This window comes from Triturus cristatus, chromosome 2_1, assembly GCF_964204655.1.
Source record: "Triturus cristatus chromosome 2_1, aTriCri1.1, whole genome shotgun sequence".
Taxonomy (NCBI): Eukaryota; Metazoa; Chordata; class Amphibia; order Caudata; family Salamandridae; genus Triturus; species Triturus cristatus.
In genome coordinates this window covers 820,333,402-820,477,580 of record NC_140581.1, presented here as the reverse complement: position 1 = coordinate 820,477,580, position 144,179 = coordinate 820,333,402, and the positions used below count along the sequence as shown (strand labels likewise).

General features: G+C 44.6%; 1 protein-coding gene across 1 annotated transcript; it reads left to right on the top strand.

The window, feature by feature from the left end:
- The first annotated feature begins 126,579 nt into the window (after positions 1-126,579).
- Positions 126,580-129,184, top strand: B3GALNT2 (beta-1,3-N-acetylgalactosaminyltransferase 2). Its single transcript, XM_085632848.1, has one exon. It carries the CDS (start codon positions 126,618-126,620, stop codon positions 128,190-128,192), a length of 1,575 nt encoding a protein of 524 aa, XP_085488974.1. The 5' UTR covers positions 126,580-126,617; the 3' UTR covers positions 128,193-129,184.
- The last annotated feature ends 14,995 nt before the right edge of the window (positions 129,185-144,179 follow it).

Genomic DNA, 144,179 nt, shown 5'->3' with positions numbered 1-144,179 from the left:
ATGAGGGTGTGTTTGTGATGGTGGTTGTGTGAAGGAGTGCAAGTGTAAGGTGTATTGATGGTTGAAGTATGGTGCAGTGCGTTGTCTCTGGGGTCTGGCAGCAGTGGATCTGTTGCAAAGGATCATGGTTTGTGTGTGTTGGGCCTTTTTATTCGTCCATTTGTGGGTGTGGCTGTGTTTGAACTTTGGGTGGGTGTGTTATAAGGAGTGGTAGTGGTTTGGGCCTCTGTTTCTCTGTTTGTCAGTTGCAGGTCAGTGTATAGGATGTATTTGGCCTTGTTGGATATGTTTTGTGGTGTTGTGTGCCTCGGATTGACTGTCCTTGTGTATTTTTGGTTAGTTCTGGTTCAGTAGGAGTGTTTTTAGCCTCTGTACGGTGCGTACATGGGCCATGTTGTTGTACAGTGCTGTCCTTTTCTATGGCTTAGTACGACTCGTACATACCCGATGTTGGGTGAGGGTGCTGGTGTGTGGGCCTGGGGTAGGGTGCGTACGAACACGGGCAGGGTGTTGGTCCGCACCGTCCATCGGTGGTGGTGTTTCGCACGGTACATACAAGGGGGGCTGGGTGTAGGGTCCGTACATACACGGGTGGGGAGTTGGTACGCTCCATGCATACACGGGTGGGGGTACGGTCCGTACATACACGGGTGGGGTGGGGGTGCGGTCCGTACATACACGGGTGGGGTGGGGGTACGGTCCGTACATACACGGGTGGGGTGGGGGTACGGTCCGTACATACACGGGTGGGGGTACGGTCCGTACATAAACGGGTGGGGTGGGGGTACGCTCCATTCATACACGGGTGGGGGTACGGTCCGTACATACACTGGTGGGGTGGGGGTACGGTCCGTACATACACGGGTGGGGTGTTGGTACGCTCCATTCATACACGGGTGGGGGTACGGTCCGTACATACACTGGTGGGGTGGGGGTGCGGTCCGTACATACACGGATGGGGGTACGGTCGGTACATACACTGGTGGGGGTACGGTCCGTACATACACGGGTGGGGTGGGGTACGGTCCGTACATACACGGGTGGGGTGGGGGTACGGTCCGTACATACACGGGTGGGGGTACGGTCCGTACATACACGGGTGGGGTGAGGGTATGCTCCATTCATACACGGGTGGGGATACGGTCCGTACATACACTGGTGGGGTGGGGGTACGGTCCGTACATACACGGGTGGGGTGTTGGTACACTCCATTCATACACGGGTGGGGGTACGGTCCGTACATACACAGGTGGGGTGGGGGTACGCTCCATTCATACACGGGTGGGGGTACAGTCCGTACATACACTGGTGGGGTGGGGGTACGGTCCATACATACACGGGTGGGGTGTTGGTACGCTCCATTCATACACGGGTGGGGGTACGGTCCGTACATACACTGGTGGGGTGTTGGTACGCTCCATTCATACACGGGTGGGGGTACGGTCCGTACATACACGGGTGGGGTGGGGGTATGGTCCGTACATACACGGGTGTGGGTACGGTCCGTACATACACGGGTGGGGAGTTGGTACGCTCCATGCATACACTGGTGGGGGTTTGGCGCGTACATCCGCGGCCGGGGGGGGATTTTGCGCGTACATGCGGGGTCTGTGGTGCGGTGTTCGGCGCGTATGCGGGCACGTGTCTCCATGCTTGCTATGGGAGTTCGGTCCGTACGGTGTTTTTTCCATACAGTTGTGAAATCGAAAGGACGGGAGTGATCGTACTTGCGCGGTCGGACTTCATTTTTCCGAATCGTACGGTAAATCGTCCGGGGATGTGTCGGACACAATTTCCGACCCGAGGACGTGTGGGGGACTATTCCGGATGTAATTCGTATGGAGTTTTTCGGACCGTCCTCCGCAGATCGTACCACCTGGCTTGGCACTCATGCCTGGTCCTTCTGGTGGCCCCAACAGCATTCATGGAATTGACTATCCTCTCCCACATGGCAGTTTTTTCTGATATGCTGGTCCGTCTGACCAATGTTCCAAAGAGCTGTGGCTCGACTCTGATGATTTTGTCGACAAGGGATTCCAGCTCGTCCTTTGTGAACTTTGGATTCTTGTTGGTGGGCATGGTGTGGGGTATGGGTGTGAATGGTTGTGGGGGTGGGGGGGTGGATGGGTGTGGGTGTGGTTGGTTGTGGGTGTGCAGGTGTGTGTGTGTGAATGTGATGAGGGTGTGTTTGTGATGGTGGTTGTGTGAAGGAGTGCAAGTGTAAGGTGTATTGATGGTTGATGTATGGTGCAGTGCGTTGTCTCTGGGGTCTGGCAGCAGTGGATCTGTTGCAAAGGATCATGGTTTGTGTGTGTTGGGCCTTTTTATTCGTCCATTTGTGGGTGTGGCTGTGTTTGAACTTTGGGTGGGTGTGTTATAAGGAGTGGTAGTGGTTTGGGCCTCTGTTTCTCTGTTTGTCAGTTGCAGGTCAGTGTATAGGATGTATTTGGCCTTGTTGGATATGTTTTGTGGTGTTGTGTGCCTCGGATTGACTGTCCTTGTGTATTTTTGGTTAGTTCTGGTTCAGTAGGAGTGTTTTTAGCCTCTGTACGGTGCGTACATGGGCCATGTTGTTGTACAGTGCTGTCCTTTGCTATGGCTTAGTACGACTCGTACATGCCCGATGTTGGGTGAGGGTGCTGGTGTGTGGGCCTGGGGTAGGGTGCGTACGAACACGGGCAGGGTGGTGGTCCGCACCGTCCATCGGTGGTGGTGTTTCGCATGGTACATACAAGGGGGGCTGGGTGTAGGGTCCGTACATACACGGGTGGGGAGTTGGTATGCTCCATGCATACACGGGTGGGGGTACGGTCCGTACATACACGGGTGGGGTGGGGGTGCGGTCCGTACATACACGGGTGGGGTGGGGGTACGGTCCGTACATACACGGGTGGGGTGGGGGTACGGTCCGTACATACACGGGTGGGGGTACGGTCCGTACATAAACGGGTGGGGTGGGGGTACGCTCCATTCATACACGGGTGGGGGTACGGTCCGTACATACACTGGTGGGGTGGGGGTACGGTCCGTACATACACGGGTGGGGTGTTGGTACGCTCCATTCATACACGGGTGGGGGTACGGTCCGTACATACACTGGTGGGGTGGGGGTGCGGTCCGTACATACACGGATGGGGGTATGGTCCGTACATACACTGGTGGGGTGGGGGTGCGGTCTGTACATACACGGGTGGGGTGGGGGTACGGTCCGTACATACACGGGTGGGGTGGGGGTACGGTCCGTACATACACGGGTGGGGGTACGGTCCGTACATACAGGGGTGGGGTGGGCGTATGCTCCATTCATACATGGGTGGGGGTACGGTCCGTACATACACTGGTGGGGTGGGGGTACGGTCCGTACATACACGGGTGGGGTGTTGGTACGCTCCATTCATACACGGGTGGGGGTACGGTCCGTACATACACGGGTGGGGTGGGGGTACGCTCCATTCATACACAGGTGGGGGTACGGTCCGTACATACACTGGTGGGGTGGGGGTACGGTCCATACATACACGGGTGGGGTGTTGGTACGCTCCATTCATACACGGGTGGGGGTAGGGTCCGTACATACACTGGTGGGGTGTTGGTACGCTCCATTCATACACGGGTGGGGGTACGGTCCGTACATACACGGGTGGGGTGGGGGTATGGTCCGTACATACACGGGTGTGGGTACGGTCCGTACATACACGGGTGGGGAGTTGGTACGCTCCATGCATACACTGGTGGGGGTTCGGCGCGTACATCCGTGGCCGGGGGGGCATTTTGCGCGTACATGCGGGGTCTGTGGTGGGGTGTTCGGCGCGTATGCGGGCACGTGTCTCCATGCTTGCTATGGGAGTTGGGTCCGTACGGTGTTTTTTCCATACAGTTGTGAAATCGAAAGGACGGGAGTGATCGTACTTGCGCGGTCGGACTTCATTTTTCCGAATCGTACGGTAAATCGTCAGGGGATGTGTCGGACACAATTTCCGACCCGAGGACGTGTGGGGGACTATTCCGGATGTAATTCGTATGGAGTTTTTCCCATGCGAATCGTACTTGGCAGTTTGTACGCTTCTTGTACGATTCGGACGGTAAAAAGTCCAGATTCAATTCGGACGGGGGACATTTTTCCAGGATCGGAATCGGCCCCATAGTTGGAGACCCAACGCTCTTGAGAAATAAACCTAGAGTTTCGCAATCAACCTGAATCCCTTTACATTCACACTCTTTCACACAAGAAAATGTAGTACATACGCACAGAATCCTGTCTTTCCCGAGAACAGCAAACAGTCTGTCCTACTACAGAATTATGACACACGTTAACAAAGCAACGCTTCCCTCTACTTTGTCCTTCTAACAAGCTCAGAGAACACCTGCTACCTTTTCAGTGATAAGCGTTATCGGTATGCCATTTTGTTTCCTGGTACTTAATGACCAAAATTTCACAGGTAACCTTCGCTATCACACACACTTCTCTCACACAGAGAATATTTCTAATGGCAACACACGACGATGCTGCCGAATCGAACCCAGACAATGCGCCGTGCAACTTCACTTGTCACACGTTTCCCCTGTGTACCTACAGGGCAACAACAATTCCGTCTTTCCCGAGAGCAGCGCTTACCTCTGCTCTGCTACGGAACTGTTACAAACTTCCGACTTCCTACATCCCAGAAGCCGTGCTAACAACATATAACTCAACGTAACTCGACATATAGTGTTAGTACATAAATCAATACCAATCAATAATCAATAAGCTATTTACAAGCAATGATCACTAAAACCAAAACAGCAACTAACCATATCTCTGCTACCAAGAAAAACTGATGCAGCGCGGAATGCAAAATCCCTCCCTCCGTCACAGATCATAGATCACACACAATTACTACATTCGCTGGTGGGGCCCATAACACCAACATTCATCCTTCTAACAAGCTGTTTCCAAGGAGGCGATTGTTCCACTCGCTGTAATGGAAGGAAGTACTCATATATTCCTATTTATAAAGGCCTAAACTTCACCTTTTAGTACTCCTCCCATGAATAGGCCATGGAACAGCTAGCTGCAGGTTGGAGTGATAACAAAATCTATAACATTATTTACATAAATACATTTTTCATAATAATGACCCAACACAGTTCTTGTAATAAATCTTAAATTTTATCTAAATTATTGAAAATTGTGTCTCTGTTTTAATCAAGCAATAGACCATCATATTTACCTATTTTGACTAAAAGTCGTCCTCTAAGTCAAAATCTTGGTCATCAGTTCATACTGTCAGAGTCTTAGGAAACAGCTGTCCTGCAGTGTCACCGTCCTCTCCGTCAGCATAACATCAGGAAATCGAAAATCTTCTGAAGGGTCTCGCCATATCAACCTCTCTATTCTACCATTTTTATAGTAAAATTACATTCCACAAAGTAACGAATGATATTTTGAACGTTTCTAATTGGTCCGTTTAAAATAGTTCAACAGCTTTCCCATACGGATAATGTGTCTTTAGATATAGTTCTTATTTTCTCCTCGGGATAGTATCTTTTCATTGTTTCTTTCAGAGCAGCTAGCTGGTAGCCCGGTGTGTCCATGGGTGGCACAGTTGAGTTAGGGTCGTCCAAAGGCCACTGCAGCTGATGGTGACGCATGCGCACTTCACCCAGAAACCTTCATAATGGAATCATGTTCGTCAAATAGGGATGTCGGCCATTTTGTGGCCACCAAATGGTCAACTTAAGCAAAGAAACACAAAAATGTAATTAAAACATGGAAATGACTAATAAAATGTTATCCCCTTACTAATACCCATATGTGTGTGTATTTATCCAGCAGAAGCAACACTTAATGCGGGTTATATTCACATTGATAAAGCACATATCACGAATACATCACGAAAGCAACATATAATCATGCAGTTTCTAATTGTCTATTATTAATATGCATACAAAATTAGTTTACGTTATTAATTAGGCCATGCAAATGCAATTCCCAAGTATATTTCTTATATTAGTAATGTTGGTCAATTCACACAGCAAACAATTAGTACAATTACTATTAATTAATTATTCTTATTAATGTAAACATGCAAAAATGGAGAGGGTATACAATTTTTAAAGAAAACCCCACTCCAGCATGAGTACCTCTATGGATGAGTGGCGGTGTATGAGTGTCTATATAGGTGTATGAGTGCATATGATAGTCCTGTACTGAGTGACCATAAGCATGAGTGACTGTACAGATAAGTGAGTAGATGTGTGTGTAAACCTAAGAATCAGTGAGTGGGTATGTAGTTATTGGTGTTGGAGTGTCTATAGTTTTGAGAATGGCAGTATAAGTCAAAACAATACCCTTTCAGGCTTAGTGTGACGCATAAATTATGCAAAAAAAAAGCAGAGAACTCTGGGTAGTTCTCAAGTTTAGGTGGAAAGCAGCTCCTGTACAGAGCACCCTTAACACCAGGGACACTCTAAATTTGTTCACCTCAAATGTCTGCTTTTCTATCAAAATCTTTAAGCACACTATTAGCACAGTGCCATCCACACTGAGATAGATAGGTACAAAGTCTTTTGCCATTTCTACAGCAACGTTTTTAAGCATAGGACTAGCACAGTGCTATCCATTGATAGAAAAGCAGACATTTGAGGTGAGAAAATTTAGAGTGTCGCTGATGTTATATACAGGGCTGGACTGGCCGTAGCGGGCACCAGGCAATCCCCCGGTGCGCCGCACGGGTGGGTGCCGTTTTTGGGCCCCTAGGGGCTGTTTTTGTTACAGGGCCGTTTTTGTAGCATAGCTGCAAAATCGGCCCTGTAACAAAAACGGCCGAAAACCGGCCCTGGCAAAGAGCTCGGCTGCACCCCCAACCCCCGGGGAGTAGGGGGGGGGGGCAGCCGAGCGCTTTGTCAGGGCCGGTTTTGGTTCCCAGTCCGGCCCTGGTTATATCTAATTATTTTTTTCATTAAAAAAACAAAGGTTAAAGTAATGGTACAGTTAAGTGAGAATTCCAGTGCTAATATAACATTTTAAACATACAAAACCACTGGAATTCACCAATTCACCTTTTATAGTTAGCTCTGATAACTGTATCTTATGTCCTAAAGTAACTATAACTTGCGCCCTCACCATGCCTAGTTTTCTTATCAATAATTGCATTGAAAATGTTGTAGTGATATTATCAATGCTGTCATGTTGTCATGAGTGATGTAATATGTGGGGTGATTAGTCGTGCAGGGCGAGGCCGCGAATTACAGTTATCGTAGGGCACAAATTATAATTTCCAGAGCAAGTGAAATTCAGCCAACCCCACATCAAGCACAGCGTGAGGTTGCCCGCAGGGCTAGGCACTTAGCAAAGACAAAGTTCTTAATCATCATAAGTGAATTCAGACCTGTGGCCAACAGACCGTAGCCCTCCCATTCAGTTTACCTTCTTGCATCTTTATTGATGCCGAACTGTCCTTAGAGGAAAAGTGGCAGAAGTTGCTGTCTACGAATAAAAACCCTAAAAGAATATTGCCATTTATCCAGCTCGATGTCCTTGTAATTTTACAATTCAGACTAGACTATGGCAATGCTGCCTCACTCTGATCCCGCGAACAGTCTAAATAAGATGCAACAAGCGTGAAATGCCACCACACCGTTACTTACTGTCCTTGTTATTGGAGATTTATGCCAGGCTAGTCCTTTGATTTCTTCACTGGCTTGCTGTACAAAATAGAGAATTCTTCAAAGCCATGGTTATTACTAGTCAATCAATCAACCCTGGGTTTCATGGCAGCAAAATTCAGCGGGCATAACCCCAAACTCAGATTAGGTTCCATCTACCTTGCTCCTTTAGTTGTTCTTAAAACTAGAACAGCAGCTTTAGAGACACAGACTTCTCTGTGGCTGTAGCCTAGGTATGGAATACACTGACTCCTGAGCCTGGCCTACTGATTTTTTTTTGCAAGGTTTATCCTGCAGCTCCACGAGTCATGCCTATTTGTGCTCAGTAAACATGTTTAACATGACAACTCATAATACTGAATGTGTGTGCTTCTGCAATAGGGCAAGGCCCCCAGCATATATGGCCCAGTGCGTGTGGCCTATTCCAGCAAAACTCTGCTGCTAGATCATGGCACTTCATACTAAGATACAACTTTATTGTATGCAGTAATCTGGACCTGGAACAAATACTATCCTGAATTTTATTTTAGCCTCCACCATTTTGTGGATTAAAGCCCTTTTAGGCTGTTTTGATCAATCTGCCCAAACATGATTAAAGATCCAGTTCTTTGGGCATATTTAGTTATTCGACCAGATGTCAACCAATCAACAATTCAAAGATAGTGCCCGCCTAGGCCCTACAGGCTGCACCCCATACATGAGTTAAAACACTCGCTACCACAACGCCCGTGACTCATTAAATGGACTTCCACCTTCTGTAGGGGTATCATTTGTGGCCAGTGTTTAAAAAGCCAGTGTTTAAAAGAAAATTCTCTAAAAAGCTGGCCCTCTATATAGGATATCCTTATAGAGCTTGGAGTTAAAGCTTGTAGATACGGGTTTTTAATGTGGAGAACTTCCAGCCGTCACTTAACTGTATGTAATGTGGCATTACGTTACAGACCCTGCACCATATCTTTCATCAGATATAAACAGTAAGCACACGCGCGCAAAAGGTCAAGGGCATGTAATAGTAGAAGCCCTAGTTAGATGGATGGTGGCCAAAATTCCACTATGAGTACTGGATACTCTGTAGTCTTTATTAATTTAGGTTATTTAAATGCAATATCATTGCTTCATGGCGAAATCAAATAAACTCAAGGGTACTCTAAAAGGTTTAGAACATTACATTTTTTCATGACTGAAATTCTTATGAAAGGTCAAGTGAGATTCAACTGTAAACTCTCACCCAGTGAAGTAAACTTGAAAACACACACACCATACACACTGGAATATGGAATACAAGGCTTTCATTCATCCCTTGATCAGACACTTAACTCCAGGACCCTCTGGCACTCCACAGAAGCACACTGGATAAAACGACCCTTGGGATTACAAAGCGACACACTATGGGAAGGTAAGCGGTTGAAGACTAATGCACCAGGGTGATTTCCGGTTACATGCTGGTTGTTTGAGTTCACTTTTAAAGGCATAAAAACGAACGTTTTTTTGCCTAGGAATAAACTGCCTACACTGATATCACCCAGGGCCACTGGTCAGCACACATCAGGTGCAATTACGTTTCAGTGCACATATGGAAGGGTTGTATGTCGTTACAACGCATTCCGTTGCAACGCATACCTTTACCACACATGCGTTACAACGGAATTCTTTATCAACGCATAACCTTTACCACGAATATTCCTTTACCATGCATACCTTTACAACAATTTTCGTTGTAAATTTATGCATGGTAAGGGCATACTCTTGGTAAAGGTTATACCCCTCCCCTGTACCCTTACGTGACCCCCCAGCCCCCAATCCTTCTTGTATTTACCCCTGCCCTTAACCCTCAATCCTTTTATATATTTTATTTTGTTTAAAACTAAAATTCCCCTTACCTCTTCACGTTGTCCCCTCTCCATCTTCCGTGGTGACGTCGTAGGTCGTAAAGAGGAAGCGGAAGTTTCTTTCTGTTTCCTCTCAAACAACGCCGAATGCCTGCACTTCTCGACGTGACATCAGGTGAGTTTTTTTATTTTGGGGGGGAGACCCCCCAAGCCCCCTTTTTTTCCCACTCTTTATTTTTTATTTGTTGGGGGAGACCCCCCAAGCCCCCTTTTTCTAATGTTAGCCTTTACCACACATGCCTTTACTACGTATCTCGTAGTAAAGGTACGCGTGGTAAAGGCTTTCGTGGTAACCACGCATGCGTTGTAATGCATGCGTGGTTAAGGTTTGCGTGGAAACGGCAGTGTTGTAGTGGCCGTTTCCCCATATGGAAGGTGTGCTCCAGTTGGGAATCCTTCTCTGCTAATGCAGGAAAGTGGCAAACTGAAGCTCCCACTGATATAGTTCCAAGGCCGAATGCAGACCTGGGGCAGACCTGGGGCACAAAGAGCACTGGGCGAAATTGCTCTAAGTGGTGCATATAAGGCTACTAAGATGTGTGCATATCTAACTTTATAAACATTGCTACTACACATCGCCACTGCAACGAATGCATGAAAAGTTCTAACCCGTCCTCTCTCCTGGGCTACTGTTTTTGGGGCTAACAACCGCCCATGCAGTCTTCTTATTCATAATCTTCTGCCCTTCCTTCTTCTGTCTAGCAGGTTCCTATTCAGTCTCTTGAACATAACAGTCCTCCTTCAATTCTTTGCCTGCTGGTTTCATTTCCTTTCTTGAACAACCCAGTTCACCTTCTTCCTCCCACCTGACCTACTGTTTGTCAGTCACTCCCAAAAAGGACATAAGCGGCCTCCTATTCTAGACTCACCAATTCTCCAGAGTCTACTATAGCCCCAGATGGGTTCTCTTTACTCGAAACTAGGCATCTCCAGCCTCGATTTGCTGGCCTCTTTTTCCCCATAACGCTGCTCTCAGCATCTCTCACACCAACAATTCTGAATGCAAGCATCATACAGTATTACCACTAACTGACATGAAGGGCTAGTGTGAAGGTGGACATTTTGGTTTTCGGTCATCTATGTGGCTTCTCATAGTGCCTCCGCACAAACCTCTCGAATCCTGCTATATTCCTAAAATGGGGAATTTAGGTCGCCCTCTGACATCTGATTGCTGCATTTACCCAACTTCCCAGTAGGAAAGACGAGGCAGCCTTTCTTCCCTTAGTCCTGTGGTGTGCAACGGGATCATCAACTACACACACCTAGGTTGCAAGCAAACTTCTTTCATGTGATAGAACCCAGCTCACAAGCATCGTTACTACTGACATACTTCCTTATAAAAAAACACCCTAACAGGGACAATGTTAAATGAAAATTCCAAACCCAGGCCTTGCTCCGATGAATGTCTGCCTCTTCCCTTCTTAGGCTACTCGTCCCCTCTCTCGTTTTCCTAGGTTTGACTGTAGAACTCTTACCTGTACACAAAGGGTATGCAGGTCCTATGCGGAGAGAACGACGGGGAGGGAGGGAGGACAACCAGAGGGAGAAGGAACACTAGTAGGGAAGTGGAGTGCTCCAATAAGAGCAAAGGCCCCCACACACCCCAAGGGGTGTCATGCTTCATCATAGGGCAGCTCCTCGTCGGGCAAGCGCTACAATGCCCGACGGGCCCTGCGGGGGGCTCTTTGCCGGAGATATTTAATGATGTTAAACTGTTTGGCCCTGTATGGTGAAGCAGTGGGGCAAAAGTGAGGTGAGTAGAGTGGTGTGGTGTTGTTTTTTAAATAGCTACAAGTGTCCAGAAAGTCCTTTATTTGCTGGACATAGGTGCTATGGCTCAAAACAGACTGCAAGGGTCCTGGCAGGCAAGAGAATTAAACCTGCTACAGCTCAAATTGTAAAGTGTGAAGGGATAGTGTTTGTTTAAAAGGTCAACATGTTTCACGCCTTGGTTCTCCTAACGGATGAGTGGCATTTCTTCAGGACCGGGGTGCGGGGGTACCTAATCTACTCTCTAATTCAGGGGGACAGTCAGGATGTTCCTAAGTGTACTGTCCCTATAATATCAGATTCCAAAGTAATCCGTGTGGGGGGCAGAAATGTCAAGTAGGGTGGGAAACATCCTTCTCGCGGACCTATCGGTTCCGGAGCGGGTGCGTCAGTCTGTGCGTCCACACCAACCGCAGCAATGACGGAAGGTAGAAGCCTCCAGTGTGGCGCTCCTCAGTGTGGGGCCTACCCACGTCTGGACGCCAGGAACACTGTATATCATGGTTTGGAGTACATAACACTGGTTCATACTTTGCTCTTGAGAACTGCCCCCTCTAGTCCTTGCTAGATAAACGCATTGCCCCTATGCATTTTCCTTTCAACATTATCTACCACTACTTATTTATTTGCCCCCTTTTCTAACTCTTAAAAGAAGTTCACTCTAATACTAGCACCAGCTACAAGTTAACCCCTTCCCCACTCATGACGGAACCACTCCGTCATGAGTCACGGTCGCCGTGTGCTCATGACGGAGTGGTTCCGTCATGCTGCGGCCGTTGGCGGCCGCGCCGCCCACGCGGCGCTAATTCCCCGCCTGTGCGGGCGATTAGCGCAGTGGGCGGAGTCATGACGGAACCACTCCGTCATGAGCACAGCTCAACCGCGGCTCATGACGGAGTGGTTCCGTCATGAGCACCGCGCCACCGCGCTGCCCCCAAACCCCCCCCCAGCGCTGCGGTGGAATTCCTGCCGCAGCGAAAGGGTTAATTGTATCCTCATAAGTACGAAGCACCACACTTTTATTTATATTTGTTTCTTACAAAACAAATAAATAACATTTGTGATGCATTCATTCGCTCACCTGTCTCAAGTGTCATCACAAGTTAAACACTATGAAAGAAACTTTAACCAGAAAACTGCACATCTTATCACTAACTTTCACTCACCACCCTCATTTCCTTTAAAAAGGCCAGCTCATTCTTCCAAACTTTCACAATTCCCTAATTCCTCTGGTTCATCGGAAAGTGTGTTAATTTTTCTCCAAGAGCTGGTTCTCGCATTGTGGAGAACCTTGGCGTCTTCCTTCCATATCCAGAAGTTGTGTTAGGCTCACCATTAAGCACAAAATATTTTGTTTCCTGGGGCATCTAAGCTCCCACAGACAGCACACATTCCATAATCCATGTCATTTGTACACAGCTATTTTACACAGAGCCATGTTGAAAAACATCTATTGTTTACCAAGCATGTGCACAGGACTGGCTTAAGTGTTGGTAGCACCCATGGTGACATCTTACTTGCCCCCACAATGACCTCCTTCTTCTTCCCTCAGAAGTACTCTCCGATAGTGCCCCTCATCTCTCCATAGCCCCTTTCGCACATACATTTTGTAGCGCTACCCATTCTAATGTAGAGTATCAGAACGCTTTACATCACAAACACATTATATAGAGACAATGAGTCATACAGGTGTGTAAATCCATGTATAGAAAATAGAGCTTAAGACAATGAGGACCTGAAGGTTTTGGAGTCACATGTCATTATTACTGGTAGACGTTATGGGCCTAATTACGATGCAAGTCGGACGCGGTCCGACTGGAATCTACTGCTGCTGTCCAACCGATGCATTACGATGCATGCAGTCAGAGACAGCAGTCAGAGGGACCAACTGACACTTTCTGACAGCCTCATGGAGGTCGTCGGTCAGTCTGAAACTCACCATAGCCCCTTAAGGACGGCGTAACCGCCGTTGGGATTGGGATGTCGGTTTCCAACAGCCATTCCATGTCGGCCTTTCTGACATGGAAACGCTGTGGGAAAGAGACATTGGGGGCCCTCTACAGGTGGGCCTGGTGGGCATCTATGGTCCCCACCTGAACATCCCTGCACTGTGAGGTGCCTGCCACACGGTGAAAGGATGTTCACAAACTTCCATTTCTCAATGGGAGCTGGTGCTGCCTGCAGTTTCTGCCCGCCGTACAAGCTCCCATAGAGAAATGGAAGTTTCCGAACGCACTATGTATTAGTAATTAGGTGTTCGGAACCTCCTATGTTAGGGCGGTTCCCTCACTGAAACGGTGTCAGTCATAATGAGGGCCTAAATGTTAAGACTTCTTGATCTGGAGAAACGAACAGGCAGGTATGCTATGTTTTCATGCAATGTAGTAACCAAAGTTGCTTTGTGCATTGGGAGAAAAGGAGAGTGCACAACAGCCCCATATCTACAAAGATATGGTGCTGTTGATCTGTCCTCTAGTATTGGTGTACTATAGGCTGCCTTGCACAAATGCACACACCCTTGCCCCATAGTGCAAGGGAGTGTGTAAGGTTTAAAGCATAGGTTTTATACTGGAAGGGTACCCTTCCGGCATACAATTCTATGCTTTGTCAAAGTTTAACAATTTACCCATTTGTATGTGTGCTATACAGTGCAGCACACTTACAAACTTGGAAAATAAATATTTTCTCCAAAGCTATGCCTGCCTTGATGAGGCATAATGATTTGATGCAAATACCTGTCTACCAAAGTTAGTAGATAGGAATTAGCACCAAAATCCATGAATGAGTGCATGGTAACTTCTAGTTACCTCTCATGGTATGTCTCCTTGGTGGAAAGTAACACATGGTACTGCTTTGTGTTACTTTAGTGCTCCTTTCCAACATAATTCAGGATTTCCACTGGAAAATAACCCCAAAACCACACTTTGCACCAGGTGTGTGTCCCTTTTGTGATGCAAACCAGGTGCAAAGTGTTAGTACATCGACCCCATGTTGTCAGGATTTCAAACATAACACACATATTGAGGATTACTGCCAAAAGGAGCCCTTTTTAGCAATCTTAGAATAACGAAACACTGAGTTAAAACTATGCTAGCACTTTGCATGCAGCACTTTGATTCCAGTTCATAGCTCAATATGCCATTTTAGGATTGTAACTTTTGAACTCCAAGTGACAAAGGGATCTCTGTGACAAAAGCAGTAACCCACTGAGCTAGCTACATTCCTGTGATCTGCATGTTACATGTTGTGCAGCGGGAACATCAACCCTCTATGCTACTTTATCGTGGGTCAAAACTATGACTAGAAAAATTACAAATCTCTCCATCAAGTGCATTAGTCCCACCATGTATCTTCATTTGAGACTTGCTTCAACATGAAAGGAGGTAATTCTCCAGTCCAGGAAGTCCCTCACTACCCAAGGAATAGTAGCCTTACAGAAACTCTACCCGCACCTTCCCAGTCATGATCCTGGAAAGACCTGGCTCTGAAGTTCTTTTCTACTGCTTTATTAAGGAAATATTTGAATGCTCATCCACTACCCAATTGCCTTTCGACAAAACTGCCCTCACCTTTCTTTTGTAGGTTCCAATATCTATTTCCTTATATTGGTGCCCCATATACCAATAATGGGATGCATGATGTGGTTAAAGTATTCGAAAGGGGGCAACCAACCTACCCCCATCATTTTTATAAAATTTTAGGTCAGCATTCATATTGCTGTAACTATGTTGCCTTGGGATTGTACAAATGTGACAAGCGACAATTTTCACAAACTAAAGAGCCCAAATGTACTAGGTAATTTATAAAGGACACACATCTCCAGGTACCTTCAATGGGCCCTAATTTGATATTATGTTACATTTTTTAATGTGTTTATTTGCAGTACTTATTTTGTGGGAATGGAAGCCAACTGGAGCCATCAGTGAACATCAACACTCATTCAAACCCAGCCCCAAATTCTAGGGGACCATTCTTAATAGATATTAAACACATAGTCCAGAACCTTGCTTCAGTCCATTCATAACAGCTATAATTATCCTTAGTTCAAGACAAACAGCAAGGGATAACTATGTGCTTCCATAGTTGGGAATGAAATTCAGTCAACATTTTAGTAGAGCCTTTTTCCATTCCTTGTGCTGCTCAACTATTCCACATAATGATTCTCACTGTGCGGTAAAACGCAGTATTGCAGCTCTCCCCTTATATGTAGTGTTGTTCTCTTAGTTATCCAGAATACTTTCAAACTATTAGGCAGAACCACTAACTTTTCATACAGTGCATCAACAAAAGAGGCTGCGCTGTGTTGCTTGTAACGGTGTGCTGGCGCGAGAATCAGGGTAAATTAAAGTATTTAGTTTACCATTTAACCAGGTTAATCCTCGCTATGTCAGGCAGATGGACCTTGTTCGTTGTAGCGAGAAGTGATATCAAACCATCAATATATCAACAATTTATTAGCAATAATCAATATAGGCACGAGTCAATGAAGAGTGTTAGGGACGTTTTAAAGGTTTTATTAATGCAAATCTTTCAGTAGCTCATCTTTATTTGGTCCTCGTTTATTCATCAATAATATTATAAATCTTGTTATTATCAAGCCAATGCACAAATCATTAAATCAATAAGCGTGCTCCATAAAGGAAAGAATCCCTATTCTAAGAATGAGAGAAATGAGTCAGTTAAATTGATGAAGAGAGTGAGACCAGGCATAAAGCTTCAGTAAATTCAGTTCAATAAATGAGAAATATCAAAGCAGAACTCCCCATGAAGATAAGTCCAAGAAACTCAGTAGAGCCTCAGAATAATATAGCGCAGGGTCTGGGGCAAATGGAGTAAAGATTCTCAGTCAGAGCTTCACGGATAGAGAGTGTCTGCAAATGTGAGCCAGCGTGAGAGGTTAGACTAATCTAGGAACATGCACTTATATAAACAACACATTTTATGAAAGTATGCAACAGTTGTTTCTCTCATCTTCTTCCATCCAATCACCATCCTGGGAAACAGATAACTCCTCATCACCTCATTGAGAGAACAATAGTCTATCAAATGTGTTAGTTATATTTGTTGCAACTAATGTCGAACATGGTTTAGCTTTGCTTATGGCTTCACTTTCCCACATACACCTCTGGGTATTATTTCATATTATAAATTAAAATGTAATTTCCTTTCAGTTACTAGTACCTTTCTATCTTTTCGAAACTAGAGTCCACACAGTAGGCTATGTAGAAGTTGAAACAAGTTTTAAATTAAAAGTAAACATTTTTGTAAGTACATATTCTGAAAAGGAAATACAAGTTAGTTTAGGAGGTCAAAATCTAAATTGTGTGCTGATTCTACAGATGTGGTTGCACAGTTTCCCATTTAAAAGACTTAGGGCATGATTATGACGTTGGCGGTCCTGTAGCTTCGGTGTTGGATTCACCACCCGCCGACTAGGCAGTCCACCCGCCGTATTATGATGTTGTTGGTTTACAGAATGAAAGACTGCCAGAGCACCACCGACACTGCCAGCCATGCACAGACCACCCCAATGTCGGTGGGGGAAAAAAATCTGTCAGGGGGCGGTACAGAGAAGTTCACCACTGTCCCAATTATAAGTTGGCTTTGTAACAAATCGACCGTGGCAGGAAGACCACCTGTTTGAGTCGGTGTAATCAAAGGAATTGAGGTGCATACTCACCCATTTCCTTTTCTTCACTTCAGTCTCCCCAAGTGGATCCCTTCCTAGGTCTCCCCTTCACAGCAGCATCTTGTCCCCGAAGAAAACGACCCTGTTGGCACCAAAATCCAGGTAAGTCAGTTTTCTACTATTTACCCATTGACTGGACTGGGCACATATGGTCCGGACTCCAGCAATGGAAAAGTACTGGTAGTAGGTATTTTTTCACTTTATGCATTTGTGTACATTCAGCAGTTGTGCAGTCAAAATGTACATACTTGCATCAACACATATGAAAAAAAAATCACCGTTGTCAAAAACACCGCCGCAGGCCAGTGGTGACATTGTAATATGGCAGGCGGGAGACCACAAAGCCGGCGGTCTTCTTGGGACAAACGCCGAACCTGTAATCAGGCCCTAAATTCTAATCAATTGCAACAGGTAGTTCTATTCAAACAGAAACATTCTGCAGAAAGTTATGTGAATCATTTTATAAAATGTAAATCTTATTATGAAAAAGCATCTTTTTGCGGAGGTCAAGAGTTTAAATGTTTTGGAATATCTTCATTATACGTGATTTCATCTTTACTATGAAAATATAATTTCATGTGTTAAGCATTTCTAAGTGAACAACTTTAGCTGTAAATGTGGCAGCTGTGTAAATTTTTTATTATTCTAAAGGCACTTTTTCTTTTATTTAAGCTAGCACGGTAATACTGTACATTTTTCAACCCATATTATTGTATTTATTTAAACGCTCTTCCAGCAGAGAGCAGAACAGCACCATATCTACTGGGATATAGCACTGTTTTCCTCTTTACCTGTGCTGGTGCACTTTAGTCTGCCATACATCAATGCGCACACCCTTGCACTCTGTGCAAGGGTCTGCATTTAATTGCAAACATGGGTTTTGTACCAGAAGAGGGGGCGTGGCTTGTGAGCCAACAATGGCGGACGCCTGAGCCGATAGCTCCGCGTCGCCCAGGTCAATTGTCCTGTCTATCGCTGCATCGGCCCGAGCCCGGGGGTGCGCCAAGTGGAGCCCTGATTGCCGGAGGTATCCTGGAGCATACCCCGATTCCTCTGAGGTTATAGAGTGCTGAGACGAGTAAAGTAGCACAGGACGCTATGACGACACAATCCGGGCAAGATGGCGCCCTGAAGCACCGAGACCTTGCTGGAGGAAGAGTGAAGTCTGGACTAGGCGTGCACAAACAGTTAACAGCGGGACTGCCTGAGAGACGTGCAGCATCGGAGGCCCGTGTCCCTGTGCAAAGCCGAGATGGGACCGGGAGTGCGGCGGATCGATCTGGGATGCAGACCTGAGAGCTGGGGCCTCGCGCTGATAATCGGCTACCAGGTGAGCCCGGGCGTGTCTGAGGGCGCTACTTGGCAGACCGCCCTTGAGGTGTTCACCGGCACCAGAACGATTTGTGGCCACTCGACGGGAGGAGATGGATGTGGTACCCCCCCCACCAAATGCCTATGCACTGAGGGACGTAGGAATGCATTACAACCCTGATTGAGTGGCGGCGACCTACCGGCTAAGGCCCATCTCCTGGTTATTTCACTATGCAGTTTGCAACGGAGGGGGCGTCGAGGTGAATTCTGCCGGTCGGAGGTTTCTTACGGCACGATTCTTCTTCTCTGGCGCTGAAGGCTAAGCGGAGCTGAGTGAGTGAGTGGGGTGCCGTGGCCTGAGCAAGATGGTAGCTTGAGCTCTTGACAACCTGGCAGAAAAGGAGGTGAATCGGACCTGGGCATAGATAGGCAGCCGACCGAGGTGGTCAATCAGAGGAAGGGAAGGAGACGGCTGAGCCATGTAGCATTGCTAGGCACTGCGCTGGGTATAGAGTGATGAGAGATTTGGCCATGGTCTGGAGCCCTGACCGCAGAAGAGCCGCACCGATATCCAAACACTAGGTGGGTCCGATTGAGACCGGGGACACTGCAATGGGGGGTGCCCCACCTGGGAACTGCTCGATTTTGGAATGGTCTGTAGCCTCCAACTGCCGGGAGTTTAGAGCAGAAACTCCGGCAGACCCTGGCACGCAGAGGGGGACTGAGGTAGCCAGCGGCTCTGAGGAGACGAGGGCGGACTGCGTGGGGGGGGTTCTCTGGACTTACGTACCGCAACGCGACCAAGTGGCTGCCATAGAACCGCACTGGGCAGGTCAGAACAGTGCTGAAGAGACAGACAGTGATGAAAGGGAAGGACGGATGGAGGGGAAACTGGACAAATCTGCAAAGATTGAGTGTGCGACTGTCCACTGAGAATGATCTCAAAAGCTGCATGATCATGCAAAAGCTGCATGATCTGGTGGTGAGGGACAGTAAAACAAAAAATATGACTCTCACGCCATTAAAGAAAACTCCCATGGTGTTGTGGCCATTAGTGTAAGCATCCATCACAAATGGCAGATGCACACCAAATTTTTAAATGGCTTAGAACGAACCACTGTGACGGTGGTTTATACAAATCCATAAAGTTCAGCGCAGGGATAGGAGTGTGGGTGGAGTAAAGGCAGGGTGGCTAACATAATGTCCTCTGCCAACTTGACAGCCTTTAATCTGTCCGCCAAACTCTAAATTAGGCCTTGAGTTCCTACAAGAGCGGTTTAGACTCCGATGCTTCGTTTGTTGAAAGTAGCTGCTGAGCATTCACTTGAGGGAATGTTTTTTATTCTGCCCACACCTTGCCCTGGTCCTGGAGGATTACTCGGACTACCACTTCACATAAAACCAGGTTCTGGTCAAGAGAGCAGTGCTACAGATCCTCGTGGCTCCTCTGTAGAGCCTCCCTAGAGAGCCTCCCTCATGGACCTCAGTTGGCTCAGCCCTGGAGTGATCCACGAGGTCATTGGATACAAATATTCCTTCCAGCGGTAGCCTGTGCTTAATTTTAACTGGTGGTTGCAGGTGGGGCCCAGTGGCACTCTTTTTGGGGGTTCAAGACATATTTGTTAACAACTTTGACCCAGAATAACATAGAGAAAGGCAGAGGTAATGTGGTATTCAGCAATCTCAACATTCAGCAGGAGCATCGGCATGCTGCTGAGAAAATAATTGGGACCTGGCAATTGTTCTTTTACAAATTAAGCACCTGCAGTAGCGCTGCAGTGTTTTCAAGTAGGGCACCACAGCAGGTATTTTTGTATCTGGATGCACACTTCTTGCTAGCTTCAATAGGAACAGTGACTGAAAGTGTTGATGCTTTTGCATTGTCCTCCTCTTGCTCAATGCTGCAGAACTTCACTTCCAAGTTAAAGGCAAAGCAACCAACTAATCCTGAAAGGCCAATACTTATTCTGAGACAGGAATTTCCCCAGGCTTCCTGCACTGTAAGGCAGGGGAAGCAACACATGGTCAAAGAGATGTGAATTAGGAGGTCAGAGGCAAGTCTCCAAGTGGGACTGAGCGGTGACTATGCAAATCAAGATAGGGGACTGCACAGACAACTCAGATGGTTTTAGCAGGAGCCAGTGGCGTAACGAAAGTTCAAGGGGCCCCCCTGCAATATACACGGAGGGGCCCCACTCCAGATTTATTCCAGAGCGCACAGGCAGAAGTATTGTGCCTAGGGGGCCTCCTGCAGCTCGGGGCCCCCGCGCACCGCAGGGGATGCGGGGGCCTGTGTTACGCCCCTGGCAGGAGCAATGCTCCAGGGACCAGTCCGTGCTGGGCTGAACTTGGTTGCAGATTAGAAAGCATATAGGGCCTCATGTAGGTAGCCAAATACCGGTCGGTAACGGCCGATTTTCGGTAAATATGCCGTTACCGACCGGTATTCAGACAAGTGAGATGTAGGAGTCCAAAAACCACTTTTCGGTAAATATGAGGCGGTAAATACCGATTCATAGTTACCGAATTCTAAAATACCGATTCATATTTACCGAATACATTATTAACGAATCGGTAAATATGAAGTGGTAAATATGAAGTGGTAAAAATTGAAAATGACATGTAGGAGCAGTCGGTAATTAAGAAATCCAGGAAAATCGGTAAATAAGAGTCGGTAATTAACACGGATGGAAAGCAGGTGGTAACCATCAACAATGCACATAAGCAATCCCAAAATGCAACAGCGTGGACAACATGGCCGCCATGTACGTCATTGCAAGGCGCCTACGTCTACAGGCAGCAGGACTGAGGGTGTGGCGACGGGAGGAACAAATCTACAGACAGCGCATCACACTATTCCAGCTGACTGATGCAGAGATACATGAGAGGTACAGGCTACACCCCGAAACCATCATGGACTTAATCAGGGACCTTCACCCACTCCTGGACCAGCCAATAAGAAGGGCGCACGCCATACCCCCACATGTGCAGGTGCTCTGCAGCCTACATCTGTTGGCATCCGGCAGTTATCAGGTGGTGATAGCTGCGGTGGGTGGGGTATCCCAGAGTTGCCTGTCACGTTTCTTCAGGAAGTTCCTGGATGCCATGATGCAGAGAATGCACCACTACATCAGCTTCCCAAACACACAGGCTGCACTGCAGAAAACAAAAACAGACTTTTATCACATGGCACAGTTCCCCCATGTCATCGGCTGTATTGATGGTACACACATCCCAATCTGTCCTCCAGCTGACACAGAGCACATCTACAGGAACAGGAAGTCCACCCACTCCATCAATGTGCAGGTGATCTGTGATGCAGGGAACATCATCACAGATATTGTTGCAAAGTTTCCTGGGAGCACCCACGACTCTTACATCTTCCAGAATAGTGGGATCTACACACGACTGAGAGCCGGAGAATTCGGAGAGGGATACCTGCTGGGTAAGTAACAGTGACGCCCCTTGAAACCTGCAAATCAGAGTGTATAGAGGCATGTAACTGATGGTTCCCTTTTACTCATCCAGGCGACAGTGCATATGCATGCCGTTCATTCATCCTCACTCCCTACCTACACCCAGCAACCCAGAGTGAGAGACGATACAACGTGGCCCACAAATCTACACGCAATGTGGTGGAGCGCACGTTTGGACTGCTGAAGAGCAGGTTCCGCTGCCTCCACAAGAGCGGAGGCGCACGCCAGTACAAACCCATCACCTGCTGCAAGATAATTGCCACTTGTGCAATGCTGCACAACCTTGCCACGAAAAAAGGTACAGATGTGGAACTAACATATTTTGAGGACAACGAGGATGAGTCAGGCCAGCCAGAGGGCAGCGCAGCTAGAGTGCCAACTGCAATCGATGGGAGAGAGAGACGGGCAGAGATCACATGCAACTATTTCTGAGTAAGTGAGGGGACACAGCGAGTCGTGAGAAGTCATGACGTAGTTTAATGTGGCACCACGCCATGAACACATGAACAGGCCAATCTGGCAATATGCCATCTATACAATGAGTATGTCCAGGGTTACGTCACCCAATGGCAAGTGGATAAGCAGGGCCACATCAATGTTTGCGCATACGCGCTGCAGTGGTGGATTGCACGGCCTGTGCATCCTCACTAGAGCCAACCCCAAGCCGCCTGCTGCTCCTGCGTGCTTCGGGGACGGGGGGTGTGATGCTGCTGCTGGTGTCGATGCTCTCCGCAGCATCCCCTGCAGCAGTTGTCGACGCCTGACTTGTCAATAGCACCCCTAGTGCACTTGTTACCTGCACCATCCCCCGTGATAGGTCGCTGCAGCACTGTGTTAGGCCCTCCTGCATCGTCACAGAGCGCCGGCAAAGTAGGGAAGTCGCAGTTGCCAGACGGTTGAGTGCCCTGCTGGTAGTGTCCCTTCTCTGGCGTTCCCGGCGCCGTGCTTCGATGTCAGCATCTAATTTGCTGCACAACTGCTGGATTGACTGGGACATGTCCCGAATGCCCGCAGCCATGCCGCCAATGTTTGTGTCCATGTTGACTAAGCTTGTCCTCATCACCCGCATGTGCCTCTGGACTGACATTACTGCCTTTGATTGCAGGCGCTGTTGCTTCAACATTTGGCCCTCGAGCCCCAAGAAGACACCATGGCCGTCAGTGGGTGCTGGTGGACTCTGGACACGCGACCTGCGGCGCCCTCTTGCTCCCGTCTGTGCTGCCTGTGATGTTTGGGGCACAGTGGGATGGCTCCCTTCCTGGGGCCCGGTGCGGTCTTCTGGGCCCATGCTGTCGTCTGACGAGGTGTCTAAGGCTCGTAGCCTGGCTGCTGGACGCCTCCTCATTCTCACACCTGCAAGCGGAGATGTGGCCGGTGAATCGAACATGAGTGGCGATGCTGGCTCTGGTGGTGGTGATGCTGGCTCTCGGTGAGGTGATGCTGGCTCTGTGTGCGGCGAGGCTGGCTGCGTAGGAGGTGATTTTTGTGGCCGGTGTGCCGTCTCCCCTGCAGCATGCCCTGTACTGCATGATGTCACATCTGTGGACAGAAAAACAACATTGGCTCAGTGTCCCCGAAGGGCTGCATTGCAAGCGTCACAATAAATCATTTCACATTCCAATCTGTCCTCTGTCTCCTTGTGCCTCGAGTGCGTGACATGCCTTGTTGCCCTGTGACATTTACGTCATGGTTAGTGTTGCCCTGACTACATCTCCCGGAATGCATTGCCTGTCTGCACTGACACGTGTGGACTGCAGTGTGATTCTCGTGTCACAATGGGGGATGTGGGATAGGGGTAGGGGCGGCTACATTGCTGTGCTTTCGTCTTACCTTGGTGTGTTGCGGCTCTGGCAGAGCTGTCGGCGTCCCCAAGACCCACGACGCTCTCTTGCTCGAGTGTGGCCGCCACCAGCTCCTCCAGTTCGGTGAGGGCAGGTGCCCTGTTGGTTCCACCTCCGGTCTGGCTGGCCTCCTTCTGGATGTCGCCCATCTTCCTCTTGGTCACAATCCTCAGGTCATACCAGCGCTTTTTGAGGACCTCAATTTCCCTGTGGGTCACTCCCACAGCATTGACCTGCGCCTGGATGGCCAGCCATATGTTGCGCTTTTCGGCCTCAGGCACTTGCAGGGATTGCCTCCCAAACAGCTTCTGGTGCTGCTTCACCACCTCCTCCACCAGCACCTGGAGTTCCTTGGGGCTGAATTTGAGCTTCCTCCTCCTTTCCCCTCCGTCTTTCTGTGTGCTCTGGCTGGACATGCTGTTCGTTTCCCGCTCGCACATGCAACTGCTCCCTGCCTCTCCTCTGCACTCCGAGCCTCTCCAGGGTCGGCTAATTATGTACACCTGCCTGGGTGTGGCCACTTCGGCTAATTGTGTACACCTGCCTGGGTGTGGGCAGTTCCTGGTTGGGTGGGCTGTCGTTGCACAGGATTAGCTGTTTCGTCAAGTCATGTGATGTTATTTACCGAATCCGTACGTACCGATTCGGTATTTTCCGATTCGGTAGATACCACCTCGGTATTTTCCGATTCGGTAGATACCACCTCGGTATTTTCCGATTCGGTAATTATCACCTCGGTATTTACCGAATCGGTGAATTCCGATTCGTATTTACCGACTGTTACCGAATCGGTAACTGTTACCGAATTTTTACCTACATGTAACTTACCGATTCTAATTTACCGATTCGGTACGGCTCGGTATTTAAGAACCGGTAAAATTTATTTACCTACATGAGGCCCTACGAGTAGAAACTCTTTTGGAGCCTCCCACATGCATCCCCCAAGACTGTTTGAAATACAGAGAATAAGGAGATCCCGTCACTCTGATACAGCGAATCCCTTTCCTGTATAGTATACAATGTATCCTTGAAGAGTCTCTCCACAATCCTTATAAGTGGACAGTAGCTGCTTTGCACTATGGATGATGTTACACTTTGGAATGACTCCACAACACCTGAGTGTGTAGCTTTGCTGTGGAGTCAAGAAACAAATATGCATCACCTCAAGCGGGTGTCAAATGTTAAGCCGCTGGGGAAAAACATAGGATCAGTCACAAAAAGTCAAATAGACGCAGCTGTTCACACAGTGCCAGGATTTGTATCCCTAAGGATATAGGCTTGAGGATTTTCTATGGAATATTGAGCTAGGAATTTCGTCATACACTAACTTTGTGGCTAGACTATCAAGGGAAAAAATATCAAAAGGTAAGTGCATATAGAAGAAGTATAGATTGACTATTCTTAACTTCACATCTATGCACCATATCGTCAAGGTACATATATGTGGAGTTAGGTATAGAAAATGTATACTTACTTACCATTCTATATTTTGCCCCTTGATAGTGCGTCGACAATTTTTGGTTCCATGGAGATTCCTACCGCGATTTTCTGGGTCCACAGCAGATTTGAGTGTCTCTAGTCAGTATTATCATAGGTCTTCCTTGAAATGCCTTTTTTTCGACCAAAATTATCTCTCAAATCTCTGGCCTATCACTCTGCTTCCTTTTCTCTACAAGATAATGGAACATGTTGTCTTCTCTCAACTCATTTCCTTCCTTCTAGATACTGAAGTTCTCTCTTCTGTTCAATCTTACCTTCACCCTGGTCACTCTACAAGAGCCACCACTACCTTCCCATTACTCTGCTTAATGCTTGCCTCACAGTTCTCAGTTCCTATCTAATCTTGGGGTGTCAGGCACTGTTCTAACTGATTGCGTTCCAGTCTTTCGGTCGCGCCTTCTCTGTTCTTGAAAAACTCACTGTTTCTCAATGTCTTCTTTCTATGTCTCGACATTTGTGCACCTCTTCTCACTTTCGTTCTGTAATACTGATGTTTTGATGTGATATTTGTATTGCCCAAATCCCAGAAAAATGTATGTTATAGTTTTCTTTGGATGGTTACAATAGTGCTGTGAGCTCAAATTCCACACAGAAGCTAATCTTAAAAGTCAATACATTACATCATTCTTTGGATATGTCAGTACGGAGTGTTCTCGAGGAACAGTCGCTACAGCTCTGTAGCTGCTTGCAACCCTGGTGGAATGCTTTTCAAACTCTGTGATTTAACCTGTCTGACTACAGAAGCTCACAAATGGGTATGTTTTAGTTTTTCTAGATTTAGTAGCTAGATCTTTAAGCCTATTATCATAGACTGCTTTTTTTAATGTGCAGCAATCTCAAAGTGTGAATAATTATGTTTTTAAACTGTTAAAATGTTGGCTGATGGGGCAAATGGTCCATGCTCTTTACATTCAGTTATGCAGACGATGCTATAAAATTATGAGTCCAATACCAAAACTGGGTTTGGGCTCGAATCAGTAAGGCCAAGCCTCCATTGAAACAAAAACAGCAGAACTGCCAATACTGATACCTGTTTTCTCTCATATAGATCAGCCATTCTATTTGAGTCAACCCAGTTGTATTTCCCATGGTTGGGAGCTATCACACATGGTAATGTGTGTTGTTCGTAGGTATTCTGCACTTACATTCACTGTTGGTGGTTTGCCTTCTTTTTTCCCACTGAATACCTCATGATTGTTTATATTCCACGACTGTTCTCAATAGTTTGCTAATTAATTTCCTGTCTGTTATATGATGTGGCAGCATTGTGAGAGCGGAAAAATCAATTTGTTAGACTGCAGTCCTATTCGATTCTTTCAATCTCAGAAAGCCAATACATTTCATCTGTACCATTGTTAGTAGGCTTTCAGCTATTTGGGAACATTTTATCTCCAGCATGGAAGAATCCCCATTTGTCACGGTTTGGACCAGTTTGGAACCCAAATGTGAGTAGTGGAAGGATGCAAGTCAGTCAGCCAAAGAGGAAATAGGCTATACTCCAGAGAAGACACAAAAAGAAGAAGACGAGCCATTGAATAAAGAGCAAAGAAATGAGAGAGACAATTAAGTCAACAAATGGCACGCAGTGGGTGGTCTTTGGGCCCGCTGTAAGTTTTTGGTATGGTCCACAACAGGCTTTTGCCCACTAAAGACCTAAAAATCTCCTTGGAATCAGATGATTCCTAATGCCACTCATAATTTTATCAAACAAAAACAGCAGAACTGGCAATACTGATACCTGTTTTCTCTCATTTATTTACGAGGGAACATATTGAAGTAAAACAACATGTACCACAGACCTCTTTTTCCGTCTGATTTAATCAACAAGTTTCTGTTGTTTATTTTACATAATACATCACAAATAATTTCTTAAAACATTTACACAAACTACTACCACCTCCTAGTTCAAAAACAATTAGCTGCCACTCTTTCCCTTTTTAACACCCATACCACCGTCTTAATACATCTCCATACATTCTCATTCACTATTCTTGTCATTCACCACATCATCCAACACACTCACACCATGAATCCTTTCACATATAAACGACGTTTTTCACAATCACAAAAAACTTAAATTAGTTCAATACAAGCCATAGAAATATACTAAACATTATATCCACTATATCAAACAATTCAAATAATTCTCAATTCTATAGGCCCAAAAAGAAATAGGACTACGCGTTTCAAACCCCCTCCAATCATGGGGTTCTCATCAGGACCTGCAAGCTGAAAATAGAAAAAGAACTCTTTCAGTTAAACTAAATGCCCAGAGGTCCTCCCGTTACATTCTGCGCATCTTATGGCGACTTTGGCTTACCTCAGTCGTAGTCTAGATCAGCCGATCTAGAAGATTGAAAAATCCAATCTATATCAGGAGACAACAATCAAAAATGTACCAAACTCAATACCAAATTATCACTGAGTCGCTACCATACACTTAAATCAAAACACTGACATCTTTCTTACATTGTGAATTGTCTGGCTGTTCCTCTCAGTTTTAATGATGTTCCCAGTGATTTATTTCCTGAAAACAAAACGCCTTATTATTATAGCCCCGTTCAGAACTGATGTCAAGCATTTTATTGGAATGCAATTGAAAAGATAAAAGAGCAGAGCGACTCACTAGCCATCATAAATGTGGGACTTGTATTTGTTGTGCCTCCACAGATGAAGGTGTGTTGTTTACACACAATTCAATTCATTGGAAACACGAGTCATTTACAAGGTTTTAGAGGCGGAGACCTAGAGAGAAAACTATCCAGGAGAGAGGCAATGCTGATAGTGAAATTTAACACGGCGGTTGACGGGCTGAATGAATTATCAGAAATTTACAAACTGGGATGAGGCGACTCTCCTGCTATGCCATCCCATGATATTAGTCATGTAGCGCAGAAAGTGTCCTGTCAAGGATTGTGAAACACTCTCCTACCTGGCAGCCAAGACTAGGAACTCCCTCCCCACCCACCTTCGGCGAACCCAAGACCATCTCTCCTTCAGGAAGCAGCTCAAGACCTGGCTGTTCGAGCAGTGACATTTCCCCTTCCCCCAGCGCCTTGAGACCCTCCCGGGTGAGTAGCGCGCTTTACAAATGCCGTGATTGATTAATTGATTGAAAGAGTTCTTTTTCTATTTGCAGCTTGCAGGTCCTGATAAGAGCCCCGTGATTGGAGGTGGTTTGAAACGCGTAGACCTATTTCTTTTTGGGCCTATAGAATTGAGAATTATTTGAATTGTTTGATCTAGTGGATATAATGTTTAGTATATTTCTATGGCTTGTATTGAACTAATTTAAGTTTTTTGTGATTGTGAAAAACGTCGTTTATATGTGAAAGGATTCGTGGTGTGATTGTGTTGGATGATGTGGTGAATGACAAGAATAGTGAATGAGAATGTATGGAGATGTATTAAGACGGTGGTATGGGTGTTAAAAAGGGAAAGAGTGGCAGCTAATTGTTTTTGAACTAGGAGGTGGTAGTAGTTTGTGTAAATGTTTTGAGAAATTATTTGTGATGTATTATGTAAAATAAACAAAAGAAACTTGTTGATTAAATCAGACGGAAAAAGAGGTCTGTGGTACATGTTGTTTTACTTCAATATGTTCCCTCGTAAATAAATGAGAGAAAACAGGTATCAGTATTGCCAGTTCTGCTGTTTTTGTTTGATAAAATTATGAGTGGCATTAGGAATCATCTGATTCCAAGGAGATTTTTAGGTCTTTAGTGGGCAAAAGCCTGTTGTGGACCATACCAAAAACTTACAGCGGGCCCAAAGACCACCCACTGCGTGCCATTTGTTGACTTAATTGTCTCTCTCATTTCTTTGCCTATTTCCTCTTTGGCTGACTGACTTGCATCCTTCCACTACTCACATTTGGGTTCCAAACTGGTCCAAACCGTGACAAATGGGGATTCTTCCATGCTGGAGATAAAATGTTCCCAAATAGCTGAAAGCCTACTAACAATGGTACAGATGAAATGTATTGGCTTTCTGAGATTGAAAGAATCGAATAGGACTGCAGTCTAACAAATGGATTTTTACGCTCACACAATGCTGCCACATCATATAACAGACAGGAAATTAATTAGCAAACTATTGAGAGCAGTCGTGGAATATAAACAATCATGAGGTATTCAGTGGGAAAAATAAGGCAAACCACCAACAGTGAATGTAAGTGCAGAATACCTATGAACAACACACATTACCATGTGTGATAGCTCCCAACCATGGGAAATACAACTGGGTTGACTCAAATAGAATGGCTGATCTATACAAAGATACCATACACTGTAGCTTATAGAGACAGTGTAGTCTTGATGAGACCGGTACAGTTAATAAAGAATTGAAACTTCAATGCTACATCTGTGGTTGACCAAGTTCAAATTGTGGAATTCTTAGTAACTTATGAGAAAGCTCTGAGCCCTTCTATCCAATCTTCTTTTCTGGCTGGTGAATCTTGTAATTGCATAAGAGGTAAGAGGGAGTTTCAAATCACATTGGCAGGCTAACACATTTGTCACACAACAAGACCAGGACTACTAAATAAAGTTAAAGGGTTTAATTACATGCTCAGAAACAAGCTGATATATATGAGTCTCAAGAGCATATTGTAAAAATGTTAAAGGACCTAAGGGTCTCTGCTCTCTGACTAGCAATAAAACACCAATTAACATATAAGGTATTCAAGGTAACCAACTTCATCATCTCCAGTACATGTCCAGCATCCACAGTAGCAATTGGCAACTTTCTGTGTTTCACCCACACTCCCAAGTGGGAACATTCGATCGACCATGAGCTTCTCCTTCTCTGACATGAGAACCCATCTCCAACTGATTAGTGTGTCTTCTTCTTGTCAAAAGTCTCTTCCCGTACCTTACTATCGGTACAATTCACAATGCCTTTTTCACTAACTAATGAAGCCTTGGCCTGCACCTGCAGAGGAGAGAAATATGCAATCAAGCAATACACAGGTTAATGGTTAGACATTGAAATTCCAAGATCTTAAGGCCATTGGTCATGCTAAGTTAACATAACAGTTAATGTGTACTCGACAAGGGATATATGTGCACGTATGGTCACAACTCAATACAGCAATATGAATGCACTTCATAAGAGTAATCCTGGCTACATATGTAAATATCTTTTGACTAAGTATTGCATCTTAAAACATTCATGTAGCTATGGGTGAGAATTACAATTTCATGAGTAATTTTAAACATTTGTATGCACATGTTATATATTTCTCTTGTTCTTTCATGGAATATTTCAGAAATACATTTGAAACTCCGTTCTTTATTAGTATTATTAGATCACATTGAGGGGACAAAATCATAAAAATTTAAAAATGCACTGTAAGAAAGTGGGTTTCTGTTGCAGTAACCCCCCCCCCCTTTTTTTCCCTAATAGCTGATGCACTTTTCCTTGTTGTGCCCTGGGCTCCTGCCAATCAGGTATCCAGGGCCTGTGTTCCTTCCCTAAAAACTGCCTAACAGCCAAAACCCAAATTGGCAAATCCTGGCCACATGTCAGCCCCTGGTAAATGGTACCCTAGGTACCCAGGGCCTTGTGACCAGGGAAGGCCTCTAAGGGCTGCAGCACTCATTGTGCCACCCTTAGAGGCCCTGTACCCTAACACACACACACTGCTCTTGCAGGCTGAGTGTCTGGATACAAGACAAAACAGAGAGTCGACATGGCACACATCCCTGTGTGCCATGCCCACAACCTACACTGCCCTGACATACATCAGCCACCTCTTTAGCTGGGTGCCCTATGCCAGTGGTGTGGGCACAGAGGCAGGAGCCCTGTGCCCCTACAGTACCCAGGTCCATTCCTGGGTCCTGTAAGTGCAGTGCTGCCAGCTAAGAGTATATGGTGCTGGGAGCTTGTCAAACACGAACTCCACAGCACCATAATGGCAGCACTGAAGACTGAGAAGTTTGGTATCAAACTGCTCAGCACATTAAATCCACAATGATGCCAGTGTGTGATATAATGTACAAAGCACCACAGAGGGCATCTTAGAGAGGCCCCCTGAAACCTAAACCTACAATCCACGTCTGTTCTGAGGCTGCCTAGGCTGCCACACAGCAGACATGTTGCTGGACCCCTGGGCAGGAGAGCCCCTGCTCTCCTGGGTCTGCAACAATGCACATCCTGGGCGAGGTGCTAAATCTCCTCCCCCAGGATGGGCAGGGGGAAGCTTCAAAGGCATGCCACCTCTGTGAGCTTCCCCAGGCCACTGCAACCACCCACTCTGGCGGGAAGCTTGGCCGGAAACCCCAAATAAGGACAGGGGATGTGCCAGCCTGCCAACCCCACCCCTCAGGTGGGGGAGGCGAGGTGAAGCATATCTCCGGGCTCTCGCCATCTTGAAGATGGGAAGCCCTGCCCATTCAGGACTAGGCTCCTGCCCCCCTCCCACAGGAGAGAGGCAGGATAGGGGGTGTACCCACCCCAGAACAGGGACCCATTGGCCCCTGCCCTTCACCTACCTGTAACGCCCCTAAATCTAGTATTTAGGGGCACCCTGAACCTTCCTTCCCCAGATTCCAGATTCAAAACTACAAAGAAGGGCAAGAAAAAAGAAGACCTGCCCTGCAGCTGCTAAAAAGAGGAAGACACCAACTGCTTTGGCCCCAGCCCTACCGGCCTGTCGACCCTCGAACCTGCTCCTGCTCCAACCCGGCATCTCTTGTGGCCAGCAACCTCATAAACCCCGGAGGACCTGGCTACCTTTTGGCTCTAAGCCCCTGGGACTCCCATGAGCAGAGGCTCTACTCAAAACCTACCTCTAATCCCTGGCAGCAGCCCGGAACCGAAAACCCAGCACACTCTGCACCAGCCTAGCCTGGTCAGTGCCGGAGTGGACAAAGACCACGAGGACGACCCCACGGCGACTGTGACCCCGAGTCCGGCACCCAAGGACCTCCCTCGACACTCCTGAAGGAGCCTGCAGCCTCAGAACAAGGTGCCACCCCAAGCGCGATCAACAGAGGGTAAGATTTCCCGACACCAAAAGGCACCCCTGCACGCGGTGCCCCACGGCCCCCTGTGCCCAATCCCGGGGTACCTACCTATCTTCCAACTACTCAACTTAGCTCTCGAAGTGGTGGTGGCACCTGAAGAATCCTCGTCCCCGAGCTTGCAGTCTTTTTCCAAACCGGAGATTTCCCATTGAAATCAATTGAGCGCCCGAAGGCTCAAAAGCAGCCTGCACCCAGCCGCCCGAGTGGCCCTGGCAGTGAAACCTCTACACCTACCTACTTCCCCACTTGCCCTGAGTAAGTGACCAGGAGCCCAGCTCCCACAGCCGCGTGGCTTGCCAGTCAGCAGCCACCAACCAAGGCCCCCCTATCCCTCATAGGATAACATTGGCCCTAACTCACTCTGCACCCGGCCGCCCTAGAGTCGCTGAGGGTGATACAACTGTACCTTCCTTAACCTTGGGGAACCCTGAGTCTATGCCCAGAACCTCAACTCTGCCAGTCGAGTATTTACCTTTAAACCAATAACTCTATTTTCTTCATAGGGTAACATTGACTGGCTTTTTCCTGAAATTTCTTTCAAGTGTGGACTTTTCAAATCTTAAAAAATTCACCAAAAATCAGCCGAGTAACAAAAACGAAATTACTCACCTGCTCTTAGGTGAGCTCCCAGTGCTGGATCTTGGTGCCCAGCACTATCTCTGAAAAATACTCACAACTGTACTTACCAGTAACCCAATTTTCTCCCATGGGAAATCATTGACTGTTTTTCTGTGAAAATTCTTCTAAGTGTCAATTTCTGCAATCTTTAAATATTCTTTAAAAATCGTATAATATCTGAAAACGTAATTACTTACCTGTTTTGGATAAAGGTCCCAGTACTGAGTCTAGGTACCCAGTACTGGATTACAAAAGTAACGAGAACATACTATACCCGTAACTTGCATTTTCTGCCATAGGGAATCATTGACTGTTTTCTATGAAATATTTTCTGTCAACTTTTAAAATAGCTAAATATTGTTTAAAAATCATCACAGTAATTAAGTCGACTTTCATCACTTGATTCTAAGTACTGACCCAGGACTGAATCTAGGATCCAGTCCTGGAATTCCAAAAGTAATCCTAAAAGTAATCTGTGGCAAATAACATGAACCTTCCATTGAACTCAATGCATTATTGTGTTTAAAATAGTGTTGCCTATTGCAACCACTTGTAACTGTTTACAAAAGTCAATTGCATATTGCAAAAGTATTTATATAAAGCATCTCATTCTGAGAAAGTATATTTTAATTCCAATTGTTGGTTCTAAAATAAAACAAGCATATATTTTTTATAGATAAACCATTGGCCTAGAGTTCAGTTATTGAGTGTGTGAGACCATTTGCTGACTGAGTGTGTGCAACAAATGCTTTACACTGTCCTCTGATACTGCCTTATTGCTCGACCAAGCTACCACTTTAGAGAGTAAGGTCATATCTAACTTTAGCCTCTGTCAAACCCTTGGGGACTGTGGACTCTGTACACCCTGTACACCCTGTACCTATTAAGGAACAGTATGTACAGAGCCACTTTCTCACATGCACCTGAACACCGCCAATGCCGCAGTCGCCTGCTGCATCGTGCTCTTCCTTCTTCAGGGCACAGGCTCCAAGACTGCGCTGCGGACAATCGTGATGCTGCATGAAAACAGCTTTAGAATTGGCCTGAGCACTGGCTACTTCCGCTCCCAGGCAGACTTGGAGCCTGTGCCTGCTCTCTCCAGCCCCTGCAATGCAGATGGGGCTGGAGAGAGCTTCACTGCGCATGAGGGTTTGCCTGGCCTGAGACAGCCGGTGAAACCCTCATGCACAGTGAAGGCAGTGCACTACCACTCCCCCGCCAGCAGTGCAATCCCCTTGGACTGGCCCACAAGACTCATCAGAGTCCTGGGGGCAGGACCAGGGGAATAAAATAAAACTATAATAAAACTGTTTTATTATCTTTTTATTTGGGGAAGGTGGCGGGGGGCAGCACTCTGCCACTCTAATGGAGGGGCCGCCACTGAAGCATGCCCTTAAAGTGCACAGGTCCCCCTTTCTTCCCAGCCCTGGCTCCAGATTATGAGTAGGGAGTAATCAGCCCTTTGATTGGGAAACAGGACACTGCCTATTCAGATTTATTGATAAAGTGTTATAGCGCGAACTAGACCCCAGAGGGTATCAGAGCGCTTTACATTTAGTGAGACAAAAAGGGTACAAAGTTCCTCATACAAGTTAAGAGAAAGTAGTGATTTCAGCACCAAATGTCGTTTGCCATGAAAACGGAGGGGGAAACCCTTTAGTTGGAACTAGGGCCCTCACACACCCAGCAAGCTAGGTGTCATGCTTCATCATTTGAGCCTGCCCCTCGTCAGGTCGGCGCTGCAATTCCTGACGGGCTCCCAAGATTGGGGCTCTTTGGCGGGGATCTTTTGTTCCTGCCGAAGGGTGCTGTGGGGGTAAGGGGCCCTAGGATGTGTAGATGTGGTGTAAAAATAAAATAGGTACTGTTAGTCCACAAGAATTGTGTTTAATAAAGTGGTAAACAGCCTAATTAAAAGGAAAGTGAGGTGGGGATAGCTACTAGTGTTTATGATGCTAGTTGTGTATGCCCTACTCTCTGGAGGATCAACATGTTTCTTGCCCTTCAGGCCAATAATTGGTCACGGCAATTCATCAGGATCAGGGAAAACAAAAACTATCTACAACAAGGTATGTATGTTCTACGTACCGAAGAGGTGCTCAGGAGTCACCTAAAAAAAGATTGGAGACAGAAAACACATGACAAAACTGTACGAATAATCAATACATACATAACAACATCAGCTGAAATCATAGAGAGTCATATTCGGTGAAGCTCTCAGGGGGGTATAGGATGGTCTCAAAAGACAGAAAAATATACAGAAAACTCTAAAAAACTCTAAAAAGACAGGACTAAGGGCTGAGACAGAGCTGAATATATAAACTCACCTCTTGTGAGAGCAAGGTAATCTTGCAACAGTCTCCGGCGGGTATAAAGGACTCCTAACGTGGGTCCTGGAGTGAAAGGGGAAACCCGGAGGGGACAGAATAAAATTAGAAATATAAAAAGACGCGGTCCGCTCGGTAGCCCATGTGGTGAGGGCAGTAACAGAGGGTATTGACAGCCTTGAGAGTCAAAAGGTATTGACAGGAGCGATTAAGTGTGCAGCCATGGTGACCATCATGCTCAGGGGCCAGGGCATATCGCCGCCAAAAAGTGGTTAAAAGCGGTCAGAAACGGGATGCCACACGGGACCCTCGAGCACAAATGGGTGGCGACCGCCATCGCCCCTGATAGCGGATGGATCAGAGCAGGACGTCCTCGCTCAAGTCCCCAATGAGGTACAGGAGGCGTCAAGAATCCTCCTTGGATATTACCCAAACTCACCTCCTGGACGACGGTGTATCCGAGCCCTGATGCACTCACCTGCGTCAAAGGACGCGTGGGAACGAAGACCTACCCCTTCCGCCGGACCTGGGATGGGTACCGAGCGGAGTCGGTGTTTGCTAGATGAGCAAGTCGGGGTGTGTCACATGACTAGGGAAGTAGCAAGCCCATTGGTCGAGGGGAAAATTACGGGTCGGCCATGTTGGAACTGGTGGAACCGTCAACCATCTATTTCCGGTGCGCGCCCGGAAGAGAAAAACCATTGGTCGAGATGTTTGCCAGGGCTAGGTTGTCATAACGATTGTGACAATCCCAATGATTAACAAAAAAGGTGCGGCCATGTTGGTGCAGGTGATCCGGGGAAACTAGGGATCAGGAAGTGATATTAGGAGGGTAGATACACTCGCGCGGTCGGTTGCTATGGCCATAATCTATTTATAGGCAGGCAACGCGTGGGTAGCCGGGTGCCACAAGGAGTGTGGGGAATTAAAATAGTATAAACAAAGTTGGTGAGATTCACGCGGGTCGTGATGGGTGAAAATAGTCCCACGAGGAAAGGTACTCTCACGAGGTCGGTTGCTATGGCAAAAAGGTTATTAAAAATAGGCAATGCGTGGGTAGCCGGGTGCCATACTGCAGGTAACCCAAGGAGTATGAGAAATAGGTAGTGTAAACGAAGATGGTGGGATTCACGAGGTTCGTGATAGGTTTAAGAAGGTCCCACACATCATAATAGGGGACCTAGCCTATGCAGCGGGGTCTAAAAGGAAGGTTCACGAGGGTCGTGATGGGGAATCAAAATCCTACACATGTATAGTGGGAATGTGGCCCATGTGAGGGGGGGTCTAAAAACAAGGCGGCCGCCAGACATTAAGGGGACCGGCACAAAAATACACACAGGGGAGGGAAAAAGGCAAATCAAGAAAAATAATAATAAAAAGATACCAGGATAGTGTATCTATTATTTGAGCAGTGGAGCAAGGAACTAGAAAGTTCCTGATCTATTCAAGAGGTGTAGTTACAGGGAAAAACACTGCTATTGTTAAGTAATGTGCATCCAACGTATAACAGGTTTTGCCAAGGTGGTCATAGGCATAACCAGGACAAATAAAGAATCCCAGGAGGGTCACAGGTCCTACCAAGAAACATATTTATCTAATGAGTGTGGACCAAGGGATGTCGTCGTTGAGGCCAGTTACGTGTGACGATATTCTCAGTACCCATCTTTGCTCAAGCTTAAACAATGAATTATGGGACATCTCAGGGTGTGCTTCCAAGACCAACCAGTTAATGGAATCTGTCTGATGTTTCATCGTTTTAAAGTGGGTGTAGAGTTTAGTGGTCACTTTCTGGCATCGAATATTACTCTTATGTTCCATAATCCTGGTCTTTACCATGCGGGTTGTCATGCCTATGTATACTAACTCACACGGGCACCTGATCATGTATATGCAGTTCTTAGTATTGCAATTTGTGTGTCTATTCAGTGTCCAGTGGAAGTTGTTGGTAAAAGTTATGTCCTTGTAGGTGTTAGTCAGTTTGCACACTACACATGAACCGCATGGGAAATGGCCCTTAACCGGGGGTAGTTCCCATAGTGTCCTTTGTGGACCAGTGGTGTGTAATCTAGGTCTAGTATGAACAAGTAGATCTTTAATGTTTTGTGTGCGTCTGTAGGCAAATCTAGGTTTTGGTATGTTGAGATTCCCTTTGTCTAGAATGCCCCAGTTTTTCAAAATGATCTTCCTGATCCTACTTGAATCAGACGTGAAAGATGAGACACAGGTAAGGACATCGGTGTCGGGTTTAGTGTGTGTTACCAGTAGTGTCTCCCGTGGGTTGTTTCTGGCTCTTTTCATAGAGTTACCAACGCACCTAGATGGATAACCCCTAGCCCGTAAGTTAGATGCTAATAACTTAGCTTCTGAGTTGTAATCTGTTAGCTGAGTGCAGTTACGTCTGATGCGTAGGAATTGCCCAACGGGTAGGTTATCCCTCAAAGCTTTGGGGTGGTGGCTATCATAACGTAAAAGACTATTACGGTCGGTGGGTTTTTTGTACAGTGTGGTGGTAAGGGTGCCTTCAGAAAGAGTGATGTTCAGGTCCAGGAATGGTACCGAATGTTCTGATATCGTATGTGAGAACTTCAGGAACTCGTTCTGCTCATTAATCCACTGTATGAAGTTCATACACTCAGTATGTGTGCCACTCCAGAAGACGAGTATATCGTCTATAAACCGTTTCCAAAGAAAGATGTTATCATGGAAAGGGTTAGACGTGCAGGAGATCACAGTTTTTTCAAAGTCAGCCATATAGAGGCATGCTACACTAGGAGCGAAGGTGCTACCCATAGATGTGCCTTGGCTCTGGTGGTATAGTTGTTTGTTGAACTCAAAGAAGTTTTCAGTGAGAGCCAAGGTAGCACAATCAATGATGAAAGTAACTGGTGTGGGTGAAGACCAGTCTAGTGCCCGCAGAGTTGACTCTATCACAGCCAGGGAGGCCCTCTGGGGGATGTTAGTGTAGAGGGCCTCCACATCCAAGGTCAAAAGATAGTTAATGGTGCTAGTGTCTGCAAGGTCATCAATGATTTTAAGGACATCAGTGGTGTCCTTAATGAATGAGGGTATGTCACGTACTAGAGGTTGCAAAAAGTGGTCGCAAAATTTTGACAGTGGTTCGAGGAGCGAGCCAATGCCAGATACAATCGGTCGTCCTGGGACCGGAGTCATACCCTTATGTATTTTCGGGAGGGTGTAGAAAAAGGGAATCTTAGGTTCTCGGGTAATCAAAAAATCAGCCTCTTTGTGGGTGATCCAGCCGTTGGCTTCTGCTTCATAGACCATAGTGCAGATGATGGTCTCAAGGCGGGGAGTCGGGTCAGACGCAATGGGAGTGTAGTATCTCACATTAGAGAGTTGGCGTCTGCATTCAATCTCGTAATCTGTTGTAGACTGGATTACGATCGCACCGCCCTTGTCCGCCTGTTTAATAGTAATCGTGGAGTCCTCGGAGAGGTTTTTTAGGAGTGTGGTTTCATGACCAGTCAAATTGTGGTAAGGAGCCTCCCTATGGGGTGAATTTAGCTCTTTCAACACCGCTTTCTCAAATGTTAGAATCTCCACAGGAACCATGTTGTTCTGTGGAGTGAATGTGGAGGGGTTTCTTAATCCAGAGTCTACGACCTCATTGTTAGGTTGGTCCTGAAAGAAGGCTTTGAGGCGTATCTTCCGGAAAAGACTGTGGATTTCGCAGTGATCCCTGAATCTGTCTACCCTAGGGGTGGGGACAAAACCGAGGCCTTTCTGTAGTAGTGACTTTTCAGAAGCATTGAGGACCCTATGTGAGAGGTTCACTACTAATTCCTCTTGTCCTTTGTTCTGCTCCTGGTGTCCATGCCGCTGGTCGTTGGTTCTTGCCAGTGGACCGATTTCTGTGCGCCTCTTCTGTTGCGCCCTCTTCCTCTGCCCCAACCTCTTCCTAAAAAAGGCTGGCTGTTACCGTTGAAAAACGGGGGGGGGCAATGTTGGTATTGAGGAAACTGCCAGTATGGTAATGGCGGGGGAGGACCTTGGAACATGGGGGGGCCTTGGAAGGGAGGGCCATTGTAGGGTCGATTATTCCGTTGGTTTTTCCTCGAGTTATTACTTCCCCAGCTATTAGTACTAGAATTACTATCGCTGGAATCTCTCCTATCTGAGGTCTCGTCAGAGGAGTAACTGATTTTATCCGAGGTGTAGTCGGCCTTCAGGTATGGGTAAACCCTTTCCTTATCAAATTTTTGTATGTCTTTTTGCAATTTTGATATTTTCTGTTTCATCAGGTAGTCTTTATTATCAGAAATTTCGGCGTTAATCTCGGCTAGCCTAGTTTTGTAGGCTGTTAGCTGTATAGTTGTTTTAAGGGCCCCTTCCGCAATTTGTATCCTCACGAGGATGGCGTCTGCCAATCTCTTTGCGGTATTAATTATCAAGACCAGCCAGTCCCTGGTGCATTTCCATGACACCAGGGACCACTCCTTCTTGAAAGTGGCATCCTCTAGAAACAGTCTAGGAAAGTTATTCACAATGAGGCCTGTGGGTGCGATGTTAGCCCGCAGGTACTCTGTCATAAGTGCCCCATGTAGGGTGATCTTAAGCCATTCCCTCTTCAAATGTGTCAATGCTGTCCAGTCGTCCGACTGTGAACCTGTAGCCGCGCTGCCATCTGCCCCTAATAATGATGGAGTCCTATCTAAAATGTCTGATACGACATCATCGCCGAAACTTAAACCCTGATGGAAGTCCATGATGGGTTAATACGGTCTCGCGAATGATGCGTAGAGATCGGGGTGAAGGGTATTGGATAAAACCCAACGAAGTAGTATGGGCCAGCCAAGACCACCAAAGGTTGTGGTCTGCTGGTATCCTCAATATCCCACGGGTGTAAGCCCGTGCTGATATGTCAACAAAAGGAGGGATAGATGGGTAGGTTTAACGAGGTCCAGTGTACATACCCAAGCAACTAGTGAGACAAAAAGGGTACAAAGTTCCTCATACAAGTTAAGAGAAAGTAGTGATTTCAGCACCAAATGTCGTTTGCCATGAAAACGGAGGGGGAAACCCTTTAGTTGGAACTAGGGCCCTCACACACCCAGCAAGCTAGGTGTCATGCTTCATCATTTGAGCCTGCCCCTCGTCAGGTCGGCGCTGCAATTCCTGACGGGCTCCCAAGATTGGGGCTCTTTGGCGGGGATCTTTTGTTCCTGCCGAAGGGTGCTGTGGGGGTAAGGGGCCCTAGGATGTGTAGATGTGGTGTAAAAATAAAATAGGTACTGTTAGTCCACAAGAATTGTGTTTAATAAAGTGGTCACGCTTTACATTTAGGACATATACTTGTCACTATACCTTGCATTGAATGTTTACAGCCTGAGGTGTTGGCAATTCAGCTAGTATCAATGCTGAAACACTAGAAAATGGGGGCTGATATATCAAGGGTTTTTACCCATTGTCTGTGGGTAAATGTGATGGCACATATTAAGAAAGATTCTTATGAAACCAGCCATTTTACCTGGTCTACCTTAGGGGTGACTTATGTGAAATGAAAGGGGAGTTTGAGGTTTGGCAAGTACTTTTAAATGCCAAGTCGAAGTGGCAGTAAACTGCACACACAGGTCCTGCCATGCAGGCCTGGACATGTTTGGAAGGCTACTTGTGTGGGTGGCACAATCAGTGCTACAGGCCTGCTAGTAGCATTTAGTTTACAGGCCCTGGGGATATGGTATACAACTTTACAAGGAACTCACATGTAAACTAATTATGCTAGTTGTGTATTCACCAGTGTTACCAAGTTTAGGGGTGAAACACATGCACTTTAGCACAACTCATCAGTGGTAAAGTCCCCAGAGTCCTTAGGCCAAAAAAAAAAAAAAAAATCAGCAAAAAAGAGGATGAGGAAGGCAAAAGGTTTGGGGTGACTCTTCAGAGAGAGACATTTTCCAATACTGAGATTAGAGCCGGGTGGGTTTTTAATAAGCTCAAACCTTGCCCAAGGATATAAGAGCACTTCACAACAGAGACAGACAACAATACTTGTTTTTTTGACACAAGGAGACTTTAAGGGGATTCACGGGATTCTCAGCCGAAGCCAGGATTCAATCTTGTTTCCCATGTTAAAGGGTCAGCAGAACATGGTCGACAGCTGTATCCAGTAAGCCACATCGCTTTTTATGCAAGCTTGGCTTGTTTTGGGCTCGAGGGTTCAAGAGGACCTAGAGCTGAGCCAGAGCCAGGCTTCTGGTTTGAGCCTGGCTCAAGCTTTCAGTGGTTTGACCCCTCCATGTATCTGAAGTAGACCCTCCGTCTATGAGCGAGAACAGGCGAGCACATGCCTGCAGTATTCGCCTTTGTGTCTCAGACTCCCGGGGATGTATCATGATGCTGCTTTCTGCACAATGTCAGTGGGATTTGGGTTCATAAAATGATGGTCTTTTCTGGTGTAACATAGAGCCCAGTGCCGGTTTCATGTGCTGCAGGGACAAACGTGCTTTATGATCAGATACCACAGTTTGCATACATTGGGCAAGGTGTGCCTCTTTCTATTTCTGAGCTGTGCTGTCTGTAAATAAAGCATTAACTCAGAGCAATATTGGGTTAAATGAATGCACTTAACACGCTGCAGGTGCATAAAATTAAGGCTCGACTCTGTGCTGAGCCAGCGAAGCCCATCGTGAGACGGCCCCTGTGTGCTTCTTTTTCGCTTCTTCGGTGATTGTTAACTTAAAATATCTCCGAGTTAAAGCATTTGTTTCTAACAGCAGAACTCGGGCAGGGCAATAATTGCCTCTTTGTGTTTTGGAGCTCTTCTGTGACAAAAACATGAAATAACTGGGAGACATTTCGAGTTCATGTAATCGCTGAAGACGCCAAAAAAGCGCGCAGATCGGACGGCGCCATAAGGCCCAGCCCTGCGCTGGGATAATGAGAATCTTGCAGACTGTGTGAGTTTACTCTGACACTGGGGTCAAGACCAGCTGGGTGCATCTAGCTCACAGCAATTGTTTCACCTCTTAGCGATGCACAGAGCGCTCGGAGCAATCTCGAAACGGAGATACTGTCTCCAAAAGTCACACTCGGAAATAAGAACCTCCAGTTTCATATCCCTCCGCCACTTTGCAGTAAATGGGTTTGCTGGAGAGTGGTGCTTGGCCTGTAACCTGAGCAGATCCGTTGCGCAGTTGCGCGAGCCCAGGGCGTGCGGGGCTTCTCCGGGGCGTCTGATGTTCCCGTTTATCTATAATGACTTCCCAGGCTATCATGAAAGAGGCGTCATCACATTGTCAAGGTAATGAGCTTGCGCTGGCCTCGTGGGCTTTATCTAAGCTTCTTGGGAGATAATAAAAGACTTGTACACTCATATTTGTTTCTGTGGACAGCAGCACTGGCTATCGCAGGCTGCGGGAGCTTCGGAAACCGAGGCCGGATATCAGAGTTTCGAGTTAGCGAGCATTGCAGTGTGAACAGAGTCCATGCCATGGGGTCCTCTCATGCAGCACTGGGCGGAGTGTCCGGCTGCCCCGTGTGAGGGGAGGATGTGGCGCGTTACGACCAGAACCCCCCCCCCCCCCCTCCCCCCAAACATGGAACTTGGGAGCCATTGGTTCCAATCTTGGCGTCGGCTTCACATCTTGTAAAACTGGCCAAATCACTCGTGCCTAAAAAAATACAGTAATGGAACCAACTGGTGCTCATGTAAAGCGCTCTGTACCTTCGGGCCGAGGTCGCGTTCTTAAAAAAAAAAAACCTGTTCGCACGGGTAGTTACAGACACAATTCAGCCAGTCTCTACCACCGACGACAGCAGGCAGAACACGACTGCATTGAAAACAGGGATCTTTTAAGGATTTTGGGGGGCCCCTGTTCGGGACAGTTTTTAATTTATGATGGGGGGCACCATAAACATCTCTGCACCATGTGGCACACAGTACAGGGATGTTTTATAAGTTGAGGCTGGTGCTGCAACCCACATCACAAGCCTCAATAGAAAATGTACGTTTTCCGACCGCCATGGTTTGCGCCAAAAACGAACTTCTGCTAATAATCCCGAGGAACCCTTGTAAATATCACGATGTGCATTTTGCGATAATTTACAAGGTAGTCTGTCAGGGGTACGCCCAGTGACGCCCACTTTGCATCTCATTAGAGATGTTAAGCGAGGCGTCTGCAAAACGACTGCTAACATGCGCTAATGCATGTTAGCACCGGCTTGCAAATAGGGCGATAAGATTATCTCCGCTTTTTTGGCTTTTAAAGCCAAAAGCGGAGATAAGGCCCTTGTTAATATGCCCCATAGTTCCCCTAAACATCTAGCAGACGTGATGGTCAATAGAAAATCCACCTTAAAGGAAAGAAACTCTAGATCTACCTATTTTAAAGGTTCAAAAGGAGGGGATTGGAGAGTGTGCAGAGCCAGACAGAGATCCCAAGAAGGAACAGAACATTTCACTGATGGAGAAGATGAAAAAGCCAGTGGGGGCTTTATTTACAAGAGGCCTGCACCACTGGACCATCACTTTTAATGATGCTCCAGTGGCGCAGGCCTCTCAGTCATATCTACGAGGCCACGCAAAGCCACCCTGGTTGACTTTTCATTGCCTCATAGATATGGTGTAACGCAAAGCAGCGCAAGTCGTTGTGTTGCCTCAGACTGTGTCAGGAAGGCATGCCATGGGCGTTGTGGTGGGTGTTCCCACACAACGCTCATGGATTTTGACACATTACCAGATTTACTACATAGCGTAAATCTGGGAATGCATCAAAACCGTGCGCCTCCCCAGGGGTGGTGTAACGAGGAGAAATAAGTTTGATTCTCCTCGTTTTTTCCTCCTTCTATGTGTACTGCATCCTGCAGCACAATTAGAAAGAGGAAAACAACTCCATTGATTTTTCTTGTGCAGGAAACTATCCCTTTCTGCACAAAAACAATCATTCCAACAATGCGAACACCCTTGCACCATGGTGCAAGGGTGACTGCGTTGGCGCAAGGCAGCCATTCGTGCGCCAGTGCAGTGTAAGAGGACAGGAATGCCTTGTATCTCATAGATACAGCACATTCCTGCCCTTTTCTATTGATGCAGGGCAGCACAGCAAAGTGGCTTACTGTGCTGCCCTGCATCAAAAATCTTGTAAATGAGGCCCTGAATCTCTGAAAGATCAGATAGATGCCCATTGACCCTTCAAAGAGGACAATGCATAAGCTTTCTCAAACCCATCCAAGGATCCAAGTTGGAGAAATCGCAAGTTCTTCAACAACGGGAACCATCATCTCCATGGCCAGAATGGAATTACTGCTACCTCTTGTGCTCAGTCCTGTTGTATCTTCATCAGCAAGGGCTGAATACGGGGAAAGGGAAGAAATGCATACAGCTAATTCAGAGGCCACTGGACTGACAGTGCTTCCATTTCTCAAGCCTCCGCCTCTGGTGCCCTGAACAGAAACTTGGAAAGAGCGTATTTGCCATGGAAGCAAATAAATCCATCTGTGGATAATCAAACTTCCTGCAAATTTGCCAGACCATCCTGTTGGAGAGCCTCAGGTTTTCAGATGATGGAAACTTATGACTTAAGGCATCCGTTACCACATTGTCCATGCCCCTGATGTGCTAAAAAGAGATGAATTGGAGATGGAGTTCCACCTATTGACCAATTGAACATGTCACCTGATTGAGTGACTGACTGTGGGTGCTGCACTGATGATTGATGTAGGCCGCGGTCACTGTGTTTTCCGAGCATACCAGGACATTGCAATTGATCATGTGAGACTGGAAATACAGAAGTGTTTTATCCATTGCCGACAGCTCTTTCCAATTGGAGGACCGTCTGGCCTCTGATCGATCCCAACAAGCCTGAACTGACAATTTTCCCATTGTGACCCCCCAGCCCACAGAACTAGCGTCCGTCGTCATCATTGTTGGAGGGGAAGGATGCATTACCACCCCCTGGAGAGGGTGGACGTCTCCACCACTGGAAACTTTGAACAATGTCACGAGACACTGGAATCATTAAGTTCATGTCCTGAATGAGAAATGTCCCAAATCTGTGAAGATGCCACAATATAGTCCATAGATGTAGTCTGGCCCATTGCCCTGGGAATACAGTGGCTGCCATATGGCCCTGTACTTCAATCAATCAATCAGTCAATCAATTAGGATTTATAAAGTGCGGATAATCACCTGTGAGAGTATCCAGGCACTGAGGGCCTTGCTTCTTCAGGTGGGTACAGTTGAACAGCCTGGTCTTGAGTCCTTTCCTGAATTCCAGAAGAGAGGGTGAGGTGAAGAGGGAGGTCGTTCCAGGACTTAGCTTCGAAGTAAGAGAAGAAGCGTCCTCCATTGTTGCGTTGGCGGATATGGGGGTGTGTGCGAGGGAGAGGGAGAAGGAGCGCAGGTGTATGGAGGATTGATGGAAGTTCATGCGGTGGTTAATGTATGCTGACCCTTGATTGTGAAGGGCTTTGTAAGTGTTGATCAACATCTTGAATTGATTTCTCTTCTGAATGGGAAGCCAGTGATGCTTCTTGAGGTGGAATTTCATGTGGGTCCATTTGGGGAGGTCGAGAGTGAGTCTGGACACTGCGTTCTGCATGGTCTGCAATCTCTTCAGGAGGCGGTTGGTGATTCTTACGTAGAGTGCGGTGCCGTAGTCCAGCGGGCTGGTGACTGGACTTGAGTGATGGTTCATATCGAGTTGACATGGAGCCATCTGAAGATTCTCTGGACCATGTGAAGCGTGAGGAAGCAGGTGGATGAGACTCCATTGATATGACTTTTCATGGTGAGCTTGCTGTTAAGGATAATGGCAAGGTTACGGGCATAGTCTTTCGGAGTAGGTGAGTGTCCTAGTTTGGAAGGCCACTAGGAGTTGTTCCAGGGAGAGGTGGTTTTCCTGAAGAGCTGCACTTTTGTTTTTTCTGTGTTGAGTTTTAGGCAGTTGCTTTCCATCCAGTTTGCGAAACTGGTCATGCACTTGCGGAAGTTGGCCCTTGTGGAGGGGTCTTCTGATAGGTTGAGCTGGGTGTCATCTGCATATGATATTCCATCCATTGGAAAAATCTGGCCATCTTCTGGGACAAAAGAGACATCAAAAGGGATTTGAGACATTGGATCCTGGTCTGGGGAAGAAAGGCCTTGCCCAGAAGAGAGTCAAATTCTGCTCCTATGAATGTTCCCCATGTAGAAGGATGTAGATTGCACTTCAGGATGTTCAAAATAAGTCCTTGTCTCTCTAGCATAGTTATGGTCTGTTCTAGATGAAGTTGCATCACCTGGACAGATGAAGCTTGAAGGAGCCAGTTGTCTCGTTAGGGGAAGACTGAAATGGAAACTGAAATGGAAAGACTGAAATAGAAACAAAACTGAAATGCAAACAGGAAGACTGAAAATGCAGGTGAGCCACTAAGGGAGCCACCATCTTTGTGAATACCTGGGTGATGAGCGTAGGCCAAAGGTTAGGACACAATACTGCCAATGGCAGCCCTGTATGGAGAAACGGAGGTACTGTTGAAACCTCAGTGCCATTGGAACAAGAAGAGATGCATCCATGAGGTCCAGCATCATCATTACATAACCTGTCTGGATTAATGAAATTATGGGTTGTAAAATCTCCATCTTAAAGGGGATCTTCTGTGCAAATTTGTTCAGATTTGAGGTTTATCACAATCCTGAAGCCTCCCAGTCACCTTCGGAACTTGGAACACAATCAAATAATGCCTTGCCCCTGTTGTACATTTGGAACTTGAACAATTGCCTTCTTATATAAGAGATAATGAATCCCATACATAAACGTCTTTCATCTGCATCGATCCCTCGGCAATGGTGTTTGAACAGTCTCTGATGATCATGAAAGGGACACAAACTCGATCCAATAACCCCTCTCCAGAATGCTCAGTACCCACTTGTCAGTGGTAGTGAGACACCAGTGTTCCAGGAAATGACGAAATCTCCCACCAACCTCTGGTATCTCGTCGGTTGGAGCTTTCTAAATAGTATAGTCAGGAACACTGGATGGTGTTCCCTGAATCATGCCGGGTTCCTTCTGAAAATTCCATTGGAAACATTTTCCATGAAACTTCTAACCTCCATCCGTGGCCTACTGCCTATGGGAGTGTTGACAAAACGATTTTGCAGAGAAAGATTGTTTATTCTGTTGCTGTTTTCAGAAAGAACAATAATGTCTTTATTCCTTCAACACCTTCTGGAGTTTGTCTTCAAGGTCTTTACCAAACAATTGGGTGCCGTGAATGGCATCCTCAAAGCCATAGAATGCCATGCCTAATCTGTGTTCCAACCTCTGGGAGTATATTACATCTGGCTGCAATAGAGATGCCACATGACAATGCTGATGCTCTAACGGAATTAAAAGCAATACCAGACAGATATTCACCCTGTTTTTCCATAGATTCCAAAACATCTGGGCACCACCCACCTTTTTGTATTGTTTTGAACAGAGTCTTAAAGTCAGAAAGTAAAGATTGTGTCTCATATGTAACATAAGTTCCAGATCGAAGGGCCGGATGTGAGCCTACATATCATTTCTTCAAATAGGTTTCGATCTTTTTTGTCAGCGTCATCCTTAAAATGTTTGTTTCTGCCATGTACGGGTGCCCCGCCAAACTGGCCACAATTGAATCCACATGAACAGTTTCTGGCATTTTGTTTCCCATTCTTTCAAGGGATAAAGTTTTGCCATGGAGCGAGGCATATTGATGCATTCGGGATCCTTCCATTCACTGGACAGTAGATCCATAACAAACTGATGAATGGGAAAGCTGCACTAGATAGCTTCTTAAATTGTGGCACAACAGCATCGTTTGATGCACTGGAAACATCTTCTTCTGTAAATCTCACGTCCTCTCTAACATGTCACTTGAAACATGTTTGCCTTTATGTTCTGAGGATCCATCTTATGACTCAGAACTGGTGACATCTGTATAAAGATCATGTCCTGTCACAGATTGTGGTCCTCCTTTCTTTTTCATTAGGGAGGATAACATATCCAAAATTAACTGCTTCAGTTTTTCTTCCTTGCCCGATCTCCTCTTTTTGGGGGAAGGTGAATGTGCCTGGCAGTCAGCAGAAGACAATGGAGGTGAAAGAGAACAATGTCTCCGCTTCTGAGAGTGCTTCCCCATCTCCAAGTCAGTGTTTTCCTAGAGCTCTCAGCACATGCCATAACAACAGCGTTTTCTTATTCTACTCTGAATGAAAGGTACAGAAACACCTTAAATATTATCCCTTTCATAAAAGTAGTCAAAACTGCTCTAAACTAGCAGGTGCCTGTGACAGCTGATGCCAGTAAAAAATGCTGATATAACCAAGCTGCCACTGTGCTTGATCAGCTTCCTGATCTCCCGCAAGAATGCAGAAGTAAACAGAAGCCGCCGGGACTCCTCCGAATGCTCCGCATGAATACGGAGCATGATCCTAAAACACTTGAAGGCAGATGGCTCTCAAATCACACCATAAACAGCACAATGAACAAACCATACACAAAGTATGCACAAACTACCTCAGGTAGTGATGATGTCTCCCACCAGGCGGGCCGCCTCTCATCTGGTAATGAGGTCACAGGAGGCCATTCCAGCCTTGATGGTCACAGGGTACTCCTAGAAGCTCTACAGTGGGAGACAACCCTGAACTTTTGGATGGAGGCAAAAGCCAGGCAGTCACCTCTGCGTGCCCCGTTCCTCCCGTCGGCATCAGGAAACAAAACAAGAAATGCTAAGGTAGGGCTACAGTATTACAGCCCTTAGCTGGAGGGTGAGTAGGGTCAGCAAGCGTTTCCCGTTTTGTTACCTGTCTCTGATTGGGTATTGTCTCATTAATTATGACTTGGTCAAGTACGAGGGACGTAGAGGTCATAACAACCTATAGCATTCCCAATATATTGCGCCGTTAAAAAGTTGCCCATTCGCCCTGTCATGATAAAGTTATTCTCTCCTCAAGCAGTGTGCTCCAAGTAGGCAACCACATTGCTATTTGGGTAACAAGTGGACCTCTTTGTCAAACAACATACAAGTTCTTAAGCTAACACTTCCAGCTACATCATTTGTAAACTGCCATGTCGTGAGTATGCAATAATATGAGCTATCAGTTTGATGAAACCTTCTTAGACACTGTCAAGAGGCAACAAAACAGACGATACATAAGGAATATAGTAAATGAAACAGCAATAGAGTTGTTCCTTTGCTAGTGTGTGTCTTTTATGATCAGGTTCTTCTTCAGAAGATATACAAACATGCAGCCAATGCATTTCACCTTGTTACAGCCTTCCTCGGGGCAGAAAATTATATCATGGCAGTGTGTCGGCAATTCTCAAACAGAACAGTGTCGCAAAGGACAGATATTCATCCAAAGTGTACTTCTTTTAAGACTCAATTTGACTCTGTTGTGAAAGTTTTTGCCGTACATTAAAATCAGAATTAGGGTCAATTTTCAAGCATCCAAAGTCTTTGGGAGACAGCCGTCCATGCTATGCCGTGTTCAGCATGCAGACATCTGGCACCCAGCATCCGGCGTATAAATACGCAGCCAAATTGATTAAACAATCTGTCTTGATACACCGAAAGCAGTGATGAGTTAGCAAACTGTAACATTCAACATTTCACCAGACTGTCAATGGCATGAGCATTACAATAAGAAATCTGTTTTGCTGCAGATATGCACAAAGTATAAACCATAGGTGTGTGCCAAATAATCTTACAACCACAACAAATTAGAAAGACTGTGATTAGAGTGTTAGGGAATCTTCTATGTCTCCACATTCTCAAATGTAATGCGCTTTCGGTATGGGAAACAAAGGGGCCTATTACGATCTTGGTCGGAAAGCCTCTGGCCCGAGGTCAGAGGCTTTCCGACCTCAGTCATCAGTTTCAATTCTGACCATCTAATTATAATTTAGGTGGTCGGAATTGAAACTGGCTGGTTATTCCGGTTGGATCCGATGGGCTCAAGGAGCCAGTCGGACAGTGTGAGACCGGCCTGTAATCCTAATGGATGCTGTGTCCGCCGTTGGGATTACGATGCTCAGTTTCCCACAGGCTTTCCATGCCGGGCTTTTCGATATGGAAATCCTGACGGAAAGTGAGATTGGGGGTCCCTAGCAGGGCCCCTTCTCTTTGTTGCTTCTGGTTGGGGCGAACAGCCTTGAAAGGGCAGGTGGAAAGGGACATTGTAATCCCTACAGTGGTGCCTGAGCAGGCAGCTCCTTTATTGTAGGGATTACTCTCCCTCTAATGGTCCGACGGGCTCCTTGAGTCCGTCTACACCTACTGCCTCAGACCGCATGCATTGTAATGCGGCAGTCGGACCGCAGCAGCAGATGTCGGTCGGACTTCAACCGACAATCTGTCGGTTGCGGTCCGACCGACATCAAAATGAGGACCAAAGTCTTCAAGGAACATGGATGATACCGCATCACAACAGTTACGAAATGAACAGAGGGTTCCTACTAGCAAATGCCAGTCATCCTAGGCATCACAAACCAAAAATGGGAAAATCTATGTAATCCAAGACAGTGAATGCTGCCACTTTGATAGGCGACAGTGAAGTGGTGCTTCCAAGCATAGAATACCGGTCAAGTCAATCATGTGACAGATTTGATCTTTCTGCTCACAACGTTCCTGCTCATGATTCAAAAAGCGACAGCAAGTTCAAAAGTGCCCCACAAGATGGAAGGTAGATGACTTATTCAACTTCTTTGCCCGAGCCCACCTCAGATTAACCAGGCAAAATCCTGTGTACATAGTACAGTGATGAATTGCAGCATGACATTTAGAACATTTGACCACAATGTAAATAGCACAAGCAGTTTAATATTATACCCTGAATATGCCTCATGTGGCAAGGAGGCTATATTGAACAGAGGAAACATATTAAAATTATTTTTGGCGATTCCAAATTTGGCAAACATAACTTCCAATGATATCGATTTTATAGCCTTAATTTCAGGAATTACAGGGGAAGTGAACAGAAGAACAGAAACACGATTATTCAATAAGAACATCAGATCCCACATTAAAGCAGAAAAATACAGGCTTGAAGAATGCGGAATAAACAGTTTTTAACCAATTAGGGCCAAATATCCGTCGATTTTTGACACCTCAAGCCAGCTAAAAAGTGACAGACAGGGTGCTAAGAAAGTCTCCTTAAGAATCTCAGTTCTGCATGGAACTATGGGACGACTTGACAGCACATTTTTAACTTCACAGAATAATCTAATAATGTACAAAGATCCTGAGTCAGGCAGGAGGGAATGCTTCTTTCCAAATGCAACAGAAAGCGGACCTGGCTATCAGATGCCATTCACCATCAGTCCTAATGCAGGCTTATTTATGCCAATTTACTACTTTGCTCAACATGTGCTCATGGAATATCAGGGGCTATAATAATCTGATCTCCTCACTCGATTACTTATAATATGTACAAACTTTCAATATGGTGTTTCTTGAGGAAACCTGGCAAATGACACCAAACCCTTGGTATGATTACACCGAGTATCAATCACGAGCACTAAAGTTAGACATGGACGGTCACCCTTCCGACGGAGTGTCAATTTATGTATATAACCAATTAGGTCTAATCGCAAATGTCTTGACCGAATTCAATGGCAAAAGTATCACAATAAAGCTTGAATTGATTACTGAGGCTCACACTGGCCAGAATCCTCTTCCGATCTCCCTGGTGTTGGCAAGCATATACATAACCCCAAATCCGGCTATGAAAAGAGTCACAATAGAGTACTCAATTGATACTCTTCACTCATTAAGGCCGGCCTATCTGAAATCAATGTGGTTGCTAGCAGTAGACTTTAATGCCAATATGCTAGCCCCATTAAACGGTGAAGAATGGTTTGACATTGAGAATCAGTTGTGAGGAACCCCATGGACAGCTCTGACTCAAGCAAAAGCACAAAGGCTAGTTTTAGACTAACCTCAGCTCTAAATGGCCTAGGCCTTTGAATGCTCAATGGCAGAAGCACATGCGATCATGTCGCGTTCTACACGCTCACATCACATCAGAGGCTGGCCATGCTCATTTACCTGTGCTAACAGTTCAGCATTTTCAATGGTTTAATAACTTCAAAATTGGGTGTGAGAAGGTGGCCTGATATATGCTGTCTACTAGTTCTAGTGGGCACCTTGTATCAGTCCAAACAACCCCTTATGGTGAATGGTTAAAGCCAACCTTTATTGAAAGCTATCCTAGTGGTAGCTATGGAGAGCAACCTTCAGGCTAAGTCTTGAAGGAATGTAAAGCAGCTTGTTTTACCAGTCTATAATCTCTTGAATGATCATATGAAAGACAACCACACCAGGTATATATTAAAAATATATGTATTTAAGATAGAACACACCCCTCGAGTCTCTTTATGAGACTGCAGTTCGAAGTACTTTGTTTACAAGTTAGCAAGAATTAGTAATAGCACAAATAAACATTTGGGCCCTAGGGGCGTACCAAACTATATACCAAAAAAGTGGTATAAGAACCACGACTTGAATAGACACAAGGCCTAGAGCCTGTAGAATCGCTGGGACACCAAGGAACCACCCAAGGTAGTGACACAGGGGACCCACGGGGACCCACGGGGACTGTATGCAGTGTGTAAACACAACCGCGGTTCCTGTTATCTTCTATGGGCAATGTCGAGGTTGGAAATTTAAAGATTAGGGACACTTCTAATCGAGTCAGGACCAAACCCTTTCGGACTTAAGAAATTCTAGGGCTAGCACCCACGGGAGCACCGGAGTACTCGAGTTACCTCACCCAGGGAAGCCGGGTGCATAGGTGTCTTTTGGTGTCGGGTCGCGTTGTCGATTTCAATGGAAGCCTGGAAAGAACTGCTGCTGCCGTAAAGAGAGAAGTGTCCGAAGAGATCCAAGCCTGGTTCTGGGATGGAAGGAACCTAAAAGCAGAGGGGACAGAGTCTGGGTCACTAGCCAGTGACCAAGGGCAGGATGGACCAATGCCCACAGATGTCGGGTGCTTCAGGTGAGTTGATGAGTGTCTTGACTCTTCAGCCACGAGGTCCAGGAGGCGTCGACGAAGTGCACGACCCGGATTCGAGCTGTCCCATGAAGTCTGTCGAGTGCTGCGGTGTCGGCGACCAGAATGGACCCAACAAGCCTAGGCAACGGCAAGTCACTGGAATTCAGGGAAAGGACTGCGGTGCAGGCCAGCAAGGTCTGAGGGACTCACCCAGCGAGGGTAAGTCAGGGCACTTCTGGAGCAACCAGGAAAGCCCAATCAAAAAAGGAGTTGCCTCGTGGGGACCTGCTAGACAACGGGCTAGTGATCGCGAAGGAGAATCGAGCTGTCGCCCTTGAAGCTGGCCCATGGGTCACTCGTGGAGTGGAGGCCAACAATCTTCGGTGCAGGAGGTGCTCAAGGCTGGGGCTACTCGGAGCCCAAAGCACAACTTCGAGGAGGACCAGGAAGATAGTGCTGCTGCAAAAGTTCACGTGTCCAGGGGTCAAGGTTCCACGTCACCCACGATTGCCACGGGCCTCAACTTTGCTGTGGACTCAGGGTAGCCTCGGAGAAGTCTGGAAATCCACCTCTGGTGATGCAAAGACTTCGGCGTCCTGCGGGAGCTTCAGCGATGCAGACCGGTCAGTTGCTTCTTTGGTGCCTGCCAAGCAGGGGAGTCACTCCTTGACTTTTAGTCAGGATAGAACATCGAAGGTCCAGGACATATGTTGCAGAGTTTCATCCAGGGTAATCTAAAGGCGCAAGAACTGGGTTCCCATACTTATACTAAGTTTAGGGGATGGACTAACTCTAAGGCCCCACCTATGGGTGGGCTTGGAAAGAGGGGTGATTACACCCAGTTCCTTTGTCCAGTTTCGCGCCAGAGCAGGGTCAGGTAGCCCCTGCAACCGGTTTGAAATGGACTATGCACAGGGACAGCAAACATGCCCCCAGTGCAGGACTTCAAAGCACCAGAGAATGTTCCCGCCCAGCCCCAATACACATCTACCTGTCTGGGGAGATGGTTACACCTCCCTTCGACAGGAAACCTATTGTCCAGGCCTCCCCTGCCGGAGTTTCGGTCAGCTGCAGGAGGCCAGACCCGTGTCTGTGGCAGAGGCATCCATTTTGTGATGCCACGGCTCAGGAAAGTCTTACCGGGTTTGACCAGTGTGAACATGTCTCTCCCTCTAGAAGGGTGGAATGCTACCCCCGCCACCAGAACTGGCGGTGGGGGGTAGTATTCCAAAGCATTTGACACCAAACACGACATGTTTTGATGCAGCCATCCCAAAGCTAGCATTTACCGCAAGGTTATAATGCACTTAAGAGTATATGGTATGGCTGTATCTCAGAACAGCTATAAGGAAGTATTTCCGAAAGCTACAGAGGGACTCAGCTCATGCTTGGGCACCCTCTCACATAAAACCAAGCACTCTGCCTTCAGGATTGTCAAGGCCTGCCATAGGAGTGGCTTATAGGTTTATTTGTGTTTGCATATATATGTGGATATAGGTAGCCTATACCACTGTAAGGGGTGCAAGCACACCCTTACCCAGGCTGCAGTAGCAGACCTGTGGTGCCATTTTGGAGTACTTCCCAGGGGTGGCATAATACATGCTTCAGCCCCTGGTAGGCCTCTGAGGTACCTATGCCCTAGGTACATAGTATACCATATACTAGGGGCTTATAAGGCACTCCAGAATCCAATTAGATATGTACCTAATGTACATGCAAACCATTTTAGAGAGGAAGCAGCTAGGCTGTGGGCCTGATTAGCAGGGCCACAGCCAGACTAAGGTCGAAAAACAGTGAAACACCAGCAAAAAGTGGGGGTACCCATGTGAAGCAGATCCTACTCTCCTACACTGGGCATACATTAATTAGCGATGACGGTATTCTGTCATGTTCATTCCCTCTCAAGGCTGCACCTTTGTGAAAGGAAATCATACTCGGCCACCAAGCTGACGTTGAACCAGTCAGAAGGCCCCAGTGGGATAGTGAGATTAAGACAGTAAAATGGAAAAACTGAAAGCCCTACTGTCATCTCCACAGAATGCAAGCCAACATACTTTTGAGGGTTGGTTTTACAAGTGACCTAGCAAAAGCTTTTGCCTAGAGGTGGCGAGCCAACAAATTAAAAGTGTGAGCCGTGCCAGAGCCGAGCATAGGGTTTGGCTTAGATCGTAGAGCCTGTGCACAATGCAAGGCCTGAAAATATAAATCATACAAAAAGCATGTAAAATATGATAAATTCTTTTCAAAGTACCAAACAGCGTATTTCTTTAACACGTGTAAGCGTCGACATTATTAGGGCACATTAGTCACTGAACTAAGAAGTAGTTATTAAAAGTGATAATTTTGTACAACTGGTAGTCTGAACTCACATATTCAAAAGGGCTTTCATATGCGATAATGAAGACAAAGATTTTGGTGAAATTAAATATTTGCCCAAGATCACACAATTTAAGCAGAGAATCAGTGATTTATTCAGGCTTTCTGGTTTCACTCTATAAATCAGCCAGTAAATGGGTATCTTTTTGTCTTTTCTAATATTAAGGCTTTGTTTGACCTCTTAGTGCATTCTTCTGCTATTTTAAAATATAGCACAAGCTCAAGCCAAAGGTATTGGAGCGCTTTAGGTGAGCACCAATTACATTACACAAGGTCACATGCATTGTTTATAGGCATTGGGAGATTAATTGATTTTCCCAGAATCACAGAATGGCGAGCCAACTCCGAGGCTTGTACCTGGTTCTTTGAGTTCTATAGTTGGCAGCCCTGGCCATATCACCACATCCCGGGTAGAGAGAGTGAAGCAGAAAAGTTTGGCTCATTGTGGGGTTGAGATTTCAACAGGACTTTAAGCTGAGTCAGATCCAGTCTTCAGGCTCGAGCTTTGGCTCGAGTTTGTAGTGGCCCACCCTCCTCTAACTTTACCCCCCATGTCAGGTCAGTGGGGACCATGTATTAATCCTCGCCCAAGTCCAAAAGAATCAAGGCTATTACTGCTAAAAGGGCAATTGAATAGGATGATAAGGTCCTTGAACAAGGACAAAACCAACTGTGCCTTGAAAGAAGAAATAAAGTAGGTATGGAAAAGGTACTGTCATTGCTGCTATGAAGAAAATCAACATTTAAAAGATGAGCAATGGATATCATTGTTCGAAGCGGTCAATTCTAAAAATCCTAAAACATTTTGGAAACCGGTTCATAAACTGTTACCGGGCCATTCATCAAGGTAATTCATCAATATTTTGGCGTCTGGCTGGTCTTCCTGTATTGCCTCATTATATGTTGATTCCTCCAACCCACTGTGCACCCCAGTGACCTTTCAAGTGACAGACATGGTAGGTGCCCTTGCCCCAGCACATGATTTAATCGCAGATGAAATGGTTGCTGATACATGGGTCCTGCAGGTGCTCCAGGTCCATATAAGCTCCCAGTGAGTCTATTTAAGGGAGCTTGGGCAGAGTGGTCAAGTGAGCGTATCCCTCTTTTCAATGAATGCCTGATCAGGAACCAGGTCTCAGAGAGCTGGAGGCTGGAGGTCTATCCACAAGAAGGGCTCCTGTGACAAGCCAGAGAATGTCTGTCCCTTTGCCTTACTTGATGTGGAGAGAAAGTGTTTCAGGAAAACCTTAAATAAAGAACTTGACGAATGGGTGTCCAATAAGAAAATCATCCCTTTCACACAAATGGAGTTGCATAAGGCAAATGAGATGGAGGTCAACCTGTTATGTCTATTGGCACTAATAGACAGTGCCACAAAAAAGGGGCAAACTCCCTATTTTGTGCATTTATTGACTTTCACAGCCTTTGATATGGTCAAATAAAAAGAACCCAATGGCGGACCTTCCAATCTGACCTCAAGCTTTGTTTCATAAATCTGGGAATCCTGCGCACAATTACTCCAGCGCCTGCTGTTGTATAGCGTCCCTGTGTTCCACTTCCTTAGTAAATAAAGCAAATGGAGGTGCACCAGGTAGGGAAGTCCAGTCAAGTTTTATTTTATCAAAACCTTTCTTTTCACTTTTTTCATTGCTTTTTATTCCTTATTTACATATACTGTCCAGTCAATGCGTTTAGTTCCATAAACAGTAGGAACTTCATCAGAGCTGAAAACCAATCAATACAAAAAACCAATACAAAACTGAAATATGACACAAACAGCACAAGACGTGAAAAAATATTATATAGACACACACATGTTAAATCATATCTCCACCCTAGACCATATAGATCCCTGAGTGGGAACATAAGGAATGGAAACTGAAATTGCCAAAAAAGCTGGTCCTCTAAAATGGACCATACCAAGAATAGCACATGTACATTTCAAAGGGTAATAGAGACACACAAAAACACAAATATAGAAACAAAACACATAAAACATTATTACATTAAAAAATTCATATACATAAACAAGCAGTCACAGAAAGAAAAGAAGACACCCAACCTTATCTATCCAGTCAACAAACGTAAACATTATTCCACAACAAGTGACCCACGAAATTTTCTTTCAAGGAACGTGGGTGTGTGCTATCAAAGCGCAACAGACTATTTTTGTCCGTAGGTTTATTGTATAATGAACTAACCAGGGTTCCATCCCTTGCTGTCACTGTTATGTCAAGGAAAGAGACCGTCTGGTTATTTGAGGTCATGGTGAACTGTAGGTGTGGGTTAAGCTGGTTGATCCACCCTGAGAAATTCATCATCTTGGACTTGTCTCCTTTCCAAATGATGAGGATGTCATCTATGTATCTATACCATTTACAGATGTTCTCTGAGAAAGGGTTCGATGGCCAGATATTTTGTTCTTCGAACTGGCTCATAAACAGACCCGCTATACTCGGCGCGAACGTGCTGCCCATTGAAGTACCATGGACTTGGAGATACATTTGGTCTTTGAACTTGAAGAAGTTCTCAGTGAGTGCTAGGCGCATCAGTGTGATGAACACTTCACTGGTGCCTCCCATTGCCAGTCCTCCTTTTGTAAGAGATTGTTAATGACCCAGAGGCTTTCTTCCTGCGGAATGCTGGTATACAGTGCCTCAACATCCAAACAAATCATGATGTTTTCCTCTGGGTTGTATTCCAAGTATGCAAGCAGATTCAGCAGGTGTTTGGTACCTTGTACATAAGATTTTATCCGCGTTACCAGTGACCTGTGCAACCAATCCATATATTTGGACAGGGGTTGTATGTTTATGAGCCAGTTCGAAGAACAAAATATCTGGCCAGCGAACCCTTTCTCAGAGAACATCTGCAAATGGTATAGATACATAGATACCTTCCTCATCATTTGGAAAGGAAACAAGTCCAAGATGATGAATTTCTCAGGGTGGATCAACCAGCTTAACCCACACCTACGGTTCACCATGACCTCAAATTTCCAGATGGTCTCTTTCCTTGACATAACACACAGCAAGGGGTGGAACCCTGGTTAGTTCATTATACACTAAACCTACAGACAAAAATTGTCTTTTGCGCATTGATAGCGCACACCCACGTTCCTTGAAAGAAAATGTACCTGTGGGCCAGCTCCTGTGGATCCGCAGGAACTGTGCAGACCTGGCCGACTACAAAAAAGAGGCAGAGTTGCTAAACGTTAAGCTACATCAAAAAGCCTATCCAAGGGCAATCATTGACAAAGCGAAAAAATTATCACTCAACACATAGACGGCAGCTTTATTAGAAACCTACCCAAGACCAGAGCCGGACACATTGATTTGTGTTAGTACTTTCAATTCTTCATCGAACTAGTTAAAGAAACTCATAAATAAAAAATGGTCCATTTTAACATAAAAAAAATTGACTTTTAAAAAACCCATGTTCTCTTTTCGAAAAAAACAGAGTCTAAGAGATACATTGGTACATGCAGACACATATAGACCCAACATAACCAATCAATCTACTCCATGGGTCCAACCGCCAGTAATGGGTCATTACCCATGAGGATCCTGTGTGATATGCCCTTTTACTGAGCATACAGGTTGACCGGTGACTGACTTCCCCGTGGGAACAACGGACCCACACAAATTGCAACAGCGACAATGTTGTTTACATGATTAAATGTCCTTGTCAGTTGGTGTACATAGAGATGACACGCAGAAAAATAAAGGTCCGCATGAGGGAACACCGTAGCACTAAAAGGCATGCAATAACAGCAACTAAACTTACTTCACACTACCTGGAGAAAGGTCATACTGACAAAGACATCAAATGGACCATTATTGAGAAAATAAAAGGGCCTGGGGATCTGACCAGGAGATTATTGGAGCATGAACAGCGTTGGGTCTACTGTCTAAAGACCCATGAGAATGGGCTCAATGATTCCATCCCATGGAATCAATTACATTGGAAATGAACTATTCAGGATGCAGTTCTGAGTCTACAAATAATGTAGAGAACGGCTTCATGAATAACATCTAAGACCATCATTCTTAATGGTGACAGGTCCAATATATGAACTATCCACTTGACACGTAAAACTAATCACCCCACATCGTACCGTAAGATTATCAGTCATGACTGAGACATGTCCGTTATGTAGTTCACTAACCATTCATTTTCAGATAACTCATTATATTAAAAATGGTACTACATTCTGGTTGGGGAACTGCACTACCTAACACTGGTATCCCCATTATGTATCTCCGTGTGGAAGAGGAACCCGAACTGAGTGATTCAATATGGGCAAATCAATAAAGTTATTTCCCCTCATTAAAAAAAAAACTTGCAGCAAAAAAAAAAATTCTTTAACAGAGAACAACCTTGCATATCACTTGCCAGAATTATAGGTGAATACCCATCAGCAATAATATTCTTTTACTTGTCGAGATTGCCTATCCATAATCGTTCCCCACACTTTAACAGCTTTTTAAACATTGGGTTCGACTTTTTCGATCAGCATACACGGGACTTCAATTCCCATGAGGCTATCACATTATAGCAGGTGCGCTCTCACGTTGGCGTCCATACGTGATGACGCGCCCGCCTACGAAGTTGTATTCCACCAATTGAGTTCTTGGGACTACATCCCCCATGATTCGATTACGTTACGTGAGACACAGTGCAGATGCTGGCGGTCACGCGTTAGGGCACACCCGAATGGGCGTGCCAGTTTTCTGTTTACCCGCGAAAGCACCGGCTATTTAATCCGGCACTTCCCGGGAATCGCGGCGCAAGCCAGAGGACTCGGATATTATAGTTAATAACGCGGGACAGGACCCTTGATGGTGTAAGTATATGTGACCACTAGCAACTTAACCCTCAATACAGGTATGGCTTGATCTAACTCTTAATTACAAGGCAATGCATTCATGCCATCTTTTGTATGCCGCTTTGTTTTTTCTCCCATGCCTACGCCAATCACGTTTTACTTTGGGGTATGTCTTGAACATCAACAGAGTTTGACTATAGGGCTACCCCTCTTGATCCTGGAGTCCTCTGTGACGAACATACTCTTTCAAAGAACAGTAAGGGAGCAAGTTGTGCATGAAGTGTATGATTGAATAACAATAGAGATTGATTTTAGCATGGTGTGGTTTGTTTTGGAGTGACATGAGAGTGAGTTTCTTATGTGACGACGCACGCACTGAAGTGTGAGTACTGACAGATTGCGATTGTTATCGCCACATCACTATATATACCACCTAGTTATGTGTGGTATTGTTATATGCTACTGAAAATGCACACTGTTTGGGTAAGTTGAGTGATGTCACTGGCACACCCTATTGCCCTGCAGACACGAGTGTTACCACTAGCATACGATATATGGGAAGAGTTGAGTTGGTACTATACCAATTAAATATTACACCATGATCTCCTCTTTTTCTTTGATTTACAGATTAAGTGAAAAATTATCTTTCAACAAAGACTAATTGATCGGTTCATTCTAAGGAGCAGCTTTCTGCCCTTAGAGAATATACGTAGAATAGGGAAATTCCCTTCTAATCCTAACCAGGGAGGATATCCCTCATTTGCCCTCATGAAAGTACAGGACCTTTTGGCCAATAAGGACTGAAACATGTTGTCACTAGGGTCATAGTACCATAAAAATCCCATTGACCCCCCTTTGTTAAGATATTAATATCCCTAGCAGATCCACGAATAAAGGGATACCGGATTTGCTGGTGGGTTTTTAATCTTTAGTTCCCCCTGGCTGTTTTTCACCAGGAACTCCCTGGAATACGGTCGAGCCCCCCCTGACATATAGGTGTCAGGGTGACCCGATGATGAAGCATGACACCACTAGGGTGTGTGAGGGTAATATAAACAAAAGGAAGTTTTTCCTTTCCCACTCTCTAGGAGGCAACAACTAAAACGCTTCATATAGGATCTTCCCATATTCAACCGTCTAGAGTTAAGTATTAGAACCAGGGAACGTTGTTCACTTGATCGTGCGTTACTTGGTGTGGAATAGTATTTAACACGGGAAGACATACTCCCACTTGTGACTACCTCTCGGCCCCTGCGGCACAGGTGAATGAGCATTCCCTGGTTGCCCTAATCACTTCGCAAACGTAAACATGCCTGCACAATTTATGAGGCAGATATTGTGCCCTGATAAAGTAACTACTGTTTATGGATCGAAACGCGTTGGCTGAACAGTATATGTAAATAAGGAATAAAAAGTGATGAAAAAAGTGAAAATAAAGGTTTTGATAAAATAAACTTGCCTGGACTTCTCTACCCGGAGCACCTCCATTTGCTTTATAGCCTTTGATATGGTGGATAGATGGTTGTGTTGGTCTAAATATGCAACCTTGGGTATTCCCTAGCACCTCCTGACTGTCATCATAAGCCTTTACTCAAGCACATGGGTAAAAGTGAGCGTTTCCAGCAAATGATCCACTTCGGCAAAGATGTACACCAAAAGAGGTCTGAAGCAAGGTTGTCATTTGGCCCCCTATTTTTTAATTTATACCTGGCAGATCTTAATGGTCATTTGAGAAAGTGTTCCCACCAATAATCGGTGGCACCAGTTTACACCTTTTGTAGTATGCTGACGACACCATCTTAATGGACCAAATTGCAACAGGGCTAGAACAATCTCTAGCCTTGCTGGTAGACTACTGGAAAGGCAACAAGGTTAGCATCATACGTCCAAAACCAAGATTCTGGTTTTTGGCAATAAGAAGATCAAGTATGGCACATAGTTTATAAATGAGCAGAAAATTGAAAGAGTTCATTCGGTCAAATATTTAGGACTACGGCTGCAGTAATCCAGCCACACAGAATGAGTGACGAACATCCATTGAAAACACTCTTACCTTTGCATTCCAGCTCTTTCTAAATAACCTCTTAGGCTCAGACCTCTCCGCCTTCTGTAAAGTAAACCAAAGCAAATTGATGCCCACCCTGACATATGAATTTTTCATTTCCAAAACACGTTTTAACATCTTGGCTGGACCTCTCACAGAGCCGTGGCTACAGAAGACTTTTCCAATTACTGCTATTCACCGCTCAGGCACAAATTCACCTTGATTTCAACCTGACCCATCAGGATATTACTAACTATGCACAATTCCATTTTCTGTGTGCTAAACTGAGAATCGCTACATTTGGCTCCATCAGGCAACTCTTATGGAGTATTATATAAGACAAGGAAATAGATCTGCATAAAGTCTATTTGGTAGCGATCGAAAGGCTTGCAACCAAAAAAGCCTTGATGCAATCCCCACTTCCACTGAATCAGCTAGCAAGAATCCTCTTACAACAGGCAAGGCTGCTATCTGTTCCTGATGATTTGAAAGTCATCCGTGCGAGAGCTCCCGCTATGCCAACCATCGACTTCTATCAGTCACTATCGTTGCCATCTTATTTATCTCTCCCATCTAAATAGTTTGTATAAACTCAATGTCTTTGCTTACATCTTGGTCTGATTCCATTGAAATCATATAAGTACAGCAGTTTGACAGGTACTCAGAAAGCTCTATGCAGGGACTGTTGTTTATCTATGGAGACCCTCCAGCATACTATATGTGAGTGCTCTAATCTCACCATCCCAATATATTAGATATTAGAACTTGGGAAGCTGCGGTCAAGGAATGCTTAAAGGGTCACTTGTGCCAATTGTCCGCAAGATGAAGAAGGTTGCAACTATGCTGAATGCTGTAGCATAATAGCACTTGTATCTTTATCAGCCATTTCTGCGGGACGTATGCATTCAGCACTTTTCAGTTGCAGTACCATTGTGTATCAAATAGCCCTATATCTTTTGATATTGCTCTGATTGCTCAGGTACTCATACCATTGGTTGACATTTTATGAACACTGATGCTTGGGGGTTCCTGGTTCTTTTACCATTTGTATTTTAAACGGTTTTCTGAGGTAAATTCAGCTGGTCTCAGCGAATCTGGAGGAGATGGGGTCCTTGTGTTTATATTGCATGTGCACTTTAAGTAGTTAATCAGCTTATTACATACAGAGTCACAAAGAGGTTATGATTGTGCTAGCAATGTAACATTTCTAAATCACATTATCTTATTACATTTGTACTGGATGTTTTTGAATAGTAGTGCAAATAAATAATCTTTGAATTACTAATAAATACTTTCTACCCCTTTCCCCATCTACTAAATTATTATAACTTAATATTTAAACTATAGAAAAATGAAATTACACAATAAAAACCACAAACTACATTTAAATAAATAAGATAATAATAATAATTAACCAAATAAATATTGTTTTAATTAATTGCAAATTAACAATTTAATTAACATAAAAAATTAATTTGGCATAACAACAATAATTTATAAATTAAATTACATCTAGCCTATTCTCCTATAAACCCCATCCCGCTACTAAATAATAAATTAGTAATTTACCCATATAACATTAATATTACACATTAACAAATCTCAAAATATGCCTAAATAATTAAAATAACAATTAATCAATTAAATGATTCACATAATTAATTACCAATTAAATATGTAACTAACATAAAAAATGTATTTAAAATAAAAAGGATCATTTAAAATGTAAATAACATTTCACCCTATTCCCCTACAAACCCAACAACCTGCTACTAAACTGTGAATTAGTAATTAAATGTAAAAAATGTAATTACACATAACTTCTAAACTATACTAAAAAAATAAAACAATCATTATAATAATATATATCTAATAGTAATATAATAATTAATATTGATTAACACAAATATTAAAGTAAACAATTATATTTAAAAAAACTATATTAGTTACATAAAAATATATATTATTACCTTCCATATTTTGTTACTCGATATTTTGACTTAATATTTTTGACATGATATTCTTTCAACTCGATATTTTTCAAACGATATATGTATCATTCAACACCCAAATCTACACTGTATAGTGCACACATCTAGGGAAAAAAACGTTTCAGTTAGAGAAACATGCGATAGAAACTCATGTTATTCAGGAGGCTAAATTGCTGTTAGTGAAGACCTTCAAAATGTATTCTATTTCTTGCTCACATCCTTGTATTCACTTGTTCAGCACTTTGCTGTGTGCATGCTCACGTGTGCCAAGGTTAGTCCTTCTTCTATTTTGTCCACAGACATCTTAAAGGCAGCCATGTCAGTGCAGTGGTGCTGGGTTATATGGGTCCCCTGAGAATAGCTCTCATATAGAGAACTATTATTAATGGCTAACCTCACCAGATATAGTCCCTTTGAATTTATAATCTTGAATACAATGGCAAGCGATATCTTGTGAACTCATTTTGCCGCTTTATATTGATTTAATTATGCATTTGCAAACTGCTATGTTGAGTAACCTGCAGCTATTTGGCATGCCCATGTTATAATAATGTGCCTGAGTGTTCTCAACTCGGACACACTTGGCCCCGTCTTCATGCCTATCACTCTAAAATGAAAATCCTTAATTAAAGCTTAGCATCTGAGATCTCCACTGTTGCATCTTTCCTCGAACACCATTTTCGTGTTTCTCATGAGAAACCGCCAGATAGTGCTGTTACCTAAAGTTTCAGTCTCTCTGACATGTGTGCTGCTTCATATGTGTATGAAAAAAAGAGTATAAAAGTTGAGGAAATATGGGATGAGTTACCATTAGATAGTCAGTTGCTTGGTGAGGTGAGGTGTGTGATATCATTATGTTAGCTTCTTTTTGCATAATAAAAATGCTATAGACTTCAAGGGGGCTCGAAGTGCTTTTTTCTTGTACAATCTATAAGAATGTGAAAGATATAGTTACATTATTCCTGGCATAGAGGTTTAATTGCAATCACAGCATGCTCATAACTCCTGCAGGGTTAGCACTGAAAAAGAAAGCAGGAGTAAAAAGAGAAACCATAGGTATAGAAAGAGGATACGTTTTTTTGGGCGGATGTCCCTTTGAGACTTTCGTTTAACAACTAACATGGACTTTTAAAGAATGTAGTGCTGCTCTTGATGTGAACTAGCAGCCAAGTAGAATTGAACCCGGGATGGATATATATACAATAGGTAAATTGCAGTAGGTGGTGTGGGGGAAGGAAGGAAGTTAGTAATAATAAATATTCAAAGATGGCACCCATCATTCAATAGTTTTAAAGCCAGTTCAAATATGGGCATCACCTGCAGTGCCTGCAGACGATGCGCTGCACTACAAACAACAGCGAGAGTCCAGTAGGCAAGTCTGGGACTCTGCAGAACCCTCACATAATAATTTTGGAAACTTGAAAAATAGGAAATATTCATGAAAAAGGAGACATTGACATAATTGTCCCTATTAATTAAGAATACTATTTTCTGAGGGGATAACGACATTGTGCTTGGGAAAATGCAGTCACTCACACAGAAGAGAACCAATGGCTGAAGTTGGAGGTCCACTTGCCTCATACTGTAACATGTAGTGGGCAGAAGCAAAATGTGAAGAACACTACAGAAGACCAATGGGCGAAGAGGAGTGCTTGAAAGCCTATGTGTATATGTACTTATCAAAGATTGTTTATTGAAAAACAAAGGTCTCGACTAACGCATGACCTGAAAAGGGGGCTCAAAGGTGACACAGTTAATGTTTTTGCATAAATTATAGTGAGGTGAAGAGGCCAATTGCTACACGTGAGGTAAATGTTTGTAAATGCTTGCATATAAGGTTTTAAGCTAGTGGAATTGCATACCATCAATTTTAGCTCTATACAAAAGAAGAAGTAATGAAAATCAGTGCGATTCTGCTTCAAGGAAAGCAGCCCAGCCCAAACCATTAGCCCAGATATTCACTTCACAGGAAGGCATACATCCTTAAATGTGCTTGACAGCTTCCCAGGCACTTCTAGTGGTCTCTAGACTCCTACAGTGAAATATTCAAGATACACCAGTGCAAAAGTCATGGACGAAAAGACCTACTGCCATTACGAGAGGGATTTCAGAAAATCCTGCCTTGGCAGAAACAGTTTCTCTGTAAACAAATTAAAGGTCAAGAATGCTGTCATGGCACCAATAAAAAGAATCTACTACCATCTTGAATCCCGAAAAAGCAATTAGAGGCCTGTTTGTTCCTTTTACATGCAGATTTCAAGATGTAATGGGATGAGTAAGCAGCCTGTGATGCTAGTTCTAGATTCACGTCCATTTAATTTCATTTGTCATACTCCCTGTGCCTCTGTTTTCTAACCTGAAATAAATGAGAACTTTGAAGAATATTGAAACAGACATCATAGAAAATCTGCGCCAATACCAAAACAAACTTTTGATTCACACATTATTATGATCTTAGCACTTTTCATGGCTAAATACACATAGTTGACAGCTAGTAACCACCTGGTCTGTGACTGAAGCACACTAGACATTCTAAAGTACTGTGTTTGCTCTTACATTACAATTACATTAAAAATGTGGAAAAATATCAAACTCCAAAAACACCCAAGTGGTGGAAAATTGACTTCAAGATGTCTGGAAACTGGAAGTCATTTTTCCTTTTTATCTTACACTAAACTTAATGCAACTTGTTAACTCAATGAGGTTAATATATGCTAATGGGCTGTAGTAAATACAATTTAGGATGGTTCAGGGCAATTTATTGTAGCTATCCAAACTTCTCATTATCAGTGATGGGGCAGGGTTTTGAGAAAATAAAACCTGCTCAGATTGAACCCTCAGTAAAATTTGTATTAACAAGTGTGCTGTGAAAATATTAATAAAAACGCTGAATAAAGGGAAATGCTTTTGCGCATGCGTGAAACTAATGCGTAAACTTATGCATGTACTAATGCATGAAAAACTAGGCCGCAGATGATTTGGCTAAAATAAGAATAGAAGACTAATGCTTCTTCAATGCACGATAATAATAATTGCTAGAAATAACATGGGTTGGGCATGGGTTAGTGCAATGCTGGGATGGTGTGCTTATAATAAATGTCTGTGTTTCGTTCTTTGTCGGAAAACAGGCATAGGCCTATACTTCTGCATGCCAGTTTGGGGTTAATATTTGCTCAAGATAAATTTATAAAAAGAAATGGGCTTTGAATAAAGAAGAGAGAATGCAGAGGCATGAAAAATGTCCTTCACAGTGTGCTGACTGACTGCCAAACTTCGGAAAGCAAACCAGATAAATGAAAGGAGGCGATGCAACTTCCTCATGAGATGGCAGAGGCAAACAAAAAAGCGTGAAAATCTTGATACATTTGATACACAAGAACATACTATAGGAAATTTGTGCTATGATTGTATTCAATATTGTTTCCTGGGTGAAATACTAAAATGTTCAGGACAATGGAACATTTTAAACTGGTCATGATGAGAGTGGTGTAACATGTACAACCCAGTTCTTGGCCAATGAGAGACAGAGATTGTACTTTTTAGAAACGTGTGGGTCGGACGTTATGATTTTGGGGTATAATTGAGGTGCCCTGAGGGGTGTGGTGTTCGGGTTGGCTGATGTTTAGCTAGTGGGAGATCGTCGCTGTCGTCGGTTGCTGTTTCCAGATAGAGGCCTGCCTGTTTCCTGACTTGAAACTTTGCCACTCGACTTTTCTCGAGGGGCCTTGCTACCCTTACCTGGCCAGAGGGGCAGATTTATATTGGGTTTGTATGGGAATACTCTAAGTTTGGATAATTATTTGCAAATGTATTTTGTCTCTGAAACTTTTCTCTCTTCGCCTATCCACTCCTTCAATGCACTGTTATTTTGTTATGAGTTTGATTATAAATAAGGCTCCCGGTTTTCCGTTTTTACGGATTTTTACAGATAAATACAGACAGAAAACAATGTGTTTTCTGTCTGCATTTATTTTTTAAAGTGGATAAATACAGATAATTGGGCTTCTTTTAAGTCACTCTGTTCTGACTTTCATGAACTATATGCCAACACCTGAGCAGATGGACAGCACAGGAAATTGAAAAAAAGATGCAATTTCATTAAATAATGCCATGTGTTAACATACATTTGTGGTATAATGCGAATATTTACCAGTGGATGTTTTGTTATATAATATGCAGCTAAAATAGCTAAAAAAGACAGACATCAAAGTATGTGTGCGCGTCTATCAGTTAAATAAATATGGAAATGTACAGTTTTACCACTTCATTTATCCGCAAAACACAAAACAAATATGGATAAATACAGATAAAATGGGCAGAAAATAAATATGGAGAAATACAGACGGAAATGCTAAAAAAATAAATACCATAAAACCGGGAGCCCTAATTCTAAATCATTCCTAAATATTTTACTCACCGTGATAATCTGTGTCTTTACATTGTGTGACTGTACTTAATGAGCTTTCATTTCATATTGTTTTACGATAAATATACAAACCAATGAGTCTGGTATTATTTACTAGAATAGATTGGTACATAAATATTGCCATTAACTCTTCAACTTTAGTATTCATCACCACAGAGATAAATTGTAAGAAGAAATGCAGGTTTTATTTGCATATTGGTAAGTGGGGCATAAACTTGCATCACACTGAACCCCAGCGTGAAGGGATTAGTTGGGTAGTGTAAATGGGCCTGAGTTTATGAAAAATCATCAATCCCTGATTGCTGGATCATCAGCATCTCAAAATGTAAAAATATTTCTACGCGGCTTTATGCAAAGAACCTTCTCTGCTGCACATCCTCTCACCCACTGCCCTGTAAACAAATGTTGCCCTGCAGGTGCCTGTACACAGTTCCTAATCACAGGATCGGTGGCTGAAAAACTTTAGATTAGGTTTTTGCTCAGTTATGGGCTCCATAAGCTGCAAAAAGTCCCCTAGGCTACTTGTAGAGCAGGCAGCATTATTAAGATATGTCATAACAAACGCCTTACTACATATCACCTCTATAGTGCTCCATGTTCAATTTTGAACCAGATGGAATGAGCAAGAGCTGTTTGCTCCGATCACACGCCATATGACACCTATTGTTCCTTTAGACGCCTTTTTCCCAGCCATGCTCTTTGAAGAGATAGACTTTGTTACTGCTATTCTTCCTAAATAATTAAATGCAGAGCACCAGCAAAGTCTTTCTCTAGCATGTGGAGTCGCATATCGCTCCCCAAAAGACTCTTAGAGTGTGGGAAGCACAGAGTGCTTAAGAGCATGTGTGCACCCTATAGGGCACATAAGTGGGCGGGCCTTCTCTCACAACATTTCCAGAAGTTTGTTCTTTCCTGTAGTGGGATTCACCTCACAAGTAACGGCTGGGACGAGGATTAGTAGAGCTAGCATTAATAAAGAGTACTGCACTTAGTGGTGGCCTTCCCCACTGCCAAGACTCCTTTACCACATTAGCTTCCAAAATGGCCTGGTCATAATCCCTGAGCTCGTATTTTTATAGACACCGTCAGGTATGGGATGGTACCTTAGGAGTGTTTATGTATCGGTTGCCCCTCCCTGACGAGACACTGGAGTGCTTTGCTTGCAGGTAGCACTCTACTCAGTGGAAGTTCAGTGTTAGTATTTTAGCCATGAATAAGGGTTAAAGTGTGTCATGCTGTTTTCATGCCATGTCATGCATTGTGCAATATTCATGTCCTGCAAATGTATTATGCAATTCATTTTATATAGGTTAAATGGAAATTCTTTGCCACAAGTAGTACTCTACTCGGTGGGATAATTTCAACATTGGACGGCAATGGGTGTAGACGCCTGAATCCAGCGCTCCGCCGAACCTGGGAGCGAGCAACCAAAAGAACGCACAAGAGCTGATCGCTAGGGGGAAAGAACTACACCAAAAGTAATCGGAAAAGCTAAGGAGAAAAGTGACACGGGCGCGAGAACACAACTCCAATAGCGAAAGGAGAATATTACTGCAAAGGGGAGCCCCAGGTGTGGAGAAGAAGAAACCAAGATGGTGCCCAGAAAGTGAAACCCCCACCGCTGCCGTAACTAATGCTGTTGCCTGTGCCCAGTAACGAACACCGGAGGACCCAGCAGCTAGCACACCTAAGGTTAGTGCTGGGAGCTTCATGCGGAGATCACCGGGGCAACAGAAGCCATACGGGGCGACTCTAGTGGGGGACACTCGAAACTGAAACCAAAGAAGGGGGCCGCCATCTTAGGTCCGATTGGTAAACAACCCGGACTGGAAACGTGATAATTGGAGTAAGACTTCGAGGGAGACTTCGAGGGAGGAAGGACACGAGGAGGGGCCGCGGGGAGTGCAATGAGCAAATTTGAAATGCACACAAGTGCGCGCGAACGCGTATGAAAACAGCAAACTCCACCGGCAACGCTAGGTACCGGACGACAACTGAAGAGGCAAAAGTGAAACTAAAACTCCCAGTGTGGGCCGCCATTACAGAGCGAAAGTCAGTAACAGCGGCAGATAAAGCAGCGCACCAGCACATGGATAAATGTTGAGTGCAATATAAAGAAGCGCCCATAGCGCCGCACAGCAATAGAGCACAGCAATACCAAAGAGGTTTTTAATACAGTGGGGGAGAAATACAATACTGAATTAACGACTGTGACTGTGCAAAAAGGGAAATTGAAAAAAAAAAAACCAAAGGAGAGAGACGGGGGAAACGTCTCCCGAAACTGACACACAGCCACAGTAGTCGGTTCACATCCAGCAAGGGTTGACCGAAGCCAGAGACACGCAAACTTCGTGGGAGTGAACTACCTCTAAGCCCCAATCGCTGGCATGTGCACATGGTACAATAAGCACAAAATGGGAAACAACAGAATTTAATCACCGAGAAAGCAATAAACCAGCGAGGCCAACTCATGCAATCTCAGGATATCTCAACATATGAAGAGAGACCAGAGGGAAACGAATACGCACAACATGAGAAAGAAGATTGTAACTCAGTGGGGTGCATAACGTAGAACTAAACAATGCAATTAGGCCAGCCGAAGAGAAACAAGAAGACAAGATGTTAACAACAACAACACCATCAACACCACCAACAAGGCACACAGTTCTTCAGAACAAAGGCATAAGAAAACACATGAGAAAGCAACTACCGTGCCCAACACAGAACATCGAAGATTAGTAACCAATCAGTAAGATAGGCGATCACCACCATACTCAGACAAAGTACCGCACAAATGCCAAGTAGGTGAAAATATTGCAGTAATCCAACGCTAGAGGAGAATTCAGGCGGCAAAAACCCAACGCAGCAAGTGAGGTTGCGTCGGCAAGGGCAAAGTGTAGACTACAAGGACAGGGCCAGCATCAGGTGAACCTCCCCAACACAACAATCCCAACCACGGACAGAGGGCAACAACAGACCCCAAAAAAACACAAGGCGGGGCACACGAAACCGAACCATAGAACGTAAAGGGAGAGGAAGGCTCAATTTACAACAAGAGAAGAGAGGACTATCAGTCATGGCTGGTACTGACGGGAAAATTATGCAGCAGTCAAAAAAGAACAAGAGTGACACCCTAGATTCCCCCATCAAACAAACAAAGACCAGATATCAATAGCACACTGGACATGATTCTGAAAAAACTGGCAGATGTCCATAACCTAGCCAAATCAACTAAACAAACTACTGATGCTATTCAGCTGGAACTGGCCGCGGTCAGAGCAGGTATCCACGCAGCAAACAATTGACTGACAGAAGTAGAACAGAGGGTCAGCGATATAGAAGATGGGGGACAAAAGGCAAACAAGGCACTGTTAGACCTAACCAAAACTACTGCAACACGTCAAAGACAAACGGCAGAACTAGACGATCCTAACAGAAGGGGGAACATTAGAATTCTGGGGGTCCCCAAGGGAGAAGAGGAAAAACACGGGTCGTGCATTGCCTTTATACAAGATATGATCCCCAAAATCACTAACATTAAGTTTGACCTCCCTCTTGAGCTAGACAAGGCCTACAGAGTCCCAGCCTACAAACCCTCAAATAGGGCGGTACCACGCCCCATAATATGCAAACCTCTCCGATTGCAACACACGGAAGCCATCTTCGCAGTGGCCAGGAAAAACCAGACTATGCAGTGGAACGGACAAAAAATAATCCTCACCCAAGACTACTCTAAACCCACAGTGGACATAAGAAAGGGGTGTCTGGCCCAGCGAGACAACTTAAGGAAGGAGAACATCATTTTCTCATTCATAGGCCCCACAAAGTTCATAATCAACGACAAAGGCAGAATGCACGTCTTTGAAGACCCCAAAGAACTGGCTAGATACCTACAAGGTCCCACACAGCAAGAGATGGAAACCTCTCAAACAGGCACAAGCAAGAGCTGAGCCTCACCAGATCTAAGAGTGGAATGAAGGAATGTACAAAGTATCAAAATTGACAACTCAGGCATACTCAGAACCTGATCTACCTCTACTTTAATACACACAAACTACCTCAGGCAGGACCTAACCTCACAAATATCTACCTCGAATGGAAGACCCAGTCCCAGAAAAGAAACCTGAAACTTGAAACTTGAATCTTGAAAACTGTTCCAACGCAGAAGTGATGGGATTGGGATATCGACAATAACAGAGCGCACAACCCAAATAAAAACAGGCGACGGGACAAAGAAGATATAGACTAGAACACTATAATCACTATATCCTTTTGGGGAACTTTTCTATAGGAATGTATAAGTATGAACGTAGTAACCATGAGTGTACACCAAGTAGATGTAGATAAGATGTGAAGAACGTAACAATATAGCAGCTCTGGCGTAAAGAACCATAGTGAACCAGGGGAAGCGGAGCGGGATCTTTGCTGTCGCACGTCCAGAGTACGATGTTTAGGTATGGGGGAGGGCAGGAGGGTGGTTTGGGGGCTTTTTAGTGTTGTTTTTGTTATGTTAATAATGTATGTCAGGTACACCTGCCTGGATTCGACCCACTGCACTCTATTCCTTCTAAACCTTTCTCTCTACACTTCTGCATTCAAGGAAGGGAACGTCATTAGGACCTGGGGGGGAGCACTGAAGAGGGCCCAACAGAGGGAGACACAGTTAGCACACAACCACTGTCCTAAAGGGGGAAGGCGCAATACCGAACAGAATGTAAAAATGGCTTCGGGTAAACAGCCAACACCCAGCATAATAAAATGTCATTAGACAGTCCGAAATCCTTAACGTCCAACCTAAAGATAGTCTCCCTAAATGTTAAAGGTCTCAACCACCCAGTTAAAAGGAAAAAAAATACTAGACTACCTAGCTAAAACAAAAGGAGATGTCTTCCTCCTACAGGAGACCAAGCTATCTCTCGAAGATGCAGAACGGATTAGGGCGAGATGGGTCGGACAGATGGCCTGTTCTCCAGCCACAGGAAAGAAGCGGGGTGTGATCACTTTGATAAACAAGAACTCCAAAATAAGTATAGAGGAACAACAATGCGATGAGGAAGGGAGAATACTTGTGACGCATCTGAAAAGGGGGAAGAAAGCATACACGTAGTCAACATCTATGGCCCAAACTCTGATGATTCCGATTTTTGGGAGGGCATCTCGAAAAGGCTGGAGACACTCCCGCAAAATGAGCTAACAGTGATGGCAGGCGACTTCAACATAGTGTTAGATTACACTCTGGACAGACAATCACAGTGCCATTCATTACCCCCAAGTGCGCACACCACACTAAGAAAATTATGTACCAGGTTCAACCTTAAAGACCCGTGGCGACTACAACACCCGGACACCAGAGATTACACCTTTTATTCCAACCCACACAACTCATACAGCAGAATAGATTACATACTAATCACAGGAACACACACCCATTTAAAAGAACACACAGAAATTGTGACAAGAACTGTCTCAGACCACTCCTGCATCAGCCTATTGCTGTGCGTGCGACATAATGAAGACCACCCACGTAGATGGAGATTCAATAGCGATGTCTTGTCAGACCAAACCAACAGAGATTAAATAGAAGAGGCCATTAAAGAATATATTAGGTTTAATGACACTCCCGACACGGATCCTAACACCATGTGGGACGCATTAAAGGCCACAATTGGGGGCACAATTATGGATATTAAAGCCAAAATTAACAGAAATGCGAAAGCACAGTTAGGACAACTAGAAAAGGATATCCAAAGATTAGAGGCAATCCATATCTCAGACTCAGAGAACGCTTGTGCGCTTACAGAACTCACAAAGAAAAAATACGAATTCCACAGAATCTTGAGCGAAAGGGCCAGAATGTGGATAAACAAATATAAAGCAATCAACCTATGCGAGGCCAACAAAGCGGGAAAGCTCCTGGCCTCTTTCCTAAAACACAGACAAAGACAGCATACCATCTCATCAGTCACAGACTCACAAAACATCACACACACAAGACATAAGGAAATCCTACGAACATTTAGTGAGTTCTATCAAGATCGCTATAAAAAAGACCAATCGCTAGACGAAAGTGGTTGCACCGAGTACCTGGACAGACTAAACCTCCCGAAGATAACACCCGAGGAAGCACACACTTTGGGACGGGAGATAAGTTCAACTGAAATTGATATGGCAGTGAAGTCTCTTGAAAATAAAGCACCCGGGCCAGACGGCTACACAGCCACCTTTTATAAGACTTTCTCAACTCACCTGCAACCAATTATGAAAAAAGTATTTAACCACTGTGAGGGGGAGGGGATGGTCGCATATACCATGTCCGAAGCAAATATAATAGTTATCCCTAAAGAAGGCAAAAACAATCAGCTGCCCCAAAACTACAGGGCTATCTCTCTGATAAACGTTGATTGCAAGATATACGCAAAAATCCTAGCAACAAGGCTTAATAAGGTTCTACCACAACTGATAAGTAACACACAAGTAGGATTCCTTAACCCCTTCAGCGCTGCGCGGATTCCCGCGCGGTGCTGAAGGTTCTGAGCGCGTGCGGGGCCATGACGGAACGGTTCCGTCATAAGCACAGCCCAACCGACGTGCATGATGGAACCGTTCCGTCATAAGCGTCGAAGGGGTTAAGACACGCATGTCACATGACAACACCAGACTCCTGTGCCATATACTTGAAAGAGCCGCCAAGACCGATAAAACAGCTGTGACCATCACACTAGACGCAGAGAAAGCGTTCAATAGGGTGTCATGGCATTTCCTGGAGCAGTGCATGCAGACTTTCAACCTGGGGAACTCTTTCATGCGGAAAGTTATGGCACTATACGAGAAACCCAGTGCGCGTATCGTAGTCAATGGGGCAGTCTCAGAGCCCTTCACCCTGCAGCGAGGGACAAGACAAGGTTGCCCCCTGTCCCCCTCACTGTTCCTACTGCCCATAGAACCACTGATTAGGGACATCGAGGCCAATGAAGAGATGAAAGGGATCACCATCAATGAGGTCACAATCAAACTAGCCGCATACGCGGATGACATTCTCATTGTCACAGAAAGCCCTAAATCCTCTATCGGGGCCCTCATGGAGTCCATAGATAAGTACTCATCCCTCTCCGGTTACAAGCAAAATAAAAACAAATCAGAAAGTAAACCACTTAATATATACACCCCTGGAGACATACTGGGGGATTCGGGCCTTGCCTGGCAAACCGGTTTCATTAAATACCTGGGTATACACTTCGGGAATTACCTCAAAAGCACACTTGAACAAAATGAAAAACTAATGCTAGACAAGACAAAGATGCTGTTGGAAGGTTGGTCGCCCAAATTCATAACATGGTGGGGGAGGATAGAGACAGTAAAGATGATGATCACCCCAATGATCAACTACCTGTCAAATATGCTCCCTCTAAAACACACAGACGAGTTCCATCGAAAAATAGATAAGATGCTAAATAATTTCATCTGGCGAGACAAAAAAGCGAGGATGAGCCTTAAAAAGCTAAGATTAGAGAAAAAACTGGGGGGCCTAAACCTGGCGGATTTTAAAACCTTCCAAACGGCCTTTTTGGCAAAACAGGGGAGCTACTGGATCCTGCCCAGCCAAGAATACACACCAGTCTGGCTGGGACTAGGGAGACCCATACTAAACAATCTTGAACCATTAGCCCTCCTAACAGCTAATAAACAGATGCTAGCAGCAAACCCGATACTCAAAAATACGAGAAACGCCCTACTGAAAGTAGACCAAAGGATGGAACACAGCATAAAAAACTCAAGATGGGAATCACTGTGGGCAAACGCAATGATCAAATACAGAGGCAAACCGCTTTCTATGCCCTCATGGAAAAAAACTGGTATCTCCCACCCTAATCAACTTGAAGAGGGAGGGAACCCCACCACTTTCAGTATGCTAAAAAACAAACATAACTTATCAGACATAGAACTATATAATTTCCTTAAAATCAAAACAGCACTGACCAAAGCGAAACTCTCTAAAGTCAAGCCTTCAATCATCCAATACATGACCAACCTTAATAGAATAGGCCACCAAGTATCACACCTTTATAGACTTCTACGCCCCAGCTCAACCAAACTTAATGATAAGACACTCACTTACTGGGAGCGCCAACTTGGAGACACACTCAGTGAAAAAGAGATCCAGATGCTATGGACCTCCCCCATACAAAACAAAATATCCCCGGTACTAGCTCAAACAAAGTTCTGGACATCACACAAAATCTACTGGACTCCGGCGCGCCTGGCGAACCTGGGCCTAAAGACCAATGACCAGTGCTGGAATTACAATAAGGGAAAGGGGGACCTGGCTCATCTTATATATTACTGTCCCAAAGTCAAATCATTCTGGGAGAAGATCTTCTACTCTAAAAACGGAGTTTGCCACCCTGGTAACTGCTTTTATTAAGACAGATGTAGAATCACAACAAGACAGAGACCTACTTGATCTTCTGACAGCAGGAGTCAAAATGATACTCAATAAATGCAAAGACACCTCCAAGGCAACGTTTAAGGGATGGCTCAACTGGGTGACGTATCTCAGAGGAGCGGACACAGTTGCCCTACGTGACTCACCATGGAGACAGCCCTGTAGGCAGATGTGGGCATCCCTGGACAAGTACCTAGACCCATATGAGCCGCCCCGAATAGGTCTAGAATAACTACCCGGAAAGCAACCCTCATAAGACAATAGCGAATAAACAAAATCTCCTTGCATGCTATATCTCTTTTCTCTCTCTATTCTAGTCCCTATCCTTGTCCCTCCCATTCTTTCTCTTGCCCATACGAGGACAGTGGATGGGGGGCAGCCAACCTACCGGAACTATACCACAACTAACCCAGCCAATTTGGGCTGCCCTGTAACAACAAGCGAGGCAGAGTACATGTTATATGTTAAATGTCATATGTTGTTAAAAAAATAATAGAAATCTATTAAAAAAAAAAATTTTTAAGATTTTTTTTGTGCAAAATGTTTCATGCTGTTTAACACAAACTTGCCAAGCAGTTTGTAAATTGTAGCCATGCAATCTATTATATAAAGACTTTACAATCTGTCACACAACATGACCGTAGGAGTTTATGCAAGCTGTCATATAGGTAGTCATAAAGATGGCTGTGCGCGCAGTCCCTTAGTGATCAAGCAAGTGCATAGTTACCATCTGGTAATAGTGGTACCAGTGAACTAATATGTGCATTCATGCCAAAAGCAACAGTTTCCTAAACTCTGGTGGTAGAGCTAAGCCACTGGGATGTACAATATGGAGTCAACTCAGGAGCAATGAAATCCTTGCTCCTGGGGCAGTGTCAATCAACGTCAAGAAGGCTACATCAGCCAGTTCCTTGTTCCAGAGGAGGAACTTCTGACAACAGTAGCGAGGGGAATTAAATCAGGCTCCCCGAGGGATCCCGCACCGGCCAGAATATTAGCTAGTTCTATGAACTTCTTAGCCCCTTACGTCAGACATATACTTTCTCTATCCTTCGACTCAGGCAAGGTTCCGCCTGGATGGAAACAAGCAGTCGTGTTACCCCTAAAAAAAAAACCTCAAGTTAGTGCCACTCAGCTTAACAACCTACGCCCTATTTCTCTCTTACCCTTCTTTTCCAAACTTGCCGAGAAATTGGCCAACCAACAACTCACAGCACACATAGAGGCGAACAGCCTTTTCCACACTTGCCAGTCTGGCTTTCGCGCTCACCACTCCACGGAGTCAGCCCTACTTTTCTCTACAGAGGCGCTGAGGAAGCATGTAGACGAAGGGCAAGTAGCAGCACTGATACTTCTCGATCTCAGTGCTGCCTTCGACACTGTAGCACACCACACCTTGCTACAGTGTCTGAAGAGAGGGGGAGTGACGGGAAAAGCATGGCTATGGCTAGAATCATTTTTGACTGACCGCAGCTTCTATGTGGAGCAAGGGGGCAACAGATCAGATGTTTTTGATCTTAGGCAGGGAGTCCCTCAAGGTTCTAGCCTCAGCCCCACCCTATTCAATTTATACGTTACACCTGTGGCGCTTATTGCTGAGCAGTATGGGGTTGAGGTAGTAACATATGCCGATGATACTCAGCTGGTTGTTGGCCTGACCCAGCCAGCTGAGCAGGCTGCTAGTAACTTCACATCCTGTCTCCAAGACCTTTCAGCCTGGATGGCCAGTAATTGCCTCCGCCTGAACGGTGACAAGACAGAGGTACTTATCGTCGGCAGATCTCCCTCAGTTTGGACCTCGGCCTGGTGGCCGCAGGCCTTGGGACCTCTGCCGATTCCTAGGGATCAGGTGAAAAATTTAGGCTTTTGGATTGATTCAAACCTGACTTTTGACTACCAATCCCGGTGTGTCTCTGGCATCTGCTTTGCTATCCTTCGCAAACTGAGAAAGACGCTTGACCTGCTCCCGGAATCTGCTAGGAAAACATTGGTACATGCCCTAGTCACCTCTAGGTTGGACTACGGGAGTGTTCTCTATTTGGGAGCTAATGCAAGCTGTCATCGCAGACTCCAGACTATCCAAAATGCCGCCGCTCGCTTGGTACTTCGGCTACCTAGAAGAGCCTCCTCGAAAAAATCCCTGGAGAAACTACACTGGCTTCCTATTAAGGAACGTGTTGATTTCAAGGCCCTATGCGTTGCCCACAAAATAATTCAGGGGAAATGCCCGGGCTTCCTGCGCAGCCTGCTCCTTCCCTATATTCCTGCTCGGCAGCTGCGCTCCCTTGGAAGTGGATTCCTATCGATTCCTAGAATCAAGAGAGCCAGGATGGGTGGGAGATCGTCCCGCTCCTTAGCTGCCCGCAGATGGAACACCCTTCCCCCCCGACTACGGACAGAAACATCAGAACTGACTTTTCGGAAAGAGCTGAAGACGTTTCTCTTCCCCAAAGACTAATCATCTGCTCTCTTTGTTTTGTTGAGTAGGTGCTGCTACAATCCTTGATAGCGCGGGGACACTGCTAAGTGTAACCAGGCGCTCTACAAACTCAGAAATAAATAAATAAACATCAGCTGAAGTGACAGAGGAGTCGCCTGCACTGACTGCACACCACCATGATAAATGCGAAAATAGTTTCCAGAAGCAACAGAGAAGCAGCACATCTCGTGTACTGGTTAGAATCAGCCAGATAAATACCCATTTGGCCCACCCAAAAGTGACAGAGGGGTCACCTGTGGCATACACTGGTCACAGGCAACCTGATAATTGCCAGATAGAGTCTCCAGGATCGAAAGATGACCAGCTCATGGTGTCATGGTGTGCACTGGCACAAGTAGCCAGATAAATGCCTACTGGTTTCTCCCTGGAGTATCAGAGCCAGGATAAATTACAAATACAGTCACCAAGAGCAACATAGTAGCAACACATGGCCCACTGGTTACAAAAAGCCAGATAAATGCCAATTGAGTCTTCCCCCAAGTGACAGAGAAACTCCTGTTTTATAAACAGATGTAACATGGGCATATTTATTGTTAAAATTGGTGTACATTATCAGGTTATTTCTGGGTGGCACATGAGGATTATATCAAGAAGGTCTTGAAAATGGTACTGTGTATTCAAAGTGTAGGTTTTCATTGCAGGAGAAGTGGTTCTGGTCCAATACCCTTCCAGGCCCAAGCAGGAGAGTTGCCCTTTACCGTATGTGCAGGAAAAGGCTATACTATTACTAAATAATATACTCCAATGGATCAGGTTAGACAGTCATAAGCCAGTCCAGTGGCCGTTTCTGGAAACGGCTGGGTTCAGGCCAGAAAAAAATATTTATTTATCACAAAATAGATAGTGTGAGAGGTTGCATACAGCTTTCACATATCCTCCCATATAACACAAACTGTTACACCACAAGATGCTTAGAAACGAATTGCTGACTATCTGTGGTACCAAATCCTACAGGGATATTAATGATATTTTGAAAAACAGATCACCCATCTAATGGTGGCATGCTTCATCCTTGGTGTTTTTATCACCCTGGTTGGGCAATGCCTGGGAGCTCTTAATGTTCATTTTTTGGTTATTCTGGGGGAGAGTGGGGGGGGGGCAGCCAAGTATAAAAATGATAATGAGTATACCCTACATCTCTTCATTCACTGGGGACCCATACTATGATTAAAATCCTATAACATGGATGCCAAATAGGAATCCAACAGTTCCGGCATCCTCATTTTGCCATCATGTGTTGGATGATTCTAAAATGCCTGATCAGTCACTCGACCTTCTTCAGGGCACCTAAAATGCCTGATCAGGTACTTTGGCTTGATGAAGCATGCCACCATTAGGTAGGTGAGGTCTTTTTTCTAAATATTAATAATATCCATGTAGAATTTGGTACCACAGATAGTCAACAATTAGTTTCTGGGCTTTCACTTCTTGTGGTATAGCAGAAACAATTCTTCACAAAAACATTGAGCTACTATCAATGGGTATCTTTGAAGATGCAAGTTCAAAACATAGCACATGAAAGATATTGCAGCAGCAAAACACTTTTAAAACAGCACATTTATGACCAGTTACATCAACAACAACAAAATCTCCTTTGACACAACACAATCTGTCACATTAACAGAAAAAAACATTTGAGCAAAATAATACTTTTCTATGTGCAATCCAACAATACGACAGGGAAAACTGGTTTAGCAATCAAAGTAAAGGTATAACTGCTCTTTTTGAAGTATACTCATCCAATCATTCATAGTTACTCAGTCAAAGAAGGGGGTGGGGCAGGGAAATCTCAGCAGTGATTTCAAAGTAGACAGCTGATTCAGCCATGCAGTATACTAATGTTAGGTACTATACAACCCAGTTTAGATGCATGGGGTGGGAGAATGGCAATGGACAGAGTGGGAGATCGTGATGGGGAATTGGTAGCAGAACACAATATTTTGCCACTTTGCTAGTTCCCTGGCAACTGTTCAGAGTATTGGGAGTAAAAGATTTAGGCTACACGAAAACACTTTCGTTCCCATGCACCCCTCAAAATTTTTAACAGGTGCAGCACTGAGGCTGATATTACACAGCACATGGTGTGTGCACATTCTAAACTTTTCTGAAGAGGTTGGCATCCACCCTGCTGAATCTGTTCTATCGGGACTGGAAGATTACACTTCATGCTCTCTGCGAGTGATGGAAGCCTGCACTGCTATTGCCATGCTGTACCTGTTCTGTGAGTAAGCAAAGTATACACAGTTCCTACCTGATTTGTACATGTTGTGAGATGGGGAAAGCTTGTGCTGCTGCTGCTCTAGCTCTACGTGTCCTCTGATGGACAAAAGCTTACACTGCTTCTGTCCAAACTGTGCATTTTCTCTGCAGAATGGTTCTTAACACTACTGTTGCCCCATCGAAATAACAAAGGATATATATTGAATGCATTTGCATGGCATGCCCTATGAATCATGCACTATTCCACAATATTTGAGGTGTAAGTGCCTGGCCCCATGAGCAATATTCGAGACATGGTGACAGAAAAAAGATGTAGTCTGTTACTCAACTCTCCTGTTTTGTAGTAGAGACACCAGTGAAAACATGTTTAGCTGACCCACACACAATTTAATATAGGTATGAGTTTAACAAAGGGAGAACATAAATGTGAAGGATATAACCTCACCCAATCTAGGATACCCATATCTAGGAAACTGTACAGCCAGTGAACAGTAATACTCCTGATTGCTTTCCAGTTCTATATGTGAAACTATTCGTGAAGCATACCACACTATGGAGATGAGGGTTTATCATCCTATGTAAGTTCATGAATGCATGGTGATACCATAGAAGGTTTTGCTTTTTTTTTCAGGGCTGTTTTACTTCTTGTATGTTTATATCAGTTCACAGAGAGCGTACAGCAGTTGTTTAACTCCTCTCCCTTCCTCTTTAGTGTGCTAGCTGCCTGTATTGTACCTGTTCTGTATGAACCGTGTAATGTCCCTCCTGCTTCTGGGACCTGTCTTTTACTTATTCTGTGTGTTAGGGAAGGTTGCACTGCTGCTGCCCATGTTGTACCTTTGTAGTAATGTGAGGCTCTATGATAAGCTTTTTCCTACCCAAAAGACAAAAAGATTTGCATTGTCAATGATTCTTTTGATGCATGATGTGAATGAAAAAGCGAGCCCTTACAAAATATGTGAGAATAGTTTACTTGTGGTTGACAATAGCTGACAAATGGCTTAATGTCATGCATAACACCTTAGGCCAGTTCTGGCATTGTAGCAAACAGCACCTTCTATGCTGGGGTTTTGAGCTCCTAATGGCAGCAGTCAAATGAAAACCATAATACCTGCAATGCAACTTGCTGTTGGCTATAAAGCCAAGAATGGAGGACGATATTATAGTTAAAGCTACTGGATTTTTGCGGCAGAGGAGGATCAAATTATGTGGCATACTTGTGCATCAAGGAAAGGCAAATTATTCAGCATAATGCAGCACACTCTGTAGCAGCATTATTTATTTATTTTGACATTTTAGCAACTATTAAGTGTTTCTGGGCAAATTAGCACCACATTACTGCCGGCTTAACACCCGGAAACAGCAACCAGCAACTTAAATGTGACTGGATCAACTTTGCCAAGGATATGCCATTGCTCAGAATTATGCGTAGCGGGTTTTTAGGGTAAGCCTAGGCAGCGCTCATGCACTGTCTGCAAGACATGTTGTATCTCCTCTATGGGCTATTGGCACACCCATCATTGCCATTCCTACTTTGTTGTGCCATTCAGAAATGCTGCCTTTTTATTTGTGCATTTGTTGTATTTGTCCCTCAATTGGGTGCTTGGTTCCCTCCCAGTTGCTTTCACTAAGTAGTCCTTTTTTTGTTGCCCATCTCAACGCATTCACACTTCCTCCTGGCACAGCGTGGGATGGCTCCTCCTCCTGTCTGTGCATCGCAGCCTTAGGGTTCCTTCTGGTTGTCCATCTGTTTGTTCTGGCTCGTGTTCAGCTGTGGGTTGTATTCCAGTGCACGGCCCTCGAGAACCCCCCTCAGAGCGGCCCTCCTCCCCCTGTGAGCTTTTTTCCTGGCTCAGGCGAGCAGCCTGGTGGCACTTGCGTTCATTCTTATCTGGGGCCTTATGGGCTTTCGTTAAATGTTTACAAATGTAACTACTATATAAGAAATTGAATATGTGGGCAGCACCCGATCACCAATGCAAAATTGCAGTGATGTGTGTAGTAATTATGAAGAGCAGTACTTTGGGTGTTTACCATAAACAATCGAACTCGGTTCCCCAGCTTCAAAGTCATCTGCTCTAGCCTTTGCAGCACATCCTCTCTATATTTATATCAGTGAGTACAAAAGGCATTCTGAAGGGCACTTGTGTTTTTGTACAGCTAAAGAAATGCAACAATACAGTGTTTTTCTTACAATATAAACACCACAAGCGCAATATTGTCCTTCTTTTATGTCTCCAGTTTCATGCTCTGTGTTTGATTCGTAAGGGCTCATTGTTCTTCATATCTGTAGCCACGCCCCATTGTCCCCTTCCATTCTCTCCTGGGATGTGGGAGTGCTGATGTAATTTGCGTCACGTTGGAAGTGGTGGTGTTTCAGCAACGGACGAATAAAGCATGCAGCTATACCCCGGTAAAGGTGTGTTCATGTTCAAACAACTCCCGCAAAGTAATTGAATGGAATGCCTTGTGATTGTTTTCTTTCATTCTCTCCAGTGGGGGCTAGAGGGTCTTTCTAGAACATGTTTTTCTGGTTTCATATAGGAATGCAACAGACCCATTCTGATCTGTGGATCAAGAAATATTTAATTAGCGGTCCCTGTGCTTCAGCAATCATTTTTCCAACATGCCACCTCACCTTTTCGGCTTTTTCCAATGTATAATCTGGTTTGCTGTTTCAATGATGCTAATGTTTTCATCTAAAAAAAAAAAAGTCTGGTTGTTGTCCTTTGGTTCAGAACAAATGTGATAGCCCAGGGCAGCACTGGGTTATAGAATCGGCCAGTACCCAACTCACCAATGCACATTTTATCTCTCTGGGAAGGATGAGGGGTCAAGGATGATCACCAGCATATCGTTCATGCTGCTCTCAGATCTCTGCTGCAGGTGTGTACAAGTAATAAGCTTCTTTTGGTGTGGCTTGCAGAAGGTCCTGCTGCCCACTGCCCAGGTAACTGTCCTGGTGACAAATGTTGGGTTGGTGAGTGGGGTGCATTCGAGGGGCAGAGAAAGGAATGCCGCAAGAATGCAATGCACCCCATGTGTTTCTGAGGGCCACGTGGCTATTCTCTCATATCCCCATAGACTAATTCCAGTGGTCAGGATAAGCCCCAGGTAATGAAGTGAGGCATTGTCTGAGTTTGTAGGATTTAGTGTGTGCAGCAGAGCAAACCTCTCTCAAACACAAAAAGGTACTGCACATTCCATACAAGTGTACACTTCTGAACACGCCTATTATAGATACAACGTATGCAACACGGGCACAGGATCCAATGACACAGTGAACAGGTCAAGGACATGCATTACCAAGGCACGCTCTATTCATTCTCACACTCAGAACAGGTCTAGCGCATATTTCTTCCCATAAATACATAGAACAGGTACAGAACATGCAGCACCAGTACAATATACAGGGGCGGTGCGTCCATTAGGGCGCTGGGGCGTTGCCCCACCAGCCGCCCACGCCCGCAGCTCCCTCGGTGTCTCTGAACGTAAGTAAACTCTCAGTTTACTTACGTTTAGAGACGCCGAAGGAGAACTGACAATGCATGTCAGTCAGCATGACGTCGGACCGCCCACCCCCTTCAGAGTCTGAAGGGGTGGGTGGTCCGGCGTCATGTTGACTGACAGGCATTGTCAGGGGCAGGCAGCAGCACAAGTGCGCATGAGTGGGGAAGGTCGGCAAATTTTTCGCCTGTGCCCAGTCATGCGCACTGATGCCTGCTCAGGCTGGCGCATGCCCATTAGGAGAACGAGGGTTGAGCAAAGGCTCAAACCTCGGTCTCCAAATGGGCTGGCGGGCATAGAGTTACCGTGTCCTAAGTCAATCCTGGTGCTGCTCCAGCACCAGGATTGGCTGAGAGGGGTTGCCAGTCACTTGCCAGCACTGCGCAGTGATGCGGCTGTTGAAGGCGCCAACGGACCCGAGGCGGCGCGGACCAGGTAAGATGATTTGCCCCCACCCCGCGCGACACCCATCCCCCGCGAGCCGCGACTGGTCACACTGCCGCAGCAAGAATTCCCTGGCCCCCAGTGCAAGCACGGAAAATGACCCCACGTCACAAGTTAAGTAGTGAATTACAATCACAATGTGGGTGCAGAAGACCCACCCGCCCATGCGACCCGGGGCCACTGCACCTGCTGTGCTCTTGATGGCTCCACCACTGCACTGGCAGGCAGGTGCTCAAGGCAACTCACAGGTCACTCTCAGGGGCGAGTGTGCATGCGGGGCAGTCAGTGAGTGAGTGAACGGAAGGCGCTCGCATCACCTCAGTGCCAAGCCTGGAGCCGGGCTCCCCTCGCTGTGCTAACCTTAGGGGCACCCTCTGTGAAGTACGAGTACCAACCCGGTACTGGAAGTTCAAGCCTCCGGTGTCAACCCGTTTTGAGGACCTCGTATTGAAGTGCACCGGCCTCTTTTTTTGGATGGGGGGGGAATCATCCAGCCCTCTTATCCATTCATATTAAGGAGTGTACATAGCATTCCCAGCGAGGTTGGGGGAGGAGGCGGATCTGTCACAAGCCTCAATATGGATACCCTATATTACTAGAGGTGAGAACAGAAAAACGGGAGGGGGGGGGGCTCTGCGGCCACGATAATGAAACGCTTACCTAAACCCCAACAATATTGGGGCACAGCCGTTAAAACACCTCCCACCATAACAGTAGAGAGCAGGAGCCCCTGGGAAGCGGTGAACCCGCCACCCCCTTCTTAGCCACACTGAAGAGAAAGCAAACTCTATCCTGAAAGTGGGTGGGGCTCCCATCCCTTACTCCATACTTAGGACCACTTATGCACAGTGGTCATGCCACGCACTCCTCAGGATGCCTCTCCAGCGGGGGTGCGTGTATGGGGGGCATCTGGAGGGGTCCGTGTATTGGGGCGGGTTGATGGAATTATCTGCCAACTGACTACTGAAGACTAGAGGGGGTATGCCCCAAATATATAGAGTTTGAGGCAGCCCCCCCTCGAAGTAATGTGCTGGAGTGAAGTAAGGAAATGCACCAGGCACTAACCACTTCATGGGATCTTGAAAGAGAGTGGGCGCAGACTTTGCCCTCCCCCCCCGATGGAGCAGCCAGGGGCATACCGATAATCTATAAAAAGCCACACTGAAAGAGTAAGATATTGTTCACACTCACGAGCCCCGTCCCACCCACCAGGACGCAACCCACGCGCCTCCAGTACAAACAGGGGACGGCGCTGCTGGACTCACCGGGGGCAGGTGCAAGGTGGGGGCCGCACGGCCGGGACCGGAGGTCCGCTGCAGGAGACGGACAGCTGCGCGTTAAATCCAAAATCCAGCAGTGAAGGGGGCCCAGGCATAGACACCACCGGCAGCACACGGCCGTCCCTCTCACCACCCCATCTTTATCTCAATTTCTCTTTCGCTTTATCTCCTCCGTTGAAAAAAAGGGAGCGAGACGCGGAGGTAGCGAGGCAGGTGGAAAGAGAGCGGTGGCAGCAGGAGGCAGAACAATGGCAAAAGAGCCTAGGGAGGGAGGAAAAAAAAGCAAAAAAGAGAAAACCCCACCGGCTGTTAGGTAATGAGAAACTTCACAAGATGCGGAGGCTGACAGAATCTCAGAAGCAGAAAGACAGAACAGATAGGAAGGTGAGATAAACGGATGAAGGAGAGAAAGGCGCAAGGAAGGAGGGATCAGGGATGGATAGCTAGGGATGGGCCAATAGGCCTTCGGAAGGCCGAACAGAGGAGTAACAGAATTCGAATTAGGCCTTCTCATTCAAAGCACCCTTATGCTCGAACGGGTCTGTATGGCGCTATGTAAGAAATACACACGAATACAGCACGCACAAACCACCAGCACTGTCCCCGAGGTGCCGCGATAAATTGAGCAGTACTTTACAAGAATGCAGCGAAAAAAACCTAGCCTCATATCCGTCATCTCACCCGCATTTGGTGGCAGCCACCCTCTTATTCCCCTTAATAGGATAAGCCTCTTAAAAGCCTGACGTCACCCATGTTTTGAGTTAAGGGGTTGAAGTTATGTAGATTGAATGGCTTCCTGGGGCATGGCCCTGTGGAACTTGAGAGGTGCCAGACACCGAGAGTTCCTGGGTTTAAATATTTTGCGCCGAAATAACATACATGAAAACGTGCGTCTTCTGGTGATAGAGTGACTGACGGCTGCTGTCTCACGCTTCTAGCTGCGAGAAGGGGAAGGGGGCAGGAGAGGCTGGCGCTGATGCTGGAGCGGGTAGTAAAACATTTTGCATACCCCCCCCCATTCTGCATGTTTATATTAATTCGAATAATCTATTAATTGTAATATTATTAATCTGTTTGAAGTGATAACTCACCAATTATATTAACAAAAGAATTACACGTAGGAATTGCAGCTTACATGGCTATATTAAGTGTAAACTAACTTGAATACGCATACTAATAGTAGAAAATTAGAAGATTGCATGTTATATGTTGCTTTGGTGATGTATTTGTGATTTGTGCTTTATTCAGTGAGTATAAACCGCTCTGAGTGTTGCTTCTGCTAGATAAATACACACACATATGGGTATTAGCAGGGGGATAATATTTTATTAGCCATTTCTATGTTATGTTTTTGTGTTTCTTTTGCTTAAGTTGACCATTTCGGCCTAGACAAGATGGCTGAGCGAGACGTTAAACGTGACTGCCCCAACAACGCGAGGTTCTGGGTGAAGTGCGCAGGCGTCACCGCCAGCACCAGTGGCCTGGACCTCACCCCGGGAAAACATGTACCTTTCAAGGACGCTCTGGGAACCTATCCAATACCAAAGACAATGCTCGATTTAAAAACCGGAACTGGAAAGTTTGATGACTTCATCGTTTGACACCCTGAGAACTACTGTACCTCGCGACCCCAAGTGGACCAATCAGGACTTTCTAAACCCCGATCTTGATACTTTTTGACATTATTTTCATTATAAAAGTAGGTAGGGAATTGAACTGTCATGACACGCACTTCTTTGACGAACTCGATTTCCTGACGTTATGCTGACGGAGAGGACGGTGAAACTGCTGGACAGCTGTTATCCTGAATCTTTGAGAGACTGAATTGCGGCCTAATTTTGCTGAATAAAATTCTTCTTGACTGACTGACTTAGAGGACGACTTTAGCCAGAATAGGTAAATATGATGCTCTAAAATGCTGATGATGATTTCTAACGTTTCTTGCAATTTTTTTAGATAAAGAATACTTGATTAATTGACAAATGTGTTGTGTCGATTATTTGAATAAGAGAATAACGGTAAAGAAGTAATGTGTAGATAGATGAGTTTAGTCACTAAAATCATACACAACAACTAAATGATCCATCTCCTTATGAGATGGATATCTTAGGTCTGAAGTCTAGGTGTTTAGTGTAAGGTAAAGGTATTCCTTTCATGTCAGCGTTTGGAAGCTTAATTTCCTAGGAAAGCAGATCAACGGAGTGTAAGTATTGGTGTTATGGGCCCCACCAATGAATGTATATGAGTGAATTTGATGTTGAGGTATTTGGTCTGTGAGGAAGGGGGAATTTGATGTTCCGTGCTGCAACAGTTTTTCTGGTAGCAAGACGATGGTTTTTATTGTTTTGGTTTGGTGATTATTGCTTGTAAATAGCTTATTGATTATTGGTTATTGATATTGCTTTATGTACCAACACTCTATGGTGAGTCGTGTTGAGTTTTATGTTGTTTGCACGGCTTCTGGGATGTAGGAAGTCGGAAGTTTGTAATGGTTCCGTAGTAGAGCAGAGGTAAGCGCTGTTCTGGGGAAAGACGGAATTGTTGTTATCCTGTAGGTGCACAGGAGAAACGTGTGACGATTGAAGTTGCACAACGCATTGTCTGGGTTCAATTCGGTGACATCGCCGTGTGTTGTCATTAGAGACATTTTCTGTGTGGAAGAAGTGTGAATGATAGCGAAGGTTACCTGTGAAATTCTGGTCTTAGGTACCAGGGATCCAACTGGCATTCCGATAACGCTTATCACTGGAAAGGTAATAGGTACTCTCTGAGCTTGTTAGAAGGACAAAGGAGAGGTAAGCGCTGCTTTGTTAACGTATGTCATAATTCTGTAGTAGGACAAACTGTTTGCTGTTCTCGGGAAAGACAGGATTCTGTGTGAATGTACTACTTTTTCCTGTGTGAAAGTGCGTGAATGAGAAGGCATTCGGGTTAATTGTGAAACTCTAGTTTTATTTCTCAGGAGCATTGGGTCTCCAAATATGTGTCTTAATTCTGGAGAAACGGTTAGCTAATGCTTGTTAGAACGGTGAAGTAGAGGGATGTGCTACTTTATCAACGGAAGTAATGATTCCGTAGTAGGGCAGAGGTAAGCGCTGCTCTCGGGAAAGACGGAATTCTCGTGAGAAAGGTCTATTGCTATTCCTTGGTTAGCGAAGCGTACAATGGAGAAGTTTTTATGTTGTTACTAACAGAATTGTAGAAATTGAAACAAAAACTTACTGAGCAGATTTGTAAAGGAGGGGTAGACAGGAGCAGGAGCTGCCGCAGCGGCTGCTGACGTCAGAACGACCGCGCTGGGATTGGACAGTCGGTCGGAACCGTAAAACGCTCCGGATTGGTGCGTTAGTGTGCGCCACGCTAGGAGTGGAGAAATACAGGGTGACGTAAACGCTCCCTATTGGTGCGTTAGTGTGAGTTGCGCTGGGATTTGAGAATTGTGACAGTGACGTAGGCGCTCCAGATTGGTGCGTTAGTGTGAGTCGCGGTGCAATTGGACAGAATAGCGGTACAGTCGTAAGGAGAAACTAGTGAGACACGAAAGAAAGGAAAATGTATTACGATCCACCAGAAAAGGAGAAAAAGTAATGGTTTGGTAAAATTAAGAAGTGGTTTAAGAAGGACAAACCGATCATAACTTGGGAAGGACAGTTACTTCCTCCACCGAAAACCCCTGCATCCTTTATGGTTGCGAAATATGGATATCACACCTGCATTTGGTTAGATAATTGGGTAAAATACACTGAAAAGGATGGAGTGTTGGCTTTTCCAGAGCATGGTTCATTTAATTTGGCTGTCTTGAGAAATTTGAGAGAGAAAATGATGAATTTAGAACTGAGACCTAGACCGACTCAATTTGAGGCTTTGACGGAGTGGGAAGACGAATTGCATGACCGAGAAAGACAGAGAAATGGTAGAGGATATAGGTACCTGTTTGGCAGATCATACGGACATGAGACACATGATGATCGAATGAGAAGGTGGCGGAATGTGAGTATGACTGAGGGTTTGTTTCCCGTAAGAACTGCAGGAGAGAATGAAGGACGAAAGTGTGTAGAAAAGAGGCATAATGTGGAATCGAGAGGGTATGGAGTGAATGAATGAGAGGATGATGTACTTGATGATATGTTCTATAAGAATCCACCACCATTCCGACCAGAACCAGAAATATTAACTCCAAGTGCCCCAATGAAAGAAACAGTACGAATTATAAAATCGGCACCAGAATTCTAAGATTTAGGAAGAAACAATTCCATTAGAGAGGTAGAAAAGAAGTCTGGAGGAAAATTGGATGGAGAAAATTCAGCAGAATTAGCAAAAACATCCCTAGAATTAACCGAGAAAATAAGAGAATTGACTAAGAATTTGGAAGCAGTAACTGTTCCAGTAACGATAGGTCCAGTAATGCCTATTTTTGACAAACAGAAAGACAGCGAACATTGTTTGACAGTCCCTTATAAAAGTAATATACCCGTTGAACAACCAAGAATGAGTCAGAGTGAGAATCCATGGAGACAGACTATGAGTATGATTGAACCGAATTTTTCAAATAACCCGTTTATAGGTCAAAACTGTGCAGAGAAACTTATGACGATGATAGAGACAATATCAGAAACTCAAAAAGATTTTGGACAAGGAAATATAGCGAAGCCAGTAGGACCATCTACAGTGGAGTTGAGTGAATGGTTGAGAAGCTTGCAAAAGAAAGACAAGGAATCCCAGTCAATAGACGTAGCCAAATTACGAATGGTACTGGAAGAATTAACAGTAGGAACTATTCCGACAGAGAAGTTAAAAACTTACCAAGATGAGGAGTTGTTATTTTTGTGCAAAAGCGTAACGTGGAGAGCAAAGAGTCTTCATGAAAGATTAGAAGAAGTGGCCAATGAGATGGGTATTGATATTGAAAAGGTAAAAGCCCTACAGAAACCCTATTGAGTAGATTTCACCGAAAAAGACATTGAAAACATGAATACCACAGAATAGGTCAGATTAAGGAAATAATTATTTTGTTGAGGAAATGGGGAGATGTGGACAAATGGAAGAGCAGATGGTATCGCAAACGAGACAAAGTTTCAGACAAAACGTTTTCAGCTTATCCTGTGAGAGAGAAAGAGAAGGTTGTGACAGAATACCCTATGAGAGAGATTCCGGGAGGAGGATATGTGCATGTCCCATGGACTAGACAGGATATTTTGTCATTTACGAATGACTTCCCTCGACTGCGTGAAAAACCCGTCGAGTGGTATAGACAGGTGCACAGATTTGTGAATTTATCCAAAGTATTGTGGATCGATCTGAATAGCTTGTTTGACATAATCGTACCAGCAGATCCATGGACAGAATGTAAAATAGTAATAGATTGGCCGACACAGGAATACCCAAGGGATCCTAAAACAGGAGCTCCAGACCCTGAGGTAATGAAGAAATACGAACAGGTTATGGCATTTTTGAAGAATAAAGTACCCCCTAAAGAGACAGATTGGGTGAAAATTGACAGAACACATCAGGAAAGCAAAGAATCAGTACATGCCTATTTTGAGAGGTTAATTTTAGCCTTTAAACAATTCAGTGGAGATGAAAATTTGAGTGACAAGGATTTGAGTCATTTCGTATACAGATTTGTATATGGTCTTCGTCCAGAAATTAGTGAAATGATAAAACAGCATACGGTAGATTGGCAAAATAAGAAAATAGACGAAGTATTAAGACATGCTAAATATTTCAGTGATGAAATTGAAGCAAAACAGCGAAAACTTAAATAGAAAGCAATATGGGCACAGGTAAAAGTAGCAGAATGACAGGAAGCACAATTAGTAGAACAAGCTGGGTCAAAACAGAGATTTAATCCTGGGAAAAATAAAGGGAATATTGAGGAAGCTAAGAAGAAATTTCCGTGTCATAATTGCGGTAGGATAGGGCATTGGAAATCCGAGTGTAAGAATCCACCAAGTACTAACGATGAAAATTCATCCTTGAATCCACAGGTGCAGAATGAGGTGAGTGGTCAACAGCAACGACAACAGCAGGGTGTAACACAACAGAATCAGGTGCCAAAACCACCTTTTCCACAGAACAAAAATTGCCAGGAGTATAGTAAGGAGAATGGATTCTACAACGAAGAACAGGTAAATAAGTCGCAAAGCGCTAGCGCTGCTTCGCAGTATTGGCTGCAACGCGATGAAAGCGATTCAGAAGAGGATTATTGACGGTGCCGAAGTGAGGAAGAAGAGTGCGTACTTGGCACAACTCTAGAAGTAGACCAGACAGGCCCATTTGTAGATGGAAACGTTAATAATGAAAATATTACTTTCCTAGTAGATACTGGTGCTACTCGATCAACAGTTAGATCAGCTGATGTCAATAATCTTCCTCTCTCGGATGAAACGATCCAAGTAGTTGGTGTATCCAACAGACAGATTAAGACTTACCTTACAGAACCAGTGAAAGTTAGTATAGGGATCTTTTCTGAAATGCACCGGTTCGTCGTGTGTGACACCAGTCCTGTGAACTTGTTAGGTAGAGATTTATTGTGCAAGATGAATTGCACTATATTTTTTACTCCAGATGGAATAGCCTTTGAAACACCAGATGATGATGTGTTGTATAAAATGACATTAGCAAACAGAGAGAAAGAGGTTACAGGAACCTATGCTGTATTTAACCCTGATGAATTACCAAAAGAATTAAAACAATCTGTAAAAGCAGAAGTTTGGGACTTTACGGGAGAAGACGTAGGATTGATGAGAAATGTAGATCCAGTAAAAATAACTGTAAAAGAAGGAGTATGTTACCCAAATGTCCCACAATATAAATTGACCCCTGAAATAATCGAAGGAGTTACTCCTGTGATTGAGAATATGATAAAACAAGGAATTTTGAGAGAAATAATGAGTAGCCCATGTAATTCACCAATAATGGGACTGAAAAAGCCTAGTGGGAAGTTCAGAATAGTGCAAGATCTCAGAAAAATAAACAAAATTGTTGTACCATGTTGTCCCATTGTACCGAATCCATCTGTGATTTTATATCAGATCCCTCATGACGTAGAATGGTACATAGTGATTGATCTGTGCCATGCTTTCTTTTCTCTCCCATTGCATCATGACAGTCAGCAAATTTTAGCATTTCGTTTCGGCCAGCGTATTTTGGCGTGGTGCCGAATTCCACAGGGGTATACAGAAAGCCCCTCAATATTTAATCAGCTATTGAAAAGGTCTTTGGAGAGTCTAGAAATGCCTGAAAGTTCAGTACTAGTCCAGTATATCGATGACCTACTTGTGGCATCGAAAACTCGTGAAGCTTGTGAGGTGTTGCAGGGATTCTGCTTATGCACAGAACTATGCGCAGGAACCCAGGCCCTCAGTGAATTGTGGTGTACCAAAAAGTACTCACCTCAGAACCCAGAACCCCTTATCCGACCAGCATCAGTGTCCCATTCGTTATCCGAGGTTTAGCTCGGCGGTCCCAATGTATAGACAACCCAGAACAAGCGACTTAGTGTATATCTCAGGAATGGTGGGAATCAGAAATACCTTTTCGTTATTATTCTCATATCAGTCCACAACAGAATAAACAGAGACACAGTAAAAGTTTAAAGAGTTTATTTTATAAACCTCGTGTCCTAAGATGCAGCAGTTTGGCTAACATAAGCAGACAAACGATTAAAATCAAAACCATCAGCATAGTTACAATACCATAGAAAATGAAAGGAGTAATCATACTAAAATGACAGTGGGTCTAAGCCACCTTTCTCTAGCAAACTAATAGTATTATTATTAGACTAGTAAAAGGTCTCTAGGCTTGAATGGGGAACCCCATACCGTAAAGATCAGCTCAGTGAGATCACATCACAGGATCAGCTATGCTCTGCTCCTGGGAAAGCTCTTCTTCCGAATGTAATGAAAACATGTAACACTGCAATATTAAAAGCACCCGACTTTCAGGCATTTGCAGGTGCATGCGTGTTATGGCTAAACTAGTGGGCCGATCAACCTGAACTCAACAACATGCACCGTCTAGCGACCCAGACTGTTTTTTTACACTGTGTACAGACCAAGGTCGCTGCTCACTGTTTGGGATGTTAACAACAGACAGTTCTCATGTGAAGCAAAGTCGAGTAAGCATTTCTCAATTTAATAACATGTGACTACAGTGTCGTGTGCAAAAGCAGCAAAAGCGGCAAGATGGCTTTCTAACATCTAACGCGGTTATGCTAACTTAGCATTGTACATATATAGATAACGATCTTCACTACACCCCCCCTTGATCGGACCACTAACCAGTAGGGGCGCACTTGCAAAGAACGCAGAGTTCAAGTTTGATAGAACAGAACCAAGGGCATGAACTGTAAGTCCATATAAGGTAAGTGAAAAAGTTCGAAGAAAAAAATAAGGGATTTTTTTTTTTAAATGAGTGAAAAAAAACATGTTAAGGATAAAAAAAAACATCATTGAAGGACGTAGGACGAAACGAAAGTGCAAAAGTCAATCCATCAATGTATAAGCACAATAAGTTGCAACAGCTTCCAAGAGGAAATCATTGGAACATTCCGCAAAATTATCTGCCATCCAGTTCAGGACGGGGAAGGAACATACATGCTCCTCAACCACCGGAGCCTCCAGCACCAGACGAGGACAACTGGCGTGTTCTTCAAGATAACTTCTTGCTAAGAAGTCAATCGCAGCCGTTCCGATGTCCCAATTTCCAAGGACTCCATGTGCTGCTCCACAGGCCATAATCCCGACGCCAGAACAGTCCAACTCCTGAGCCACTAAGGGGCTCATCAGCCGATCATAATCCGGGGCAGGAGACACCGAGTTCGACAGACACCAATCCAGAGCCCATTGGAACGGACAATCTAGGCAATGAAAGACGGGCTGCACACAAGTAAAGTAGGGAAACCGGAATAACAATCCATAGGCTATGCTTAGAGTTGCCAGTGGTAAATTGCCATAGTATTCAAGCATCCGGGTACGAAGATGGAGCAGCCGGGACATGTTGTCGTGTGACGCAAGTTGTGCATCCATAGCGCAGGGCGCAGATCAACAAAAGTATTCCAGCTATGAGGGCGAGAAGTAAAGGGAGACCTCCGAAGACGCTGGAAAAAATAGAATGAAAAAAGGCCGGGATCACACCAAAAATAGTTTGAAAGGAGGTCACGAGGCCGGAGCCCACACTTTTAAAAAAATGAGCCATGCCACTTGTTGACGAGGCATTAAAGATAGTCTGAATCAGGGTCCCAAAATGAAGTGGGAGATCAGTATTCAAAAGCGCTTGCACCTCAGTGCGGGTGTTTGCTACGTGAAGGACAAATGTTTCCCGGGATGAAGTCAACGCGACTTCTTTTTGAGACAATAGAGCCCTTATTCTGCTCATCTTGTTGAATTCTGCTTTCAAGGTTGGAATGGAAGGCCAGATGGATACATCGAGCCGACCATGCGGGGGTGGGAAAAGGACGTTATTACAGCAAACTACTCTCTGTGATACAGTCACTATGTAGGGAATTCCCACTAACATCCCACAGCAAGCCTCATTATTTAATAGCAAATAACTACCGTTAGCAAGCAGCGTAAAAGACGGCGTTATAACTGGCACAGGAATCCCTTTCAGGACGCAAGCTAAATTAGGGGCGTGCACATTATATGCACCATGCAATTGAATGTGCCTACACACAACAGAGTGATCCGGAGCGGAAGTGCACTCTTCACCTTTCAAGTATAGCTCCTTGCCGTCTCTCACACATCTATACGTGAATGGGAGTGACCAAACTTCGTGCAGGAAGGCAGTACCAAGTTGTTCATACCTGCCTAGAGCATAATGTTTCATGCATGAACTAAACTTAAACAGAGGGAACGGTAATGTGATTAACCCATTTATAAGCCACACAGCAGAATTCAATTCGGCAACAGAGAAAGGCAAAGGTTCTAACTTCTCAATGTGTAATAATGAATATGTAGCATCTTTCATGGACATGAACTGTTGTTTCGCAGTTAAATTAAAAGGAAGGAACAAAGATGAAGTGTTCATGTAATCCCAAGGGACTTTCCCTGCCTTTAACGTTTGCAACGTCCATGCAAACTGCATAATAGAACGCAATTGATTTTGACCATGATACAATACAGACAAATCATCCTGCACAATGTCTACCACAGATGATACAATATTATCTAAGGTATAAATTCTAGAAGATAGGGAGTTAATACTATTATCTATAACAGCCAATACCTTTTCCATATTGGCTTGATCAATAGCACGTAATCTGGATGCAGCCTCAATTTGTGATAACTTCCAAACTTTGTTGTAAACAGCATACACCCATCTCTTGGACCTGCCTACTGCAGGACCTTTAACAAAATCATTCAAATCTATTTTGTCGTTTAATCGTGCTAAATGAAGTTTAACAGATGCTAAAGTGGAATGTTGCAGCCAGGACTGGCATAACTTTCCTACCGAGTAGGTAGTTACAGTGTGAGAAGATTCAAAACGGGGGTCTACACGAACCTGTGTATACCCCTGTGTTAAATCCAGAAACCGATGTTGACAGGAATCTGAACTCGTTTGCCACACCAACCACCCTTCCGGATTCAGTTCAGAAATATTGAAGGATGTGTTGGAAACATACGTCTGCAACATAGCAAGGGACAGATCCGTATGATTACCCCAATTGGGATAAGCACCCAGACCCGGAATGGAGGGAGAATTAAATTTTTTAGAAGTAGCCAATCCAAAACAGGTGGTCTGAAAAATGGACGAATTTAAAAATAACATGTGAATCGGGATAAGACAGGCACGATTCAAAGCTTCTGTTCCCTGTACTTGCCATGGTTTGGAGCCCCAAACCGATTTAAGATCGATAGTAGCTTTCCACAGATCATACCCGCCAATTGCCAACTCGTCCATAAAGGACTTGGAATACAACAATTTGGTGTGTGTCAGTCTAACTTTAGAAGCAGACTCAGGCGCAACTTTAAAATAAAAAGAGGCTGGATTAGACAAACTAAAATCAGAAAAATAGGTGAATTTGTCCACTAACGTGGCAGAGCTGCCCATCCTAGGGGCGGGACAGTGTTCCCATTGTGTATAATTTACAACATTTCTAAACGTATTTGCTTTGTGTAGGAAATGCGTGCCATAATGTTCATAGCAAAATTGCTCATCATAATTAGCAGTATCTAAATACAAATCCTCAGCATCAAATGCAGCATAATATTTCAAATCAGAAAACAGTGCTTCAATGGCTTGAACATCCCAGTCAACTGAGTGGATGTTCTGCTTAACGACATCACCCATAGAAACACGAAATACATTTAGCACATTAATTACTTCAGTGGGGCCATGAATTTGAAATTTCACAGCATCCCATGTGATCCCATCACGTACAGGCCAGGCAGTAATGTTCACAAAAGTCTGGTCCCTTTTCATAATATGTGATGAGGAGTGGGGGGCCAAAGTTCCATCAATTAGTCGAATTGTAGATCTTTCTTTCAGGTAGTGTCCATTGATAAGTCTAAAAAACACTACCACAAAGCCAATGGACATAAACAAAAAAATACATATGAGCACCAGCTAAATGCAAGTCCAAGGGGGAATTAAAAAATGTCTTTTGAACCAGGCCACAAAAATCGAAACTTTGGACGGGGCAATGGAAGTCATTGAATTAGAGTCAAAAGAGTCTTGGGAGTGGGCAACTGTGGTGGATTGTAAAACAGGCAATGTAACATCCGCAGGATAAGCATACTCAACATCTTCTACCCTACTAGGTGTTGGTGGCAATAAGGGACCAGTAACGGTATGCATTTCGATGGCAACATTAGGCACGGTGTTAGAAGCTCGGGCCACAACAGAATTTCTCAGCATCGAAGGGCAAGAAACTGCCGGTGTCATACTAAGAAGAATCGTCCACTCGCTGTAGCTTGACATTGTCAATTGAGATGTACCTGTTATCCTTTCGACCAGGAAGTGGAGGTAAAATGACTGTTCTAGTACCCTGTACTCCAAGCACTGGAACCGGTGCACGATAAGAGGGGCCGAACTCCTTCTTGTTCTCCACCTTCTCACGGACCAGATCACCAACTCGAGGTAGCCAGCCGACTACCGGAACCTGAATCGCAGCATCAGATGAGGAGGGTACGTGTTCCTTCGCTAGACTGTCTCTGGCTTCTTGAACATTCTGCAATACAGCACAGTGTTCATCTACGTCTAAGGGTGCGGCTGACGCCGCCATGTCTAGACCATCAAGGTCTGGGACAAACATTCGTACACCAAAGAGCATCATGTATGGGGTCCGCCCACCCAGAGACCTTCTAGGGAGATTATTAAGTGCACGTTGCACGTCATACAAGTGGGCTAGCCAGCTCCGGCCAGTACCTAAAACTCTGGCTGTCAAAGATTTCTTTAAGTCACGGTTCATTCGCTCCACTACAGGCCGGTATGGAGACGAAAATTTGACTTGGACCCCCAAATTTCTCATGGCTTCTTTGTACGCCTTAGAGGCGAACGCAGGGCCCTGATCAGAATGAAAGGTACCACATGCAAAACTTCCAACAAAGACACGCAAATCTTTTATGCCACACCCACAGAAAACGTGTGCAAGAATCAACTGCAACCAAGATGTATTTGTACGCAGTATCAGAGGTAAATGGACCGCAATGATCTAAATAAACACAACCCATTGGCTTATTAGATATGTACAACTGAGTTTGTGGTGGGCGCGCCGCAGTTGAAGGTTTAATCTGCTGGCAAATGTCACAATTAAGAACATAAGCTCTGGCTTGTTTATACAAACCGCACCACCAGTAACGTTGTTGTAGCAGAGATACAGTAGCTGCAATGCCGGAATGCGCGGACACCATGCCCTCGTGAGCCGCTAATATCAAAGAAGGTCTGCAGTCCGCGTTGGGAATCAAACTGTCACCGACGTCATTAATCCTCACTAATGGGACGTTATCAGGACTTAAGCGATAATGGTAACGAGCAGGGAACCCTCTCGGAAATTTTGTTCCCTGCTCTGTAGCAGCAATAGCTGCCAAGATGTCATCATCGATCTTACTTTTGGATCTTGTAACTGCTGCTACTAAGTATGTTGCCACTGCTGTTTTTGCTGCCTCGTCAGCTAAGCTGTTGCCGACAGCATGGACACCAACTCGTTGGTGACCAAGAGTGTGAATAACATTCATGAGAGGCAGATGTTCTTTAAGATCTGCCACTCGAACCCAAAGCAGTTTATGCTTAATCGTGCTAACTTTGGAATCATGGTAGTCATTCTGAGACCAAAAAATGTAGATTGTCGTTGTAAGATTGGACACAATAAAATGAGTCACTCACTATAAGGGTAGTGACTCTGGGATCAGCAAACTCTAGCGCTAGCACTAGAGCAGGAAGCTCCGCCAACTGCGCGGTACAATCACCCAATGACTGCGTGTGCACCACATCGGAGTGGAATTCTCCATTTACGAAAGTACCGACCACAATTGCGCAAGCCGCTGAATAGGCGTGCTTTGATCCAGTTGCCGGTTGCGCAGAACCGTCAGTGTATATGACACAATGGTAATCCTCGAGCGGGCGCAAGGACAGAGGAGCCGGATGAACGAATTCATACTGCAAAAACTCCTGAGTCTGAAGTGCCGCGTCAAAGATATATGTGACGTCCAGCGATGTCAAGGAAGTGGCCCATTGTATCCACCTTGGATGCAAAGCTTTAGAATTTGGTACACTTGCTTTTGTCACCGCCTCAAGGGCAGGATATGGTGTTACCACCAACATGCGTTTACCTTGCGATAGCGCTCGTTCTTTCAGAATCGCCATCTGCACAGCCATCAGAACTTTCTCGACAGCAGAAAATCGCAGTTCAGCCAAAGTGTACAAGTGTGATTTGTAAGCAATGGGGACGGTGTCGCCCTCATTGAACGTTAAGTATGTGAAACCAACTGCGCCGGGCACGATTTTTATGACCAGGTTAGTGTGGTTATCACGCGTCAGTAAGTATTTTGAAGAAAGAAGATCAGCTTGCAATGACTGCAATATAGCTGAATGTTCTGGCAGCCAGCAAGATTTGGAAAAAGTAGGTTGTACCAAGGCATAAAGCGGCTTGATACGCTGGGCATAATCTGGGATGTAAGTTCGACCGAAATTCAGAAAACCCAGCAGTGATTGTAATTTCTTCAGTGACGTAGTAGCACAGAGGCATGCACACTTCTCTAGAAAGTGCGGAGCCAATCCTCGACCTTCATTGTTGAGTTCGTACCCCAAGAACAACACTGTATATTCTGCAATGTGAGACTTCGCAAAGTTAAATTTGTATCCGAAGTCTGCAAACAAAACAATAATGCGATCAACTCGACCGAGATGCGGTTCCAACTCGTCATCTGTGAGATAAATATCATCCACATACGAGTACGCATCAGGGTCTATGCCCTCTAAGAGAGAGACCACGTGAGCAGCAAAGACTCCAGGGCTGTTCTTATAGCCCATTAGTAATCTTTTGAATTGTTTTTGTTTGCCACCCGAGGTGAACGCCGTCCACTCACTACTAAGAGAGGACAGGTTATGGCTGTAAAAGCCATTGGAAATGTCAAGTGTGGTTTTAAACCTTTTTCTCACGAGACTATCGACGAGAGCTGAACTGTGGGTGTTTTGTACTGCACATGTCCGGCAATGAGAGTTTAGGTGCCGGTAATCCAAAACCAGGCGGTACGACCCGTCAGGCTTCGTCACAGTGAACAAAGGATTATTCATAGGTGACACACATGTTTCGATTACTCCTTGATATTCCAATTGTTCAAGGATCGACGCGACGTGAGGTCTAGCTTCGCGACGCATGGGGTATTGGGGTTGAGGTTGGGGCGTAGTCCGCAACGGAATCTCATGGCCGGGAGACAATTTATCCCAGCCAACCTGATTTCGATATAACGCAGGTGCTTGCACCTGAGCCCATTCCTCGGCGTACTTTTTAGCTTGGACCTTCGGCACTGTGTGCGCAAAGGACGGGAGGATTACCTCCTCCCCTCTAGGAGCATCTAAAATGAAAGCCGGGGGCCAATCCGCCTCCGCCAACAGAATATCATAGGAAGTGGTCAGATTATCCCCAAAAACCCCTTGAATTGTACGTTGTATGTCACCTTCAATTTGAATGACTATATTATACAGTCTATCAGAGTGTCAGCAGTTTCAATATTCACGAATATATCAGTTGCTGTCGCCACCAGATATGGACGCAGTGCTTGTCGCACTACTGTAACTTCCGCCGCGCTGTCTAGCAGCGTTAGCGCCCATGTCAGGTTCTGAAGCTGCGTCCGTACCATCTGAGACATACCTCGCTGTCAGCGCAGCAACTTTCTTCTTCTGAAACGGGGGTCTTTGACGCACAGATTCGTCCTGCTTGCCTTTGCCGTCCGACTGGCGGGGCTGCTCACGACTTTGAGCACCCCTTCCTTTCCCACGGTCTCCGCCACCGGATTTTGAAGCCGATGTTTCCTGTGAAGAACGAGGAGAGCGTTGTTCAGAAACCTGAAATCTATCAGGTGACTTAATACGAGATCGATCGCGCAGATCATATGAGCGTTCGGTAGACGACTGTACCGGTGAGGCAGGACGTGACCCCTGTTTCTGTTGCTGTTTCCCCTGTTTCTTAGCTCTCCAACTTTGTTTAGGAAAGTTGGGGCATTCGTCTTTCGTAGACGAGCTCACCTTAGTTTGCTGTACTATATCAGGAATGATCACAGTCGGTTTTACACCCAAGGCACTACGACCCACGGTCCTATATGCCTTCGCAATTACTTTAGCGAACTCTTTGGGCTTGTCGACGTCATCCACGCGGTCCATCATATTTGCAACTTGGAACTGCATGGCATCTCCTTTGAGGTTGCCCATCACCATGGAGCATACCACATCGAAGCTGTCGACAAGCCTCATTCCCAATTCAATAGCAGCCTCCGCACCATGATTCTCCTGAACCTTTTTGATGACGGATGGTAGCACAGACATAGACGGAGTGCCATAGCACTTTGAATAGGTCGCGGCAAAGACCTTACCCCAGTTGTCACAATCGGCCATATCCGGGACCAGGTCTTTAGGCAAAGTAATGGTGAGGATCCTGTGTTTCTCCACAGGAGATGTATTTGGAAAAACCGCTTCCAACTGGTCAAATTTCTCAGCAAGCCAATAAGGAAATTCATCCTTACTTTGGGGGCGCTTGCCGACCCCCGAATTAACCATAACAGGACTCATAACCACCGCGTGGTGGTCCATAGGTTGTCCCGCAACAGCAGGTGCCCCCATCTGCACGTTGCGTGACACGTACTGCACTAAAGCCCTATGGACCGTAATCAGGGCTGTGTGTAGTACACGCAACTCAGCCACCGCCACCGTAAGATAGCGGGGATGAGGCGTAAAGCCGGCCAGCACCGGCCATGTGGCCCCTGCAATAGACAACTGGCCCATTCTCGCCGGTGCAACCGCATGGGGAAGGGCGCCATTAAACCAAATAGTATGCTGCCATGCAGAGATTGGAATTTCCTGTGTCCTATATGGGGTATAGAACGCAGGCAGCTGTGTGGCAGTATAGGTATGAAACGTATCATCGTTATCTACCGCCGGAAAAGTCACCCATGAGTAAAACAACTCATATGGGTATGACGCATCAGCGCTTACCACAAAAATTACAGCCATCCCATCATCTGGCACCCCATACGTCGTCAAATGACGGCGCAGAGGTGCACGGCTATGTCAACCGCCATCAGGACACACTAAAGAGTATCAACGATATCAACTGTAGCACTAGGGTTCAGAAAAAATAACCTTTTTAATGATCAAGCTTGAAGGAACCTATTAGTCGAAACACAGGTAGGTTAAACCGTCACTCCCGTTATCCGGAAACCAGAGTGAGGGTGTTGTGGACTAATACAAGCACTACTAAGGCATTTCAAATCAATAGACCAAACGTTAGGTGCGCCATGTTGCAGGGATTCTGCTTATGCACAGAACTATGCGCAGGAACCCAGGCCCTCAGTGAATTGTGGTGTACCAAAAACTCACCTCAGAACCCAGAACCCCTTATCCAACCAGCATCAGTGTCCCATTCGTTATCCGAGGTTTAGCTTGGCGGTCCCAATGTATAGACAACCCAGAACAAGCGACTTAGTGTATATCTCAGGAATGGTGGGAATCAGAAATACCTTTTCGTTATTATTCTCATATCAGTCCACAACAGAATAAACAGAGACACAGTAAAAGTTTAAAGAGTTTATTTTATAAACCTCGTGTCCTAAGATGCAGCAGTTTGGCTAACATAAGCAGACAAACGATTAAAATCAAAACCATCAGCATAGTTACAATACCATAGAACCGTGGTTCCCAAAGTGTGCGCCGCGGCACCCCGGTGCGTCGTAATGAGGAGCCAGGGGCGCCGCGACCACAATGCGGAGGGAATGGCTCTTTGCGTGCAGACAAAGGGCCGCTTGTAAAAACGATAGCTGGACAAAGTAGACTCTTCTACTTTGTCTAGACTAAAGTGTAAGGTCTTGAAAGGTCAGCACACCACACAAACTTCAAAATACTGTCAGCTTCTGGTGATGTATTCTAAACATTCTCGAAAGTGTCAATTAATCAATAGCGCTAGTAAAGGCTTTCCGGTGTAAATTACACAGGAGGAGACGCAGACTTCCTAACGTACAGCACACCTCCGATTAGGCTCGCTTTTGACACTCAGATCATATTATTGTGCTGGCATGGTACTGTGTTGAAAACTGTTACACGGTTAATGGCGGGGAGCAGACAATTGTTCTCTGAAGAGTGTCTGCTTGTTTTTAATGCATGTGCATTTAACTGGCACAAAAAGAAAATATTATTAATGCCCGCCCTTGCACGGAAATGTAATTAATCTAGGAGAGTTTGCGATTTAATTGTGCGTGAGACATATAAATGCTGCAGTAACATGTTGAGATCGAGTTACATTATTTGACACGTTAAAGACGGATAAAATGCAACGATTAGTGCTGTTCGGGTTGTAAAATACTGAAACATGGTCCATCTGCTACTTTGGATGCTTGCATAAATATGTTAAAAGTCTGTTTTCGCACATTTATAGGTAAACGAGCCAGATAAAGTAACCCCTTACATCCCCGAGCATGCCGATCGCTCACAGAATACCCTGCCTTCAATTTACGCTTGGGAAGAACTCTTCGGTGTTATGAGTGCAGAAATCTGTCGGAAAAAGGGCGTGTGAGGCAGAGGGCAGAGAGTTGTTCTGAGTGGAGTGACTTCTAAATGTATGTAAATGTATGTGTCTTGTAAAGCGCACTGCTGCCCTGAGGCGTCGTGGCGCTGTAGACCGCTGGGGAACCCGTCCTGGCTATCCCTGTGAGATGGTCCCTCCTGGATATCTCCAAGGTGAAACCAGGCATCCCCGGCGAATGTGGGGGGCCGTTGTGGAGATGAGGCAAGCTAATGCCCAGAGTTGCCGAGTGTGTTCCTGGTTAGAGTAGGTACCGAGGCGAGAATTATCGAGTCCGTTTTGACCTTGGTCCACAACCCTGCCGCGTCGGGAATTGAACCCTGGTCCCTGGCCGATTCTCTGCTTGCCGATCTGCCACCTCTAACCAGTGAGCCACACCTCTCCACATTTCACGGTTTGATGACTAGAAACCTACTGATATCAGTACAAATGTAAAGGTTCGGTGTAGCTTACTGGGACTTTTGCATCCTTTGAAGTACGTGGTCCTATGATAATATGATTGACAGTAATAGCATGCGGCTGTCATACTCTCGCTCTGACCAATGTAAGGGCACATTTACTATTTTTTTCGCGTAACATAGTGCCTTTTCGAACCACAACCATGTCGAATACACATGAACCACAAATCAGAAGTTAAACAGAAAAAATATACACTGAACAAACTTACTGGGTTATCAAATACTTTGCAAAGAAAAATCCCAGCAGCTAGAGTAGTACGTTCTTAATGGTAACATGCACAATGCATACAAAGTACACGTAGACTCGTAGAGGTAAAAAAATTGCAATAAATGGCAGACACTCAAAACACTAAAACAAAAGTTACGTTACATGAGGCAGTGGTGGCCGTTGTGCATGTATCAAAGGCAATCAAAATACAAGGGGTAGCAAACGATACGTTACAAAAGGAAAGGTGACGAGTGCATGTTACAAAAGAGTACAAAGTACAAGTAGAGGTATAATACTGCACTAAATGGCACACTCAAAACACAAAAACACCCTGGCAAGGGAGGGATTCCTGTGGGGTCCGTTCAGTGACTGTGTTGCACGGCACGCTCTCACTGACATTGCAGCTGAGGTTGTCTGTAACCAGGGGGAGAGGGGATTCACCGGTTTATTTTCAGCTCCCCCTTGCAGTGAGCTTGGCCCTCATAGTGCAGACCCGGTGTGTCTAATATACACAGAGTGCAACCTCTTCACCCGAGGCCGCAGTGACCCCTGACCTCCATGTGTCCAAAGCCCACATCCCTTGGCATGCGGGGTATTTAACTAGCTCGAGCCTCCGCACTCACTCTTAGAAGAACTAGCACTTAAGTGCAGAAATGCACCTGAACAGACTGGGACATAAATTAACCCAGAAAAATGTTTTTGGGCAGCTTGTGGTGGCGCAAAAGACTGATCCTTATCCAAGATCTTTTTTTAAATGTCGAGTTACATATATAATGTCTAACAGACGTCACAGGCAGTTTAATCCTACAGCGCCTGGAAGAGTAACTTGGAGCATTGTTTGTCCGCAGCAGTAAATTATGCACGAGGTGCAGTTTGAGTCCTATGGCACAGCGAGTTTGGGACCCACATCTTAGCATTCCTATCCTATTTAGGGAGACTAACAGGAAGCACAAAACCTGATTGAAGTAATACTTGAACTAATCGGTTCAGTGTTGCCATTGTCTGTGCGTCTTTGCTCCGGAGAATGGGTCTTTTGATTGTAACGTAAACATATCCGTGGGTTACTGCGTTTGGCAGAGATTTCCTTTTCTTAGTTGCAGTTTACAGTGAGCTAATAACTGTCATAAAAGAACTGCTGGCAGACTTCAAGGTATAGATTTAGAAGATATGGGTTTTCCCCCCAGACTTTCCTTATTGAAATGTTGAGCAAATGGTTCACTTGTGTACAAATCTGTTCTTGTCATTAAAGAGAGCCCCAATCTGTTGTGTTACCTTTGAAATTCTGAGTTTGTGCTTCTCCAGACCAAGTACTCTTCAACTATACTGCCTACCAATATGGATGACATGTGAATTCACTCCATTGTCTTATGTAACATGTCCTATACACTGATTTGCACATCTATGTTTGATAGTCTCTGTGTAATGTGTGTGTTATGTACAGTGCTCTGACACCCTTCACTCAGAACCGGCTCTAGGGCAGTGCAACCGGTGCCACCGCACCGGGTGCTGACTTCGCACAGGGGCGTAAATGCAACAAAGGCGCTGCCTGGCCCTGCCTAGTCCTGCTGGCCCTGCCTGACTCAGCTGTGCCTGGCTCTCTGGCCCGGCCTTGCCCTTTTGACCCCAGCTTTTGAACTATTGTTGTGTGGTTAAAAAAAGTTGCATGGAAACATATTTGGCTATTAATCTTGTATCGCTTCACACTTAACAAATTTTTATTAAACAGCTGTAATCTTCGTATTTTGTTACAAATATGATTATAATACCTTCATTGCATCCCAATTAATTTAAGGAAGACAACAGGAAGTACTCCCGGTCGGGCTTACATCCCCCCCCCACCCGCCCACCCGGAAAAAAATAGTGGGGAGCCTCGGCCAACTGCCAATTAGGTCAAGGGAGCCACGGGTCAAAAAAGTTTGGGAACCACTGCCATAGAAAATGAAAGGAGTAATCATACTAAAATGACAGTGGATCTAAGCCACATTCCTTTCTCTAGCAAACTAATAGTATTATTATTAGACTAGTAAAAGGTCTCTAGGCTTGAATGGGGAACCCCATACCGTAAAGATCAGCTCAGTGAGATCACATCACAGGATCAGCTATGCTCTGCTCCTGGGAAAGCTCTTCTTCAGAATGTAATGAAAACATGTAACACTGCAATATTAAAAGCATCCGACTTTCAGGTATTTGCAGCTGCGTGCGTGTTATGGCTAAACTAGTGGGCCAATCAACCTGAACTCAACAACATGCACCGTCTAGCGACCCAGACTGTTTCTTTACACTGTGTACAGACCAAGGTCGCTGCTCACTGTTTGGGATGTTAACAACAGACAGTTCTCATGTGAAGCAAAGTCGAGTAAGCATTTCTCAATTTAATAACATGTGACTACAGTGTTGTGTGCAAAAGCAGCAAAAGCGGCAAGATGGCTTTCTAACATCTAACACGGTTATGCTAACTTAGCATTGTACATATATAGATAACGATCTTCACTACAGAGGTAGACACGGTAGCTTTGCCGAATCACTTAGCAGATGGAGGATTAAAAGTGTCACCATAAAAATTACAATTTTGTAAGAAAGAAGTCCAATATTTAGGACACAGCATTGAGAAAGGACACAGGAAAACAACCATAGAAAGAATCAGGAGTCCCCCCATGACCCAAAGAGAAGTGAGAATGTTTCTGGGAATGGTTGGATATTGTCGTCAGTGGATAGGAAATTTTTCATTGATTGCAAAACCTTTGGTACGATTGACAAGAAGTGATGTAAGAGATCCAATTGATTTGAACAAAGAGGAGTTGGCAGCATTCGAGAAGTTGAAAGAAGGATTGTGTGAAGCTCCTGCATTAGGTATGCCTGACTACGATAAGGAGTTCGAGTTGTATTGCAGTGAGAGAAATGGATGTGCGCTCTCTGTTCTAGTGCAGAAGCATGGAAAACTGAGGAAACCAATTGCATGTTTTTCATCCATGTTGGACACAGTAGCTGTAGCCCTTCCTGGGCGTCTGAAAGCAGTAGCTGCTACATGTCGAAGTTTGGAACAGAGTGAAGGAATTGTGATGGGATACCCTGTGAAAGTGTTTGTACCTCATGATGTGGCGATTCTTTTAACCAGGAGTCGTACTCAGTATATGACGCACAGCAGACTGACTAAGTATGAAAAGGTCATTTTGGGTGCAACAAATGTGAGTCTTGTGAGATGCGTGAATGTGAATCCTTCAACATTGTTGCCTGATGTAGAGCATGTGGAGGTAAGAGATGAAGCAGATCATGATTGTTTGGATGTACTTGATTTCTGTACAAAACCAAGACCTGACATAAAAGATTAACCCTGCCAGAAAGTGATTATGTCATGTTTGTTGATGGATCTTGTTTGAGAACAGATGATGGAGTGCTGATTGCAGCATATGCGGTATGTACAGTTGCAGCAGTGATGGAAGCATCCTATTTGAAAGGAGTGAGGTCGGCCCAAGTAGCTGAACTTATTGCACTGACCACAGCATGTAAGATTGGGAAAAGTGTGAGAGTGACATGGTGGTCCATGATTTCGGCCACATTTGGCTACAGAGAGGTTTCCTAACCTCAAGTGGAACTCCCATTAAGAATGCTGAAGTGGTTGGAAAGTTGCTTGAGGCAATACAGTTGCCTAGGCAATTGGCTGTGGTAAGATGTGCTGCTCATAGTCGCAGTGGTGATTACATTGCCACTGGAAATAAGTTTGCAAATGACATAGCGCAATATTGTGCACGAAATCAGAATTCAATCAATCGGGCAAAGGAAAAAGAGTCGATTTCTTGTTTACTAAAACTGTGGGAACATGGGATGAGGTAAGACAATTGCAGGAAGAAGCAGGAGAGGAAGAAGTAAAACAGTGGGTAAAAGCAGGATATGCACCAAGAGAGAAAGATCATGTGTGGGTCTATTGAGATGGAAGACCAGTTATGCCTGATAGCATGATGTCTGCCATGGCACGGCTGTATCATGGACAGGGACATATAGGGAGAGACACCATGATTAGGTATTTTAAACAAACTTGGTATAATGCCAAGTTCAGGCTTGTGGCGGAAAGTATTTGTCAAAGATGTCTAATTTGTCAGCAATGCAATCCAGGAAGAAAGACAGTGGTGAGTCTAGGAACAATAGGTAGAGAAGGAGGGCCTTTCACCAGAATGCAAGTAGATTTCATTGAGATGCCTCCTTGTAACAGGTTGAGGTATGTTTTGGTGATGGTGTGCCTATTCTCCAGGTGGGTAGAGGCGTTCCCAACAAGAAGAAATGATGGAATGACAGTGGCAAAATTATTGTTGAGGGAATTTATACCTAGGTTTGGGTTCCCAGTAACAATTGAATCAGACAGAGGAGGACATTTTCATAATGAGATTATAAAACTGATTTGTGAAGCATTGAATGTACGACAAAACTGCAGTGTGCCTATCGACCAGAGGCTTCTGGTGTAGTAGAACAAATGAATGGTACTATCAAAAACAGAATAGGGAAAATGTGTTTAGCCACAGGTATGAAATGGCCCGATGTCTTGCCTCTAGTACTCATGACTATTAGATCAATACCAGACAGAACTACTGGTTTGAGTCCTCATGAGATCCTTATGGGACGTGCAATGAGACATGCATTTATACCAGTCAACAAGCTGATGACAATAACTGATGACATGGTATTAGAATACTCTAAAAGCCTGGCTGACGCAGTTCATTCTGTGTTTCATCAGGTTGGAGCGGATGCCACCACTCTTGAAAAGAAGCCAGCTCATGATCTAAGCCCAGGGGACTGGGTAAGGTTAAAAGTACACAGAAGAAACTGTTTGGTTCCCAGGTGGGGAAAACCAAGGCAAGTCATCTTGACTACAACAACAGCTGTGAAGTGTGCTGGATTGAAGAACTGGATCATACCTTGAGAATTCCAAATTCAGTTGACTGTAAAGAAAAGGAGTATTTTGATAAATCAGAATCCAGTACTGAGTCAGATGACGGAGAGCCAAAAGATAAGTAAGGAGAAAACTCTGAAAGGGGGGAGACAGAGCCAAGGTTAACTTTGGTCCCCAGAAGTAACTCCCTGAGGAAAAGGTTACAGATTTCTGAATCCAGTTCAGACTCAGAGACAGAACAAAGAGCACATTCGTCCAAGAAAGAACAAAGGAGGAACAAAGAAAAAGAAAGTGGAGAGACAATAAAAGAAATCCGTGAGTGCCAGATGAAAGATTGAGAGAAATTCCACCTGAAACAACACCTTTAGATGGACAGGTGCCAGATACAGAGAGAGAGGGAAAGATTATTGCGGAAGACCCCCGAGGAAGTGTAGGGAACTCCAACATCCAGTTAGAAGTAGAGACAAGTAGACAGCAGGAAGATTGCGTGATGGAGATTCGAGGACGGACAGAAATAGGGAAAACAAAAGAAGTGGTGGAAAAGGAACTCGTTGAAGGTAAAAAGCAAGTTGAAACAGAGTCTGAGGAAAGCGAAGATGAAATACCAGAAGGCCGAGTTCTGAGAAAGAGAGCTTGGAGAACTGAAAAGAATGACAAAGGGAGTAAATTGAAAAGAGCGGCAAAAGACGAGGTGTGGCCAAACAAAATAAAGAGACTGAGATATCAACTGACACGTGTAAATTCGCCAAGAGCTGAACAGGTCAATGAAGTAACGAGTCAGGAAAAATCGAAAGAAGAAGAACAGACAGTAGTCAAAGAAAACAAACAAACAAGAAAACCTAACCAGAAGTATAAATCACCGGAATGGACATATGTGGCCCTGCCTGAAGTGAAAGAAGAGGCGGATAGCCAAGGAAATCCAGAGGTGGTTGTACCGGAAGTGGTTGAGGAAGACGAAGAATCGGAAATCCTGAGAGTTATCTTGTCCGATATTGGAGAAGAAGCGGATGTTCAGGACAACCTGTATGTTGAAAACGAAGGGAAAGTGAAAGATGATGAGATGCCAAACTGAATGAGATAAGAAGTTACTGATGGAAAGACAATAAATATTGAAAAAGATAAAAACTGGTAGAACCACGTAGGTGCTTAAAAGCCTTGGGTTAGAAACTAGTTGTGAAGTAGAAGAGGCTAAGTCAAATGACACGGCTCATTTTAGAAACGATGGCAAACATAGAAAGTAGCAAAAGTAAATGTACCTTCCTTAGAAGATGGTGCAAAATGTGTTGTTGCTGCACAGGATTATTAATGCTTCTTTGGAGTATTCTTGCTCTATTAATTTCATTCAAAGTTACTGTAGATACATTAGAAGGACATACTGATAACATAACTAATATAGTGAAAGTTCAAAAGGTAGTTCCAACTAGAATAGATAAAAATTATTTACATAAAGACAGGTCAATAACAGATTTTTCTGACAATGTGTTTTCAAAGTTGTTGTATGAGTATGTAAAAACAATGGACGTAAGGGATTGCTACGTATGTATGCAATTACCTGCATCTGTATCTGAAAGAGTGACTTATCATCACCTTCCTGTAACATATGGAATAACATGTAGTGTAATAGCTAGTTTATTTTATCAAACAGGTAAATTAGAGTATTATTTTTCAGATGTAGATACTATATTTTCACAAGTACCAGCAATTAACAAACTAAACAAGGTAAAACCTGCAAAGGTATTAGGTGAATTTTTCTTAGAGACTAATGAATTAACTTTAGAATATATATTTAGAAATAACTTGACTTGCAGTTTAAAGAAAGAAGAGAAGACATTTTTGGATATGGTTGAAGAAAGGAGATTGAAAATGCAAAGAAAGGCTTCAGAAGGGAAAGTGGAGAAAACAGTTTGGGATGTAGAAATGGAGAAGCACTTAAGAGGGGAAACGAGTCCAACTATGGCTTTAGATTGGCCTCAGAAAGGGAAATTGTGTATAAGAAGGAATCAGACGGCGTATGACAATTATTTTCTAGGGAATAGTGAGTGCCATGATACATACCGAATCATGGGAGGATGGGGATTTAAAGGTGGAAGAGATCCAGTCTTTCAAGGACTGTATTTCATTTGTGAGAACATGGCATATTATCGTATTCCAGACCAGTGGTATGGCACATGTTATGTTGGCCTGGTTTTTCCAAAGATTTTTCACATGGATAGAGGAGAAGATGGTGTACATAGTTTAGGTAGTTATTTAGCACGTAGTAAGAGAGAATCTTGGACTGAAATTGTGGGTGACATTTTTGGAGCACTGATACCCGCAGTGGGAATATCTCTGAATGCAAATAAAAGTAGAAAACTTTCAACAGTAGTGGATCGCTTGTCCACAAGCACCGCTGGAGGATTCTTATTGGTGAATACTGAAATGGTTGCCATGCATGCTATGGTAATGCAAAATCGACTTGCCCTTGATATTTTATTGGCAAAAGAGGGTGGAGTCTGTGGAATGCTGAAAGTTCAACATTGTTGTACTTACATTTCTGACGAAAGTAGAGATTTGAAAATGTATATTAAAAATATTACAGAATTGCATGATGAAATTGTACCATTGGAGGTTGAAGGTGTCTGGGAGAAGATTGGTAAGAAAATATCAGCTATTAAAGACTTTGTAGTAAAATTAGGTAGTACATTTATAGGTCCGATATTATTTCCATTAACTTGTGTGATTTCCTTAGTATTAATAATTAGACTAGGTTGTATTTGTTGTAGAAAGAATAAAAATCAGAAAAGAATAAAAAGAGAAAACTTAAGGAGAAGGGATAAGAAACAAGAAAGAGAATTTGATGAAATAGAACTAGAAGAGTTAAAGGATAGCATGTATAAAACAGCAAAAAGAGAAGAAACAGGGGAAACTGAAATATGAACGAAACAAGAAATCAATTTAAATTTCCTTAAAAGGGATACAACATTTTTTGATTAGTGTGGTGATATAATCACCAAAGGGGGGATTGCTGGAGCGGGTAATACAAAATGTTGCATACCCCCCCCCATTCTGCATGTTTATATTAATTCGAATAATCTATCAATTGTAATATTATTAATCTGTTTGAAGTGATAACTCACCAATTATATTAACAAAAGAATTACACGTGGGAATTGCACCTTGCATGGCTATATTATATACTAACTTGAGTACGCATACTAATAATAGAAAATTAGAAGATTGCATGTTATATGTTGCTTTGGTGATGTATTTGTGATTTGTGCTTTATTCAGTGAGTATAAACCGCTCTGAGTGTTGCTTCTGCTAGATAAATACACACACATATGGGTATTAGCAAGGGGATAACATTTTATTAGCCATTTCTATGTTTTAATTACGTTTTTGTGTTTCTTTTGCTTAAGTTGACCATTTCGGCCTAGACAAGATGGCTGAACGAGACGTTAAACGAGGTTCTGAGTGAAGTGTGCAGGCGTCATCGCCAGCAGCAGTGTCCTGGACCTGACCCCGGGAAAACATGTACCTTTCATGTACGATCCGGGAACCTATCCAATACCAAGGACAATGCTCGATTTAAAAAACGGAACTGGCAAGTTTGATGACTTCATCGTTTGACACCCTGAGAACTGTACCTCGCGACCCCAAGTGGATCAATCAGGACTTTCTAAACCCCGATCTTGATACTTTTTGACATTATTTTCATTATAAAAGTAGGTAGGGAATTGAACTGTCATGACACGCTCTTCTTTGACGAACTAAATTTCCTGACGTTATGCTGACGGAGAGGACGGTGACACTGCTGGACAGCTGTTATCCTGAATCTTTGAGAGACTGAATTGCGGCCTAACTTTGCTGAATAAAATTCTTCTTGACTGACTGATTTAGAGGACGACTTTAGCCAGAATAGGTAAATATGATGCTCTGAAATGCTGATGATGATTTCTAACGTTTCTTGCAATTTTTTTAGATAAGGAATACTTGATTAATTGACAAATATGTTGTGTCGATTATTTGAATAAGAGAATAACGGTAAAGAAGTAATGTGTAGATAGATGAGTTTAGTCACTAAAATCATACACAACAACTAAATGATCCATCTCCTTGTGAGAGGGATATCTTAGGTCTGAACTCTAGGTGTTTAGTGTAAGGTAAAGTTATTCCTTTCATGTCAGCGTTTGGAAGCTTAATTCCCTAGGAAAGCAGATCAACAGAGTGTAAGTATTGGTGTTATGGGCCCCACCAATGAATGTATATGAGTGAATTTGATGTTGAGGTATTTGGTCTTTGACGAAGGGGGAATTTGATGTTCCGCGCTGCAACACTGTCACTTGTCGAAATATATGCACTGGAGTTAGGACAGACATATTTAATAAATTTGTACAACCTCGTATGTGGGACCTTGGAACTTGATGCAGTATTGGGCATCCGTCCGTGAAAGGCTGTATTCGTAAAATGTTCCGTTCTAGCCAATTGGTTCTGACAGTGGCACCTTGTAAATGTTCTAAATAGCTTACATTCTTTGATATGAGTCACTGCTCAGCTAAATACATAATAGTTTAAAATGGTGTGTTTTAAATTAATTCTGTATGTAGTAGGCGATTTATACGTGAGAACATGCAGAGGACAGGAATATCATTACTAGACCATATTTATGATCAATCGTTGGTATCAATATGGCAATATGTTTCTGTTACTGAATTCATAGTAGAACCTGGTCTCCACTCCCTCTGTCTGCAGATACATGGAAGAGATAGGTACAAGGGAGTCTGCTAGGGGGCGTGATCAGACTGGTTCTTAAATAGACAGTCTAGGCTGGTGTTCAGAAGTCAGTGTGCTGGTACAGCAGAATGCGAAGCCTGCGTGTGCTATCACAGCATTGTCTTGTATTTGTGTGGCCGGCTGATGAGGGTCTCTGGATAGTAGGCGCTATTTAAATACCAATACCAATATAGGGATTACAGCCATGATCCCAGTGCAAGTTTCTGATAGGACGCCACTCTTTCACCATCTCCACTGCCAGCAGCATCTGAAGATTCTATACATATGTTTTCTTTATCTAGGGTATGTGCAAGAAACCCTCCTGATTTGAAAGCGTGTTCACCTTCTCACTATAATGACTTTGCATTGCTGGGAAATATTTAATGATACAAGATATGTGGCACTGTTGTAGATTTTTTAATATTTCAAGACCACACCTTCAGAATTTCTTTATAATTATTTTTTTTACCAACTGCTTTATAAAAATTAGCTTTATAATGTGCCACTGGCCGCTCTTTTTTCAAACTTTTGTTTTGGGGGTAGACACCCTGAATAACCCTTATATTAGTCAATAGGTCAAACTTGCCACAACTTTTACGTCCGCCACTTTGAAAAGTCACCAACCGCTACTGACAATATATCCCCTAAACACAGGTATACAACATGTAGCAGAAGTGCAGCCAGCCACCCCCTTACAAAAGAGGCACAGATCATGTAGCACCAGAGTGGGCTTTGTTCACATACACAGAAATTAATACCACCAGTGAAAGCATCCCTCAGGCATAGACATGGTACAGCACATCTATCCCAAGGTAAGATTCTCTCATGCACACACGCCACCATTACAAAACAGCCACTAACAGTGCAAACATTCCTCAGTCAGAATTGCTGCAGCATGGATGGCAACAGTGCACGCTTCCTCACTTACATCATATGTACATATGGGCAGCAATCAGTAAAGCTTTTCTTGCACAGAACATGTACCAAACATATAGCATATGCAGAAGCTCACACCTGCACGTGCACATGCAAAAACACACAGATACAGAACTTGTACCATTAGTGCAATCTCCCTCCAACACACAGGACAGGTGCAAAAGTGTAACACCAGTACAAGATGTCCAAGCACACAACGGATACAGAACATGTAGCACTAGTGCACACTCTCACCAGCAGGTATAGAACATGTAGAACCAGTAAAAATCACCCCCTTGTACGTGCATACACACACTATAGAAAATGTAGCACGAGTGCACGCTGTCACCCGTACGTACATAATTTATAGCACTGCCACCACAAGTATAGAACATGCTGCACCACTGCAAGGTCCTTCCTCACACACATGCAACAGGCAGAGATCATGTAGCACCAGTGCAAGCTTCTTTCACAGACACTGCAAAACGAACACAAAAGAGGTGCCGCACCAATGTACGCTTCCTTCAGACTTAGAACAGGTACAGTATTTCAAGTACAATCTCGGATTCTCCCAGACATGCACACCACCATTATTACACAGCCAACAGCAGTGTAAACGTTCCTCTCACAAAACTGGTCTAGCGTGCATAGAAGCTGTGCACGCTTTCCTGTATACAATACTCCACAAAGCCAATCCTTGCGCAAGATTTGATAGTTTTTGTGTCTATTTCAGTTGCCTTGCTTCTATTTATTTCTGTACTCTTTTTCTATGTTTGACACTCTAGCAGGTGCTTTTTGATTTCGTGCCACATAATTGTCACAAGAAAAGCATGCATCAGAAATGTGGAAACTAGAACATCCACCTTTCCAGAGAATGAAAATTACTATGAACAAGTGTTGGCGATGGTAATTGGTGTCACTTGTATATCAGGGTAGGTGAAACCAATTGGTATTGCCAATGTTTGTGTTTAATAACTTTTGATCTGTTTGAACTAGAAACAAAATTTTTTTTTAATGAAATCTTTTACTTATGATGCATATGGTGTATTATGTGGCAAGGGAGAAATATCCATAATAATTCGGAAAACTTTGCTACTAAAGGAAAGTCGGGCTAAATGTACACTTGATTCTCGAAGAACATTTAAATAGTGCATGGACTGCACACTTGCCCAAAAAAAGAAAATAATAACTTTCAACTGGTGTATGTCTTTGAATGAGTACATGAAGAACAAGGTATTTTCCACAAAACATAGTGGCGCCTGGAAATTCGGTAGCAACACAGTCGTCAAGTACCACGCATCAGGCGTTAGACTAACGCATTTTAGTGCAGGTAGCTGCATCACCACACTAACATGCATTAGTCATGCATATAGAGCTCCCTGACCCACTGCAAGTATCATGAGGTGCTCCAAAAGCAGCCCCGTGCACGACCCTGTATGCACGGAGCTGTTTTGCACCCCCGGCGCTTCAGAAACTGGTTGCCATGGTGACATGGGCCGTGATCTACATTGTTTCAATTACCATGCTTCGCGCCCGTGGCAAAAACAAATTTTACACTCTCTCTTGCAGCCCAACCCGGCCTCTCTAAAATACACATAAGCAGCCTGCTGGGTTATCCATGCGAGCAGGATTGTTGCAAGTCTGGCCTAAATCCTTCCAGGCGGGCCGCAGAAGGCAGCACCAGATCATTTTTCTGACCACAGCGCCCACCCAGACAGCTAGTAGGGGTGCCATGAAATTGGTCCAACTCCTGATAGCATCATGCAGGTGGCTGGAGTGCTTAATGCGTGCACGCCAGTGCTTACCGGAGTTAATTACCACCAGTCGAGGGGGTATCACATGATGATATTCCCAGCTTTCTATTACTGATCCCTAGCCAGCCCGGAGCGAAGTGCACTACAGCACAATCCAGCCAGACACAGCTGACTGAGCCGAAGAGAGCTTTGCACCTGCAGCGTACTAGGCGGTGTCCGGAAGACCCCCCCATCCCAACTGCAGAGAGTCTGGCCCCCGGATGCAGGTGGGATTGCGAACGAGTTGACAAGGGCACTGCCCTGCGCTTGGTGAGCTTTCTTCCCTCTTGGAGGATCTGGTGGGGGAAGGGGGAGACTGTTGAGGTGAGAGGCGGTAACAGAGATTAGAATACTTAAGATTTGAGGGCTCATGAGGGAAGGCCATACGGGTTGTAGACTGGTTTCATTCCAGACGTACAAAATGCCTGTTGCCAGGGTGAATCCCTGCTGTGTTTCCAGGCCCAAAATACAGCAGAGGCAGCTGTGCCTTTACCAGCCACTGTGTGTCGGCCTCAGCTGACAACTGCCTCCTGCTGCTGTAGCCCTGGTGTGGCATTCTGAGCTTCTGCTGCTAGGGCATCAGAATGTGATGGTGTCAATGGGACTGGGAAGGCAATGAAGCTGAGCCTGTCTCCCAACTGGAGTGTACTGATGGATGGGATCCTTTTCAGGAAATAAACAACTTACAGGTTTAATCTACTACGTTGGTTTCTTTGTGAGAACTTAACTTCATTACACCTGGCCTCTTACCGCGCTGCCCCATACCCCCCGCCCCCGAAGACAGAGGTTCAAGAGGACTTTCAATAGATCATTCTTAGGTCGCAGGCACACTCCCCAGTCGAAAGACTTATTTTTTACACACGGAGTGAATTAACAGTGGTGGGCAAGCCTATAATGAGCAACCAGTGCCTCTCAAAGATTGAAGGGGCAGTGTCAGTGTATATCAGTCTACGCAGCCTGTTTCTGCCCCTATTCTGACTCAATTTAAAAGGTCTGGCTGAAAAGAAGCGTAGCATGTGTCTAACTAACTCTGCACCCCAAATTTAACAGGCAGAGTCTGTTGTGCGTCATATTTAGTTATGTCACAAAAGCTGTTTTCTGAGCCTCACCTTTTCTTGTGTGCTCTGTGTCTGAAGCCACAGGATATGTTGTGGAGTTCATCACAGGGTACACAGGGAATCATCTGTGAAGTTGGCAAAAGTGCAGAAAAGTAACTCTCCCCTTTATTGGAATTTGGTACTGGCGAGCAAACACTGATATTTCTGTTTGATGGAAAGGTGCAGATCTGCTGTTCTTGGGGTTTCTTCTTTTTTGACACCTCATTGATTCCTCCTTTCAGATCATTCTTCTGCTGTACTATAACTATTATTAGGTGTGGCTCTCAGGAATAGCCAATTTAGACTAGCTGGCAGGCGAGGCGAGTCACACACTTTCGCTGTTTCTTTGTGCACAGTTCACTCATCTGATGATCTCTGCAGCATGTGCTTCAACCATCCTAGGCCACCACCATTCCATTTCGCTTAAAGGCATGTTTTTCGTAATTAATATTTTCGACTCACACAGAGCATGGCCTAGTCACCCCCATGCTCCTCCTACACTGATGAAGACACCCTAGTTACGAGGTTAAATGGACTGGAATAATAGGCCAGTTCGGTCACATTCTGCAAAGGCCTAGAAAAATAACATGGATTTAAAACCAACTGGTAGTGGGGCTGAATTCCTTGTGTGTCCAGGAGTTTTCATGTAACAATAAAAATGTCAAGATAACTCTGAAATAATGGAGTACCGGAGCAAGATCAGCATTTTGTCTAGTGACAGTTTTCGCAAAAGAATATGAATCACGCAAATTAGCAAAACTGTATTTTATGAGGATTAGCTGTGAGTTTCTGCTTTTTACTAGCTTAGTACCCTTCCATTTCCGGTGCTTTGCAGCAGTTTTAAAGATCTTAGAGTTTCTTGTTGCTCCAATGGGTGAAGTTTCTGATATGTATATGTTTCCCTCGACTTAATTGCATGATTTTGCTCGCAGGAAAGTGTCACTCAGTCGTTAAATGTCAATCATAATTACACTGAAATTATGAAAATGTCACACATAAGCAGTCTGAAAATTCGGCAGCTAAGGCTATGGACCTTTGCGAGCTTGTCGGCTTCATTAGATCAGGCCTGCCAAGTGTCACGCATTAGGTGTGGCGCTAACGCATTTCTGTGTGGTGTTCCCGCATCACCGCACTGAAATGCATTGTCACGCATTTTGCCCCTGACCGGGCTGCCAACGCCAGCCTGCCTGGTGCTAGCGCTGGCCGGCGCCTCTGCACCTGTGTGCCCTGCACCCGCCCCGGGCCGCAGCAGACTTCACTTGCAGCTGCCAGCAGGCTCAGTAACAGTAGCCTACTGAGGTTTGATACAGTGACAGATTTTCTTTAGTTCTATAGGATGTGACGTCATGTCCTCCTTCTGCAGCCACAGTTAAAAGTTTGGTAGGCTGCCTGGCTAGTTTGCATGACAGCACTGCTCGCACGACGCACCGCCCCGCGACGGTAAATTAAAATCAATGATAAGCCAACCTCCCACGGACCGCGGGGGCCGCTGCAGCCCACTGCACAGATCTGCTCTGAGCTGCGCCTGCTGCTGAGCCTGAGTGAGTCGGGAGGGTGGGGGCACGTTTGCCATTGCCAAGGGAGTCGAGTGAGAAGTTGTGGACGGACTCTTAGGAGGGGGGCAGTCGGCCCATAAACCGAAATTCCGTGCTCTCCTCACAAGTAAGTGTTAGAAAAGCTGAGTGTCAAATTGTCTTTTTATCGCTTGCAGAAGAAATGAAGTGTATTAAACAGCACGTCCTCTGCACGTTCTTGTATCTTGACAGTTTATGAATGCAAGAAACTATTTATTGAATTTTCCAGAGCGCATTTTTAACTGTCTGCACTGAGAGAGAGAGCTGTTGTTATGTGTTTAAATTATATCCGTTGCTCCATATGTGCATCTGCCTGTTTCCCAATTCCTAACTCTGCAACAGTTCATACTTCACACTGGTTTCCATCTTCCAGCTGGAGCTTTCGGTGCTACGTTTTAAAATAAAATAGCATTATTAATAAAAATGTAAATCATAGAGCCTTTTTCTCTATAAGCGCTGTTAGAATACATTTTGGAAAGTTGTGCCAATTCACATGCTGCCTTCCATGCTGGTAGTACTGCTCCACAGTTCTTTCAAAAGGCAAAGGCCGGCTGGCGAGGCTTGCAGAAATGCTCTCAGCTCAGTATGGCTGCAGGAGCCCGACTGCCTGCGCCACCCCTCTGAAGAGCTTAGGTCAGAGTGGTGAACCTGCTATCATTGCAAATGACGTCTGCACAGTGAGTCCGGCACTGCATTCAGCACTAAACAGGCAAGGCTCGAGCACGTGACAGCAAGGAGTCTACTACTGTTACAGCTTAGAGGCATTACAGCTGAGGTCTGTGTTGTTCATGTTGGGGCCTCACATCCTTCTGTTGTGGGCCGGGTCCCACGTGGGACAGAGAGGCCTGGAGTACACACTGATGCTCTGCATCCTGACTTGACTGATTGATTGCCAGCAACAAGGAGAGGATGTGGTCCGTCGGCTAGATTGCTGACTTTGGTGCTGGAAACCAGGGTTCGAACCTCGACGTCACGTCCACACCCTGTGATTCTGGACAAATCACTTAATCTCCCCGTGCCTGAATGCGTAATGTAAATACGGTGCTCATGTAAAGCACTCAAATGCCTTTGGGTCGAGTTTGCACTATATAAATATGCAACAAAAAAAAAAAAGGAGGATCCAGGGGGCCCAGAGTGGGTGAGAGCTGCTTTGGCAACAGTGTTTTTCTGTAGTTAAGCTAACTTACTATGGCTGCTATTACTAAATAACATTAATTGCTTCAATCATTCTGAGCTGCCTGCGCCCTCTTGCCTGTAGTCTACTGAGTCTGAGAACTGTGCAGTCACGCAGCATGACTCTGCTCCGCTCAATTTTCAGCTGCCTGCCTTTATTTAGTGCACTTTAGTTCAGTGACTTCGTTGTTTCTTGTTGCTCAAATGGGTGTAATTTCAGATATTATTTATATGTTTACCTCGTTTAAATTGCTTGATGTTATCGTGAGAAAGTGTGTAGAATACACAACGCGAAAGATGTAGATAACGATGTGCTTTATTATAAGTTGCGCCAACACAAACTCCGGAGGCGGAGTAGAAGAAACATCTGATGGGTTAAGTGATCAGCGGTCAACTGTCAGACGACAGATGGCAGCTGATGATGTCACAGCTGATACGGCGTATCAGCTGGGACAACATAGTGTAAAACTACAGTGTCCGCGCAGGGACTCAATATGGAAACACAGCACATCCTTCCCCCTAGGGAAACAAAGGGAGGAGGGGGAAGAGATAAACCGGGGACAAAGTTCACTCACAAATATAATCTCTTAGTTTAGCAGGCGAACCAAGCAGTCTACCAGCCCTGCTAGTCGCTACCGGTATGTCATTGTCCAAAACCGGTGGCACTGGCAACCTGCGTCTGATCCTGTCATCCTTAGCCTGGGGACTGGGTCTTTCAACATGTCCAGATGGAGCACCCTCGCCCTGGTCAGCACTGGAAGTGGAATCCACTGGCAAATCGCAATCAAAGTCACAGTCATGCGCCTGCTTGCACTGGGCTTTGTCCATAGGTTCCTGCCTGGAACCGCTGGCTGGTTCTTTAGAAGCATAGGTATCTGAATCATCCCAAGGGTGTCTAAAAGCTGATAGATTGGAAAAGTGCCACACCTTTCCATCGCTAAGGAGAGCAGAATTGCAATACACCTCACGGACTCGCAAAGGAGGGGTGTATTTCTCTTGACCTTTTGCGATATGACCACTCTTTTTCACTTTGACGTAGTCACCCTCCTTAAGAACCACAGGTTTACTTCCATGCGTTTTGTCATAGTATTCTTTTACTTTAGCTTGTGACTTCAAAAGCTTATCTTGAACCTGTTTGGATGACCAGTCAACTTTCCTGGCAGCTTTGATCCACCCCACATTGTCCTTTGACAACGGTGTCCTTCCACGCATAAGTTCAAAAGGGCTGTGTCCCGTTGTCTCACATGGGGTGATTCTATAAGCCCACAGTCTTTAGTGTTTCACATCTCCATGGTAGTCCGTTGCTGTTGGAAATCTGTATTATGCCTTTAATTACCCTGTTGAATCTCTCAACAGCCCCATTACCTGCAGGGTGGTAGACATATGTTGTCTTGTGGTTAATAATGTTTTTCACGATATAATTTTTAAAAATGTCTGATGTAAATTGAGTACCATTATCACTCACAATTAGTTTAGGTAGACCTTCACGACAGAAAACGCTATCCATAAATTTTACAATGTTCAATGCCTCAGGGTTTTTGGTGAATGTTACTTCTGGCCATTTCGAAAAATGATCTATTATGACAACAACATACCATTTTTCTTGACCTTCAGATATTGGACCCATAATGTATATTCCAATTCTTTCCCAAGGCATGCTTGGGCTGGTTAATGGTTGGAGAGGTGGTCTGAACGTTACCTGTGCTTTGTCTGATGTCATACAAAGAGTACACTCTCTCACTGTATGTTCAATTTCCAGATTGACTCCTGGCCACCAGTACATGTTTTTAACCCTCTCCTTTGTTTTTATTATGCCTAAATGCCCTTCGTGACACAGTTTTAAAAGTTTACATCTGATCTTGTAGGGAGGTACGAGTTTTCCACTCCTGAGGAGGAAACCATCTTCATACGACAACTCATTTTTAACCTCCCAAAATGCTTTGAGTTGTTCGTTATACTTTTGGTTTTGTATTTTCTGTGCACCTTTACCCCAACTCTGTTTTACGTTGGTTTTCTGATCACTCACTTTATTTACATTTTCACTGTTTTTTTTGTCTTTATCTTCAGAAAGGACTGCTTTGGCACAGCGTCCCGTTAGTTCTGCTTTACGTGCTATGTCTATGATATTTTGCAAAGGGTATTCACCCTTAGCCCACAGGTTATCTTGGATATTTTCATTAGAACCCTGCATTACAATTTGGTCTCTGATGAACTCATCATGGAGTGCACCAAACCGACAATTTATTGCAAGATTCTTTAACACTGAGACGTAGTCATCTATTGATTCTTCCTTCCCTTGTTTACAGTGAAAGAATTTGTACCGATCTACACCTACGCAAACTGTAGGTTTATAATATGTGTTTAAGTCATCAATTGCATTTTGAAAAATGTCACCTTCATTTTCAGCTCTTATTTTCTTGTTAATGGAGTTATGCAATTTGATACCACCAGCACCCAGACAATGCATTAGCATCTTTTATTTTTTTTCTGGTTTAACCTCATCATCCTCCTCCAATGTAGAAATGTAATTTAGAAAATACTCCCTCCATTCCTCCCACTTTAGTGTAGGTTCGCCCCCACCGCGTAAAAATGTTTCTGGTGGCGATAAATTCCAAACACATACAGATGCCATGTTGTAGTGTGCAAGGATATAATATGCAAAGTTTGAGTAACAAGTTAAATGTACCAACAAGGAGATTTTAGGAAGGTGTGAAGGGTGAAAAAAAATTAGTCAAGAGTGCACAAGGCTATTTGTTGAAGCAAAAGTAGGAGATTAGTAAAGGTGAATGTTCCCACAGCAGTGTAGATCAGTATATATATTTTAATGTTTACACTAATCTTGAAGTATTTGCTTTCATAGCGATAATGCACTGAAGTGATGAAGAAATTGAAGTTCACTGTACTATTAGTAATCACACAGAAGATAGCATTCTCTGGATGCAATTACAGTGGCAGTAATAGTTGTGCGTGCTCCGCTTGAATTGTTACCTCGATACTCCTAAACGCGGTGACTGATTTGCAGGTGGCGAACACGGAGTGAAGCGTACACGCACAGAGTGAAAGTTTATAAAAAATTTTAAAATGGCGTCCTACGTCGAAGCACGTTAACTAGACTGCTGACCTCGAAAGCAAAATGGTGCTGCAAGCATGTCAGTCATCTGTGAAAAGACCGTTGGACATCTTTTCATCCGTTGGTGAGTGACAGTTGATTCCGTTGTACGAAGACTTTCTCAGTACGTTTGTCAGAAATGTTAAAGTTGACTAACCAACTTCCTCAGCAACACTGCATGAATGTTGAGGTTTGAATACTTGACACGCTTGAATTTCAGTTTACCGGCACACATCCATTGTTATTACGCATGAACTTTCCATGAACGCAACCGATTCCAAATTTGCTTCATCTGCTTGGGTTACCTGCCCGAATAGTTTTCAACATGGACCTTAGAATGAAGCTCGACAAAGGTCCATAAAGTATTCAATCATCATTAAGCACTCCTCCGATTACATGAAGAACAGCTTGTTAAACTTCCTTCAATTTTTTTTTTAAGTAAAAGTCACTGACCTTTCAATTATTTTGAAGAGAAAGTAGCTGTGAAGTCCTTAATTCATTTTTACCCTTCAGGTTTGAGTCCACGAATATTACATGTATATTTCCTTTCAAACAATTTTTTTTTTTTTTAAAGTCCGTAATTTTTTTCCGTGGGTTCCTGTGTTGGCGCTCGTCGCCAAATTGTAGAATACACAACGCGAAAGATGTAGATAACGATGTGCTTTATTATAAGTTGCGCCAACACAAACTCCGGAGGCGGAGTAGAAGAAACATCTGATGGGTTAAGTGATCAGCTGTCAACTGTCAGAAAACAGATGGCAGCTGATGACGTCACAGCTGATACGGCGTATCAGCTGGGACAACATAGTGTAAAACTACGTTGTCCGCGCAGGGACACAATATGGAAACACAACAAAGTGTCACTCATAGTCCTAAAAATGTCACTCATATTTACACTGAAATTATAAAAATGTCACACATAGCAATCTGAAACCTTGGCAGCTATGTAATAGATAGTCAGAAATATCAGGAAAGTGGGCATTACATATAATGCAAATTGAAACAGGATTCTATACGATTATATTTAAAAGATTGAAAAGATTTACGAGAATCAATATAATTAAATGGGCGTATAAAATATAACGCAACGTGATTGTAAACGTATTATAAACGCCCTCGGAGGTTATCAGAAAACACGTCCATCTACTGAAAATGAAAAGGGGGCGGATACGTTAGGTCCGCTTCCTCTTTCCTTTGATGGCTTCATGCATTCGCCTACTCCCAACATGGCCGATTGTCATACTCTAGTCTAGCTCTTTGCATAATGTGAGCCAATTGGAAAGGAGAGCAAGGTACGATGGGAAATTTCCATGCCGGAAAATGGCGGCCGCCATCTAAGTGTAACACGAAGGTGCCATCGGTTATGGGCAAAGTTCTGCAGGGTTGTGAAGAGGGGGCGGCTAGGACCGATGCGCGGCCTGCTACTTCTATGCCCCTGCGTGCTTGCCGTGGCCTTCCACCTTTGGCTGCAGGGCCCGGAAGTAGCGCTCAGCTGGCCCGGGTTGGCTGCTTCTCTCCCGGGGTGGCCGAGGCATTATGAACTGGTGGTGGGTGTACTCTCTGCTCGCAGCAACCGTGAACAGCGACAGGCAATACGACGTACTTGGCTGGAGAATCTCTCCCTGCATCCAGTGCTAGGTCCCCGCACATTAGTGCGCTTTATTGTTGGGTCCCGCGGTTGTGCAGTGCCCGTCCAGGACCGCGAAGACCCCTATTCGTGCCGCCTGCTGAATATCAGTCGCCCAGTGCTTGGACGAGAGATAGAAGCTTTCGGAGTGCCCCACGGCGCTGGCCTTTTGTCCTCGCAGCCAGTAGTGAACGTGCACTTTCAGATATTTCATCCCGTGGTAATCACGCGCTTAGGGGTCTTGCACCAAGGGGAGGTGGGCGCGGCCTTTCAAAGAAATGTCACAGTCCGGCTCTTCCAGGCGGAGCACGAGGAGTCCCTCTTCACGGCTCGCTTTAGCCCAGCAAGTCCAGGTGTGCAGGTGAACGGCCTGTGGTACAAACCAGTTGAACAGTTCATCCTTCCAGAGGGCTTCCAGGGCACAGTGACATGGGAGAGCCACGACCCTGCAGGTCTTTTCGCCGAGACCGCCCGTGCGGTCACTGTCAACGATGGCGGTGGTGTGCTAAGACTGCTGACAGTGGATGAGGGGCTGCTGCCCTACGAGTTCACCGAGGGTGTGGAGGGAGTGGCAGGGGGCTTTGTTTACACCATCCACGAGGGTGATGCTTTGCTGCAGAACCTGCACACCCGCCCTGAAAGGTTGGCACAGCACCTGATTACAATGCAGGAGGAGGAAGCCTTGCTGCAGAAGGAGAGTGCGACATATCAGGATATCGTTTTCGTCGACGTTGTTGATACGTACAGAAATGTTCCTTCGAAGCTCCTTCATTTCTATAGGTGGGTGGGGGAGACGATCAGCTTTGACTTGCTCTTAAAAACTGACGATGATTGCTACATCGATATAGAGAACGTTTTTGAAAGTATTGTGCGCAAAAAACTACACCAGCCTAATGTTTGGTGGGGCAACTTTAGACTCAATTGGGCTGTTGATAGAACGGGTAAGTGGCAAGAATTGGAGTATAGAAGTGTAGCTTATCCAGCCTTTGCTTGTGGGTCTGGATATGTCATGTCCAAAGATATCGTTGAGTGGCTAGCAAGTAACTCAGAAAGATTGAAGACCTACCAGGGAGAAGATGTCAGTATGGGTATTTGGATGGCTGCCATTGGTCCACTGAGATACCAGGACAGTCTCTGGTTGTGTGAACAGAAATGTGAAACGGGTATGCTGTCTTCCCCTCAGTACTCGCCAGAAGAACTAATACAACTTTGGAACCAAAAGGAACTGTGTGGAAACCCTTGTGCTTGCCAAAAGTGACTACCAAAGGTCGTGAATTGCCAGGGTTGGCAACTTAGGAAAAAAACTATTTGTAAAACATTTTGTTGAAATATGAACATGTGAAGAAAAAGTTGTTACCGTTTCCTTGGAGGGCTTCTCATCTGCAATCTGCCCAATGTAATTTAAAACATCATGCTAAAATATCTCAAACTGCTGGACTGCATTAGTATTTGGCGGTTTTAACTGGTGCAACTGCTTTGGCTTCTTGTTCTAAAACGTCTGCAATGCCGTTGGACCGCAATGACTAAACAAAATAAAAGTAAACGCCAATGTGGTGGTATCGCGAGATTACTATTTAATTAATATGTCCACTTTTGTAATATTGTCCGTTAGTGCAGAATATTATGAATCTGGAAAGGTTGAGAAGACTAACATTCCAGTTTTCCGTAGTCACTCTACTTCCATGTTGTTTGTTGAAGACAAAGACAACTGAATTCTTTTACGTCAGCAAGTGTTCGACGGGCAATGTCGGTCATTTCTGCAGAAATGTAAGCTTATTTATGTGCCGTTTGCCTGTTTTCAGTACACTATGACGAGTAAAACAAGGCAATCATGTTTTGTGTAACGAAGCCCATTGCACAATTGCCAATTTGTCAGGTGTGATGATCTGGAAACAGCCCTAAAACAACTTTTTTGCGCATATATGGCATATGCACATGCAGTCACTGTTTTTGTGTCCAATCCCTAGCTTGGGTACAGAACAAGGTGAAAACCCGTTCGAGATCACTGGATAGCCCGGCGTGCAAGATGCAAAAGGAGAGATCAGCATCTGCCATCCCCTCAAAATTGACTCCTATATGATCTGAACACTCTTTATATGTCCTAATTTTACCGATTTGCTTCAGCGCATGATTAATTTAACTTTTTGCCCTGCTCTCCAATGCACCCCCGCCCCCAACTTCCGTTTGCTGGGTAGGGTCCAAGTGACTGATAATGATTGTAAACTACAGAACATAAACTGGCCTCTAAGAGCCTTGTTTACTCTTTGTTTCTGAAAGTGCTTTCATGTATATTGGGCTAGGAAGGACTTTTTGTCCAGGGATGACAGTGTTGTAATGAAACGAGGATCCAGTTCCAGGGTAACTTAAGATGGTATTTATTCAGATGGTTGGTTGAAGATAAAAGGTACAGAGAGCCCCACCAGAAACAGCCTTCCTGCTGCTCATCCCATCCTCCAACTGCAGTCTCACTTATCCAACATTCCTCAGCACTATCCTCACCAACATTCCACACCACACACACACTGGCTGAGCAGCAGGTACAACACTTCTCCCTTACTCATACTGAACAAAAACACAATGCAATGGTAATAGGGAAAACTGCACATTGGTAAAAAATAACATACACAGAAAAAAGTAGAGCATCCATTGCAAAGACCTGAAGATGGTTATGGGCAAACCAGAAAGGATAAAAACAAGGAAAACACTGTACAATGGGCTTGCAAGTAAACATCAAAATGCAGCAAAGCACAAGTGAAAGTGACTAAATGCATGTATGTTAACTTAAAGTAATGCAATAATGAAAATGACAATGCACACCCATGTACTCGCAATGAAGAAAACAAACTGGACAAGGAAAATCAATCTTTGCGCAGAAAGACAACCCTTACTCACATCCACACAAAACAAACAAAATTTCCACATTACCACGCAAAACCAAACAAACCTGCAAACTACTACACCACGCACAACCAACCAACCCCTTGTGCCACAAATATACCAGCTGGCCCGGCTGAAAATGAACGTGAAAACACAGGGAAGCAAACCACAACGGTGCAGAAGATAACACACCACAGCAAAACAAATGCTTAATCTGGTACAAACCCCCAAGCCGTAAGGGAGGAAGGAAATGGAGAACAAGCACACAGAAATGCTCAGCAACAACGCCAAAGCTGAAGCGGAATTCACTTACCGACCACACAAAGGTGGTAGACACGAGTGACTCAAAAACAAGTCAACTCCAACACAATGCCCACAAGGGTGACAAACCTATGTCAACCCACAACCACCATGATAGTGGTAGCACTGAGAGGCTCTGCACCAAAGAGCCTTCTCACACAGACACCCCCCCCCCATCCTCGTTGCCAAAAAATGTTGAAAATGAGGATCCAGTTCCAGGGTAAGATGGTATTTATTCAGATTGTAGGATCAAGATAAAAGATAGAGAGCCCCACCAGGAGCGGCCTTCCTGCTGCTCAGCCCATCCTCCAACTGCAGTCTCACTCATCCAACATTCTACAGCACCATCCACACCAACATTCCGCACCCCACACACACTGGCTGAGCAGCAGGTACAACAGACAACTGCTAAGCCTATTTGATATCCATTGATTTGAGCTTCCAACAGTTGAGGCCCATCTACTCATGGGCAGTAAAGATCCATCCAGAGAAGTACTGATTGTCCTCAGTAGACTGTCAGGCTCTTAAAGAGAATCAGAATTGTTTTCAACTACACAGTGGCGTCTGAACATATGGATTACATTTATCAGCTGGAGAACATGAATGTTAATCATTGTTAACGCTCTTTTGGTTTTGATATAGGGAAGACGTTTTCGCAGGTTTCAGCAGGACGGAACAGATACAGAGTGAGCCTTGGCACCACATGCTTCCTACAGTACGTGCACGTACAACAGGTACAGCATATGCACCAGTTAGAATAATTCTTAAACGCCCCTCAACAGAATATAGCAAATAAAATAGAAAAAAATATGTTATCCCACAAAGTACGAAAATGTTCAATCAGCGATATTCTTTTATAGAAATGCAGCTGACCAGAACCTTAACCACAGTTAGGCTCGTCTAATCACTCCATGAGACCCAGTTCCCAGTCCAGGGCTTTCCGTTCATAGATTGTAGTTGGGCGCATTAGTCCAATTTGTTAAGTTGAACATAAAGAAGACTACAGGTCCAAAAATGCATTAGGTTGTGTTCGGAAAGGATAGAAATTTAAACAGGTCGACCTGCTTTTATGAATCTGGTCGAAGGATGTCACATTCACACCACTGAAGAAATTGGAACAATACAGCTGATCTTTGAAAGGATCCTAATAGAAATATATGGGTATATTCAAAATTACTACTCTGTGAAGTGATAATGTTATTCTTACTAAATAAGAACTCACATCCAACGGTTTCTCCCTATGCCTTAATTTTGTGGTGCTTTTATACTTGAAGATGGAGGGGTGAGTTGAAAGCTGTCGAGGGAAGGTATGTGATGGATACATTTTCTTGGGGAATGTCTGTTTTGAACCACTTGCTATAGAGAATGCTGTCTACTATACATATTATCAAAAAGGTGGTATGTTAGATTGTTACAGGTGATGTAACACTTCTCCAGGCAAACACTATATATTGTGTATCCATATAACTTCTTAATTGTGCTAACATGCTTTTGAGCAGTGGGGCATCAGCTTGATGTCTTCCGCTGCAGTATCCTGCCAGCCGTGGAGATTAGCACTTGGAGAAATAAGTATGTGAATACATTTGGCTTTTGGGCTGGCAAACCATTGCACAGACTTGTCTGTCAGAGTTTTATTTGTTGCTATCTATACATGCTAGTAACTTTGGTCATACATTTTGAACCTAACCACCCTGATGGTGTTTCAGTCCAATTTAACACCCGTCATTGTATCCAACCAACTGGCATATATAGCTGCAGCCTGTGAGTTGTAATGAAAGGGCCTAAGACTGAGCTCCGAACCTGTCCCTTCAGGCAGCTGCTGCTGTCTCTGGGATTTGGTCTAATTCTGAGAGCAGAATCAGGTCTGAAAGGAGCCCGTCGAAGTCACTGGTACGTGTGCCCGTGCCTTAATTAAAGGCTGAGGAGCAGTTCTGCACATACAGTGATCAGTCTTCAGTTCCGAGTATGGTTGGCATGCACAAGGGAAACGGATTGTAAGCAAGCTCATTCTGCCAACCCTGAAAAATGGGATTCAAAGTACCAGTCACGGCATGGCTACTGGGCCCCTCCCACTAGTTTGGATCGGTAGGTGTTTGACAGTTCGCAAGACAGTTCAAACACATTTCTTTCCAATAACTGGTGTACCTAATGGGCCAGGGCAGAGCCATCTACATATTGCAGGGACACTTTCTCTGCCATGGAAATGCTTAACATGTTGTCACCTGAGAGTAGCTGATGTGTCTGAAAAATCTCTGACCCTATGGTGATGCGGGAATATCCTTAAAGTACATTAATCTGACCTAGGATTTGTGATCTTTGGCAATGCTAGACAGGTAACGTAGAAAAGTGACCTGTCCAGGATTAAGATAAGCACATTTTGCAGCTTTTGAAGCATTTAATTTACTTTCTGCGGTCTAGTGCCCCAAACTGCTAAACATTGGTTTTAAAAGGGCAGGGCTCCCTTTGGAAACAATGAATGCTGCACAAGTTAACAGGCTGAGCAGTACATAATGTATTTTTATTTTCTATCTTTAAAATGTCATTATTAGACTGCGGCTTTCTAGGACTGCCCATAGTAGCTTGTATAGTTGGACCTCCTATGACCACATCTATTTTAGAGTTCTAAGGGTCTTCTTACCTTCACCCACATAGATGCATTTCAAAGTTTTTCTTTACTGCTCAATCTCCACCCAACCCAAAAACACATGCAGGTGAGAATTATTTTTCTCACCTAAAGCTTTTACACCTGCTGCTCTGCACATGCCAAACCCGGGAAAACTGCAAATTGGCGTTTTATGTCAAAGCCTACAGAAAGTGCAGCTGTGTGGTTTGCTGAAGACTTCTTGTGAGCTGGTTTGTAACTCACATTTTCTGTCTTTCTGTTTGCTAGCTTTATTTTTTTAGGCTGTCCAGCATGTCTTCGTCCTTCCCGAGGACTAAAGCTTGTTCACAATCATTCACTATATTCAACGAGTCCTAGTTTCCTGTAGATAGGATTTTAAATCTTGTTATCTTGTCACATTGCTATGCATTCAAATACAGTGGTCAAATATCAGACTCTGTCTTCTGAGGGAGCTGGGTATTTACTTTTCCTTCTCGGAATTCAAAGTGAGAGGATTTATGTAATTGTAATGAGATTTCTAGAGCGCATGGCTGCCCTTGAGCGTCCCAGCGGTAAAAGATGCACCAGAGAGATCAGCCGATTGCGGAGCAGAAGGTTATGGGAACAGCCATGTCTTTAGTAACTTTCGGAAAGGCAGCAGATTGTGTTGGGCCCGAAGGTCAAGCGGGAGGGTGTTCCACAGCTTGGACGCGTGATAGGAAAAGCGCCGGCCTCCGGAGCGAGCTTTCTTTATCCTAGGAATTTGGGTTAGATAGGCGTTCGAAGATCGGAGAGTTCTAGACGTGGTATGCAGGACAACAAGGTGCTTAAGGATTGACGGGGCTTTTCCCTGAAGGATTTTGTGGGTTAGGCACAAGGCCTTGAAATGCACCCTTTGCTCAGCGGGCAACCAATGTAATGCTCTAATCGCTGGTTTAGCAGAGCAGCGGATCTTAGTGTTGGTAAGAATCCGAGCAGCAGCGTTTTGCACAACCTGTAGCCTAGCTGTAACTTTCTTAGGTGCGCCGAGATATAGAGCATTACCGTAGTCCAGTCTGGACAAGATGAGACCCTGTAAGAGAAGTTTTCTTTACTGAAAAGGGAGCAGGGGAAGGATCTTGCGGGTGGTACGTAGGAGACCAAGGCAGGTTCCAGCAGTTTTTCTTGCCTGGGTGTTTAGGGTAAGATTGTGATTGAGCCAAATCCCCAAGCTTTTGATTTCGGCTTTGGGGGTTGGGGGCGGGCCCATGCATGGGGGCCACAGAGACTCCGGGCGGAAATGGGACTGGTTGCCCATCACCATTATCTCCGTTTTGTCGCCGTTGAGTTTTAGGTGGGATGAGTTCATCCAGCTGACTATGTCCCCCAGGCAGGAATAGAGATCGATGGTGGGATTATCCTGCCGGCTGAGGGAGACAACCAGCTGGGTGTCATCCGCGTACGTTAGGAGTTTGATACCATACGGGATGACAATCCCTTCCAGTGGCGACATATACACATTGAAGAGCGTCGGGCTCAATGAGGAGCCCTGAAGCACTCCGCAACGTATAGGAGTCTCCCTGGAGATGAAGTCGCCCTCCGCCACCTGGAAAGAGCGGTTGTGAAGATAGGATTTTAGCCACGACAGGGCCGGCCCCGAGATACCAAGGTCACTGAGCCGCTGAGCCAAGATACTGTGGTTGACGGTGTCGAATGCCGCGCTGAGGTCTAGAAGGATCACTGCCACTGAACCTCCTGCGTCAATGATCTTCCTAGCCTCCTCGACAACCGCCACCATCGCTGTTTCCGTACCTTGGCCCGGGTGGAATCCTGTCTGTGACGGTTTTAGCAATTCATTGATTTCCAGGTAGTTTGATAGTTGTGACTATCTTGCTGGTACTGGGAAAAAAGGCATTTTTCTAGCACACAACAGTTTAAATGTTTGTAAGTGAACTGTGCAAATATTTCAGACTTAAAAAAAGCACAAAGGAAGCACTGTTTTTGTAACTCGAAAGTATGGTGGAAACAAATATTTTAATACGATCAGAACCAATCAGTACACCAGGGGATGCCATTTCCACACATTATCTTTTGTGTTCTGTATAGTTTTGTCAGTAAAACTGTATGTGCAAAAGCAATGTTAATTTTTATTGTAAACGTGTGGCCAGTAATAGCCGTTCACTACCACACCCTGCATACTCCACACTGTTCCACTCTACTCTACACCAGGCCACTCTTCCACTACGCCACTTCACTCTAGGCCACTCTATTCTGTGCCACTCTACTCCACTTCATTCTACAACACTCAACACCACTCTGTCATTCTAGTCTCTGACACACCACTCCACTCTACGCTACTCCACTCCACTCTACATGCCTCAAATCTATGCCTCTCCACTCTTATACTCTATGACACACTTTTAAACTCCACTGTATGCCACTTGACTCTAGGTCACGCTTCTTACCTCCTCAGCATTCCACTCTATGCCACTCCACACCACTCTGCGCCACTCTATGACGCTCCATTTTGCGACACTTTATTCCACTCTACATCCCACCTTGACACTCCACTCCATGACACTCCACTCTTCGCTACTCCACTCTACGAAACTGTCCTCAATGACTAAGTTTTAGGCATGCTGAACAGCAGCCACTCTGATGCACAACAAGGCTAAAACACATTGGCAAAGTCAATAGCTCTTGCTTAGGTGAGACCCATTGGCTTTGCCTGTTTTAAAATCTGTTTTTCATTGCTAGATCCAACAGAGCCATTGTACTTTAAGGCAACTGCTCTATAATCCACAAAAGTTGTTTATTTACCTTTGATCTTAGGAGCAAATGTATTTAAAGTGACTAGTGATTGTGGTCCTAAATCAAATAGTCCTTGACATCGCAGGTCCTTATTAATACATTTTTTTCCAATCTGGACTTAAAGCCCCAAAAAAGCTTAACGTTAAGCATTGGTTGAACCATTACACTTTTATCTCCAGTGTGTCATTCGTAGAGTTGTTAAGTTGATTTCTTCCCTCAAGGTTTAGTCTTTTAAATTTGTGAAGCTATAACCAACTATAGATCATTGTACACCAGAGATTCTCCAAAACTCCTTATAGCAACTAATCACGCTGACCTTTGTATAACTGATAGACGTTGTCCTTAACTCCTTCAGCGCTCATGACGGAGCCACTCCGTCATGAGCCACGGTTGCGCTGTGCTCATGACGGAGTGGATCCGTCATGCTGTGGCCGTTGGCGGCCGCTCCGCCCACGCGGCGCTAATTCCCCACCTGTGCGGCTGATTAGCGCAGTGGGCGGAGTCATGACGGAACCACTCCGTCATGAGCACAGCTCAACCGTGGCTCATGACGGAGTGGCTCCGTCATGAGCACAGCGCCACCGCGCTGCCCCCAAACTTCCCCCCCAGCGCTGCGGCGGAATTCCCGCCGCAGCGAAGGGGTTAACAGATTCTACCTGCCAAATCGGCACCCCTTTTTATCCTATACCACATCCCTGATGCATTCAGGGATAGTCTAGAGTGAGAGGCCTTTCTCCACCCAAAGATTTCTCAGAAGAGAGGCACAGCAGCTCACTCATAATATTACGCCAACATTTCATGAAATGATGTATGAAAAAATCCCATGCAGTGGGTGTAGATTTGGTGTTCTGAGGTGCGGTTAGCTTTAAAGGATTTGAACACCTGTGAACATGTGAGTAATCCCAAGTTTTTCTCACTCTGCAAGTGTAGGGGAGCATCCCCATCCAGGGTTGGAAGATGAACAGAATACCTCCAAACTTTGTGTTGATGTCTGGGAAGGGATTTCTCCACACCAAAAATTGATGCCAGTGTTTAAAGGCAGTAGCATTTTAGCAAGTGTAATTGTACACCATGTACAACTAGGCTGTAAAAATTGTCAATGGAAAAGGGTATCCAGGGATTCGCAAAACATTTCCTGGAGTATGCCTGGAAAGCTGGCACATGAACAGCTTTCAGGGTTTAAATTTGCAAAGTTTTGTGAATACTATAAGAGACATAAATCTGCATCTCAATCGTCATCTGCCCGACCTGGCTAGGTGATGTGGTATATTCTGTATGCATTTGGTTACTGTTTTACTGTGGACTGTTGGTTTCCTTTGACTATTCTTCTTGATTTAGTTCTGAGATGGATCCTTAAGTTTGTACCTGTTTGGCTGTGATATGGTGGCTTCTGCCTCTTTGCTGCACTTTCCGAATTGCCTAAACAGACTCACATGTAGATGATGGATTTAGCCAAAGGGAGTGTGCTTTTAGCCTGCAGGATTGGCAAAGGAGGAGACACATTTGACATGTACTAGTATTGAGTTCCAGAGTTAGGGTACAATTTCAGATATAATAGCTGTAGGCCTTTTTAGGTCTCGCCTGAGACAGCGCTTTAGCGCTGCTCTGGCGAGACTTATAGTAAGCGAGTTTTGGAAGTGCAAACAGTGGCTTTTCAGGCCTCTAAATACAGTGCATGTGCGTCGGCCGGGCGCGCGCACCATTTGGAGGCCTGAAAGCACTCGTTTGCTTTCACTTTCGCCGGCCGCACGGCCGCTTTGATGTGATCGCGATCACTTTCACTTTTGCTCGAAAGCGTTATTGCACCATTTGCCACCCCCTTCCTGCTTGTTTTTATTTGCCGATCAGTTTAAATGAGTATCTTTCTTTGCTTCTTTCCGGAGGGTTGAAACACCCGGGAATGTCAATGTCGCCTTTCTGCAAAACTACAGGCTTTTTAAATAAGCATAGACCTTACTTAAACCGCATGTGCACGGTTCAACGTCGTTTGTTTCTTAACCAGCTTACTACACACCCATAATTAAATACATACCAACAAAAAAAAAGGCGAGTTGGACCCGCGATTCGTCTTGACAACATAAGCAAAATCATGGCAAAGAGAACATAAGCAAAATCGTGGTAAATAGAACCTCCCAACCCGTTAAAGTACCTCATTCAACCTAAGTCCAATGACTGAGAGATGGTAGACTCGGGCAGCCAGTTTCATATTTTGCGGGGGCTCACTTTGTGTTACTCCACAGGCCTTTAGAGGTTACTACGTACTACTAGCTCCTTGGGTCTGCCTTATAGTTTGCAACCCGGTAGCCGCCTGCTGAAGCCCGCTTCCTGACATCCAGTGAACATCTGTTTTGGTTTGTGCCCTTATTCCCAGAGTGCATCTGTGCACTGTTCAGCCCGTAATTGTCAACTTTTCTTTGCAATTCCCTGATGGTGCTAAACAACAGCGACTCTCCAGCCTCCACTGCAGTGGGGCTGTTCTAGGAAGTGTCCTCTAATAAGAGCAGGCAGGAGTGCATTATTGCCTTGCGTCTATCATCTTCCCTCTCTCCCATCGCTGCTCGTGACCCCGCGCCCCCTTCTATCTGGTAAATAATCCGAGAACACTTTTCACTTTCGGAACCGGCAGCAGATGTCTTTCATTAGTCTGTCCAAACCTGCCATTGTGTGCCATCAATGCTGCAGCAGTCCTGGAGAAATGTGTCATGAGTGCTTTTGTGTGTGTGTCTGTGCGTGTATGAGGGGGTGTGTGCGGACGCACGTGTGTGTTTGCGTCTGTGCGTGTATCAAAGACTCTTCACATTTGTGTGTGTTTGTGCATGTCTGTGCGTGTGATGGTGTGTGCATGTACTTTGGTGTTTTTGTACTAGAGCATGTGATTCTATGTGTGCTTCTGCGCGCAGATGTTTCTGTATGTGTGCTTATGTCTGTGCGTGTAATGGTGTGTGCATGTATTTCAGTGTTTATGTACTAGAGCATGGGATCGTATGTGTGCTTGTGCGTGTGGATGTTTCTGTATGCGTACTTGTATGCGCGCTTCTGTTCGCGTATGAGAGTGCGCGCACATGTGTGTGTGCTTGTGCATGTCTGTGCGTGTGATGGTGTGTGTGTGTGCATGTACTTGTGTTTGTCCTTGGGTGTTTTTGTTCTGGAGCATGTGATTGTAAGAGTGCTTGTGTTTTTGGTAGTTTCTGTATTTGAGCTTGTGTGTGTGTGCTCAAACAAACAAACACACTGGTTTCCACAGGGTGCATATAGTTAGAAGTAATTACACTTTTTGTCCACTTAACCGCACAACACTTTGTATAATTTCATAGTTTTTTTTTCTTCCGTCCTATTTTAACGTTTTGAAAGTGCAACTGTTAGAGCGGGAACAGAAAGGGAACTTTAAAACAACATTCTGGTCTCAGTTTGAAACTTCCCACTTTGTTATTTCCATCAATATGTACAAGTTGATGAAAGCCGCATATACAGCTCCTACCAGTGATAACGATCTTAACCAGGAGGCGACGTTTCTCTGTATTGTACCACTGCAGACTCCACATCAAACACATCTACAAACTATTCAAACGTTTCACACCACTCCAGACTTCTTGGCGCATCATTTGGTCTTCTTCCGAAACCAAGGTGTGAAAGCTTTTCAAACACATTCAGCTGAAAGGGTGCCACGGCAACACTGATAACTATCTTAATTAGGAGGCTAACTTTCAGTTTATTGTAGGATTGATGTTTCCTTTCACAGCAGATTCCTTTATTTTTTATCCTTTCTTTTTTTCTAAAACAACGTCTAAAGTTAATTCAATGCCTTTGCTAGCTTTCGTTTTACATTTTGCTTACACAAACATTTACATGTAAAAATGCAAGTGCAGAATGCTTTACTCACTATTTTGCTCGCATAGTAAACATGAACTCACCATAACAAGCATTTGCAATGCAATAGGTCTCGCAGTTGTTAAGAGTTTGAGCTATTGGCACTGTAAATGGCAATGCCTTTTATTTATGTGTGGGTTTTTAAAACATAAATAAAAGGCATTGTCATTTACAATGCCAATAGCTCAAAAACGTATAAATGCGAGACCTATTGCATTGCAAATGCTTGTTGACATGGTTACCCCTACTTTTTGCTTGGTAACTGATGTTGTTTCGACTGGAAGTGCACTGGGATCCTGCTAACCAGGTCCCCAGTTCCAGTACTCTTTCCTAAAGCTGCACAAATGTTTCCCACCAATTGGCAAAGCCTTTAGCACCCTCTGTAAGTCCCTAGTAAATGGTACCCCTGGTACCTAGGGCCTGAGGTACTAAAGGGGGTCCCTAAGGGCAGCAGCATGAATTGTGACACCCTAAGGGACCTCTCACCAAGCACATGCAAGACTGTCACTGCAGTCTGCGTGTCTTGATGCAAGCAAAATCCAAAACACAACATGCCACATTTCCCTGTGTGCCAAGTCCCCTAACACTGCATGTACTTTTTGTAAGTCACCCCTACAGCAGGCGGACAGCCATAAGGCAGGGTGCTGAATATTACATGTGAGGGCATACCTGCATGAGGAGATATATATCCCTGTGCTGGTCAGTCGTATTACTGCCAGTACAAGTGACCAGGGAAGCCATTTTAAAACATGTGCTGGATACTGGTGAAAACGAGTTCCCCAGCTACATAATGGCTTCTCTGAAGATAGGGATGTTTGATATCAAACATCTCGTATTGACAAACCCACGCTGATTCCAGTGATGGATTTACCAATACATGCACCTTAGAGGTCCCCCTCAAAACCTGCCAGCCTCTGCTGTGCTCTCTGACTTGTTTCTGCCAACCTGCCACCCAAGACACTTCTGACCTCCTATGGTGAACGCCCAGAACAAAACCCTGTCCGGGAAGAGGCTGTCAAACTCCCTCTCCTGAACTGCTGATTAGCCTTCCTAGGTGAGCAAGCTTCAAAGAGCAGCCGCCTTTAAAATGCGAATCCGACTCCCCCTCACAGGAGAGGAATCCGACCCCACCCCTTGTCCAGAGCCTCTTTGGCACATGGACACGTTGGAAAATTAGCTAGTCAGGTAGGCGTGCCATCCCCAGGCTAGTACCACCACTAAGATGGGCTAAACTGAGGTGGATACGATTTTTCAGAATAGCAATCTTTGTGATGGCATACTTAGGAATTCTGAGACAGGGTTAGCCCACTTCCAACGGGAAGTGGTCATATAGGGAGCTTAATGACCCTAAAGGTCAGTAGCCCATTGGTTACTACCCCACACTCACCTAACACCCCTAAATTCAGTATTTATGGGAGCCCCTGCCACAAGAGAAGTAGATACTGACGACCTGAAGAACGAAGACAGATGAGAAGAGTCGCACAGCAAGAACAGAAGACCCAGCAACTGACTTGGCGCCAACCCTGCTGGACTGCCTGCCGACTTCGCCCATTGCACCAAAGTTGACTTGTCCAGCTGCTGCTGTGTGTCCAAAATCTGGGAGACCTGCCAGCCTTCACCCAGGAACCAAGACCTTGAGGGACAGCGGAATTGTCCCCTGCATCCTGCAGACAGCAAAAGAAGAACCCAGAGGACTCCGGCACTGCCAAAACCCGCCGCCGCCAAGCACCACTGCACCTGAGCCCCCCCAGCCTGTGTTGAAGTGGGTCAACCGTGTCAGCGTGGTCCCCAAGCCCTCAAGGTACCAAAGTGCACTGTGGAGTGACTCCTTGTACACTCCCCGATGTAATCCTGCAGCATCTATTGGTAGGCCCCTTCGATTGCGCATGTTGATCGACAGAGAAACCTGACATCCCAAAGACCCTCTGCACCCGGACGCCCTGTCCCGAGGAGAAGAGGACCAAAGGTTTCCCCAATATTGCAAGAACTGAAGCCACTTGTTGATTTTACTGGTCTGGTCTCTCAGTCCCCTCCTGCAGCCTCTCTCTACCGCAATTGTTCTCCATGGGATAACATTGGGCACCCGCTGCTGTTTTGCACCTCTGCACACGGCCGCCCTGGTGCCGCTGGTGTTATTCTGCTGGTGCTGCCTTGGACCTTGCTCCTTAACTCCTAGAGAAGGGTTCCATAAGTTGCTTTACTATACCTGAATGCCGCATTGACTTTTCCTTCCTTAGGTTAACATTGCAGCCTCTAAATTGCACTTTCGACTTTTTGTACTTAAAAGAATTCATATTTAAAAAGATACTTACCTGAACGATTTTCTTCTGATGCCTAAAGATATATAAAGATACTTGCAATTTTTATAAATTGGTGTGAATATCCTTCTTGAGTCACATGTCTATTTTATTGAACATTGTGTGCATTTTCAGATGTCTTGCACTCTTCTGTGATAAACCTAAGGCTGCTCAACCACACTACCCCCTAACAGAGCACCTTGTGCCATAGCAAGCTCGCTGTCTACTCATAAGGGTACCCCTGGACTCTTTACACAATATATCTCATTTTGATATATATTCTATACAGAGCCAGCTGCCTACAGATGCTTTAGCATGGACTTCTCAAATGATGAATCTCTGAGACTTGGAAGTTTTTTTTTTTTAAATTTCTCTAGTGGCACTAGACATTTTGAGTTTATCTTACAGGTACTTTGGGGGAGTTAGTGTTTAATCTTTTTGGTGATATATGCAGTCTTGTAAATAACAGGTGTTACTACTACCCAATTTAATGGTACTCAATTTACCTACAACAACTGAAGGGTGAGGCAACTTTGTCAGGATTTAAACGTGACCTGTAAATCACTTTTTATATCCGCAGTGATCATTTAACTCCGAGCCAGCTTTTTTTTTTGTATGAATCCAAACATGCAGAGATGTAAAGGGTAATCACTGAACACAATAAATACGAACACGAATATCTCTACCTATCGGTTTCAGAACGTACAATGTATCGTCTCTTTAATATATCTACACTTGGACTAGGGCAGTATGATTCAAAACATAATCAAGGGTGAATTTATAATAATTTTATTTTCAAATTAAATTGAAAGAATTTTCAAATAACAAAGAGCATGCTTATCGGGGTCCCAGACGTACTCAAACACACACTAACTGACACATTCATACCAAAATCATTCTAAGACATAAATGCTAAATTCGCACATTCACATGTAGAGGATATAAACCGTCCAAAAAATTCAATGTGTAAACAAAATTCAATGAATATTCAACATTATGTTGACGAACAACTGTTCACAATTAAGGAAAACAGGGTTTGGGTGGGCCTCATGTGTGCGCCGACGCACGTTTCGGTGAATGCACCGAAATATAGGTGCCACCTTCCTCAGGGCGAGCAGAACCCAAGAGTCATAGTATGGGTTAGGACTGGGACCTATCAAAGACAGTAATAATAATGCATTAAAATGACAAATCCGGATGGCATCATTTATCTAAGTCATGAAAATGTCATACTCGCATCATTAGTCACAAGTGTAGGCAACAGTAAGTCAAGATAGAAATATTTTTATACATAAAATTAGGTTAAAATACGGATACACTAAGGATTCCAGGAAATCACCGAAATTTAAAAGGTGAAGGAAGATATATAACAGGGAGTTCATTAGAAAATATATACATAGTACTGGGGAATTCTTTTTTATCCCCCCTATTTGTTAAAACGGAGGGGCGAGTAGGGAGGAGGGGTGGAAAAAGGGGGGGGGGAGGGCATGGAAAGAAGAGGGGGGGGGAAAAGAGGGATCGTTAACGCTCACCTGTGAAATCACGTGAAGCGAATAAACAGGTTAGAGGCAGTCAATCGAGTCGTTTGCTTGAAGTAGTTCTACCGAAAAAACATACAGAAAATGAACTGGTCATGAAGAGAATACCGCTCTGAGTGATCGCACAGACCCTAAAGCATTAACGTTATCACAAACGATAATTTGAACAGGAATTTAAAGCTCTTCAGCGCTTTTAGATAAGTGTTTGAGCCTCTTAAAAGGAAAGTAGGTAAGCAATGCGGTTTTAAATCGTGTTGGAAGCGAAGAGCCACGTTAGATAGCTTTTCTACTAATAAAGAGAGAAGCACAATGCAGAGTACGTTATGCATAGGTTTGGCTGGCGCGCGGACATATCTATAAGAGCGTGTACATGTTCAAGGTAAATAAACACAAAACAGGGTACAGAACGCAAAGATTTGTTGGGCGCACGTGGATATATCTAAGAGAGCGTTTAGATGCTGTAAGGTACACACAAACACACTGGGCAGAGTAGGTATGCATGTATATGCGTGTTAAACGTAAGCGAACGCACCTGAAGGGAAAATACACGCTCTCAGGGTCGGTAACGGATCTCTTGCTGAGAGAATTCCGGGTGCGGGATAGTTACGTTGCCGATTCTACAAGGGTAGATAACAATGAATTAGAAATAACCGATAGCGTTACACGAATTTGTTCCGGTGGACACAATGAAAACAGACAGATAAATAAGAATGAAAATTACCTTAATGAGGTGGGCTTTAAGGTGCCTTGAAGGGATGAATTAAATGCATCTAAATGAAGTCCACGGAAATGTTGCTCGTGGTCAAATTTAATCAGGGCTGTAAGAATACGTGAACAGTAAAAGGTTTAAAAGAAGAAATGTGAATGCCAGGTGGTAAGATGAAGGGAAAACGAAGAAAACAAGCGCGTCTAATCAAAGTACCTGATGCAGCACGAGTCTACGCGGTGAGATACCAATTCAGAGTACTTCGAAC

Coding starts and splice junctions, on each gene's coding strand:
- B3GALNT2 (XM_085632848.1), top strand. CDS start 126,618: ATGCCGGAAAATGGCGGCCGCCATCTAAGTGTAACACGAAGGTGCCAT.